Below are 144,179 nucleotides of genomic sequence, written 5' to 3'. Positions count from 1 at the left end.
CATGCATTAAGATTTATTTCCCGTGTTCCACACTATTATCTCATAGGGAATTAGAATAACCACCACTTGTACTGTACTTTATATAATGTTTTTATTTACAGGTGTGTTTACCCTCATATGCTTTTCAGAATACTGTTTTCGCTTTGACATTTCCATATGTGTCTCTCTTACACTTTCAAGGGAATGACTCTCAAGTTTCGATTCCGCTTAATAGTAATCTGGGGAACTACCACGGTTTACATTTTCACCCCGCTTTGACATAGTCAACATTAATGACATGAACTCCTGTTGCCTAATGTGTTCCGCCTTTAAGATTTACATTTATCTGGTTTGTTGGTCTATTGTCAATAGATATTTTACCTAATAACCAGTTTGAATTTTTCCTGTATGTGTTTTAGCTTCTTGAATGTCATGTTTAAATCAACGAAAAATATTCATTGTAATTTTCTTCTATTTCCATCATTTAAATTTCGCCACTTGACAAAAACCGGGATGCGTGGCACGAAAGGTTACACATGCGCACTTTCACCATACACCATCTTTGTGTGTTGACCGACGCACTCGTTCTAGTTTTGACTGACGCACACGTTCTAGTCTTTTTTCGGACGTACACGTTATTAGGCACACTGCAAACACTGCAAGTAATCCACGCGATTTGACGGAGGCTCATGACTTCGGGATGTACTCGTCCTAGGTAAGGGGGAGCTTCTACTACCCGTTTTGGACTTTATTTGGATAGATTTAACTAAGATTACGTAGTTCCCAACAGAAAGGTCTTATATTTATTCTATGCACCTTACAGATTGAAGCAGCTTCTATTGGCATTACTCGAATAGCCATATATTCTGTTGGAGGACGTAGACGATTTGTATTTCACCTTAAGACCCACCGGGTCGGAATTATCACCGGTTTCAAGGTAAGCCTTATTTGGTTTTACCGACGAGTAGATATGGATTAGCGTTGCACACGTGATATTATTAGAACATGTAAGCTTGATGTTCCCTTACGGTCATTGATTGTCTTCATGATCAATAGGTCTGATACACCTGCTACACATTTAGAAGGTAAGGGTTTGAACAAACCGTTCGCATGTTTACGTATAGATGTGGGGTATTACAAATACACCTCAATCACAGGACGCGAATAGACACAGTCTTACTTGGGAGTAGACAATTGAGTCACAATAGATAGTTCACTGATCGTGGCATGTGTTTGCTTTTGGTCACACCGGCTTTTAATTTTCGCTTAGAACTCTGCAACTCCATGCATGTTGAATCTCACATCAATTCTCGGTGTTTTGTCAGGCGTGGCAGACTTGAATCCCAATTATGGTTTCCACCGATTTTTCACCTATTGTGATCTCTTAATTTCTAGTGCTAATGTGAATTTCTTCGTCACATATGTTATTGTGCACTTTCACTGAATTGGATTTTCTGGATTCATTAATAGGATGTAAACACTGGTTTAACAGGTGCCTATCCCACCTAACACTAAATGAACTTTCATGAACTGACATGTCTGTAATGTAGTTTTAAGAATCTGTTTGTGATACGTACTTCATGTATGTTTTTTCACCAGCCCTGAAGAAGTCTGGGGTTTTGCCCTTTGACGAAACACGTGTTGGCTGGTTGGATCTCCTAACCCTGCATAAACAGCGAAACTGAATATAATCCTGTTTCCTGTGGTCCATTGTTTCGACAACTGCTTTGCTCAATGAATGTTTTTTGATATATTACGCTAATACGCACTTCACACCCATAAACGTGTGCACAGCTTGTTTTCTGTCTAAATCAAGAACTATCCTGACGCCGGAAAGCAACTTTAAGCATCAAGAGTGATCTGGCACAAAAACTTAAATATGAAAGGCAAAGTCAAGTGCATCTCTCCCATTCAGTGACCAAGCACTAGTAGTCTTCAGGCATTAGTCTAATTTGCCAGTCGCTCTTCCTGGTGAAAGCTCAGCCTTGTGTCCACTTTTTTAGCATTGTGTTCTGCTGACCCAGCCTTCAAACTCTGCAATTAATCTCATCAGGCTCCAGCAAGTACTGTTCCTACTCATAGTCTGATTTTCGAAATGTATCTGTCCTTTGAATCCCATGCGGAAGCAGTAAGTAACATGGTATTCTGCCAGTATATCATACTGTAAATATTGTTCGCTTATATATAGGATACCTCAATATTCTGAACATACGTTTGTAGAGGGAAGGAGAAATGTATTCAGTTTAACCGGAAATATATGCCCCTCCCCCATGACACTTTCTTTTGCACAGACAAGAGGGGCATCGTTTGAGTAAACAGCTGTGTTTAGTTTGCTGCTGAGCTTGTTAGTGTTTTGCCAGTCACTTAAATATTTGCGCCTTTATGACCAAACTAAGAGGGCCCACTTTGTCTAGACTGGATTAATGTTCATGCTGCTAAACGTGTTATCGTTTTGACCGCTGACGTTGAAATATTTGCACCTTTATGCACAAATAAAAGGGGCATTGTTTGACTGTATGGGTTTGATGTTTATGCTGCTAAATTGTTATTGCTTTACCAGTCACTTGGAAATATTTGCACCTTTAGGCACAAACCAGAAGGGCATTGATTGACTAAGGTGCTTTGATTTTTGTATGCTGCCGCCTGCTGTACTTGTTACTGTTTGGCCAGTCACTTTGAAATATTTGAGCCTTCAACAAGGGAATTGTTAGTCTAAACTGGTTTGATTATCGTATGGTGCTGTAGCTGTTATTGTTTACCAGTTGCTTTGAAATATATTTGCCTTTATGTACACACCAAACACTGAATTGTTTGACTAACCTGGCTTCATTTTTGCATACTGCTGGACTTGTTTTTATCATACACTTTGAAAGTATTTTCACCTTGATGCAAGAAGAACGTTTGATCGTTTTACAAAACATGCTGGATTTTTGTATATCACTGGACTAGTGATTGCTTCATTATGCACTTTGAAAGTATTCGCACTTTTCTTTTGCTTTACCAACTACAGTCTTTATAGATTCTTTCATTTGGTACTTGCTGATATGGTTTGTTTTTATTCCATATGTGGTGTTATTTATGGTGTTGCTTGTACTTGTCTGTAATACCTGTGCCTTAAATCTTGCATTTAGCATTGTTTACACTACAGAAATGATCAATTCAAACAGACAAACTTCTGCATCAATGTTCTGAAGCATCCAAGCAGTTTTCATCCTCAGCCGCGTTTGCCTGCCTCTTTTGTAATGCTTACTAATAAAGACAATGTGGTAGAGATTGCTTCCTCAGTTTACGTTATTATCAAGCACAGCCCTTGACAGTCGCAAGTGTGTGGCATGCAGATCATTTACCAGTCTATTTCTCTTGAATTTTGCAGGATATTGAGTTATATCTTGTGTACTTCTCATGTATATTGTTAGTCGAGTCTATGGAATCGCAGGTTTGGGTTTGTCTTTCAAAGTTTCAAGTTATTGTCCATTATTGTCAATTTTAATTCAGACCCTTCATAGTTGTTGTTTTTTCTTCAGCCAGAGGCAGTTCCTGAGACAATAGGACCACTCCTTCGCATTACTCTGATTGCTGCCTCAGTTAAATAATCTGCTTTTGACAGTATTGTTACAAATGGCGTAGCTTAGACGTTAAGAGGGTTTCCCACTTTCTCATTAGAACTTTGAGGGAGACAATAAAGAAGCATTTCATTAAATGTTGCAGGTTTCAAATCAAAATATACCAGATTTGTGGGTGGTGGGGCACAGTGGTAGGTGGTGGGCCAGGCCGCCAGGGGCGGGGGGGCCCCCTCCATGTCCTTTGCAGGGGGGCCCCTCCAAGTTTCGTTACGCCACTGCTCTCTCTGTGCAGCAGTTGAATTGTGTGCACGCAGACGGGCATCCGACAGTACAACAGGGCATGTGAGCCTGATGGCAGAGGCTGCTGGCATCTACGGGGGGGGGGTAAACTAAATGAAATAAAAAAGAAAAAAGAAAATAACTTACTGGATCCTGACAAAGTCCTCCTCACTCCGACTTTGTGTGCTGCGACTGCAGTGCATGCCCCATCAAACTCCCTCAATTAATCTAGGCCTTCTCAACTGCTGTTATCCAGTATGTGACCAGCGCTCTTATTGGTGGGACATTCCTCTGTCGCAGCAGCACTGGATGCCTGCACTTGCTCTCAACCTAGCTGTCTTAAGATAGCTGGGTTGAAAGGTTTAAAGTGCGCATGTGTGGCTGACCTCGGAAGACGACCGGTCAAAGACACATGTGCCCTTTTAACAAGAGAAAAGGCAGCCCTCTGCCCACCACTCCTCCCTGCCGTCACTTAGCAGGCCCGCCCCGTCCTGAAGCTTGGTTCAGGATGGGACGATACAAAATAAAATGGTAATCAATTGCGATTTTATTTTTTGGGCTGTGGGAGGCAGGTAAGTGGGGTGATGCTTCTCCACTCCAATGGAGGAGCCGACCCTGCCTGAGAGGGACTGCAGTCATGTAGATGGCCCTCATTGTGCAGCAGTGGCAATGCATGCACATGAGCGTTGTGGTGTTTGTTGTGTGTGTGCGCTCGCATGGGTGCACAGCAATGGAATCGCAAGTATATGAAAGTAAGTTTGCTGCAATACGATTGCATCTTCCTGGTTCACAATTCTGGTGCTTGTATTTTTATGGTTTAGCACTCTAATCATCCCACTCATGAGTGTGTGTGCAACATATGCATTGTATATGCACAGGCCTCCGTGTTCAGGAATTAAACTCTTCCTCTTGTTGTAAATTAAAGCAGAATGTGATTAAGCATTTACTGAAAACATTAATGTTTCCCTTTTATCGTGTTCTCTTCAGTATGTTGGCCGAAGTCCGGACTCCATTTTGTATCATCACGCTGCCATGTGTTCACCACGAGGAGAGTCCGACCTCTGTGTTAGTTGCTCTTGTAATCTGCCTAGCAACAGTTTATAAATAGCCCTCTTGACCATCTGGCGCATGCCCAGACTCGACCACGTCTGTTATAATTAGCTTTGCTTGACCATGTGTTTTTGCGGGCTCAAGGAGTGTGTTAGCTCCGCCCATGTATTGATTCAGTATCGAGAATGACCCTAAATGGTAATGTTCTTCAACCTCATGTGCTATCCACCCACTCATGAGCCCCTCTGTTGTGTATAAAAGGGGACTGTGTACGTAAGTTCGGGGTGCTACTCCTTGCAATACTGAAGAGTGTTGTGTGGATTGTAGGACCACCCTTAAGGGTTAATAAACGTTGTTTTTGTACTTTGCAGTTTCCGTGCCAACTTCCTTATAGATTTCGTTACAGAAGAGCGAACCCTTGTCTCTTGCGGGCCTAGCTGGGGCTTGTATTCATCAATTGGCGCCCGTCACGTGGGGCTCATCGGCGACTCGGATGCTCGAAGGACTGGTCGCGACGAAGGTGAGGAGTTTGGCCGGGGACGTGATCACTGCCAGCGGCGTCTTAGCCCTGGCATCCCGAGGTTTTTCTTCCTTCCCTTCCGAGCTGACCGTCTGGGTGGCGCCGGTCATCGACTGAGACCTCTTCTGTCGGTCCTGCCGTGAGAGCCGTTTGGGCGATTGTGGAGCTTGGCAGTTGGAACCTGGACTCTTGATTGGTAAGAACCGTTGTACGGTACTTGCTCCGAGTTTTGAAGCCTGGTCTGGCTATTTGAGTTTGATTGATGGTGACTAGTCATATTTTGAATTTGTCTTTGTGAAAATATATGCGTTGCAACACATATAGGCAGGTAATGTGGAGAAATTTCTCCGGAGCTGTGTAAACTTGGAACGGCGCAACGATTAAGTGCCATTTTTCTTGATAATACTGCACATTTTGCATTATTCCTAGCATGCCTGCTTTTAGCGCACTCCGTAAGTGGTGCTGCTGTTTGGGGAACCGGTTGAACCTCGAGGAATCTGCTCCAGCTCCCCCAGAGGGGACTCCTAATAGGGATATGTACGTGAAGCATGGTCTTTCTTCCATAATGTACAGCACGTTGTGGAGGAAATATACCAAGAAGGATCCTGAGTTGCGATGGCCTTTGTATGGATCGTTTGATATGCGTAAGATTGAGTATGTGGAACAGTGTATGTGTAAGCGACGTGCTCGTCAGGATATGTTTGAGTGTGTGCGGTTATGGGTGAAGGAAGTGCGTGAGCGAGAGAAACGTGAGAAAGCGCTATTTGATAAAGAGCAACGAAAGAATGATCATGTGCGAGCACAAGACGCAAAGCGTCGGGAGGACAAAGAGCAGACGGATAGACAAGAGAAAGAGCGTAGGCTACAAGTTTCGGGTCAATATGTTGTTCGCCAGCCGCTTTATCCTGTCCTTAATAATCCTGATGATGATTTTTATTTACTAGATCGCTCTCCGCCCCCTTATGTTGGCGCGTCTGCTCCACGGCCGCAAGATTCTGGCCCAGCTTTGGGTAAGGTAGACACGCGGTCCATGTTATCGGCCGAGCACATGGCTGAGCTTCGGAAACTTTCCCTTCGTGCACTTAAGGGCAAGGTGTCCATGGAGGACTTATTTCAAACTTGGGGGTCGTGGCAAGATAGAGAGAGGGTGTATTTTCTGTCTCATTTTTCTGAGGAAGTAATTGCTGCTTTCCGAAAATATTCCAGTGTCTTTGAGCCTGAAGAGGTGACATCGGAGGCTAAAGCATTACATGATGGTGTTTTTTCTCCCCCTAAGGCTCCAGAGGCGGCTCGACGGCTGTTCGCCTTACGGGACGAGGTGCTGGCCCTTAGAGAAAAAGCACGCCAACAAACGGAGGAGGAGAAGCAGTCGGATTCGTTTGCGACAGGGGGCCACCCATCCACCTCCCAGTCAGATAAGGATAATATAGTGCATGCTAAACCGATGCGAGAGGCGGCACCTTTATATGTCCCTCCGAAAGGCGCAGGGACTAGCTCGGACATTAACTCCGCCGATGCTAGGGGATATTTTGTGTACAATTGGGTTTATACCCCTTGGCATAGGGCCGATGTTATGGCGTTAAAGAATGCATTGCCTGACCCCCGCAAGAATCCAGCGGCCTTCTATGAAGAAGTTGAGGGGGCCTTGAATTCTTGCATTATGACCTTAGCGGATATAGATCTGTTCTTTGGCCTTATTCTACCACCGGACACGTGGCGATCTGTCCGAAAGGTGGATGATGCAGTTGCTTTTAAGGCTCGATGGTCTGACCTTGAGGATGAGGATAGGGAACGGAAGCCCGCACAGAAACCACCCCAGAATATTCTAGATCTCCCTGCTGCTATTGTGGCTAAATTGAAAACAATAATCCCCCCCAAAAAGATTGACTGGAATATGTTGGCGGCATGTAAGCAGAAAGTTGATGAGTCAGTGGCAGATTTCTTCACGCGCTTTGAAGAAACGTTCCATGACTTTAGTGGCCAGTCGCTTACCGACGACACAGGCCGCCACCTTTTCGCGGACAAATATGTGGCTAATCTGCTGCCGGCAGTTGCGGCCCGGTTAAAAGCGAGTGAGAGTTCTTGGTCCTCCGCGACACCGACGGCCCTTCTGACCATCGCCCAGTATTATGAGCGTCAGGAGCACGAGGCGAAGGGCCAGGAGGAGAAGAAATCGAAAGATCTCAAAACAAAAGTCATGTTAGCACAAGTATATGGCCCGCCCCGCCGGGGTAATAACAATAGGGGAAGGGGCGGATCTTATGGTCCCCCTTCGGGCCGACCTGATTTGAATAGGAACCAATGTGCGTACTGTAAGCAGTTGGGCCATTGGGCCAGGGAGTGCCCAGCGTTGCGTGCTTCGCGGCAGGGGCACACTCCGGGTGGCCAGAGAGGTAGAGGGGGCTTCTCGAACTTTAGAGGGAACTCTAACGATAATGTCCGTTTTGATACTGCAGGACAGCACCGAGATAGCTCGAATGTTTTTGATCGCCAGCACCAGTATCATGTATCGGATATCGATCACTCGGGATATCACGATTCTCAGCATGCATAGGAATGCGTTGGATGGGGGTCTGAATCAGTTGAGGTGCCGGTCGATCAGACGGGTCCTTATGTATCGGCTGAGGTTTTAGGTTCTACTGATCAGTTCCTAGTGGATACAGGAGCGACACGTAGTGCATTGTCTAGGTACTTGGTTCCGGGGGCTCCCCCATCCGGCTCAATGGTTACATCGGTAGGGTTTGACGGTACACTCTCCCGAAGCCCTCTTTCGCAGCCCCTTACATTTAAGGTTGATTGTTTTTCTGCGCCCTGTCCGTTCCTGCTTGCCCCGTACACACCGGATAACATTATGGGCCTTGACATGTTAAAACACTTTAGGGCTACGATTCGCTGTTCCCCTGAGGGTGTGAGGGTGATTCTAAATGACAACTACCCCCGATCTGGGCGAATGTGTACGATCTCAGAGGATGCGTTGTTGGCTACCCTCCCCCGCGCTTTATGGGCGACTTCGGACACGGATGTGGGACAAATGGTGATTCCTCCGGTCCACATTAGTGTCCAGGAGGGGGCGGTGCTACCACGCCTCCCGCAGTATCGTATTTCACAGGAGGGCGAGGAAGCTCTCATACAGATTGTGCAAGATTTGATCGCAGTAGGAGTAGTGGAAGAAGTTCCCTATAATATCTGTAACAGTCCGATTCTCCCTATTCTGAAAAAGGACACGGATGCAAAGGTCTATCGGTTTATAGTTGATTTGAGGGAGGTAAACAAGATCGTGATACCTCAGTACCCGGTGGTTTCCGATATCACAACGTTGCTTACCTTGGTCCCGCCTACGGCGACCGTGTTCTCAGTGATTGATTTGAAAAATGCCTTCTTTTCTATTCCCATTCACCCTGATAGCCGATTTCTTTTTGGGTTCACATTAAACAATAGATCTTATCGCTTTTGTAGAATTCCCCAGGGCTACACAGAAAGCCCTAGTATTTACAGTCAGGCTTTGAAACGACAGTTGGACTCCTTTGCTTTACTCGAGGGGGTCGCCCTCATTCAATATGTCGATGACATCTTGTTGGCGGCTGACACCCTGGAGTTGTGCGAGAAAAGCACGCTATCCTTACTTTCCTTTTTAGCCTCCCACAATCACAAGGTCTCTAGGAAGAAATTGCAATTCTGTAGACCAAAGGTGACTTATTTGGGTCACCTTTTGTCTAAGGAGGGGCGTGCACTCACACCAGATCGTATCCAAGTAATCTTGGACACACCGAGACCATCCACGCAGAAGGATGTGCGTGCATTTTTGGGCCTTGTTTCCTTTTGTAGACAGTGGATACTGGGGTTTTCACACACGGCTAAGCCATTACTAGCTCTTTTGACAAAAGATACGCCCATCCCAATCCCTTGGTCAGATGAGTGTGATGCTGCTTTTCAGCAATTGCGACAGGCCCTTTGTTCAGCACCAGTGTTAGGGACCCCTGATTATGCGAAACCCTTTTCGTTGTATGTGCATGAGAAAGATGGATGTGCATTATCAGTTTTAGTGCAGATGCATGGCGATAAGCAACGCCCTTGTGCATACTTTTCGGCCGTACTTGATCCTGTCGCCCGAGCATTACCAGGGTGTTTTCGCTCGGTTGCGGCGACAGCTGTGTCAATACGCCAAAGTGAAGGAATTGTGTTGTCCCATAAACTGTTGGTGTTAGTTCCCCATGCTGTTGATGCCCTGCTTAATCAAACAAAGACGCAGCATTTGAACAGTGCCCGTTTAACGGGATATGAGTTGACGCTTTTGGCTCCTCATATTACGTTGAAAAGGTGCGTGACATTAAACCCGGCCACATTGTTGCCATACCCCGAGACCCAGCCTGAGGCGCAGAAGGCGCATGATTGTATTCTTGTGACTGAGGAACAAACAAAGGGTCGTATTGATCTCCAGGATACGCCCTTTTCAGAGGTAGATGGAGAATTGTGGGTAGACGGGTCATGCCTGAAGCTACCAGATGGTACGGCTTCAGCAGCATACGCAATTACCACATTACAAACGATAGTGGAGACAGCACGCATACCACAGAAATCAGCTCAAGCAGCGGAACTGATAGCGTTAACACGAGCGTGTGAGCTCAGTACAGGATTGTGTGTGAATGTGTACACAGACAGCCGCTATGCCTTCGGGGTAGCACACGATTTCGGTCTACTCTGGAAGGAGAGAGGGTTTCTAACGTCACATGGGGTACAGATAATGCATGGGGAGTTAGTCCACAATCTTCTAACTGCATTGACATACCCGAAGAAAATTGCCATTGTTAAGTGCAGTGCCCATAGGAAAGTAGTTGATAAAGTTGGAGAAGGGAATGCGTTAGCAGACCGAGTGGCACGGGAGACTGCGATGCAGCCCGGTACTACTGCCATGTATGTAGTGAAATCACAGGTGGAGAGATGGCGTGATGCAAAGGAAGAGGTGCGAGAAATACAAAGAACCGCTTCTGATAAGGAGCGGGAGCAATGGGCTAGCGAGGGAGAGTTGGATGACGAGGGTTGTTGGAGAAATAAACAGATGGATAGATGGAAGTTACCCACGGCTTTCGTACAACCTATGGTTCAAATGGCACATGGGCTAGCACATGTTGGAGCTTCCGCAATTGTAAAATTGCTTACCCAAGTCTGGGAGCATCCAGAGATTGCTAGCACAGCGAAGAGGGTGGTGCAGACCTGTATGATCTGTCTGAAGTATAACCCAGGGAAAGGCACGCGAACTCCAGCAGGAGGATTTGCGACGCCCACTGCACCCTTTGAGGTTCTGCAGATGGATTACATCCAGCTTGAGCGCTGTAACAATTTGAAGTATGTTCTCGTAGTGGTTTGCGCCTTCAGTAAATGGGTTGAGGCGTACCCTACGAAAGATAATACTGCAATGACCACGGCGAAGGTACTGCTAAAAGAATTTTTCCCTCGATACGGCGTCTGTAGACTTCTGTGGAGTGATAATGGCCCTCACTTTGTAGCGGATGTTATAAAGTATGTCTTGAAGGGCCTAGGCATCACTCAGAAGTTCCATGCTGTGTTCCACCCCCAGTCTGCAGGACTAGTCGAGAAGTATAATGGTACGCTGAAGCTTAAGATCGCCAAAATCCAAGCTTCGACATCTTTGACTTGGCCAGACGCCTTGCCACTGGCGTTATTATCCATTAGGTCGGTGCCACACTCTCGAACCGGCCTTACACCCTATGAGATCGTATTTGGACGCCCAATGAATATTTGGGGTCCACCAAGGCCTAAGGCTGTGTATGATGTACCTTGTGTGATGATGAGTGATTATCTGGCACAGTTAACGGATAACTTGGTTTCTATTCATCAACAGGTCCGAGAGGCGCTCCCTGATCGGTCTACTGGCGAAGGACATGGTCTCCGGCCCGGAGATCATGTGATGATAAAGGTCTTCGACAGATCGAACAGTTTGGAGCCGAGATGGGTCGGACCTGAGCAAGTTCTTCTTGCAACGAGGACGGCAGTGCGAGTCTCGAACAGGAAGAATTGGATCCATTCCTTGCACTGTCGGAAGGTACCGCCCGGATTGGTGGAGTCTGCCGTGCTGACCGATCAACGAGAAGTCCTAGCAGCAGAGACAGGCCGTGTTGCGAGGCCAAACGACACTGAGGAGTTCTTTTCGGACCACACGACTTCTGGAGGAAGGCGATATCATCTGCGACCAAGGAAGTGAGATCTTCAGTACCGGGACATACTGTCAGAACGGCCCTTGGGTTAGTGAAACGGAGAGCCGATGAGGCAAGGGGGGGGGATCAGCCCTGCATTAGTGTAGTACTCTTTTTAATAACTTGAGTAAGAAGTCCATCCCCTCGACATGGTCTAGTAGTACCATTGTACCTATTTTTAAAAAAGGAAATAGGATGGATCCGGGGTGTTATCGACCAATATCACTGATCGATAACACCCTGAAGGTCCTCGGAAGGGTTTTATTTAATAAAATCAGCTCCTGGGCAGACGAGAACTCCATTATCCACCGCTGTCAGTTGGGTTTTAGGAGTAAACTAGGCACGGTGGAACAATGTCTGAACCTTAATCTCCTTATGGCCAAGTATACACGGGCTAAACAATCCCCTTTATATTTTGGCTTTATGGACTTAAGCTCAGCATTTGATTTTGTAAACCGTTCTCGCTTATGGTCCATCCTTTTAAATTATGGTTTGGATGAAGCCTTAGTCCACTTTTTGGCCAACCTCCATCGCAATTTGAAAGCCCGCGTACGAATAAACAATGAAGGCGAGGTCTCAAATGATATTTTAATTGGCAAGGGGGTGAGACAGGGCTGCGTCTTGGCCCCCCTGCTTTTTATATTATATATTAATGAACTGTCCAATTCTCTATGCAATCTGACCAAGGATGTTCCCATTATTAACAAGAAACTCATCCCGGCGTTACTCTACGCAGATGATGCGGTCCTTATGGGCCGCACCCCGAATGCTCTGCGTATTTTAATTTCGGGATTTGTTAACTATATGGCCGATTTAGGTTTGTGCACTAATTTTAATAAATCTTTTATAATGACCTGCGGTCCCAAGAATTATAAAATTTCAAAGATTACGATAGGTCAAAACACTCTAAAAAGCACTTGCACTTTCCCCTACTTGGGTCTGTTATTTTCTAATAGCGGTTCATGGCAACCCCATGTCGCAATGGGGAGAAATAAACTTTCCAAATCTATTAACTCTGTTACCTCTCTTCACCAACCCCGTCAGGCCGATGTTGTTTCAAGCTTACTACAAGTATACCGGACTCAATGTCTCCCAACTGGAACGTATGGAGCAGAAGTCTGGGGATTTTCAAATTGCTCAGAATTACAAAGAGAAGAGAATAGATTTTGCCGGAAGATCCTGGGGGGAGTTATTAGTGCACCGACCTTCGTATGCCACAATGAATTAAAATTGCATTACATTGAGGATTTTATAAGAGCCAGACCTGCATTATTTTGGTTAAGGATTTGGCAAAACCCAGCAGCCTCCCTTTCCCGTGAGATCATTATGGATTGCTTGCAAAGTGAGAATTCGAGTCTAATCCCATGGATAAATGCGGTAGAAAGGAGCCTTGTGAGCATCAATTATGGTCATCTATTCTCAAACCCCGACCAGATTGACTGCTCCCATAAAAATTTAGTGAGAAGGGCACTCTACCAACATTTCCATAATGAGAGGGAAAGAGTGGACTCACTGAAACAATCCACAATAAACTACTTAATGATCCGGGAATTACATACTGAATCTCTGATGTTACCCCAGCCCTATTTACGAAAAAAAATGGGCAGGTGGAACAGGATCTTATTATTTAGATTCAGGGACAGGAGCATTGTAAATCTTATCTGCTTCCCACTGGGCTACACTAAAAATCTGTCAAAATTAAACTGCCCTTGTGACCTTGGTGGTACTCAGAGTATGCTCCATTTTATTTTTGGCTGCGGGTTTTACAGGAAATATACAAAGTATTACCTAATCCCTTATTGCAGGAAATACAATCTGACTGATCACAATCATGCTTTTAGACACTTTTTAATGCTTGAATCAGATGAATTAATTTTTAGAGTTACTGGCTTCCTCAATGCAATTGTACGTTCACGCAGGTCTTTGAAAATCGAGTAATTTTATTTTGTATCTTGCACATCAAAACCTAATTTACATACATTTAATGCTTTGCATCTGTTTACATATGCATTTTTGCACTTTGAAGCCTAATTTGCACAAACTTAACGTACTATACTAGTTTACATACGCATTTTGCACTTTAAGGCCTAATATGTACAAACATAATGCAACATGTCTGCCTTGCTCCTATAAAACCAGAGGTTACATCTCAGCATATTTTTATATTTTGTATGTATATGCATAGCTTAGTAAGAAAGTATATTTGTATTTTATTTGTTGTTTTTGTAAGTCATATTTTTTGTTACCTATCATAAATAGTGGCCCGGAATTGAAGTATCAAACTGTGTATTTTAACTTGGATCTTGTGCTTTTATGGATGATTTTTTGAAATCCGAATAAAGTCTATTTGAATTGAATTGAATTAGTGTAGTGACACCCGTCTTGGCCCGCTGGTGAAGAAATCAACCGCTGCCCAAGGGGAAGAGTTCTGACAGACCTTTTAGTTACAGGAAGATATCAGGGTACTGTTTCTCTTTGACATGGAGACGAAGAAAGTCCTTTGTGCGTTGGGGTTCATGCTAACAATAGCTATTGTTGGCATAACAACATGGTTTGTGGAGGAGGTCACACCTGCTCGGAAAACACTTGTGTTGACGACTCCGGTGCCTGCGGAGCACTACTTTTATACATTGCCGTATCAAGAATTAAAGCATCGACAGTCCTACTTGAATAACACTTTCATTCAGATGCTGCATCATACCCACGTTGCTACGAACGCTACGAACTGTTGGATATGTGGGATGATGCCAGCGCATCAGAAGAAAGGAGGTACGCCATTCATACCACTTCCTTTCTCTCATAATGGCTCTTGTAGAGCATGGTACACTTTGTTGTTTGCTACTCGGAAACCGACAGTGGGACGATTGCTTTTCAGACTTAATAAAGAATGTCATCAGGACAGAAATGGATATCCGCAAGCAAATGGAACAATTTGGGAATGGGAAGAGTACCGACCGGACAATGAATCCATTCCCTATATCTTCACGAATACCAGAGACACTGTGGGGAAGGAAAAATTTGTGATCCAAGTGGCCCAAGCCCAAGCGGACCTGTGTGTCCAGAGTGTGGGTTTTATCCCTGTTGGTGTCAGTGATTGTATAACAGTATTAAACATTGATGGGCTGAACAACAGCACCTTCCTAGCATCCCATAATACCTATTTCGTATGTGGAAATAAAGGTTATTACCGTTTGCCGGCTGGGTGGTCCGGGGTATGCTATGTATCATTCCTATTACCTCCTGTATTTCTAGCACCCGCGTCGTATCATAAGGACTTGAAATTGTTGAATAACGTGACTGTAAATAGATATAAACGTACTTTATCAATTGATGATGTGGATCAAACAGATACTAGCTTGCAACAGTATATTGATTTCAATTTAGGACTGTTTTCCTTTGTCGGAGCTGCTTTGAATAGTAGGAAGATCCGGAGATTAACGAGAGTGGTAGAAGCTGTGACTAATCAGACTGCTGCTGCTCTTTGGAATCTTACGGAAGAATTACAGATAACCAGGATTGTTGCATTGCAGAATCGTATGGTATTGGATGTGATGCTAGCTGATCGAGGAGGAGCCTGTAAAATTATTGGAAGCAGCTGCTGTGTGTTTATCCCTGATCATACGCCATCTGTTTATAGCGCTATTAATAAGCTGCACAAAATAGCAGCTGAAATCCACACAGAGAACGGCACTTGGTCCTTTTCTGGATGGTTTTGGGCGTTGGTTACTGCCTGGGGTTGGAAGGTTCTAACTGGTCTTTGTATTATCATAGCAATTCTGTTCTTTCTCTGTATGTGTATTCAATGTGGACCATTATGCTGTTCTGTATGCATTTCATTCTGCATTCCAGATAAGAAAGCTACTGCCGATGTTGCTCGCCAGAAGGGTCTAGCTAAAGAGGTTAAAGGAATGATGATAATTGACATATACGATGATTATTCTTGGAAACCGGATGTCTTCAGTAAATGCTGAAAGGGTCGTCTGTTGTAAATTAAAGCAGAATGTGATTAAGCATTTACTGAAAACATTAATGTTTCCCTTTTATCGTGTTCTCTTCAGTATGTTGGCCGAAGTCCGGACTCCATTTTGTATCATCACGCTGCCATGTGTTCACCACGAGGAGAGTCCGACCTCTGTGTTAGTTGCTCTTGTAATCTGCCTAGCAACAGTTTATAAATAGCCCTCTTGACCATCTGGCGCATGCCCAGACTCGACCACGTCTGTTATAATTAGCTTTGCTTGACCATGTGTTTTTGCGGGCTCAAGGAGTGTGTTAGCTCCGCCCATGTATTGATTCAGTATCGAGAATGACCCTAAATGGTAATGTTCTTCAACCTCATGTGCTATCCACCCACTCATGAGCCCCTCTGTTGTGTATAAAAGGGGACTGTGTACGTAAGTTCGGGGTGCTACTCCTTGCAATACTGAAGAGTGTTGTGTGGATTGTAGGACCACCCTTAAGGGTTAATAAACGTTGTTTTTGTACTTTGCAGTTTCCGTGCCAACTTCCTTATAGATTTCGTTACAGAAGAGCGAACCCTTGTCTCTTGCGGGCCTAGCTGGGGCTTGTATTCATCACTCTGTATCCACAGCAGAAGTCGTTGCTTGTGCACAAACCTTTGTGTGCTCTCGATCCTCTATGTATAACGGACGACTTATGTACTTGAACCTCTTGTGCAATCAGCAGGCATTGTGGGTTTCATAGATACCCATGTTCATCACTGCAGCCGCAAATGCCTCTCCCGTTTAACAGTATACCCATGCACGACGTGTAGGACGCTGCTCGTTTCCTCACAGTCTCTCTGCAGTTACACTCATGGGGATCGAGGTTCAACCATCGGTCATGTGTAGAAATACAAAGAAATGACTGGTAACTGCTGCCGTTGTCATATGTATTTAAGCCCAGGGCTCTCATACGAGTCTGGGTGAATTTGTAAAATATATTAACATGTCAATGTGTGACTACTTCCGCTGCAGAAACATTTTATACATGGTGTCGATGAGGACACTTTTATAAAGGAGCACTTAAAATGGGTAGACGTATATTTACAAGAATTGCCGCTAAGTAGTTTTAACGTTGCTTAGCAGCAATTGTTTTACTGTGGTCTATTGCTGAAAACCATCGCCATGTTTGTGACCTATTTACAATACATCGCTACATGGTGTTAGGATCAGCTAGCTGCAGAGAAAATTGCTTCTAACTCTAATGTCACTGCAATAAAAATATTGACACTAGAGTGAAAAAAGTGAGGGAGGGCCAATTAGCGGCAAACTAAGTCAGGTTAGTCAGCCCAATGTCACTTTTCAGCATCTAGAGGCGGAAAATCCTACAAATAGACCTCTATGGAAAAAAAACAAAAAAACACTGAAGTGCAGAATGGATCAGCGAGGACCAAGTTCAGTACAGGCCAACAACCCCCTCAAACCCCACAACAGCCAGGATGACCATCTAGAGTCCCAGGGAGAAGAGGAAATGCAGAATCAGGACCCAATTTCTGAAACATGGCACATGGCTCGGAAAAAACAGTGATGCGCCACTTTTCATTGTGCCATCTTTGCGACACCACGGTGGCAAATGCCTGGAAGCGCAGCCTTCAGGCCTCGCTAGGCCTGTGTCTGAGACCCGGTGGGGGAGGCGCTGGTGCTGTGGCGTTATTGCACCCTGATGGTGTATGTGGGCCGCGTCAGACCCAAGCCTGTGGGCTATGGCTGTAGACATTGAGGCATCAGAGATCGCCTTTACCTGGTGGTGAAGTCTGGCAGGTTGCATGGAGACACATTGCTGACCTGTGTGAGAAGACCGCTTGCTGCCCCTTTTTCTCAGAGTTTTACATAGTGAAAACTTGACCCGAAGGTATCAGAGCACTTTACATGAGCACCAGATGCATCTCTCTGCATCACAGGACAAAGGGGGGGGGCACTGCCCGGATGCTGTGGTGGGTGAGGACCCTGAGCTGTGCCAAACTTGTGCTGTGGGAGCTCCACGACTTTCAGCCTAAGAGGGCTCTGTTGCATCATGCATTGGGAGGTTCCCCAGTGCACTCGGTGGGGACTGCTGTAACCAGGCTTGTTAAATCCAGCCTGGTTAAGGCTCCTGCTGGCTGAGTCACAGATTCAGAGAGCACGTGGCAGATTGAGCCCTGGTGTTCATGTGCAGGTGAGGAGAAGGTGGGATGGGGAGCGGAGTAGGCCCAGGGTTTGTGTCGGACCCAGGCCTAGCACCTGTGGGTGACGTACACCATGCCATGACAATCCCTGTGCTACATCGGACCTACATCACGGATGGCACCGCACACAACAGGTGGGGACTCAACTAACTGGCTCTAGTCACTGATATCGGCCGCTGGCGGCAGCGGGTGACAGAGGCATGAGGTCAGTTGTGTCCAAGGCCCTTGGGCGCGCAGCTTGATCTGCCGTCACTCACTGGGTCATTGGGGACCATGGAATCTGGTTGTCACTGTTAGATTGAAGGAAGCAAGTGGGTGGTGCTGCCTTTCCTTGTCCCCTGGATAGGAGCACTTGTGTGTATGGGGGATAACCATTGGTGCCATCCGAAGGAAGACTTCTGACTGGAGTACACCTGACTAGTGGAAAGGGGCCGGCTGGATACACAACACTACACCACATGTCATACACAGTGCCTGGGCATCGGGCGCAATGATGGCCTGCCTGCACACAGGTGTGGAGTCGACATTTTGCCGTTCCTCCATGTTGTTTAACTGAGCAGCTGTTGATCGCTGGCCACAGAGGCAGGTGACAGCAGACACACTGGACTCCAACGTAGACTCTTTACTCACAGGGGGTACCTCCCTCAAACAAACGCACACTTCCTTTGAGGGACCCATAGACAAAATCACCATGAACTTCACACTGGAGCATGCAGATCTTCACACGCTGGCTTACAAGGTATACAACATTGAGCAAGAACTGGCCAAATCCCCCCGAATACCCCAACCACAGCGTTGGAGGCACAGCACATAATGGCATGAGTGAAGTCACTAGAAAATACAGTGGAGGATGCAGAGGACCTCTCCCGGTGTAAGAACGTGAGGGTGTTGGGTCTGCCCAAGGGAGCAGGAGGAGCATATACTGAGACATGGTTGTGTGATCCACTCCAGCAGGTGCACTCTCTCCATTCTTTGTTGTGGAGAAGGCCCATTGAGTGCCGGTGAGCTGTGTGCTGCCTGGGGCAGGTCCTAGACCCTTTCTCTTCCACCTCCGTCAGGGAACATGGTGCTGTCCTGAGGGAGTTACGCAAGCTGGGGGAGGTGAAAGTGGATAACTCCACAGTTATTTTCTTCCCTGGCTACATGACGGAGATGCCGAGGGGTTCGTCTCTAGTGGCCAAGCAACGTCTCCGAGAGTTGGACATCCAGTACTCCCTCCTCTCCCTGTCTAGACTGCAAGTGGTCTCAGATGGTGACACAGCATCTTTGAGGCCAGTGAAGAAATCCGGACGTGGCTGCAAATGACTAGTCGCTAGTTGCTGCAGACAGGGAGTGACGGGTTTGATCAACAAGCTGTCATTCAAGGAGCCAGTCATAGTTAGAGGCATACGAGGAGCAGGCGTCCCCCGCAACAACTACTACAAGCCACCCCCAATGTGAAGCAGATTATACACGAGAGGCAGAAGGCGCTGCATGCGGCGGTGACAATAAGCAATCACACTCAGAGACAGGTTCCTAACACTTCCCCTGAATGCTCCTCCAGCAACATGGGCTCCACTGCGATGTGGCCCTCTGGTGCAGAGTCCGTGCGGCCCCCAAATGTGACTACTCAGACTGCAGATGACCTAATTAGGGTTGACTGGTTGTGTGTCTCTCCTTCTTCCATGGTTCCAGTCACCTCCTGATAGCCTCTGGCATACCTAACCCTCTATTGTGTGTGACTATTGTGTGACCCAAAACAGGCTGCAGGCCCAAAAGGCCTCAGGGCAGGAAAATCCCGACTTTTTAAAAGTTCAAAGCCAACAACATGATGGATGGAATACTTGAATTAATCACAGCCACTGGCAATTGCTCAGGCCGCATCCCAATCCACAATTTTTCACTCACCATGGAACTTCAATTTGGACCCAACCAAACGCAAATCAGTCTTGACCCTGTTCCTCTTGGGAACAGTCCAGTGCCAACTGCCAAGCCAGGTCCTTCCTGAACCAGAATACAAGCAACCCAGGACAGTTTTCACCCTTTTTATGGGCTCTTCAGCTGGTTATAGATTGGTTCCAGTGGCACAGTGAGCCTGAGAGACACACATTCTGAGCATAACCAGAGAACTTAGGGTGCAACAGACAAAACCAACAAGGTGATGAATAAAACACTTAAATTAATAACAGCCTCTGGTGATCACTCGGGCAGAATCCCAATCCATTGTTTTTTGCCCACAGTGTTTAGACTCCGCCATATGCAAATCAGTCTTGACTCCGTTCCTCATGGGAACAGTCCAGCCCAAACTGCCAGGCCAGGTCCTCCCAGAACAAGGACACAAGCCACCTGGGACCGGTTTTGCACTTGTCATGGGCTCTTCAGCTAGGTATTGCTTGGACTGTTCCCATGAGGAATAGGGTTCAACTTCAGACTGTTTTGCATATGTCTGAGTCCAAACTGAGGTGGCATGATGAGCAAAAGAACGATGGGTTCAAGTGCTACTCCAAGCAATTGCCAATGGTTAGACTTATTGCAAACAGCCTCCCATCACATTTTGTGTTTTTTAACTTTCTAAAAGAGCTTGTTTTAAAATTGCAATGAAATATCCAACTTTACCATTAAAGAGGATTTGCATTACAATTTAGTAGATATCAAACATGAAGTGGCCCCCCACAGACCCATTAGTATCTTTTAATTTACAGGCCCTGAGTATATATTATGCAACTCTAAAAGGGACTATAAAGTCAATTATATATGCCAATCAGGTATAACACAGCTAAACCATGTTTAGGGGAAAGAGCATATATCAGTGGTCCTAAAGCCAACAAAAAGGAATTCAGCAAAAAATAGGAGTGGAGGCAAAAAGTTAGGATTTGACTCTGCAGAGAAGGCCAGGTCCAACATTTATTATTAAATGCCTTACATTAGTGAAAAAGGAATTTGGGAGATTTTCACTAGCAGGACATGTAAAAATGAAAAGTTCATGCCAAACGTTTTAATTACAATGCGCCCTTCCCTATGGACTGTCTAGGGCCTACTTTAGGGGTGACTTATATGTGATAAAACGGGAATGCTAGACTTATCAAGGGGGTTATTATTATCAAGTCAAATTGGGGGTTTAAAACTGCATTAAGGCTGCAATGGCAGACCTGGGACATGTTCTTGGGGGCTATTTAAGGAGGTGGCACCATAAGTGCTGTAGCTCTAGTTTACAAGCTCTGGCTACATGGTATACACTTTTCTAGGGACTTAAAAGTAAATTAAATACCAATCTTTTGTAAGCCAATTTTACCATGTTTAAGGAAGTGAGCCCAGGCACTTTACCACTGGTTAGCAGTGGTAAAATGTGCAGAGTCCTAAGGCCAACAAAAACCGACTCCACAAAAACAGGAGGTGTTTAACACCAAAGGTTTTAGGGAAGGCCACCCTAAAGCTGATAGGTCTATCAGGGGGCCATCAGGCCTTTCTCCTCCTTTCCTCCCATCATTGCTCACAAGGAGTCAGAATTCATCAATAATTAGTTGGGCAAATACTTTTTATCTGTGAAATGCTAAATAATTCTCAGGCAGACTAGTCATAAACTACCTCAAATATGTCTGGTTACATTTGTGAGTGCAACTTATTTTAGGTTTAAGATAATAGGCAGATGAAGGAAAATGTCTGACAGCCCTAATAGCATGCTATCGCACATCCCTAACTTATATTCCCTACCCAAAGTGTCTACATGTCATCCAACTCACTTATATCGCTATATGAGTTTACTGGCATCGATGATTCCAAGCCAGGAATGTTTCTTATCAATTGAAGGCGGATACCTACAAAGGTCATCTTCCCTTCTGGCTGTGGGTACAATATGCACAGCAGAGAAGCAAAACGTGTTTTTTCCATGCCTTGTTAGTTTGAAGAGTGGCTACCAGGTGCGGCCAAGCATATCATCAAGTAGGCCTGCATTGTCCTCAAGTTTCTGCATTATATGCATTCTTTTTTTTACTGTCTTCATTCATAAATAAGTAATTGTTTCGTGAGAGATATGGGTTCTTAAACTACTCCTTTGGAGGGAGGGCTCATCGTCTAACTATTACCTTGCAGTCTCCCAGGTTCCTAAAGGGCCAAACCTCAAGACGACTAGGCGATCAGAGTGTAGTGTAGCAACCTTACCATACTTCAACCTTCTTGCCGTGGCCTTACTTATTTCATAATCATAGGACCAGATTTAAAACTTTGTATAGTGGATCTTATTGGCCCATTCCTCCCAGCCATCCAAAATCTCATTCTTTTTTTAGAGAGACATCTCTGATTAAGCCTGTTGGCTCTTTTAACGGAACTAACCCAGTCCAGGAGAACTGGGGGCTGAGGAGATTCCCATTTCAGAAGAAGAAGAATTAGGATAAATAATAAATGTACTTGCAGTTTTGTAAGTTTACAATTAACAACCTCTACTGGGAGAATTCTGCAAATAACTAAAGCAGAGCTTACCTCTTTTACTTTCCCGAGAATCTTTGAGATAGTCTTACTGATGTCTTGCCAGAAGCCCTGGATCTGAGGACACTGCCGGAACATATGTAGGTCATCTGCATTTACGGAAGCACACTTCAGGTAAGGCTTACCAGCTTCACGTCCCAGTTTAAATAACCTTTTAAGAGTTCAGTATGCTTTGTGGAGTGTAAACAGATGGTTCCTTCTGAGTGGAGCATCGATACTTGCCATAAAAATGTTGTGTCAATCATTGGCAGGTCTCTCTTCCAGGACTCCTACATAGACGTTGGGGGTGGGTCCCCTTTTACCTGCATCAAATACCATTTGGAGACTTCTTTGCACTGGAAGAGGGGCCCAAGCAGACTATTATCGCTCTCTTCGTTTCCTTCGCTATCTTTACCTAGACTAGCTGCTCAAATTGACAATTAACCCCTTTGATGCGCATGACGGAGCGGTTCCGTTATGCGTGTCGGTTGCGCTGTGCGCATGACGGAACCGCTCCGTCATGGCCCCGCCCGCGCACAGAACCTTCAGCACAGCGCGGAAATCCGTGCCGCTCTGAAGGGGTTAATAGAATTTAAACCTAGAGAGCCTCTGGTTTCTGATGTTATTTAAAGGTTCCCAGGAAAGCAACTTGTTATTCTGCAGGAGTTGTCCCGATTTGTCAATCCCTTCTTCCATCAATGGGGCAGTCTGATTGTCTTTTAGGCAGATTGGAGTTCCTGGGGAGATCCGGATAGGGGCACCAGAGCTGTAATATGGAATCTTCAGAGTTCTTCTGATCTGGTACCCAAGTTCACTAGCATCTCTTCGGAACTTTAGTTTGACTTTCCAAAAAAATGTAGGATGACCAAACTTAAAAAGAAAACCATCACTAGAAAAAGGTATATTTTTTGTGCTAGCTTGAAGGAAGAGAGGAAAGTAGGAATAATTAAATGGAATTAACTGGAAGGCCCAACAGTAGAAGCGGAGGTCGGGGCTTGCGATACCGCCCTGTAACTTTGTGCTTCGCAATTTCTTTCATGCGATCCTCACTCCCTTACAGGCCCAAACAAAACTAGATATATTTCCTTGCAATATTTTTATTACTTTAGAATTAAAAGATAAAGGGATTGCATCAAAAATAAACAATAATTTCTGGTAGAATTGATATTTTCACCAAGTTAGAGAGACACAAAATAGAAAGAGGGAGACTTCCCCACGATCTTAACAGTGATCTTGGCTCTTTCAATTTTAGCTCGTAATTTGCCTGAGCTAACTTAGTAATGTCCTGAGTAACCAGCACCCCTAGATAGCTAATTTCTTGTTTAATCAGGGGGTTGTTTGATTGATTTTTCCAGGATATGATTTCAGTTTTTGCTTGATTAATTTGGTAGCCGGAAACCTTCCAAGCTCCGTTAGGAGTAGCTCCAGGATGAGTCAGATATTAGTGCCCTCCCTTTTGGAGATTATTAGGTCATCCGCATACAAGGCTACTTTTTTTACTTACCCATTCCACTAGCATGGTACTAGATTTTGGCTGGCCCTGATGTGACATGCTAAGGGCTCAATGTATAGATCAAAGAGCAAGGGGGATAGAGGACAGACCTGTCTTGAACCTTGCTCTAACTTGATTGGGTTAGTGAGATTCCCATTAACCAAAATCCTCGCTGTAGGAGTCTTATTTATGGAGTTAATGGCCCCGGCGAACCTTTCACCAAGGCCACACGCATGAATCACATGTTGAAAAAAAGGCCAGCTTACTCTATCAAAGGTCTTGGCGTCATCAAATGTAAAGACGGTAAGAGATAGATTATTCACTGAGGATATATTAATTGCGCCAATCAGCTCATGTGTTAAGTCGTGCAGTTGACGACTCTTGATAAAACCCTTCTGATCACGCTGTACCAGTGAGGCCATCACAGGCTCTAATCTCCTTGCTAAGATCTGTACATAGATTTCATAATCACAATTCAGCAAGGAGATCGGTCTGCATGACTCACAGCTTTTAGGGCTTCAAATGGGTTTCAAAATTAAGTTAATGGCTGCTTCATCCCAGGACTTCAGGCTCGATAGGCCATTGCAAAATATACTGTCGAACAACTTTGCCAACACCGGAACAATTTCTTCAGTGAGGAAGATATACAACTCAGTGGGGATACCATCCACCCCTGCAGAGCTAGCTCTCTTTAGTTTCTTCACTAATGCCTTAACTTCTTCAGAGGTGACATTATGGTTCAATCCTTGAGCTTGGTCATCAGCAAGAGAGGGCAACGCTATGCTATTATTGTAATCTTTAATCTAGGCCTCGGAGACAAGCAGATCCTCAGTATACAGCTCTTGAAAAAAAGTTCAAATGCTTGCTCCATCTTAACCTTTCTCTGTACAAACACTCCCTGTCTTTGTGTCAATTATTTCTTTAATTGTATTCCTTTTTCGATTAATGCGAGACTTCCAAGCCAGAAGCTTTCCACACCCTTCTCCGTATTCTTAGTAAGCTTATTTACTAGCCTCCCATTTTCCCTTAAAATGCCATAAAGGTAATCTGCTAGAGCCTGTTTTTTGTTATTATTTTGATGTCTCTCTTGACCTGCACCTGGCTAGCTAGCTGTAAAGTTCTCTCACTCAAGGCCCTGGAGATATCAGTTTCCAACCTTTTCATCATATATTTGCCTTCCTTATACTTTTTTGCGGCAAGGCTAATAACTCTACCTCTTATGAATGCATAATAAGCATCCCGTAATACATGCAATGTGGCTGAGGAGTCATTCATTTCAAAGAAGGTCAGAGTATCCCTCTTCAGCTGTGCTATTACAAAGGAGTCGGATAATAAAAACCTATCAAAGGTCCATCTTCCATTCGTGGGACCTCTTTCTATTTGTAATTCTAGGAGAACCGCGGAGTGGTCAGAGAGATGCTTAGGGATAAGTGACACCTTTTTAACACTGTTAACCAACCTGGAGTTTACAGGAAAAAGTAAATTCTAGAAGCATGTCCATGCTTTTTGTTGTGGAAGGTAAAGTTTTGAGGGCCACTTTGCCTCTTATTTTGACTCTCCAAATGTCAATAAGAAATCTTCCAATAATACCTTAGCAGACCGTCTCATTTTTGCAGAGCATGAACCTTTATTAAGATTGGGATTCAGAAGTATATTGACATCGCCTCCCATTACAATACGGGATTTGAACTCTAGCAGGTGAAGGTAATGGGGGTTCAAAGGATTATCATCTCAATGTTTGGCTCATAGTAACCTTCTAGAGTGTACCAATTGTTCTGAAATTCAACATTGGCAATACTCCATCGCCCTTTAGCATCAACTTTAAGATCCCCTAATGTAGCTTTAGCAGATTTTTTAATAGGTAGAACTACTCCCTCAATGGGACACGATTGGGTTGTGTGGACAGATATTTCAATCCACTTCTGCTTAGAACTGGTGGTCTCCCACTCATCTTGCATTAAATATGCCTCTTGTAAGATTATGATATCATATTCGGCTTGGCTCAAGTATTTGGAAATTCTCCTACTACTCGCTACTCTAAGCCCGTTAACATTCCTTGTTAGAATTTTGACTGGGGCATATTCTCTACAATCAGTCATTAACTGCTGTTTCTTTCTTAACCTTGACTCTGGCTTGACCGTAACTCCCCTCCTTCTCACTTATCAACTGTTGTGATGGTCTAATCACTCACCTGAAGTCCAGGCAGTTGACAGGGGCGATGACTATACCTCAACCTTTCCAGACTATATCTCAGCCTCACTGATCACATTAACAGTGATCCTGACAAATACTCTGAAAGGGAAGGGGTTGTGGGAAGAGAAACAAATATAGAGAATAGAAGAGACACCGCAACTCTGCTACCAGGACCTGCCGGGTTCTTAAATACAGAGCCGTCAACTTCTATCTGTCATAAAAGAAGAACAATCATCAATATAACTCAAAGTGTGTCCAATATAATAAACCAACTAAGGCTATTGCGCTAAAAATGTTGGTCACCTGTTTCTCAGGCATAAGAATCACACGTGCGTGATGCTAGGTTTCTTTGAATCCTTATATTCCAAATAAGAATATCAGCACCTTTAGAACAAGCTAAAATAAAGAGAAATACAATGTGACATATTAAGTCTATCTGCTTATTTCCTTAGGATTTAGTAAATCTAATGTATATGCATATATGCTATGTGTCTCACCTTGCTATCACTTGTGCCTTGTCTTCTCTTTTTTTATTTCCTCTGAGTACTTCTTTTCATAGTGCTCTTATTTCAAATTAAATAATGTCCATAGGTATTTCAGTACAAGTCTGCTTCTTGTAAACCATTCCTTTGTTTCAGTACAAGCCTGCTTAATTCTAAACTATTCTTGTAAAACATTCAATTAAACTATACTTGTAAAACAATTACAATGTACTCAGTATAAAACATGTGCTTTTTTAAATACATTTTGCATAAACAATGTTCAAACAAATTTAAGCACTTTTAAATGTCTTCCAGAAAGTGCAACCTTAATCGACAATAATAACTACAGAAGTGTCAAAATAAACAATGATAAGCTCTACAAGCCTTTCTCAGCGAGTTCAAGAATGTCAGGAAGGTCAATTACCGAAAAGAATGTCACGAGCATTAACTGGACTTATCTTCGATCTCGTCCTTTATCCTGCGTTGGAGCCGGCTCTTGCAGTTCAGGAAGGCTTCTGCTGCACGTTGCTAGGATATGACACGATCCGACTCCAGCTGGAGACGAAACGAAGTCAAGCATGGAAAGCTTGTTCCGAGGCTATTTATAGCCACGTCAGGGCGTTGTCAGGTGCATGTCAACAACTGTTTCAAGACACGTGTTTCTTGACAATGTGCCCGGTTACCTAGCAACCAAGTTAAACATTTGGTTGCTCATTTAACCAGCGCGTAGAGAGAGCAAGGCTATAGAAAATAACTGTCCATTAGTAAAAGGCACAATAATATAATACACATACCTCAGAATGCGGACCATCAGCAATGTCAAAGCACTTAATAGGGGGCAACTGAACAACAGAAAACATTTAATATGAGCACAAAATTAACAAAGACAGAAATACAAATTAAATGTTTCTGCTCAGATCCTGGGGAATGCGAACATGATTTATATAAGTATTTTGTGCAGATAAACAAATAACACAGTTGGTACAATCTGCAGCAGCAGCGTGTTGATTCCTTACAGTCCTCCCCCCGTAAAACCCCTGATACTGGGCGACTTTTCGAGGGATGTTGTTGGTGGAATTGTCTAACTAAACGAGGAGAGTGGACAGAGGAAGCTGGTTCCCAAGAATTTTCCTCTGCCCTGTAGCCTTTCCATCCTATCAGGTAGTATAACACACCATGGTCTCTTTTGGAGTCCAATATTTTGGCAACTTCATATTCCCACTGACCATTGATTTTTACTGGCGGAGGAGGTGGGCCTGCTCTGGTCTGTGTTATATAGGGTTGTAAATGAGAAACATGGAACACTGGGTGAATCCGATAATCACTGGGTAGGGACAAATCCAATGTGACTGGGTTGATGATTTTCTTTATTGGGAAGGGCCCTAAAAATTGGGGTTGTAGTTTCCGATAACCCTCTAATCATAAATTCTTGGATGATAACCAGACCATATATCCTACAGCATACTGAGGAGTGGGTCTTCTATGTTTGTCTGCTTGTTGTTTGACCTGTTGTTGATACTGTTGTAGATGAGAGTGTATTTCATCTTGTATTTTATGGAGCTGTGAATGATGGGTAGAGACTGCTGGAACTTTTTCTTCAAGTGCAATTTGTGGAATGGGTAACATACATGGATGATAACCTAATAAACAATAAAAGGGAGAAACTCCTGTTGCTGAGTGGAAAGAGTTATTATAGACAAATTCAACTAGATGTAAGGACTTGTCCCATTCTGTGGTCCACATTGAAGAGAAGAATCGTAGTAATTTTTCCATGGCTTGATTAAGGCGCTCTGTCTGCCCATCAGTTTGTGGGTGATAAGCTGAGGACAGACGAACATCTATGCCCATTGATGAAAAAAAGCTACGCCAAAACCTGGAAACAAATTGAGGGTCACGATCGGAGACAATTGTTTTCGGCAATCCATGTAACCTGATAACGTGTTGTAGAAAAAGATTAGTGAGTTCTTTGGCGGAAGGCATATTTTTAAGTGGAACAAAATGGGCCATATTGGTTAAATAATTTATGACTACCCAGATGATATGGTAACCATTTGAAACAGGGAGATCAGTGACAAAGTCCATGCTTAAAGCATGCCATGGTGCAGGTGGTATCGGCATTGATTGCGAATAACCAGTTGGAGCAACATGAGGGGTCTTTGATTGTACACAAACAGGACAGGTTTGGGTGTAATTCTTGAAATCATCAATGAGCGTAGGCCACCAAAATTGTCTTTGACATAAATCAATATTCTTTTTTATACCAGGATGACCAGCAAAAACAGAATCATGAGTCCAGGATAACACTGTTTGTTGTAATTCCTGAGTTGTAACATATAAGCAATCATTATGATACAACAATTCGCCTCTTTTAACTAACTCAGGTAATTCTGGAGCTTCCCTTTTTGCTTTTTGTAGATGTGTTAAAAACTCTTGTGGGACACAGAGGGCAACAACTTTGTTTTCTGGGATAATTGGGTTGATTTGTTCATTATCCACCCTAGAACTCTGATAACTCAAACGAGACAGTGTGTCTGCTTTCTGTTGTTCCTTACCAGGTCTATAGGTAATAATAAAATCGTATTCATTAAAAAAAGGAAGCCAACGAAGTTGGCGTGGTGTTAAAGCTTTTACACTTTGGTAGAATTGCATGTTGCAATGGTCCAAGTAAATGGTTACAGTGTGACGGGCCCCCAACAGGTGGTGGCACCATTCTTGAAAAGCCAGCTTAATTACGAGCAATTCACGTTCTGCTACTGTGTAGTTTTGTTCAGACGGCAATAAACGTTTTGAAAAGTACCCTACAGGGTGAAGATGACCAGAACTAGGATCTCTTTGGGATAAGATAGCTCCTACAGCCACCTGGGAAGCGTATGCCTCAACATAGAATGGTTGTGTCGGATCTGGATGATGCAAAATAGGTGCTTCTGTGAAAGCCCTTTTAAGCTGTTGAAAGGCCTTTTCTGCTTCTTCAGACCAATGAAAGCGAATTCCCTTTTTTAGCAAGCGAGTAATGGGAGAAACAATTGTAGAGAAGTTTGGGATAAAGCGCTGATAAAAATTAGCAAACCCCAAGAATCTCTGAATATCTTTGATAGATCCTGGAATATCCCAACGCAAAATGGCCTGCACCTTTGATTGATCTATAGCAATGCCATGTGTTAAGGGAACATAACCCAAGAACTCTACTGTAGTGGCATGAGAAACACATTTGTTTAATTTAACAAACAACGGATGTTCCCGCAGACGTTGTAACACTGCTCTCACATGACCTATGTGCTCATCAGTAGAGGTGGAATAAATCAAGATGTCATCGATGTAGCAAATGACACAGATGTCTAGAAATTCCTGTAGGACTTCATTAATAAAAAATTAGAATGCTACAGGAGCGTTACAAAGTCCAAACGGCATCACAGTATACTCAAACAGACCAAACTTGGTCCGAAATGCCGTTTTACATTCATTCCCATCTTTAACCCTGATGAGATGATAAGCACCCCTCAGGTCCAGTTTAGTGAAGATGGTGGAATTACGTACTTGATCCAATAGAATGGGTATGAGTGGAAGAGGGTACCTATTTTTTACCGTGACCTTATTGACTGCACGGTAATCGATGCAGGCGCGAAGTTCTTGGTTTTTCTTTGGAACAAAGAACAGAGGAGAACTCACAGGAGAGGTGGAATGACGAATAAATCCCTTCATCAACAAGTCGTCGAGACATTCTCTCAGATAATGGGTCTCAGGATCAGATAAAGCATATACTCTACTGCACGGCAGAGTAGCTCCTGGAACTAGGTCGATTCGACAGTCATATGATCGGTGTGGGGGAAGTTGAGTAGCTTGAACCTCTGAGAACACGTCATGAAAGTCTTCATAGAATTGTGGTATTTTGGGTACTTCCAATTCCTGTGTCTCAGCATTTGCACGTACAGAGGCGCAATGAAGGGGTGTAATGGGTTGTTGCCGCTGTTGGTAACAGAACTTAGCACAATGTGTAGAATCTAGTGTGACGGTCCTTTTGATCCAAACAATTTTGAGACTATGTACCTGAAGCCACATTATTCCCAATATGGCTCCATCGATTAAATCAAATTGAATTAGTTCGGAATGGCCGTCAGCGCAAATCATGGTCAAGGGTTGTGTCTGGTATTGAATCAACCCTGAAGTCAATTCAGAACCATCTTTGGCTGGCACAAGTTCAGAAACAGTCTTTTTTAAGGTAGGGATGTTTAAAGTGTTGGCTAATCCAATATCCAAAAAGTTACCAGTGGCTCCTGAATCAAGAAGAATCAGAATCACTTTTCTAACTTGAGTCGCCAAAAGCAAGGTAACTATGAGAGTTAGATGTCGAGGAACGATGGAAACAGTATTTACCAAATGATGATAAGAGACCATTGATTCTAAAGTGCTCGATAAGGAGGTCTCTTTCCTTATTGGGCTGATAAGTTTTCCGACTGCTCTGTCTCAATGATTGATGAAACATTACACCCCACCACTTTCCGAGGTGTTGTAGGTTTCACCGAACAGTCCCGGGCAAAATGTCCGGGCTTCTCACAATACAGACACAATCTTAGTTGACGTCTGCAATCTTTTTCGTCTTTGGACAATGGTCCTTTAATTCCACCTATTTCCATTGGTTCAACACCATTTGATGAAAAATGGGTGGTCTCCTTTTTCTCTTGCTTAAAAACAAGTAGTCTCGGGTCATCACTCCGAGTCCTCTCTCCCTTACGTTCACTCAAACGATGGTCTAAGCGAACCACTAGATCGATAAACCCAGCACAGTCAGTAGGAAGATCAACGATTTGAGCAAGTATGTCCTTAAGCTTACCTTTGAGCCCCCGATAAAACAATGAAGTTTTTTTTCATCAGCCCATTCGGTCTCAGAAATGAGATGATTAAAAGATGTAATATACGTTAATAAATCCTTGGTACCCTTATGCAGGTTCAGGAGCTCGTTATCACTTGCCTGAACAAATTGATGCCTGGCAAACAATTTTCGCATTTCAGCTTTAAAGCGCGGAAAATCGTGTAGTAAGGGATCGTCTCTTTCAACAAAAGGAATAGACCATGTGGTGGCTACTCCGCCCAAATAGGACAAAACAAAAGCCACCTACGCCTCATCATTGGGAAAAGCTGCTGGGCGGCACATGAAATGTAGTTGACACTGATTTAAGAAAATATTCAATTTGCTATGATCTCTGAGGAAACGTTCAGGGGGAGCCAAAAGAACCGGTGTCGGAGTGACAACTGAGACTTTAATGGGTTGGGTCACTGGACCCTCAGTATGGGTTGGATTCAAAGTAAAACGAGGGGGTTGCACTACTACTTTGGGTTTTACTGTAGAATCCCATGGATTGTCATGCGGTTTATAATGTTGTAAATCAGTTTTTAAAATGGTGTTTTCTTGTTTTAATGTTACTACCTCTTGTTGCAAATCTTGGAGTAATCTAGTTAAATCCTGCTTTGAGAGGGGGGCTTGCCCTGAGGCTTAGGAATCAACTGTAGAGGGGTCCATCGCCCAGGCCAACTTTAAATTTTAAATGTTGTGGCTTGACTTTCTGTTGCGATGGTCTAACCACTCACCTGAAGTCCAAGCAGTCAACAGGGGTGATGACTATACCTCAACCTTTCCAGACTATATCTCAGCCTCACTGATTACATTACTAGTGATCCTGACAAATACTCTGAAAGGGAAGGGGTTTTGGGAAGAGAAACAAATATAGAGAAAAGAAGAGACACCGCAACTCTGCTACCAGGACCTGCCGGGTTCTTAAATAAAGAGCCGTCAACATCTATCTGTCATAAAAGAAGAACAATCATCAATATAACTCAAAGTGTGTCCAATATAATACACCAACTAAGGCTATTACGCTAAAATTGTTGGTCACCTGTTTCTCAGGCATGTGAATCACACGTGCGTGATGCTAAGTTTCTTTGAATCCTTGTATTCCAATTTAGAATATCAGCACCTTTAGAACAAGCTAAAATAAAGAGAAATAACATGTGACATATTAAGTCTATCTGCTTATTTCCTTCGGATTTAGTAAATCTAATGTATATACATATATGCTATGTGTCTCACCTTGCTATCACTTGTTTCTTGTCTTCTTTCTTTTTATTTCCTCTGAGTACTTCTTTTCATAGTGCTCTTATTTCAAATTAAATAATGTCCATAGGTATTTCAGTACAAGTCTGCTTCTTGTAAACCATTCCTTTGTTTCAGTACACGCCTGCTTAATTCTAAACTATTCTTGTAAAACATTCCTTTAAACTATACTTGTAAAATAGTTACAATGTACTCAGTATAAAACACGTGCCTTTCGAAATGCGTTTTGCATAAACAATGTTCAAAAAAAGATTTAAGCACTTTTAAATGTCTTCCATAAAGTGCAACCTTAATCGACAATAATAACTACAGAAGCATCAAAATAAACCATCTTAAGCTCTACAAGCCTTTCTCAGCGAGTTCAAGAATGTCAGGAACGTCAACTAAAGAAAAGAATGCCACGAGCATTAACTGGACTTATCTTCGATATCGTCCTTTATCCTGCGTTGCAGTTCAGGAAGGTTTCTGCTGCACATTGCTAGGATATGACACAATCTGACTCCAGCTGAAGAGGAAACGAAGACAAGCATGGAAAGCTTGTTCCGGGGCTATTTATAGCCGCGTCAGGACGTCGTCAGGCGCGTGTCAACAACTGTTTAAAGACACGAGTTTCTTCACGATGTGCCCGGTTACCTAGCAACCAAGTTAAACATTTGGTTGCTCAATTAACCAGCGCGTAGATAGAGTGAGGCGATAGAAAATAACTGTCAATTAGTCCATTAGTAAAAGACACAATAATATAATACACATTCCTCAGAATGCGGATAATCAGCAATGTCAAATCACTTAATAGGGGGCAACTGAACAACAGAAAAAATGAAATATGAGCACAAAATAAACAAAGACAGAAATACAAATTAAATGTTTGTGCTCAGATCCTGGGGAATGCGAACATGATTTATATAAGTATTTTGTGCAGATAAACAAATAACACAGTTGGTACAATCTGCAACAGCAGCGTGTTGATTCCTGACATCAACTCAGATTTCCAAAACAAATGAATGAGGATTTTTTTCCCTTTTTCCCCCATATGCTCCCCACCCAGTGAATTACTAAACTAAACAGCACAACTTGTGACCCCACCGCACCCAGGGGGACCATCCCCTCCCAAAAAATTGGGGATGTTGTATTTATTACCCCTGGAGGTCACATGTCTTCCTCCGGCCTGTAAATATTAAATAGATCAAACCTAGGCTCTTATCTGCTCAATAAATGTTACTACCTCACTGGGGTCCCGAAAGTTATTCATTTTGTTCTTCCCCATAATCTTAAGCAGTGCTGGGAATCTCAGTTGAACTGTATCACCTAAAGATCTTAAGTCCGAGACGAACTACCCCAGCTCCCACTGTCTGTCCTGAGTTATCCCGGAGACATCTTACCAAATTTGAAAGGACCACTCCCCTTTGGTAAAACTGCCAGCATTTAAGGCCTCAGATAGAACTTGTTCCTTTAGAGTGTAGGCTTTAAAGTTAATCAAGATTCTCCTTGGGGTTTTCCTGTTCAGATTTTCAAAAAGGGGTCTCTATGTATCCTTTGTATATCTGCCTCCAACTCTTGTGAGTCACTGGAAGGGATATATTCGATTACGTGCATTCTTATCTAGCCCAGAAAGTGGACATCTTAGGAGGGCAGCAGCAGCTACAGAGCTAAAGCCCTTCCTTGTTTGAAGACTCAACATGCAGAAATAACAGAACTCTAGACTAGTCCTTCCTTGGGTGTGTGCCCAAGGCATGGGGCTCCCCACTTCTACTATCAGATTGGACCTTTCCTTCCGGCTACTCTTTTGTCACCTTTTTTTTGATTTGTTAAATTGTGCTTGGTTTTGTTTTCTTGTAATCTCACCTAGAGTTAGCGGATGTGTTATTGTATATGTGCAGTTTATACCATGTGTTCTCAGTTGGAGGTGGATTATAATGAATGTATCCCCCTGTGCATTTTATTCAATCCCTCAAATGGTTTATATTTCTTTGGAAATTCTTCTAGTGGTGTTTCTGTCTCTTTATATAGTGATCAGACACCATGCATTCTGTTATCATGTGATTCATGTATCTGGTATTCTCTTGACTATGGCGTGTAATCCATGTATAGTGCCAGTGCTTAATTTGTGCCGGTGCTTTCCGGTGCTTAGCACCGGCACTTATTTCTTAGTGCCGGGTCTACACACACAATATTGGCTCACTAAGTTCACAGTGTCTCCCTGGAGAAGAGCCGATATTGCACACTAAATCTGCCTGCCTGTGTTCAGTCACTTCAGTGTTGCCTGATTGGGCTGGATTTGTGCGTGAAATATTTAAATTTGTAAGCTGTGACCACCGCCTTTTCATGAGGCACACGGACGGCATGCACAGAAACTGTCTGGGTGAGGTCCCTCCCACATAACTAACAGCAATCATAGTAGCGCTAGTGCGCTGCCAATGACTGCTTGAAAATAAATGGACTGCCCGTCCCTCTTTGGCATTGACTCGTCAAGTGTTTCCTCTCGAGTGAGTCAGACCAATTAAGATCAGTGTCCCCACTTCCACCTGCCTCCGCGTATTGCGCAGCTGCAGTGTAGTCAATCAACTGAATATCAAGCAGCGTGTGACGCAGCAGCCAGCAGGAGGCCTACAATTAACACCAAAAGTCACCAGGCAGTAAGTAAGTAAAGATTTCATTTTTGATAACACATCAAGTTTAGCTGTTCGTCATCAAATGAATCGATCACATTTTTGGATGTTAAAGTGGAGGCATCAGATGGAAATCTAGAGACTACACTTTTTAGGAAACCGACAGACAGGAATAAGGCGCTATACTATACTAGTAATCACCCTCGAAGTCTGAGACAAAATCTACCGCACGGCCAGTTCCTGCGGATCCGCAGGAACTGCTCAAATAAAGAGGAGTATTTTGTGCATGCGAACAAACTAAGAGATCGTCTATTAGCGAGGGGTTACCCCAAAAGATTACTTCAACATTCTCTTAAGAGAGCTTGGTGGACACCAAGGGAAACATTGTTAGAGCAAAGAACAAAGAAAACAGCCAGTAGACCAGTCTGTGTTACAACATTCTGCCCTAATACACACCAACTCCGTAAACTTATCCTCGCTAATTGGCATCTAATCAAGGATCTTCATGAGGAATTTTCCATCCCTCCTTTGTTTGCATATAAAAAAGAGAAAAGCATAGCTAACTATATTGTGAGAGCGGCTTTACCGAAACAGCAACCCCCGACGTTGAGAAGTATGTTCGATTTGCCACCAATTGTAGGACATCATAAATGCGGAACCTGCACATGCTGCGAGCAAACCATAGAGGGGGACGTCTTCACGTTTAACAACATCCATTGGAGACACAATACGTTTACAAATTGTAAAACGAGGAATGTTGTGTATGCGGTAACCTGCACATGTCCAAAACTTTATATCGGGAAGACCACCCAGGAGGCGCGGCAGCGTATTACCCAGCACAAGTCGAGGATTCTACGACGAGTGGAAAATGCTCCACTGGTTAGCCACTGGGTTACAAAGGCACACAGCGAGGAGGACTTTAAATGGACAGTCCTTTCTAAAATCGAGAGAGACCCCCGTGGGGGCGATTTGGAAGGCCATTTAAGTCAACGTGAAGCATTTCTTATCATGAAATTTAATACGGCAATCAATGGGCTAAATGAGATAGCAGAGATCTTCAGACCGGTTGCCTAGACTCCAGCGGTCAGAGTACAAGATCCCGTTGAGGCTTTTTTTGTATTTTTGCCTGTTCAGATTATATCAGTTTAATGATGTTGCATTAAGGGTGCCCTTACTAGCTCGTTCGCATTTAAAAATGATTACGTAGCATACAGACATGAACAAGGCTACGGAGTAGTTTTCCATCAAAAAATCGGCACAATAGACTACAGTTCCCATGAACCAACGGGACAGATTATATCAGTTTAAGTATGTTCTATTAAGGGCACCCGTATTAATTCGTTCGCATTTAGAACTGATTACGTAGCAGACAGACATAAACAGGACTAGGGAGGAGTGTTCCATCAAAAAACTCCATTTCCCACCACCATCGGCACAATAAACTACAGTTCCCATGAACCAACGGGACTTTATGACCCGGCAGCATTTAGCTGTTACTCGCCCCAGACTTCCTTGAGTTTTACTAACGGACTGATACAGCCACGAGTCGCAGGAGGAGTAATCTCGGTAAGCAGCCCCTCCTAGAGACAGTTTCCGTTTAGAGCGTTCCACTAAGTTAGGGCTAGTTGAGCAGCACTAACTGCGATCTTCCACGCCTTTGGGTTTTAGGTGCCGGCACGGGACTCCGACTTGAGACAAGCAACCAAACCCACATAGGTAAGCGGCTTTCCCCGGGTTCTAATCGTTCATTGTAGCTCATTGAGATCGCTAAGGGATCACCGATCAGCTTTTCCTTTCGCCTTTAGAATAATCACCCATCTGACTGGTGAAGCCGGCGAAGGAGGCAGCCTCCCGCCAATTTGGTAAGCCATTATGGGAGTCATTTTAAATTTGAGTGGTTGAGAGCACCCATCCATCCCCCAACTGATTCCAAACTTTTTCCATTACAGTTTTTTGGGCTGTCCCATACAGTTAACAGATTCATTATGGATGGTGAGTTAAATGTACGCTCATGTCAGCCCCCCCTTTTTTTGTCTGTCTTGTTTGTATGTCTCGCTCATTTGGTGAAAAATGATGATGGAAGTGGTTTTATTTGTGTTTCACAGCCCCAGAGCAAGCTGGTTTGGCTACAGACAGTTAAGATTCCATTTTTTGACGCACTTTTTTAAGGTGGGTGTGCTCAGTCGCTGGTGGTTGTTTGATAATCCTGAGTTGTTGTAAATATCTAAAAAGGACTTTTTTGTCTTTATATTACAGAAATTGGTTGGTCCTGAAGAGAACCCAAAAGATAGTGGTTCGAAACGCGTCGACCAGTTTGGTCCTTTTCGCACCTATTCGATTGTTTTCCTATTAACAACGCTCTTCTGTACCTTTATTGGATATAAAAAAGAGAGAAAGCATTTTGACTCATATAAAGGCTGGAAATCAATCTAACAATAAAAAGAAAGGTGTCATTAGGACCACTTTGTTCAGTGCATGTAGATTGTATGTAAGAATGTATTGGCCACGAATGTTTGAGGTGTGAATGTAGTATGTATTCTCTGTATAGGGGATTAAGAGTATTATGTATCGTTGTTTAATGTATTTGGATTTGTATTATGGTGTTTCTTTATAAAATTTCAGCGCACAATGAATTTTCGTGTAGCGCACAATATGAGAGAAATGAGAAATAAATAATAAATATTCTCCTGAGCAAAAGGAAATTCATAAAACCCTCCTTTCTTGTTTTATTTTTCATGATAGGAGTTACAAAGTGAAGGTCACAGTGATTCTCAGCTTGGACAATATGTTTTGTTTTTCAGTGCTTAATTTGTGCCGGTGCTTTCCGGTGCTTAGCACCGGCACTTATTTCTTAGTGCCGGGCCTACACACACAATATTGGCTCACTAAGTTCACAGTGTCTCCCTGGAGAAGAGCCGATATTGCACACTAAATCTGCCTGCCTGTGTTCAGTCACTTCAGTGTTGCCTGATTGGGCTGGATTTGTGCGTGAAATATTTAAATTTGTACGCTGTGACCGCCGCCTTTTCATGAGGCACACGGACGGCATGCACAGAAACTGTCTGGGTGAGGTCCCTCCCACATAACTAACAGCAATCATAGTAGCGCTAGTGCGCTGCCAATGACTGCTTGAAAATAAATAGCCGGCCCCGTCCCTCTTTGGCATTGACTCGTCAAGTGATTCCTCTCGAGTGAGTCAGACCAATTAAGATCAGTGTCCCCACTTCCGCCTGCCTCCGAGTATTGCGCAGCTGCAGTGTAGTCAATCAACTGAATATCAAGCAGCGTGTGACGCAGCAGCCAGCAGGAGGCCTACAATTAACACCAAAAGTCACCAGGCAGTAAGTAAGTAAAAGATTTCATTTTTGATAACACGTGCTACTGTAAAGCAAGTAAGCCATGTTTAATGGTTGATGTACGTTATGTGCCCGTAAAAGTGCAACCTTTCATTTTTTGCTCTTGTTCTTATGTAAACGTAGCATATTGTAGTTACCAACTAAGTGGTTTACACAGAAATGGTAATCACGTTAAAACGTTCCCCAAACTATTCTCGTGGATAATTTACTAGTTCTGAATTTAGGAAAGGTGGGCAGCTTGGCTGATCACAAACATCTGATCAAATTAACTGGAGTTCTCGTATCCTGCTGGTCGATGCATATTCTGCGCTCAGATGTAGAGAACTTCAAGAAATGGCACTACGACCACCATCAACTCTCCCGCTGTGTAAAGCAGCTCGGAGACATTGGGAACATGCTGGCCAACTCAACTTCTGGGTCTGCGCCCCGCCTGCCTGTACGGGAAGTTTCAATTCAGCTTCAGCCTCGAGGAGCTACAATGAACGGCACTGTGTGTAGTACAAGCCAGTACTGAGCACTGAGGCCTACACACTGGAGGTGGTGCACTTGGTACTAATCCACAGCAGCCCGTACCTAGAATGCTTCGACCGCCTACCCCTGGTGGTTTCCATGTGGCCCCAAACCGATCCCGGACAGAGGACCTGATATGGCAGCCGGAGTCCACCACAGACCTCTCTCTACACCCAGTGGCGTAGCTAGGGGGGGGGGCAGTGGGGGCGGTCCGCCCCACGCGGCACTATTTTGGAGTCTGACAAAGGCATTCAGATAAGGCTCGGCTTGCTTTTGTGGATGTTCAGGGCAGAGAAGGAATAGGACTCGGGCAATGTCCTCTTCTTTTTTGTGCTGGCTGCTGTCCCCCCCCACTCTTCCTATTATTCCCTCTCTTTCTGTCTTGCTCCTCACTTACTGAAAACCGTAACTTGAAAGAAACGGTTCACAACCTCTTTCCTTCTTTCATTTAGTTGCTTCCCTGTGAAATGGATCCAAAAAAGAAAAACACTCTTGCGGGAAATGCCCTTTTTCTGATATTTTTCTATTCCAAAGTGCAGCGGGATGGAGAGAAATAGAAGGTTTTAAATATGAAAAATAAATACATAACTAAATAAATCAAGACAGAGTGGTTGCAAAGTGGCCAGATTGGTTTAATTCACATCCACATACATCAGCCTCACTTTACAGAGTTTGCCAGTGAAGCGCTACTTTTGTTTTCTAGTCTTTCTTTGAACAGCATTGTTGTCCCCAGGTGGGAAAGTGTACCATTCCTGGAGGTACTGCAATACCTGGTTGATGGGTGGATTGGAAAACAAAATGTGTACTGTGGCTCTGTGTTTATGAATGTGGTCTTTTTAAACCATACTGCTTACGTTTTGTAAGGATATAAGCAATGGACATTGGAACGGTTCCCTTCAGGGCCCTGTAGACATGTCCTTAACTTTTCAGGTAAAACCACTCGCTGATTTCTGAATAGTGAGTGAGAGATCGTTAAGGTAACCATGTTGTTTCTGCTTACATTTCACATGCTTTACTTAATCTTGCATTCCATATGAGTGTTTGCTTTTACTTTTTTTTTAGGCAGCATATTACTCTTATCAAGTGCATAATTTGAATTGATCCACATCCAAGTGTTTATAGAGGGAACAATTAGGTTGTAGCTGAAGGCAGTGCGAGTTTCTCTCAGTGGGGCAGTATGGTGTTCAGTGGGGGAGAGGACGTGGCACTATGGCCAGAGCTGTCAAATTTGGAACTGGGGAACTGGGTTCAGCCTTCATGACCAGTCCACCAGACCACTCTACTGAGGGAGCATATTCCCATGCTAGACCTTAGAAGGCTTGATGTCTTAGCACAAGCAGGTGTACCCTTGGGGTGACAATTGTGGTTTAATCTTGAAGGCCTGTCCCCCACAATCCATACTGAAGTTCATCTCCAGTGGGCAGGCCTATGAAGCAGCACACCCTAGAGCAACACTGAGCCAGTCACTGTGACTCTGTCACTGAGGTAACATGAACCTTGAGCAGGCTAGGGCGATGTGAACGGTGTGACCGCACTGGGTACCTATTTCGGGTGGGTGCGTAGTGTTTGCAAGTATATTATGGTTTAAAAAAACTTGCTGCCTCCTTCCTGGCCTCCAGCAATTTTCAGAAACAATAAAAATGTCATGATAACTTCGGTGATTAATGTTCTTCCTAGAGAGAGATCCGAATTTTGTCTAGTGGTAGGATTGACTCCTGGAAAGGTAGCACAGAGGGTTAATATGCCTGCTGCAAAGAACATGTACCATGCAGATCACAAAGTACACTGCTTTAATGGGGGGACCATGATGAATGGTCATTTAATGTCAGCTATGTATCTGCCCCTTCTTTACTGCATGTCCATCTACTCTTGTCTATATGTCTTTCTTTGCCTACTCAACTTTCCCCAACTTCCATTTTTTTAAACAGATGTACGCCATTTCCCTTTTTTCAGACCTGTTTTCTCCCATATGTCTCCATCTCTCTTTTGCTTGCACCCTTCATAGTACTCGCTCTCTCTTCATTCATCTCATTACCTTGCTTTCTTTCTCTTCTTCATGTTTGTCTATCTTTCGGGCTCTGTCTTTTCTCCCATGTTCTCCATCTCTATTCGCATTCTATGCTTCCACCTCATGTACCTCCACTCATTCTGTCCCTTTTTTTCATTCCATCCCTTTCTGACTCCCTTTAATTCAGTTTCCCTTCCTCCATTTGACTTCATTATCTTGCTTTTTGTTGTGCCGTACACATCTGTGTATCTGCTTACATTAGTTGTACTTCCAGGTAACCTTTGTGGTGCACATGCTGTTGAAGATCCCCTTGGCCTACCCAGCAAGCAGGGACGTTTTAAGGCATGGGCAAAGTGGGCTCTGGCCCAAGGCCCCAGCCTTTAAGGGCCCCCCTTATAAAGGCAGCTATATTCTGCAGAGAGTCTTGCCCTGATTACTTTGACTTATTTTTAAACTAATTGTTTTAAACACTGTTTTCATATTTAATGTGGGTGATATGTGAGTCTATTACGGACATTTTGCAGAGACATGTTCTATTTACGTTTCATTTAACATCCATAAAAAGATTCTTTTAGATCAAAAAGTACGTCTCAAATGAGAAATGGGAGGGCTTCACAGAGACTATTTGCAGCAATATTAGGGGCATATCAACAACAACCGGCGATAATTATCGCTAAGCACACTTAGCGCTCGGATAATTATCGCCGGCTAGCGTTGATTTTTATCGCTGAGATAGCGTGCTATTAGCAACGCTTATCTCAATAGCGATAAGAATCCTCACGCTAAGTGGCTAACGTGAGATTATCGCTGGAAACCCAGCGATAATCTTACGTTAGCTTGTTGATAGGGACAGACACACTTAGCCATGATATCCTCCTTCCATAGGATATCATGGCTAAGTCAGAAAAATACCAGACGTAAAAAAGCAGCGTTAACTGCGGTTAGCGCTGCTTTTTTGTCTCTAACAGGGTTAGCGATATTCTTGATAATAGGAGAAATATCGCTTAGCGACATTTCTCCTATTATTTTACTCTGGAACGCCCCCTTTGCATCTCATTAGAGATGCAAGGGGAAGCGTAGAGTAAAAGGGTGCTAACATGCAAATTTGCATGTTAGCACCCTTTTGTTGATAGGGTGCTAGTTTTATCTCTGCTTTTTTGGCTTTTAAAGCCAAAAAAGCAGAGATAAAGCCCTTGTTGATATGCCCCTATGTGCGGTGTTGCTGTGTTAACTATTGAAAACACAAGTCACTATCCCTGACTATTAGTTGTAAGCACATTTAAAATTTGAACGCATGTGCCTTGGTCACACAACGTGCGTATGTCTGAAGCCTGCACTACTGGGCACTCATTGTCCATAAAATATGCATTTGTCAAAGATTTGAAGCACTGGGCAAATATCAGCTGCCCGTATGATGTGCATATGCCAGAGGCTTTCACAACTTGACCAATATAACAGGCCATCCAAAAAGAAGCCTGCACAGGTGGACATTTCTGACTCTGGTAAATGCAATTTGCATACCTCCGTTATATGCACCCTAATTCCAAAATTGTGCATTAAATGCATTTTTGATTTCATCTTTATCAAATTTTCGTGGGGCGCGGGAACATTCTATGAAAACCTTACTTGTCTAAGGCTCCTCACTGAAATTCAGATCGGGTATAACATCTGGCTTTCAGTAATGCCAATTGAGGATGTGGGTGGAGCCAATAGAGTAAATGGGTGGGGCCAGGGAAGTGGGTGTGGCCTCCTACAAAAATTTGAGCACCTGGACCTAATATTTTACAAATTAGGCACTGTATAGCGCTATATTTTATACATGGTCTAGTAAGCGCTTTATTAAACCACATATAAATAAACACATAACCAATTTCTTGCTCTTCTGTGCAGCTTGGACAACAGGTGCTCCATGTATGTTTCCACCAATGCAATTCTTCCAAGCTGGTCATTTTGTATCTAGTTTGCTGAATCCGATAATACTTTTGTTACAATGTTACTCTGCATTTCTGCCTCATGTTCTCTGGGTAAAGCTCTTTGACTCCCTTAGGGGCAGGGCTCATGAAAACAAATAAATAATGCACTTAATTAGCAGAGAGTAAATTGAAGCTCCTAGAAGTGAGTCCTCAGAGGTAAAGTCCCTGTGGATCACACAATCCTTAAATTCATCGCTCCCTGGTAGACAGATCCGTCTGACACTGGTAAAGGCAGAAGGGTAGAAGGTGCTGTGACCAGTGAGTTTCTAAAGAATGACAGGCAGTGACGGCTGGAGAACTTTGGAAGTGGTGAGACATAGACCCATCACCCAGTTTGCCCCATGGAATGGAGCCAATTACCCTTATTTTGGTGAAGCGAGGGAAGAGAGCAGAGGAGATTTGTTGTAACAGTGAAACAGGTGCGTTTTTCAGCACAATTTACCTTTCAGGCTGGCCATGATCATGACTCCTTCCTTGTTAGAGGTGGGGAGGGAGCACTGGGCTGTGTAATCAAGAGCCCTTGGTATATTTCATCATGAGGTAAGGTCTGGCTTGGCCACAAGAGTCCACTGCATGATTAAGCCATGAGAATGTTGAGCTTGTTAATTGTGCAACAAACAATATGTAAAATATGAAAAAGTCTCTTAAGAATAAAAAAAAAGGTAAACCTATTTAACATGCAGAAACATTTAACCTTGGTACATCAGATCATACTACTGGTTTCAGAGTAATTGAAAGTGATAGTTTTTAAACATGTATTAAAATTACTCATATCATCCCCACCATAAGAGGTAATTCAGTTGTCATGTGTACCATATAAATGACTTAGACTCCTATTGTAGGCGGAGCAACAATATAGTCTCCTAAATCAAACATGAAAGGTTTTTGTGCAGCACCCATCCTTAACTCAGGTATTTCACGGTGCGTGGCATCTGTGACCTCTACTGTGGGGCAGTAGTGATGTTGCAGCAGGAGGCAGGTACTAGATTGCTCAGAATCACACCTGTAACAAAGCAGGCACCAATGCACCACACCTCTCTAAAGAAGAGCGCCACAAGCATGACCATACTTTAGTGCAGAGCGCTGCAGTTTATTGTCTATCCTGGCCTGACATACTCTGGGCTTTGCATGTCAGGTTTGCAGCTGCTGAACACTCAGGGTAGTCCACACATGACTCTGACATCCTGCGGCATAAAACAATCCCCTGCCGCCTCTACAGCATGGGGGCCTGACCCTTCAGGGAGCCCCCATCTCTTCAGGGGCCCCATTCAGCCCAAAGCCAATGAATGCTTGTAAGATACTGGGGCCTCAGGGTCCCTTGTCACATTCTATGGGGGTCCATTAATTTGTGATATGCCTGATGTGACTCTCTCCTGTTCACCTCTCAGCAAATAATCTTTCCTGGTGGTGTTGTGTCTCTAAATGTGACCCGCAAAACAAATCTCATTCTCTGCTCAACGGAACGTGTGTTTCTACTGTATGCAAAATGTCCGTCACATCATTGCGTGTGGTAGTCCTTCCATCTACCCACCGAGGCAGAGTTTGGCAGAAGTACACAACCCAACGAGGAGAGACTCCTGCGATGAGTGCATGGAGCTTCACGCTGGGCATCTTCCTACAAAGCCTGAGCCTATGTCTATCAGCTGCCCGCTGCCTGCTCTACTGTGCCACCACTGAAGTGCTGAGGGGCTGGGCAATGGGAAGCTCAGACTCATTATGTCATTCCTACCTCAGGCGCACTTGACGCTCAGGACGCGCCTGGATCTGGCTGCCTGATCTTCGCCACATGCGAGTGTGAGGCAGCCTTGGACATCTGGAGGCTAGGGACTCCTGCTGCAGGCTGGGGTTCTATCAGATAGAAGTTTGCAGGGCACACAGTATAGGGGAAGAGTATGGTTGCCAAGCGCATGGCATGAACATCCAGACTGGATCAGCCATAATTATTTAAAGCACAGTGTAGAAAAAATGTATAACTTGTCATTGAAGGACCTTCTGAAAGCTGAACCTTAGATCTCTGGACTTTTTGGCTGGATGCGGCATGGATTCGGATTAGTCGTCCACTGAACAGCAAAGCAATCCAAAGTTAGTGTAGATTCAGAAGATGGGGCCTGTACAATCTTTTCCCAAAGCCTTGGTTTCAGAGGTCATGTTTCTACTCCAGCCCACTTTCTTTGAGAAGAGTCCATTTCACAATTGATTCCATGAATTTGTGCTTTTTTTGTTTATGATGTTGCGTGTTTAACACTGGTTACTCAATCATTTTCATGTGTCTTGGACAGCCACACCACAGCAGGTAATGTCACCTGAGCCCTGCACGGGAGGAATACAGTGTGCAAAGCACCCATATGTAGGTGTTTCAGAGACATAAATGTGGGCAAGTTCATTTCCCCATTAACTTTCATATCAGTAGAGCAGGTTTTAAGTCAGTGAAAACATGTTTACATTAGCGGTGGGTGAAAAATTCCACTCCATGGGTGGAGTTTGCGAAATTTTGCCTACACCGCGCTCCGCTTTGAGCACGGAGTTCCAGCAAAGCTCCACCATCTGCTGTGTGGTGGAGTTTCTCCTCTCACGGGGCTTGTCAATGTTAGGTTGGAGAGCGTGAGTGAGAATTAGCATTGCCTAGAACGTCAGGTTTGTCCTAGCGCCAAGATGCCTCGATAAAAGAGCACTTAATAATAGTCATAATAATAATGATGATGATGAGAATGATAATAATAATAAGAAGAAGAGCAGAAGAATGCACCATGTGGGCAGGTTTAAAGTAACCCTGGGCTTCGTACTCCGCTTCGCCCCCGGAGTGCACGTAGCGCTGCCTGCTTTGCCGTTTACGAAGTAGGCGTAGCAGGCAGCGCTACGCACACACCGTAGCGAAACAGAGCTGCCCGCCACCCGCCTCCCGCCCGCCCTAATTTAAAAATAATTTAAAGAAGGGTAAAGGTAAATAAACCTCTTTACCTTGAGCGCGGCGTCCCAGGGCTCCCTCTTCTTGCTGACAGTAACTTCTTCATGCAAATGCGCATGCGCGGACGCCCTGATAATATCCCCCTAATCACAAAGCGGCAACCCCTAACGTGCCTAATCCAGTGAATGGCTTTATTTGTTAGTGAATCCGCATGTTCTATACCTTTACTGGTATCAAGCTTGGGGATGTTTACCATGTAGATTCTATGTGTGTTGTGTGCTTTGACTTCATTCTTTCCCCCCACCCCGTGCTACTCTGAACATTTTGAGACTGGACAGGGTAAGTCACTCTACCACCCAGAATACGTTTTTTGGGTTTTCTGTGTTGTTCAGGTTTGCAGTGTGAAAGGCAGTGGCATTTGTGTTAATGTTTAGGGGTGGGCGGAATTTGCGAAAGCGACTTTCGCAAATTATCGCAAAAATGTAAAAAAAGTTTTTTTCCCGCACGTTCGCGGTATTTTCTGCGTGGTCGCGGCTCGCCAACATACCCATGCGGTTGCTCGCGGGCACGGCCATCTTGTTTTCACTCTTCTCGCGGTGCATGATCGCGAGAAGAAAGAAGTGATCGCGCAACGCATGACGTTACTGCGGGCGCGAACTGTCGCGAGACAGCGCAAATGGCTACCAACAATCCAACATCTCGTGGAGAACGCGACCGGATCGGGAAAACTTGTCAGCGAACGCGGGGATTCAGGTAAGGCGATCGCGCGCGTGCGATAATGTATTATCTTACAGCGCGAGCAAGAAACAAATTATCGCTAAGCTGAGGAATGCGGAAATTTTGACATTTTCGCGCTCTCCGTGGAACGCGAAAATGTCAAATTAACGCAATTTCCGCGAGCGGAACGAAAATTTAGCCCAGGCCTATTAATGTTATGAGCCCACTTGACGATAGGTAGCAATGGTGCCAACTTTTTGGGCTTCGCAGCCTCAGAATACAGAGGGTTACCTATGTGCTTGCCACCGTTTTGGGGAGTAACATTTACTCTCTCTGCGTCAGATGTTTGGCTAGGTAGTAAAGGGTTAGTAGGTCGGATGTTAGTGCATTCTGGGCAAGAAGAATTATTTTTCGATAAAAGTCTAACCATTCTGGATAGATCCTCGATCATGACTTTCATGACCCCTATTTCAGCCCTTAGCATTTGCAACAGCTCAGTTACCTCCTGGGAGTTTGCAGTGTGAGTTGTTACTGTCCCTATTGTACTTACTAGGGGTGTCTCAGGTACCTGGAGCGTCATTTCCTCTCTGGCGTTGGATAGCACCGTATACCTATTCGTGCATATGATTAGGGGATCAATATGTTGGAGATTATTATCTTCTGCTGTAATAGAGGGACTAGGGAGGGATTTGCAGGGAGAAGGATCGCCTGTCTTCCCCTGGTTCTGTTCCAACGCACCACTTTTGCGAACGGGCCCTTTTTAATGTGTTTTGAGGAACATGTCCGGGATAGCAACATGTCGATTTGGGCTTCCACTATTAGTTTGTGTAGATCTGGATGGGGACTTTTTTCTGCCTGCTCGAGTGCTTGATTCAACTACTAATATGTCCTCAATGAGCGTGTCGATCCTGTCCATTACATAGTTGCTACAAGCTTGTTTGGATACCTTTCTGGCTTTTCTTCCCTTGCGGACTCTACCACTATTGCCCTCTCCACTTCTGCCCCCACTGCCTTCCATCGACTTTCTTTTTCCCATGGTTTGAATGTGTAAAGAACAACAAAAAAACAAAACAAAGAATTGATAAACACAGGCACCAGGACTAGGACGAAGCCTATCTCCACAAGCTGACCAGTGTTTGGTACATTAAACCATATGCTCAAAGTTCCATATGTTAGTTAGCAGTCCGTAGGGATAGCGATAGCTTACGGGGTCAAGATCCGTCTCAGTCCTTCATACAGGTACATAAGAGGGGAGAATATAGAAAAGGACACACAGTACCTCTACAACAGGAGGGGTTTTGGTAGTATAGTCCAGCTCGAAGGGCAGATGACAGAGGGGTAGCCCTGCTCAGCCTCTTCCGGTCGCTGACGGGCAAGGACGGGCCCGCCCTTGGCCTGGGCACGCCCGGGTGCGTCCCGCGAAGCGAAAGCGGCAAATGGCTTTATGCACCTCTGGGCACGCAGGATGATGGCGGGGCCTCCAGGTGGGACAAGCAGCAGGGCAGTCAGGGGGCTGAAGTCCCCCCCCGATGGATCAGTCTTGGTGCCTGTAGTAAAATGCGCGGGTCCCACAAAGCGAGAGCCGCTAATGGCTTTAAGCGCCTCCGGGCTGACAGGATGATGGAGGCGCCTCCAGGCGCGACAAGCAGCAGGGCAGTCTGGGGGCTGAAGTCCTCCCCCTGGTGGATCAGTCCGGGTGCCGGTAGTAAAATGCTTTATGTAAAATGCACGGGTCCCGTGAAGCGGGAGCCTCAAATGACTTTATGCTTTAGTTCTTTTTCAGTTCTTTTCTGAATTTGCCTGACAAAGGGCTTATGCTATAGCCCAAAATGCATTGGGAAATTCTTACTTTGTTGTTCTACTGCTCGTTTCAAACAAAATTCTTCTATATGAACTACACTTCATCTGCGAAAATCAAGAATAAAGCAGATTGAATTCAAATTAACCTTTGATGTATTCACAGCTGCAAATCCACTCTTGTTAGTTTAACTTTCTAAAAGTGGCATTTTCAAAATTATAACTTAAAACTTAAAATTCTAAATTAGACCTAAATGAGTGAAAGTACTAGTTCTCTATTTGCAAATTTCCAAACTGAAGTTATCACTTATTAAATGTAATAAGATAACCCGGTATCAGTCTATGGGAGCTGTAGTCTAGCTGCAGTGAAAACAAATTTGTTTTTTTTTGACTGTTGGGAATAATAAAACATAAGTGCACGTCCTACTTCTACAATACCAAGCCCATGGGGGATGGTAGAGTATTTGGGCCTTCTGCAGAACTGTCTGCGGGTGGCAGCAGTGTGCAGACAACCAAGACCTGTTTAATGAAGAACCCAAGAGCCTTGTCGAGTAGTAGCTTGTAACAACAGAAACCCTGGAACAAAAACTGGCCTCAATCCCTTCTCCCTCCAGGGTAAATGCACAGTGCCTGACATTGGCAGTCCAGCACTGTAAATCAGCTGAAGGTCAGTAAGGTTACATCTACATCAGTACTACAGCCGCAGCTGTAGAGGCAGAGAATAACATAAGGCCCAACATCTAAACATATGGTTATACATTGTTAGGTACTAGGTGCTATGAAGGAGAAATGCTTTTTTTAGTCATTTATTTCAGAATTTGCCTGTGTGCTGAATTTTTTAACATTTTTAAAGTTAGTTTAAGCATATTATTTTGTACTGGAAGTGTATCCTTCTACAAAGCCTATGCTAGACTCATGCAGACACTCTTGCACTATGGTGCAGCAGTGTTAGGGAAGGGAGAGGAGAATACCATATTTCTGCAAATATGGTGCTCTCCTGCTCTCTCCTTAACCCACTACGCCGGACACACACTCGACCCCGTCTTCTCATCCAGCAAGGACATCGCCTTCAGCCACGCCACCGGACTCCACTGGATGGACCACAGCTGCGTCCACTTCAGCTTCAGAAGGACCACGATCCACCACCACCAGCAACAGGTTGCACGCAGAAGCTAGAACAAGATCACAGCCGACCAGCTCGCCGCATCCCTGAGCCAGAACCCTCCCACCAGCTCATCGAACCCCAGCCAGGCCGCCAACAACCTCATGAAGTGGATCAGCAACTGCGCAGACGACCTCGCCCCTCTGATGACCCCGCCTAGCAGACCCGGCAGCAAGAAAGCCCCATGGTTCACCGACGAACTCAAGAGCTCCAAGAAGAACTGCCGAGCCATCGAAAAAGCCTGGCGCAGAGACCCAACACCAGACAACATGACCACCCTCAAGCTTGCCACCCGAAAACACCACCAACTGATCCACGCCACCAAGAAAACTGCATTCAAGGAATGATTGGACAACAACGCACATAACAGCAAGGAACTCTTCAACATCGTTAAAGAGCTCTCCAAACCCAACGCCGGAAACAACGACATCACCCCATCACAAGACCTCTGCAACTCCCTCGCCTCCTACTTCCACAACAAGATCGCAGACATACACAACAGCTTCAGCCCACAACCGACACACCCCACGACCGCACCAACGCCCCCCACCACCACCCTCCGTGCCTGGACCCCGATCAGCACCGAAGACACCAGCCGCACGATGAACTCCATCCACTCCGGATCTCCAACCGACCCCTGCCCTCACCACGTCTTCAACAAGGCCGACTCTGTCATCGCACCCCATCTGCGGGACATCATCAACACCTCCTTCGACACCGCTACCTTCCCGGAGAGCTGGAAGCACGCCGAACTCAGCGCTCTACTGAAGAAACCATCAGCGGACCCCACCGAACTCAAAAACTACCGCCCCATCTCGCTCCTCCCGTTTCCGGCCAAAGTCATCGAGAAGACCGCCAACAAGCAGCTGGCCGCCTTTCTCGAGACGAACGGATCCCTCGACCTCTCGCAGACTGGCTTCCGGGCCAACCACAGCACCGAGACCGCCCTCATCACAGCCACCGATGACATCCGAGCCCTGCTCGACAACGGAGAAACAGCGGCCCTCATCCTCCTGCACCTCTCCGCGGCATTCGACACTGTCTGCCACCGCACCCTAGTGCAGCGCCTCAGCAACGTCGGAATCCAGGAGAAGGCACTAGAATGGATCATCTCCTTCCTCGCCGGAAGGACACAGAGAGTCCGCCTCCCCCCGTTCAGATCAGAAGCCACCGAAGTCATCTGCGGCGTACGTCAAGGCTCCTCGCTCAGCCTCACCCTCATCAATGTCTACATGAGCCCCCTCGCGGCCATCGCATGCCAATACAACCTCAACATCATCTCCTACGCCGACGACACCCAGCTGATCCTCTCCCTCACCAACGACCCCGCCACCGCCAGAGCCAACCTACACAAAGGGATGACAGACGTAGCCAAGTGGATGATGAACAGCCGCCTGAAACTGAACTCAGACAAGATGGAAGTTCTCATCCTGGGCTCCTCGCCCTCCGCCTGGGACGACTCCTGGTGGCCCCCCGCCCTGGGCACCACACCCAAACCAACAGACCACGCACGCAACCTGGGCATCATCCTGGACTCCTCTCTCTCCATGACCAGACAAATCAACGCCGTCTCCTCGTCGTGCTTCAACATCCTGCGCATGCTACTTAAGATCTTCCGTTGGATCCACACCGAGACCAGGAAGACAGTCACCCAGGCCCTCGTCACCAGCCGACTGGACTACGGCAACTCCCTCTATGCCGGAACCACTGCCAAACTCCAGAAGAGACTCCAGCGGATCCAGAACGCCTCAGCAAGACTCATCCTCGACATCCCCCGACACAGCCACATCTCCGGACACCTGAGAGACCTGCACTGGCTCCCGGTCAACAAGAGAATCACCTTCCATCTCCTCACCCACGCACACAAAGCCTTACACTACCAAGGCCCAAGATATCTCAACAGCCGCCTCAACTTCTACACTCCCACACGCCAGCTTCGATCGACCGGCCACGCCCTCGCCGCCGTCCCCCGCATCCGAAGAGCCACCACAGGAGGAAGGTCCTTCTCCCACCTGGCCGCCAAGACTTGGAACTCCCTCCCGACCCACCTCCGCCTGACCCAAGACCACCTCGCAGGAAGCAGCTCAAGACCTGGCTGTTCGAGCAGTAGCGGACCCCCCCTCCCCAAGCACCTTGAGACCCTCCGGGTGAGTAGTGCGCTATATAAATGCCTTGATTGATTGATTGATTGAACATACAACATAGAAATTGGGGCTGCTGCATTGCGCGACACACTGGTAAATATGACCCTGTGTGGTACACGCACATACACACTCACGAGATATAACCCAACTGTAACTTACGTCTATTATACACAATATTTCGCAACACAAGGCAAAAAGAAAAAAGCCAAAGGTGTGGGTATTATTATTATTCTTCCAGCAGTAAAGTGTTTCAAGTGCCTAATATTTTCATCAGGTGATGCCTGTTTCCATATTCCTAGACTACGTAGTCCTCAATTTGGCAGATTTATGGCAGACATATGTCCATAAAGTTACTAGTAGAAATTTCACAGTCATACTTTGAGATGTAGATGTCCCACCCCATCCTGTTGATGGGAGGGCCATGTACCTCAACCTCTAGAAGTAAATCTTCCCCCTGGAATGGCTCACTTGCATTAGGTTGAAATGTTCACATAGTCATAGGAGTAAATCTATGGTGTAGGCTTTTCTGCCCATTGTTTTAGCTCTGTGACTCTGACGTTTAAAGTCAGTCTAATTCCAGGTGGGCAATAGCGCATGCTTCTACACCATAACATACACCACAATGTAGTTCACGGGTGTATAGGGCATGTTTAGCTGCCATGTGACTTTTGTTGTCTGAAATATAGTAATTCTCTCTTTTCCGGATTACTATTGGCCTGGGGTCTCAAAATCACGTGGGGAGAATCTAATTGAGATATCAATGACAAACTCTTTTTTTCAATACTTTGTTCTTCAGTACATGTATGTGCGCAAACACTTCTAGGGTCCTCAAATAGTGAAAGAGACCTAAAGACATCAGTTTCCAATCCTCTCACCAGGCAGGTCTCACGGTAACTGAAAATCATTGCATTGCTATCATTAACATCCTAAAGCAGCATTATCCTACATTAATATTTTAATGACTTTTTCTGTTTGTTCTCTTAGACAATAACAATGGTAAAATCTGAGTGTGCAGGAAACACAACTGATGCTGCAGAAATCCTCCTCATTGGGCTGCAGGTTGTCCCTCAGCTGAAGATCTTCCTTTTCATCATATTCTTCATCATCTACTTATTAACTCTGTCTGGAAATGTCCTCATTATTGTAACAGTTTACTTGGAAGTCAGCCTTCACTCCCCCATGTATCTCTTCCTGTTCTGCCTATCACTGTTGGATGTCTGTACCATATCCAATGTGATGCCCACCTTGCTGGGAGGTTTAGTGAGAAAACTCAATATAATTTCTTTCAGCAGTTGTTTGACACAATTTGTCTTTGCTTGTTGGACAATAGTTGCTGAGTGCTTCCTTCTCACAATCATGGCTTATGACAGATATGTGGCCATATGCTTCTCTTTGCATTATACAACACTCATGAGTCAGAGGCACTGCCTTCAGCTGGCTTTGAGCTCCTGCGTGACCTCATTATTGTGTGTGGTGTTTCTGTACTCTCTACTAAGTACACTGCAGTTCATTGGCATCAATGCAATCGACCATTTCTTCTGTGAGTTAGAACCTCTTCTGAAAGTCACCTGCTCAAATACCAACCTGATTGAGGTAGTTGTTTATTTTTTCACAGTTGGTGTAGCATTAATACCTTTTTCATTCATCATAATATCCTATTTATACATCATCTCTGCAGTTCTTAAAATTGCATCCAATGATGGGAGGCAAGCTGCATTTTCCACATGTAGCTCCCACCTTGTGGTGGTCAGCATGTTCTTTGGTTCCCTGATAATTATGTATGGAGCTCCATCAATGGGTTTGTCTCTAAAATCAAGTAAAGTGTTGTCGCTGCTGTATACTCTGGGCACCCCAATGACTAATCCTGTTATTTACACCCTGAGAAATAAGGCGATCACGAATGCCTTCAGAAACCTCTTAAGAAAACTGTTGTAGTCTATACATGTCAAGAACATCTGCTGATCTTAGTGATGGTTGAAGAATTTGTCAGTTGTTATGCTATGTTATGCTGGCAAAGGATATTGTATTAAGTTACTCACTCTTCTTCAAACAGGGAGTCAGCGTCAGTGGGTTAAACATGCATGTGAGGGAGAGGAGATGTTCCCAGAGGAGGAACGAAGTGCACTGAGGTCGTAATCTTAGTCTGACACTCTGAACTGCAAAACCAAATCCACCTGATTATTTGTTTTCTAAATCCTGATGTTTTTCTGGTTGTCTCTGTAGATATGTATCCCCAGTTGTTTACTTTCTTTGGGGTATTGTCCTTTTTAAGAACATGTGTGCAAAGCTATTGCACCTCCTCACTGGTAGACAACAGGCTGGAGATCTGTCATCCTGCTTCTTCATACTTGAGATCACAATGGCTATCGTGCTTATAGCACATTTTAATCTTCGTATCTCACACAAATGTAAAAATGGATAAGCATAAAATAAATGAACACGGAATCCCATAGTTCTTGTCAAAGAATAAAATTGCAAGAGCAACAAGTGACCTTGAGCCCGTTTGATTTAAGCAACTCTGTTGACTGGGCGACTTTGGGGCCAGTGCTGCCCTCTTCCCTTGTGGACCATGTCCCTTGCACTAGCATTATTCCATCTACTATGTGCTGCCGTCTCCTTGGTAAGTAAGGGATTCACAATCCCCTCTGATACCATTACAACAGCATGAGTCTGCTGTCATACAAACATAATGCATTTATCAGTCCCTCCCCAAACTTAACTATTCCATTTTTTGTCAATCCATGCACTGCCTGTACAGCCACTAATGTGAGTTTGTGTAGTGATATGTTCACTGGTTAAGGGAATATATGTCAAAACCACAATCTTCATAGAGAGGCAGAGATATGCTATGAAACTGTTGCCTTCCCATAATCCAACCATTAATCCTGATAATTTTGCCTTAGGCCTCACATGATTTGACTGCAAAGAGTGTGCCTCAATCCAATGGACATCAGCAAGTAACTACTGTGAAAAAGCCATCTTTTTGCCCTGCTCACCCCCATTTGTTTGTTTGGTACTGGTGGTAAATGACTCTGACTGCACCCTTGGCTCTCCTTACCAGGTCCAGGGCCAGTGCTCTGAATATAAGGATATGCAAATTAGGAGTAATTATAATTGGTACTGACAGCCTAGTTGTAAGTCCCAAGTATATAATCGGGTATGTAGGTTTAGAGGAGTTGGAATGGTTGAGTTAGTGAAACATAGCTACATCTGAGGGTTGGCTTAGCCTGAACTAAATTTCAAGGAGAGACATTGTCCATTTTGAGTTTTGTGAGAATGCTGCTTTCCGGACCAAGAATATGCCACACTCTGCGGTATCCCATTGGTCAGGGGTGCCCCCATGCTTGATACCCAGGAGCGGTGAATAAATATGGGAGAGCTGCCTAGCATCTCAGTTCTGCTGCCTGAAACTACAGGGAGAAGAAGGAGTGTCCTGCTAGAATCTGGACCTGCACCCAAAGGACTGTACTCTGAAGGACTGCACCTGCTGCACCATCTGGTACTACAGCCCTAAAGACTTTGCCTTGATTCAAAATGGAATAAGGAGTGGACCCCCTGCAAGCTATAGGTTAACAGAGCCCACTTGCATCATCTCCACCAAGAGTCCTCATCCTGGAGTGTGTCCAGTGGAATTTTAAGGATTTGGCCAGGAGCATTGTGAGAATTGTAGTCAAGACATCCAAAGGACCAGCAAGAAGATTCCAGACCTTTGAATTGGAGTTTCGGACACTTTGAACCCTCAAGGAGACCTTTTAGAAGAAGAACCTGAAATTTTGTGAAGTTTGGGTACTTTTTGTCAAAAAGCTCCATAAGGTGACCTACACGACGTCAAGAGTCTAGCCATTCGCATACAAGCATGGCCCAGCCTGGATTTCAGGTCCATCCACCTGAAAGGTCTGGCGCTCCAGAGACTTCCAGGGTTTGACTGAGGCCTTGTGGAGAAGCAATCTGATGGCATTCAATCCAAATCTGCCTGCTGAAAGGTACTGCTCGACATCAAGAGAAAAATCCTCCAGCAAAGTTTGTAAATCTGGGGTAAAAGATTGACTGATTCCTCCTGCTTAGTGTATCCGGCCAGGTCTCCATCGCAGTCTGCCTCAAACTTTGACTTTGTCCCTTTCAAACATGACCAGATGTCCCAAAGTGGCGTTCTAAGTATTTAAGCACTAGAAAGTGTTCATTCTTTAAAAATTCATACCTCCGGTTTTCTGTTTTGGGTTTGTGTCATGTTGGTGTCTAGTTGTTCATAAAAATATAATCTATTTATGTGAATTGGAGTTGGATGTTTGTGTGTTGTGTCTTACTTATTTAAAGTATTGGTGTTTTAAACTAGGTTACACATAATTCTCCTAAGTTACGCCTGCCTGCTGATTGCTTGCTAACTAGGGATGAGCAATGGAATAATTTATTGAGACCTTGCCTGAGCCTTTCATTATGTTTGTGGCCTTATTACTAGTGGTAAGACACTACCAATAAACCACTTAAGAATGGTACACTGACAGAATATAAAATAAAATATCCTCATGCCAAAATATTGTGACCAAAATATCAATTTAACACATTTCGTCATTCTATACTTATAAAGGTAAGTACCAAATTATCCCAAACAAATATAGATGTTATAAATATTGTTGTATTCAATTTTCATTTTTAAATATATATAAATTAAAGTAAAAAATGTATATAACAAATAAACATCATTAAAAAAAGTTAAGAGCACATATAATAATATATATTCACATATATCTACTTTAAAAACAACTATTAAACTAATGATTTTCATTTATATTTTGATTTCACAATAGTTACCTAATATATATAAATATATATATATCTATACATATATATATTCACTGAAAAAAACCATAGGTTTCACACATGTTAGTGGAAATTTTACTGATAAAAAACCAATGAAATTGCCCCGTTATAGTTAGCGCAGGCAACTATAACTCACGCGACCACAATCCTCTGCTGATGCTAATACTGTATTTAGACACTTATTTGCCCATGTCTTCTTCCATACATTTTTAGCTATACATATATTACAAATATTTTTTTTTCATAAAGACACATATGTCATCAGCAGAGGATTGCGGTCGCGTGAGTTATAGTTGCCTGCGCTAACTATAACGGGGCAATTTCATTGGTTTTTTATCAGTAAAATTTCCACTAACTATAACATGTGTGAAACCTATGGTTTTTTCAGTGAATTTGCAGGGTTTTTTAAATGCTAATTCCTAACTATAACGTGTGTGAAACCTATGTTTTTTTCAGTGAATTAGTACGGTTTTTTAAATGCTAAGTTTTTTTCCCTTATAATAAGCCCTGTACATTTGGTGGCCTACGGCCACCGAAAGCACAGGGGGTGGGGTAAGTGTGGATAGTGTTTTTTTCCATTGTAATAAGCCCAGCACATTTGGTGGCCTTCGGCCACCAAAAGCACAGGGGGTGGGGTAAGTGTGGATAGTGTTTTTTTTATTTTTATTTTTTTACCGTACGCTTACCGTAAGCGTACGGTAAGCGTACCCCGCGAAATTGCCGAAAAAAAAATAAAACCGTTTTTGCACTTGGGGGATGTTTGGGGACTCCCTCAACATGACTATGTGGGAGGGAGTTGTCAAAACAGCCCCGTAACATGTTTTTGGCCATCATGTTTGATAAACAACACTCAGTGCGAGAGACAAAATGGCGGCCGCCGCTTCCTGGTTTCGGCCGATTCGAATGTTTACTAAGATCTAAGAGCCAATCAGAATCGCGCTCGCGCACGCCACCGTACGCTTACCGTAAGCGTACGGTAAGCGTACCGTAAGCTGGCTCAGATATATATATTGATTTAAAGGCTATTTTCTCAGAATCTACTGAACAGATTTACACCAAACCTACAAAAGGCACTTCCTTGACCTAGGGACTACCTCTCTGCCAAATTTTGAGTAATTCTGTTCAGCCATTCGGGCTGTAGCTCGTTCTAAAGGTCCTATGGAAAAATGCATGGGAAAAACGCGTTTTGGGACCCCCCTTTTATCTCAGCCCCCGCTTGACGAATCCCCCCGAGACTTTCAGGGTAGGAGCGGAGCGTAGCGCCCCACCTATTTTGAGAAATTCGCGAGGATTCGTCGACCGGCGCCAAAGTTATTCAAAATAGAATGTTGAGGTTTTCCTATGGAAACGTGGTCCTAACTATAACTACCTACTGGCTATCGCCAGTAGGTAATATATATATATATATATATATATATATATATATATATATATATATATATATATATATAAATATATTATTTACTGGCGGTCGCCAGTAGATAGTTATAGTTAGGACCGTGTTTCGATAGGAAATCTCAAAATTCTATTTTGAATAACTTTGGCGCCGGTTGATGAATCCTCGCGAAATTTTCAAAACTAATGGGGCGCTCCGTTCAGCTCCTACCCTGAAAGTCTCGGGGGGATTCGTCAAGCAGGGGCTGAGAAAAAAGGGGGTCCCAAAACGCGTTTTCCCCATGCATTTTCCCATAGGACATTTAGTCGAAGGTACAGCCCGAACGGCTAAACAGAATTACTTGAAATTTGGCAAAGAGGTAGTCCTCAGGTCAGGGATGTGCCTTTTGCATATATGGAGTAAATCTGTTCAGTAGTTCCTGAGAAAATTGCAGTTAAAGTACATAAATATCTATAGCCGCGCATGTTGCGCGCACCCTAACGTGGATTGAGGGCACGCGAGTTATAGTTATCTGAACTAACTATAACTGGGGAATTTCATTGTTTTTTCACGAGTGAAATGTCCACCTAACTATAACATGTGTGAAACCTATGGTTTTTTAAGTGAGTATATATATATATATATATATATATATATATATATATATATATATATATATATATATATATATATATATATATATATTACCTACTGGCGGTCGCCAGTAGGTAGTTATAGTTAGGACCCCTTTTCCATAGGAAAACCTCAACATTCTATTTTGAATAACTTTGGCGCCGGTCGATGAATCCTCGCGAATTTCTCAAAATAGGTGGGGCGCTACGCTCCGCTCCTACCCTGAAAGTCTCGGGGGGATTCGTCAAGCGGGGGCTGAGATAAAAGGGGGGTCCCAAAACGCGTTTTTCCCATGCATTTTTCCATAGGACCTTTAGAACGAGCTACAGCCCGAACGGCTGAACAGAATTACTAGAAATTTGGCAGAGAGGTAGTCCCTAGGTCAAGGAAGTGCCTTTTGTAGGTTTGGTGTAAATCTGTTCAGTAGATTCTGAGAAAATAGCCTTTAAATCAATATATATATCTGAGCCCGCTTACGGTACGCTTACCGTACGCTTACCGTAAGCGTACGGTGGCGTGCGCGAGCACGATTCTGATTGGCTCTTAGATCTTAGTAAACATTCGAATCAGCCGAAACCAGGAAGCGGCGTCCGCCATTTTGTCTCTCGCACTGAGTGTTGTTTATCAAACATGATGGCCAAAAACATGTTACGGGGCCGTTTTGACAACTCCCTCCCACATAGTCATATTAAGGGAGTCCCCAAACATCCCCCAAGAGCAAAAACGGTTCAATTTTTTTTTGGGCAATTTCACCGAGTACGCTTACCGTACGCTTACCGTAAGCGTACGGTAAAAAAAAAAAAAAAAAAAAAACACTATCCACACTTACCCCACCCCCTGTGCTTTTGGTGGCCGAAGGCCACCAAATGTACAGGGCTTATTAATTGGAAAAAAAAAAAAATTTTGGCAACATGAAATTATAAAATCCAAATAAAAAAACACTATCCACATTGACCCCACCCCCTGTGCTTTTGGTGGCCGAAGGCCACCAAATGTAGAGGGCTTATTAAAGTTGATAAAAACCGTGCACGGAACGAACTGCGTTAAGTGGGCGCGCACGCCTCGAATGGCGTAAAGTAACTTAGCATTTAAAAAAACGTACAAATTCACTGAAAAAACCATAGGTTTCACACACGTTATAGTTAGGAATTAGCATTTAAAAAACCTTGCAAATTCACTGAAAAAACCATAGGTTTCACACATGTTATAGTTAGCAGAAATTTTACTGATAAAAAACCTGTGAAATTGCCCCGTTATAGTTAGTGCTGGCAACTATAACTCACGCGACCGCAATCTTCTGCTGATGACATATGTGTCTTTATGAAAAAAAAATATTTGTAATATATGTATAGCTAAAAATGTATGGAAGAAGACATGGGCAAATAAGTGTCTAAATACAGTATTAGCATCAGCAGAGGATTGCGGTCGCGTGAGTTATAGTTGCCAGCACTAACTATAACGGGGCAATTTCACAGGTTTTTTATCAGTAAAATTTCCGCTAACTATAACATGTGTGAAACCTATGGTTTTTTCAGTGAATATATATATATATATATATATATATATATATATATATATATATATATATATATATATATATATATATATATGTATATATATATATAAATTATTTCCAGATTGCTCCTTCTGTCTCCCCTCGCCCAAGGCAGGCAGGTCGTTCGGTGTCGGCGGAGCGCGCCGACTTTTAGATTCCCAAATTTTTTTAAGTGTAACGACCACCAACGAGCTTTTCATTCACCAGGTCTTTTTATTTTGGTGGCAAAATAAAAAGACCTGGTGAATGAAAAGCTCGGTGGTGGTCGTTACACTTAAAAAAATTTGGGAATATATATATATATATATATATATATATATTTATTTAAATGCCAACCCCAGTTTCCTCAATCAAAAGAGGACACCAACGCAGGGGTTAGATTGTTAATCTGTTCTTTGTTTATTAATTACGCTGTTACGCATTTCGCCACTTCCTGCCTTCTTCACACAACAAACACCACTCACAGTTAACCAGTAAAAATAGCAGAGGTGCAGGTCACATGTTTTGCTCTGGAAAAAAGACTTAGGGCCTCCGGGAACTCCTCACATACGACTTCACATTTTGCCAAATACTCACAATGCCGTAGAGCGTTAGTTTATCTCATGGAACCATCAAATTCCTAATGGTCCCTCCAGATGCAAATGTTTGTAATTCTAAATCATTACCAATCATGTTTGTTTCATCGCAATATGATTGAATACAAACTGTAATTCAGTGCTTCTATCAATACCTCCCTTGGTAAAAGATGTGCAAGTGCTTACAGCATCATCCTATTCAACAATTCATCAATTCATAATTGCTGCCACATTCAGGTTAGAATTTGAGAATATAAATAAAATTGAAAATCAAATTTAAAATTATAAAGACTATAGGAGAAATCTAAAGGTACCACCTTCAGTGTTTTTCATCAACATTGCACAGCAAGTAAATATCATAGTTTACAAGGTTGCTGGCTACTGAATTTCCCAATGCATAAAATCTATTATATAAAATGGTTCGGCACAATTAAAATTGGCTCTACTGAAATCAAATACTCCCAACTGAAATCATGTATTGGGTAATGCTGCATCACTAACTAAAGTGCAAGGGCAACAGTGGCCAATAGTAGCTACTCAGAAAATCTAATGTCTCACATCTACTGATTTGTGGAAATTAAAATAGTGCATGATCTGTAGTAAAGTGCAAGTACTTTCTTAACCTTTAACTCCTGGTTGTCATCCCTCTCAATTGACCCACAGTGCTAGTTAGGTAAAGTGCAAGTGCAGCATTGATCTGTCTGGCAGCCGTCAATAACAGCCTAATGGCTAGAAGTGCGATAGCCTATGTAAAGTGTTTATCAAGTTAACCAGGGTAAGTATAAAATATGTGGGTTCACTGAGGGAGAAGTATCTCTTTCCCAATTGGATGTCTAGGGCATATACGTAAAAAGACAATGCATCTAGAACGTAAAAGAGTGCCAATACAATAGATTCAATACACAACAAATGATGATGTTGGCATCTTGACTAGGCAACCTCCAACTCAATGGGTAATTTCGTTAAAATTTGACACTTTCTTCTCACTCACTGTGCAAATAGCTAAATTCTCTCATATAACCATGTGAGACTTAAAAAAATCAATGGAAATTACAAATACAACTGCATTTACTTCAATGCTGCTTCCTCCTACTATATTCCTGATAATGTGCATAAAACGTTTCAGAAATTATATATCCTATATGAATATTCCTTGTTGATTAGACTCAGTGCCACTTATAGCTTACAATTCTTCCCAAGTGATATTATGCAAAATTCATTATGTTATTGTGGGACCTACATCTCTCTGCCAATCATTAAAACTCTGACCATGGATTCTACTAGACCCCTGAATGCACATAGAAATCCTCATCTGAATTTAATCCTGACGGGATTTTGGTGTTGAACAACAGTATGTATCTGGATTCAAGCTGCCGCAGTTTAAGCTCATGATTTCCTCCCCTTCTCATTTTGACAACTGAATCTATTGTATAATAGGAGAGGTCATTCACACTACCTTTATGTACTTCCATTATGTGTCGGGCAACCGGGTAGTTCCTATCAGTATTTTTGACTGTTCTTAGGTGCTGTAATATTCGTATGTGCACCAGTACGTATATATATATATATATATATATATATATATATATATATATATATATATATTACCTACTGAAAGTCACCAGTAGGTAGATTTAGTTAGGAGCTTCTTTCTCTTACCACTTTCTGCACCTATTTTACATCTTTATGCACTTCTCTTGCCTCTTTCTGCACCCCTTTTGTCAGTTTCTGCCCCTTTGTTGGTTCTTTCTGCACTGTTCCTGGTTCTTTCTGCACCTCTCTTGCACATTTTTGCACCACTCATGCCTCCTTCTGCACATCTGTTGCTTCTTTTAGCACTGATCTTGCTTCTTTCTGCTCCACTCTTGTAAATTTCTACACCCCTCTTGCCCCTTTCAGCACCCCTCTTTCTGCACCTCTCTTGGCTCTTTCTGCACCCCTGTCCCCTCTCTCTGTACATCTTTTGCCTGTCTCTGCAACTCTCTTGACTCTTTCTGTACTTCTCTTCCCTCCTTCTGTACCTCTATTGCTTCTTTCTGCATACCTCTTGCCTCTTTCTGCACCCCTCTAGCCTCTTTCTGCATCTCTGTTGCTTGTTTCTGCACTTTTCTTGTTTCTTTCTGCTCCTCTATTGCTTCTTTCTGCACACCTCTTGACTCTTTCGGTATCCTTTGTCCCTCTTTGTGCACCTCTCTTGCTTCTTTCTGCACACTCTTGCCTATTTATACACCTCTTTTGCCTGTTTCTACAACTCTCTTGCTTCTTTCTGCACTTTTCTTGCTTCTTTCTGTACCTCTCTTGCTTCTTTCTGTAAATCTCTTGCCTTTTTCTGCACCCTTCTTCCCTCTTTCTGCACCACTCTTGCTTGTTTCTGTATCTCTCTTGCCTCTTTCTGCAGTTCTCTTGTCTCGTTTTGCACCTCTATTGTTTCTTTCTGCACTTCTCTTGCCTCAGTCTACATCCCTCTTTTCTACCTCTTTTGCCTCTTTCTGCACCTCTCTTGCCTCTTTGTGCCAGTCTTGTGCCTCCTTCTGCACCTCTGTTGCTTCTTTCTCCACTTCTCTTGCCTTTTTCTGCACCCTTCTTGCCTCTTTCTGCACCTCTGTTGCTTCTATCTGCACCTCTCTTGCCTCTTTCTGAACCCCTCCTGTCTGTTTCTGTACCTCTGTTGGTGCTTTCCGCACTACTCTTGGTTCTTTCTATACCTCTTTTGCCTGTTTCTGCAACTCCCTTGCCTCTTTCTACACTTCTATTGCCTCCTTCTGCACCTCTGTTGCTTCTTTCTGTACCCATCTTGCCTCTTTCTTCACCCCTTTCCCTCTTTCTGCAGCTCTTTTGCCTCTCTCTGCAGTTCTCTTGCCTCCTTATGCTTCTCTCTTGCTTCTTTCCGCTTTTGTTTCACCACTTTCAAAACCCCTCTTGCCTCTTTCTGCACCTCTGTTTTATTCTTTCTGCACTGCTCTTGCTTCTTTTTACACCTCTCTTGTAAATTGTTGTACCCCTCTTGCCTCTTTCTGCACCCTTCTTCTCTCTTTCTGTACCTCTCTTGCCTCTGTTTGCACCACTCTGTCATCTTTCTCCACCTCTGTTGCTTCTTTCTGCACTTCTCTTGCTGCTTTCTGCACCCTTCTTGACTCTTTCTGTACCTCTGTTGGTTCTTTCTGCACTGCTTGCTTCTTTCCTGCACCTCTTTTGCCTGTTTGTGATACTCTCTTGCTTCTTTCTGAACTTCTCTCGCCTCTTTCTGTTCTCAAATGGGAAGTGCAGGCCTTCAAGTTTAAAGGTCTGCATGCTCTTGTGATTGAGGAATATGTCTACTTGTACATGTATTCTTACATGTGTTATGCATCTGCAGATGGTAGCTTAAAAAGCGGGTAACTTCTCCTACAGGTGGTCAAATCTTCTCAGTTCTGCTCTGTTATTCGGTTGGACAGGCAGACATGTCTTATGTATATATGTGTTATAGAGCCCCTCAAATATACTATTGAATACCCATGTGCCCTGTATTGGTAGCAGAAAGAAATGCATACACCTTTTTGTACACAAATTTACAGTGTGCTGTTTGAAACACAGGAATTCAAGTATTTGTATGTTTAATTTTAGTTCACATGTCACTAGGTAAAAGCAGAGACACGCATGCATACCTTCACAAACTTGGTCAGACTTACAACAGTGATATGCTTGCTGTGTTATATATGGTAGGCCTTAAATTCTAAGCAGTCGATTAATAGTGAACCTTCAAGAGAAAAGTTAGATTTAAGACATCTTTGGAGAAGGATTAGTGATAAGGCTACTTTGCATGAGTCTGTTGTATGGTACAATCAAAGTAGACCTCTTTCTGCACCTCTGTTGGTTCTTTCTGCACATCTCTTGTTTCTTTCTGCACCTTTCTTTCTCTTTCTGGACTTCTGTTGCCTCTTTATGTATTTCTCTTGCTTCTTTCTGCCCCTTGCTTCTTCTTTCTGCACCTCTCTTTCCTATTTCTGCTCTTCTTTTTCTTCTTTCTGGGCCTTTCTTCCTCTTTCTGCACATGTTCTACCTATGAAGGCATTATTAGAAATTAGCATTTAAAAAACCTTAGAAATTCACTGAAAAAAACAGAGGTTTCAGAGAAGTTATAGTTAGGAATTAGCATTTTAAAATCCTTCGAAATTCACTAAAAAAAACCAGAGGTTTCAGGGACGTTATAGTTAGGAATTAGCATTTAAAAAAACCTTAGAAATTCACTAAAAAAACAAAGGTTTCAGGGACGTTATAGTTAGGCTGACATTTCACTTGTAGGAAACCAGAGAAATTCGGCCATTATATTTAGCTGAGCTAACTATAACTTGCACCCCCGCAATGCACTGCTGATGACGTCACATATTACATCATTCATGACATGGTCAGTGACATCACTGAACAACCAATCTTGTTATGGAAGCAGTCGTTCCGAACACAGTATTATGAGGCACTATAATGCATGGCTTATTGATCAATGCAGTTTTTTTGATCCCGGCTGGAAATTCCGACAGCAACTGGTTAGAAAAGGAGGAATGGAGCAGATCCAAGCACAGTCCGGCCCTTGAACCGCCTGTCCTATTACGATGCGTATTTCTGACAGGCCGCATGTTTGTGTCCAACCACCTCATCAGAGCTGGCAGAAGGGGAGGCTCATAAGGCTGAAACTCACCACAACATTCTTCAACAGTTCCTGTGTAATCATGGAGCCCTTTGCACACATCATGCCACTTCTGTACCTACTTATGGAGCAGCAAAACCTGGACCGCCTCGGATGTCGTCTCCCACACAGTGACACACCTACCCCTACAAAAGCGGCCTGCAAAAGTATGATTGCTCGATTCCCTGTAAAAATTAATAAATGCTCTGCCCCTCTCAATTCTTTCTAAATTATTATTCAAAATTGACAATACCTAAACAGGGCTAAACCAGGCATCCGGTGTGGCTGAGAACTGTCATTCCATTGTCTCTCAAAGGGACAAGCAAAATGCCCTTAACTCAATAGTGATGCTGAAGATGAAATTATGAACAGGCCCATGAATGAAGTCCAATGCTGCATGTGTAAAATTATGACACCATTTCATGATGGCTTAAAATGTGTTGTTGATGGCATCCTAGCACACCAAATAGCATATCATTCCATTCAATACAGGAGGATTGGTACTATGTAAGCTCTGTTACCCTTTTCACACATACTTCTAGTAAGGAAATAAATGAGCAAAGTTGTCAGTGACAGTCCGATATGGCTTACTGCTGCTCATACTCCTTACACTAAAAACAAAATATGATGCCTCTCTTGGCTTTAGACTGGTGCACCCCCTGATAACATCTAAGGCCTCCCCCTCATTTTGAAGACCTCTGCCCTACACACAAAAGTGACAACAAAGCAAAGGTGCTGTAATGTGAACGTTTTCTGCAGTATGTTGTGCAAGGTGAATAAGGGAAAATCAGCATTGGGTATCCCCAGTGTGAGCTGGAAATTAAGGAACAGATCCAACATATAGGTGGGAATACACATGGGTATAGGCACAGATATATATGTACATAAATATGTTTGGGTAGCTCATCACTGCTCTAAGTGCCACATGCAATGGCAAGATAACACTAATGCACACCTAAAAGTATGTGCCACAGAAACCCATACACTGGTGCACTACATCCTCCCTTAACCAATACCCTCATCACCACTGCTGGGAGCAAAGACCGAGGGTCCACCTGAACTCCTAAACTGCTTTATGAATGAGATTGTCACAGTGCAGTCTCACGCTGAAAATGTATACCTTGAGATGATCTAAATGAAGGGGCTTGAAGGTGCATTGGAGGAGCAAGTACTGACAAATGTACATTAGTCTATGAGTAGTCATAGGACTTGATAGTTCCTAGCATTACGATTATGGCAATTGTATGCACAGAAAGCTACCATCCAAACTCCATTGAGTGCAGCAACATCTTGAAAAAACAGGAAAGCAGACTTTGTAGCTGCATCACCGACCAGTTCCACACAGCTGATAGATAAAATACCTGTAACACTACCACCACAATCTCCTACTTTCTACACTGACCCCACCACAAATCCAAAAGCATTAAAGTCACCTTTGTGCCAACAAGGTAAATTGACAACAACAACCTTTGCCAATGTCAAACCCTCATGCATCTTAGGTACGATATGAGGTGTGCGTTCACTTATCTAGATCCTGTTGTATGCCTGAAGTGTTGACTTATCACATGTGTAACAATATGTGAAAACAACAAACATGTGGCTCATTTGGCTGCCAAAGCTGGCCACATAGACACAATACACGCCCCAATGAGTCCCCACCACTATTTCCTTGTTAAACAATGCTTCTCCAACTCATGTTGTGATAAACAAGATAAAGCAGTGAAAATGCCAAGATCACTAGAATGATACACTCTACCACAACCCAGAAGTCCTAATGCTTGTGGCTGTGCCAATGTTTGCACATGACACATCGTACCTGGACATATAGACACACTCAACATCACTTGACAAACAAACATTCCATGACAACTTTCACCCACACCTAACAACAAACATGTCCATCTGAGAGCACATACATCCCTTATGAGGCAGGTAACCATGGTCAAGTATGGTACATTATATCTCTGAGTAGAAGTTCAAATGTGGGGCCATGTGTGTATCAAGGCAGAATATAATGGCACATCAAGTCAGCATTATGTGGCCTTTGTTCAGTTTACTAATAATGGACATGCACAGACTCACATACTCTAACTGTGTGTTAAGCCCTGAAGCTGATGTTTATGACTCCGCAACATAGTGCCCAACTCAACAATCACACCATATTATAACTTGCTATCAACTCCTGTGACACTCATCTGTGGATCATAAGCCAGCTTCTCCTGCCACTAACACATACAGGAGTAGTGAATTAGTACGGCAAAGTGTAGTGATGTAATTGGCATGTCTTTGGGTTCTGATGTGGTGTATGTCGTGACTGTGTGTGATTGGGTTGTTTCTGCCTGCAAGCCAGTGGATTTGGAAGTCAGGGTGTCCTGTGTCTGCTGAGTGTGTGTGTGTCTTTTGCTTTATGTCTGTGTTTGTGTGCTGCGTGTGGATGTTGAGATGGATGTTCGGTCAGTTTTGCTTGTGCTTTGGTCAATTTATGGAAATATGGACTGTGGATGGGGTAGAGGGAGGAGGGGGTGGAAAGCTGCATTTGGGATATTGCTGCCGTCAGTGTGGAGGCTGGAGCCTGAATGGTTCTCTGTAGGAAAGACATGTCAGAGTAAATGCCCTCCAGGAAAGATACCATGTGTGGCTGCTGATTGTTATGGACCTGGAGGACATTCAGCACTGCTGTCTGACCCAGAGAGATCTGACTCAGGAGTTCAATGGCCTCCACACTCAGGGTAGCAGGGAGACAGAGGCAAGGGGTGAATTGCTTGGCACAAAGGAGACTCTTCCCCTCTTATGTAAGTGGCCACGGACAGCGGGCTAGGGAGCAGCTCTGAGGGTGAAGACGGTGGGGGGTAGACTCAGATATAGTAGACATAGGTCCAGGGGAATCCACCAACACTTAGGAGGGCTCACTAGAACTGGAATCTGATGATGATGACCTTTCTGTGACGTCAGTCAGCCCCTCTGTGGTGGTTCCATTACCCTCTGTGCCACTGGTTCCCTCTTGCTCACTGGCATCATGAGAACCACTGTGACCAGCTGCTTCCCCAACAGTTGTGGCACTGTATCCCTCCCTGTCCTGGTCTGAAGCTGAAAAAAGATTTAAAAAGGAATGAGTTGAGATGTTGAGATCTACATGGTACATAGATGTGAAAACAACTCTACCCACATTGGCTAACATCATAATTTCTACTTTGATGACAACATTAGGTCATACAGAGTCAATAGCACATTAGTGAATGCTACAAGACCTGTGTGTGCTCTCACATATGGTGTCAGGAACATAGTGTGATGCAACGTCATGTTTATCCTTCTCAACATATCAACCACATCTATGTACCAGCTGATATATTGTCTCTCACTGTTGTCTTCATAGTATACCACCTTTACCTCATGTGGGTCCAAGGGATAATAGACCTTTAACCTAGAAATGGAAGAACACTGCAGCCTTACCATACAGCAAATAGGGAACTCTCCCTAATCCAGAGTTTGTGGAACAGCAGGTGCCCTGCTTCATGACACATAGTTTGTTGAGTCAACATCAAGATGTTGGTGCGATGGAATAGACTATTTCACATGACTCACAGTACTGTTGTACATCTGTCCATTAGTAGATAAAGCATTTTTAAGTACCACATGTATGACTCATATAGAAGTCACATACAGAATATCAGCAAAGCAAGTCCAAAATGTATTTCTACATGTATTGTGTCATGTCTGCACAGTGCAATAATAAAATGTACTATAGGCAGATCCCAACACTTATAACAGTTTGCCAAGTAAACGCAGCTTTTCACACTGCCAATGACAATGGCTCAATATTACTTCCGGAACATGTGACTTGCTATTCCACCAGGCCCGGTAGAATCATTGTGTGGCCACAATGTCGGTGCATAACATTTTACTTGATTCCTTTTGACAACACTATTACTTATCGTGTACATTCTGCTGATGTCCACATCTCACAAGGAAAAGTCAGCCTATCCCTCCCTGAGAAATATCACCAATCACATTTTGTCCAGCTTATGTGCCGTTATGTTCTTCACCTGAATATATCGGTCCTTCTAAGAGGTCCGCGAAGCAACATTTGCAGAAAACTCAGTAACAGTGCTAAAATAGACTTTATTTTGCGCATAAAGATTAATGCCCCTTGTAACAAACATCAATACCATAGGTAATGTGTAATTTTCACTTCCATGGACTTACCCCCCTCTCAATCTAACACCTACTTTCCTAGGCACTCACGGATATCTGTTGTTACCTACATATAGTCCAAAACATGGAATCAGCTCAAATTTAGATGGGATGTATTCTGTCACTCACTTATGGTAAGGTCCAGTCTGACATGTGACATCAGTACACATAAGTAGGAATACGTAGGAATATTGACAGCTGCTACATTGGACTACAGATAGCACTAGTGCTGTTCATAAAATGTTTAACCCAGATCAATCTCCACTTACCAATGCCTGCAATTACACAGTGCCTGCTATTTGGTTGTATTGCATGGGATGTCACATGTCAAGTTCACATGCACCAAATAACACAAACATTTTGTTGTTTCAATACAGGGAGCATGGCAAACAATGGTATTTCTGAAGAACTATGTTGCGCATTACAGAAATAGTTAAAGGGCCTCTTTCTTGCACATTGTGTTGTCATGTGCCCATTATACAATGGAATTGAACAACTGGTGACACCCAGCCTTTTTCGGTCTTACATGGCCCTGTTCAAGAGACCTAACCATGCAACAACAATTCTTGTTGCATTTCTGCATGTTACACATTACATGGGTCTCGATTGTTGAAAAAACTAAAAGTCATGACACTGCCTGCAAAACATGTACATGCATGGTATTGTACAAAGTTCACCAAGGCATCTCACCCCCTCCTTGCTGTTGTTTGGCTCACAAGTGCCCATCGAGGTTGGGATAGGCCACTGCCAAGATGCGCCTCCCTCTTGCCTGGAGGTACCACGCCCAACTGATCTTCTTTGCCCAGACTCTCAGGTCCTGCCACAGTTTACAGCAGTGGGCACTGCGTTAACGTGTGACCACCAGGGAACCCACCTTCTAGGCAATGGTCCGCCTCAGGAATACCTTCCAACGGGTGTTGAGCTGTAAGAATGACATGGTACAGGACACTTAGTACACATGCAAGAGGTACTTAAACATGTACTTTGTCACATAGGTCAGGGAGAGTTTGCATAAATGTTAGAAATGAGGGGCCTCTGGTTGGCGCAGGCAAGTACCTGCGACAAGCAGGGACCCTTTACTTCTAGTCAGGGCGAAGGATGGCTCCTTAGAGTAACCCCTGCTCACCCTCTAGGTTCGTGGCGCGAGCAGTCAAGGCTAAACTTCAGGGCGTACACAGTTAAGCACTTGCAATCATACACACAGCAAATACCTTGCATGCACCACAAACGGACACTAGGCAGGTTGTATACAAAAATAAGGCTTTTATATATTTTAAGCAGACTTAGTACAAGACCCAGCAATGGTGAAACGGTGGGGCCACGATCTCTATGATTACGGAAAGTTCTTTAATACGGAAAGTTCTTCTTATGCGGGCAACAAGGTGAACTGTGGGTCTTAACGCGCTGCGCGCTGAGACGGTGACCTGGTGGCACGCGTCAGACGGCAGGGAAAACACAACGTTACAGACCCTGGATCCGATGCGAGCTCGCTGTTGAGTTCGTATGTTACAGTACCTTGTTTCTTTTAGTAAAGGCAGGTGCGGGGCATCCAGCGGCTCTTCAGAAGGGCGAGGCGGCGTCCGGGCCTCCCACGCTTTACAGGGGGATCTGGTCCTTCAGGCTCACAGCAGGAGTGGTGTGTTCAGTTTGGCAAGTGAGCAGAGCGGGGCAGCCGGGTACGTTTTCCACGTCCGGGCCGTCCGAGGCTTTTGAGAAGCTCACAGTGCCGATTCCGGCGGGAGGGGTGAAGGTGCGCAGCGGGCCTGCAGCGAGCGAAGTGATGGGGGCAGCCCAGCACGGCATAGGGGGAGCGGCTCGGATCGAGCGAGGCTCTTCCCAAGGCAGGGGCGGCTAAGCAGTCCGGTCACGGCTCAAGGAGGGGCTGATGGGCACGGGAGTCACGGCTCCGGTGAGGGAAGGAACACCACAGTCCAGCGGTAGGCGAGTGAAGGTCAGGATGAGCCCAATGGTCCTGGAGCTCAGTTCAGGGGGCAAGCTCGCTTCCAGGCCCTTGGAGATCGTTTTTGAAAGCACAAGGTTCTTGTATTACAAATGAAGCAAAGTCTTAGTAAAGGGTTCCTCTTCTCTCCTTTGGCAGCAAGGTCACCACTGCAGGCCAGTCCCCCAGGATAGGGACAGTCTTCCTCCGTACAGCTTTCCTGGCGCCTCCTCCTCAGGCAGAGATTCTTCTTGGTTCAAAGTGGATCTGATTTCTTAGGAGCAGGGCTCATTCTTTTATACACCATTTCTTTTGTTCTCCCAGGCCAGGGGGGCCCTTGCCTAGGTCAGTCCAGTTCTGGAGCACTTTGTTGGTGCAATGCAGGCTTCTTCTTTCAGGGTGCGGCGCAGAGCCATCAGACGCTCCACAGGGGGCGGAGCCAGCATTGTGGTGGCAGAGCACAGCCCTATTCAGAGTCCAGGTGTACTCCTCCCACCCATCTACAGGTCAATCTTTCTATTCACCACCAGGCTACCTAGCCCTGCCCATCTGGGTTTCCCCAGCCCTGTCACTCACACAAGCCAGACAGCAGATACACATCACGCAGAGGCGGGCTGAAATAGTTAGGCAAGCAAATGCCAACTTTCTAAAAGTGGCATTTGCAAACGCAGAATATTAAAATAAACCTTACGAAAAGATGTACCTTATTATTCTGAGTTCAGGCATACTAAACTCGATTTTCTACCATGTTCCCTGGGTGGGTTAGGATCATAGGATGTAACAATATTAACCGCCCATTCTGGCCTATAAGAACATGGTAGCCTTACAATAGTGAAAAACGAAAATGGTGGTAATTCACTATTAGAACATGTCACACACATCAGGGCTTGTCCTACCTTATGCTACAATGCACCCTGCCCTTGGGCCTACCTTAGGGGTGACTAACATGAAGTTAAGGGAAGGTTTAGGGACTGGCAAGTGGGTGCACTTGCCAGTCAGCATGTCAGTACCAGACTGCACGCAGGTTCTGCGATGGCAGATCTAGAAATATTTTACCAGGCCGCTTCTGTGGGTGGCACAACCAGTGCTGCAAGCCCACCAGCGGCATTTGTATTTACACGCGCTGGCACTCCTGGTGCACTTTACTGGGGTCTGACAGTAAACCAAATAAGCCAATCATGGAATCCAACCAACATATACATTTACAATGGGGAGAGCATATGCACTTTAGCACTGAACAGCAGCGGTAAAGTGCCCAGAGTCATAAAACAGCCAACAATAGGTCAGAAAAAATGCAGAAGGAAGGCAAAAAGTTTAGGGATGACCCTGCAAAAAGGGACAAGTCCAACAATAAACAACAACAAAGTTCTAGACTTCTCAAAATTGCAACTGTTGTCAAACATGTGATCTCAACATATTTCATGATACTCTTTCATTTCCTGTTGACACCACATTCCAACCTGACCTTGCCCTAAGTGACTATGCAGCGCCTCTCACTACACTGTGGACGGGAGAACAACACATGTGGCAGGAAAATTCATAACGACTGACCTCAGCACACTTATATCTTCTACGGCAGGGAACAATAGCATGTTGGCCCTGGAACTACACCTGACTAGTATGCCAAATTGTCAATTATTATACTGTGTCAATTACACATTGTCTAACATGATCTACACATGGCCTGAATGGACATTATGACCCCTACTCCCAGTCACCTTCCTACAGCTGACATGAACATTGTGGAGCACTCTGATCTGCCATGTGAGGGCTTGTGACTTGACTGACGTGACGCTGATATTGCATCATGTGTGTGGAGTTGTTGTAGTGACTGTATACAGTAACAACTTAACCACATTTGCAAATGACATTTCACATTCACCATTAGAGTCAGTTTAGCTATGACTCCACAAGCTTGGAAATAAGACAGGAAACAAGGCATCATCTTGTCAAACTGAGGTGTACATGCCTAACGAATACACCATACAACGTTTGTGGTTGATGATGAGACATTCACATGAGAACAATGATATAAACTCCAGACAAGTACTGACACACATACAGCAGTGAACTTGTCCATCACATTTCCGAACACACTTTTGCAAAAATTGGCTACAAATTCAGTTCTGTGTCTCATTGCAACAATCTGCCCTATGTGCACAGTTAGCAGACATTTAAAATGTGTACCCTGCCTGAATTGTTCGCACCGGCTCCTCTGGTGTACCATACAGCTGCCTGTACAGGGGAAGGACCGTGTCCACCAGCATTTTCAGCTTCTCAACTGTAAAGGCAGGAGCCCTGATTCCTGTACAGCGAGACATTGTAGCGCCCAGAAGATGTGAACAGCAGCAGAGAGATGGGGAGGCCTGTAGAAGTGCAGGCTCTGAAGGCAAGTGATTTGTGTAGCAAAATGCAAGGCTTATATCTAGACCACATAGGCGGTCATCTGCGCGTGCTGTCTAAGGGATAGGTCCGCTTTGGTCGCATTTTCCGAAGTCATCCAATGGATTCAATTGCTGCCTGACACTATGCGTACCACCCCGTTCATAGTAGCTGGCGGGCCAAGAGTAAGATTGCTTTATCAGTCTTCACTGCCGCCGGAAAGAATCAGCGAGCCACAACTGTCACCATATCAATTTACAGCCTATGACTGTGTCCACCTCAGTTCTGACCCACCTACCACGACTGAAGATTCGGCTGGATGAACATTTTGAAATTGTGAGCTAAACCATTCCTGGATGCACTATATTGTGGGTTGGAGGAGCATGCAATGCAAATGCCCACGTTCACATCAATAAGTCACCTTGAGAGGACCCTGAAACACGTGTTGGCCAAACCAACATGAAATTACACAGCACAGATTCTGATTTCCGAATTTCTCTCAGGCAGAATGCGGCCCATGTTTATTGACAGGTGTCAATTCACTACATACCACTTTGGGAAGCCACTGTCACACAGTGTGTGATGTGGTTGATGTCCAGGTGGAAAGGAGGTGTGTGTCTGATGTACACCATCCTACCTTCCCAGTGGGTGTATACACTCAAAATTCAATCACCCTACAACGCCGTTGAGAGTAAAGGTAACATTGTAAGTTGGCTATGTGTTCAACACTTCAGCAACATCTGCATATTGAGAAAGATGTTCATTGTGAATGGGTTGTGTATGTCATTGTATGTGAAATGCAGACATGACAGTATGACAGTGTACACACATTTGTCTGCATGCAGTGCTGAGTGAATTTCAAGACGTATGTGGTGTACATGATGTCATACATAACTTGATCCTACTGTGTTGACGACAACATTTGCTTAGTCATTAGACATACCTAAGTCATGTGTTCTCGGCTTGTGAGATTTGGACTATGTCCTGCTTAATTGTGCATTAAAAAAACTCCCACTAGTGATATGAGTCAAGTGTACTTTCCTTCCTGGGTAACTATACATTTTGAGACATAATCAGATATTTAATGCATCCTGTGGTATGGTTAGTATATTTTTGCTTTGTGAAATCTGGTTGGTACTGCCATGGACTGTCATGTGTGTTCACTTGGTCTTAGGTGTTTGTCTAAGTACATGTTGCGGGTGCACAATGTGATCTAACACCTACTGTGTTTACACTCCACACATAGGTATTTAGGCTGAGCTGTAAGACAGCCTCCTGTCTACAGGCCCTTTCCTGATCTACAAACCACGGAATAGAGTGACTTGATCAGGAAATTCCATCTCAATAAGGCCATAATAAATTATTTGTGCCAACAGATTGCACCTTCATTGCGTCCACATCGCCACAATCCCACATTACTGATGCCCAAAGTCAAGGTGAAGGTAGGACTGCATTTCTAGGCCACGGGGTCATTCCAGTACACAGTGGCAACATCTGGCAGAATTTCCCAGCCCATCTTTAGCAATGTACTTCGATATGTACTGCAGGCATTGATAAGATACATGGGCAGCTATATACAGTTTCCCAAGCTATAGGAATTGAACTATACCAAAGCAGTTTCTTATGGGGGAGGACAAATCCCACATATCATTTGACACACATTGCTTTGATTCGACTACAGGCCAATGAGCAAGTATATCAGAATAGGAAGCACTTCAACTCAATCAACATACAGATGGTGTGTTTGGCAGATATGTGTATTTCCTACATCTGTGCCTGTTTTCCTGGATCATCCCATGACTCACACATTCTAAGGACCAGCATCATACCCCATTAGATGACCCAACTACTTCCAGAGTGGGACTGGCTTGTTGGTAAGTTAGCTTTTTTATGCTATTTGTTGTAAATGGCTTTGTGTGTCTTATCAGTGAATGTTTGCTTGAACATTGTGCTCATATCTATCTTCCATTTAGGAGATGCGGGGTACTGCAACCATCGAAGGTTACTAACACCTTTTCAGAATCCAGTCACTCCAGGAGAACTCCGCCACAATGAGGCACATGGGAGGACTTTTGGCCTCCTAAAGGCAAGATTCCGCTGTCTTGACAAAACTGGAGGAACCCTACAATATTGTCCTGGAAAGGTGTGCCAGATCATCGTTGCCTGCTGCATGCTCCACAACCTGACAATTAGGAAGGAAATTCCTCTGATTGAAGATGAAGAAGACCAGCAAGTGCCACCGGCTGAGGATCTGGGACTGGGCAATGAAGACAGTGGTGAGGAGGAAGGAGTTGACTTGCGAGAACAGTTTATCAACAACATCTTTAAATGACTTTAAGTATCCACTGAGATGTCTTTCCTATTCCTCTCTGTATGTTATTGTGTAGCTGTGTGGACTATGTGTACGTACACATCACAGTTTAGGATGTGTGCCAATATTTATGAAGGACAGGCTTGGCATGTGGTCATAGTTACATGCACACTGATTCATTCAGACCAGACTAGTGTTAAAAGTGACATTGTTTTGGTTGAAGTTTAAGTTTGCTCTTACTTGTGGGAAATGATTTGCCCTTGCTTATCTTATTTCAATGTTGTTGTTTCAGTTCACTTTGCCATGTCATTAACTGAGGGGAGTTTCTGAGTCGTGCCATCACAAGGCATGTGATGCTGTGTCTGAGTGCAGCCTGGACATGGAATGATCCTGGGAATGTCTGACACAGACTTTGAGGTTACATAACTGTAATGAAACCTGCTTGCAATTGTAGGACTTGAAGTTGCTACAACACTAATGGACTTACATCCCATTGTGTGCACTTTGTTTTGCACTAGGTGTACCATATTGTGCTCAAAAGCAATGTGGCTGTGGGAATAGACCATGGTAGTTCCCATGCATATCACTTGGCTGTGTAAGGTTTGAAAATATGATGTAGCTATAGATATGTGTCCTCATTGTATGTCCCAGTGCAAGTGCCGCACCACTGACATATACATAAAGATGCAGCCCAACGTCTTGCAATGGTACCTGTTTGCACTGGCCATTAGTACAGTCCTGTGAGCTTTTCTTTTGTCCACTGATTGTGTATGGCATTTATGGTGTTTGTGATCTGCTACCAGGTTTTCACAGCAAATAAAATTTGTGTTTCACATTGAAGTTTGAATTGTTGGATGTCGTTTTTCCGAATTGTGTTTCTAGTTGTTTGAACATTACAAACAAGTCTCACATGATCCTCACAATAATTTGAGATCGGTGTCAACATGAGCTGCTATTAATGTGCAAAGTGTATTTTATTTACTTTACAAAACATGGTGGAGAGGTGAAGACACACATTATGGATCAGTGAAAATGAAACAAAAAGAAAATAGAGAAGTTCACAGTATTGTTAATTGAAATCCAAAAAGTCTCAGCCATAGTTATCAGAGTCCAAAGTCCAACAGTGTACTTCCATTTGATGTGGAACAGTTAGTATGAATAGTCAGCAAAGTAAACAGGTAGCACACAATGAAGGATATCAGGTGAGACTTTTTTCGCTGCTTCGACATTGTGGATTGTCATCCAACCCTCCCTTATCTTTCTTTGGACAACCCCCCCTATGTTTGGGGGATCAACAACGGTAGGCTCCTGGGGTACTGAGGATTCTCCACCAGACTCAACGTCCCTCCCTATGGTTTGTGCAGATGTTGATGGCACGGATGGAGAAGTCACACTGGGAGTGGCACTTGTGTGTGCAAAGGTCTGGCAGGGGGTGGAACTGATCTCCCTCAGCACCCCATGAGCTCATCCATTTGCTCATTGAACCGCTTGATTCTTCGGTCTCGGGGCGTCTGCAGTTGTTCAATGTTCTGGAGGTGTTCTGAAACCTGGCCCATTGCTCCCTGGTACCCCTCATAGGCATCAAGTACCCAGGAGAGGTTGGCTTGGGAGACAGTGGCACCAGCTTTTTGGCGACGGGGATCCAAACACCCACTCCCACCACCCCTATCCCCATGGGTTGGCACAGTTTGCACCTGCACAGTTGAAGCAGATCCTCCTTCCTCATTGACTGAGTTTGTGTCCATCAACTCCAGAGTGGACTGTGCAGCCGTGATGGTGTTGTTGCCCATGGTTGATGGTGCATCAGTTGTGGTAGGGTCAGCTGGGTGTTGCTAGCTGAGGTGGGAGCTGTCGCTGTGAATCCCGCTGGATGTGTTGGTGCTGTCTGCTGAGCCAAACGTGATGGGCCAGGGTCCTCCTACTCATCCAAGGTAAGGAAGTGTCTTATTCACTGGGGAGCTCATCCAAGTTTGGAGTCTGGGCCTGGTTGTTTTCTTCACTCTGCATCAATGTGTTCCCAGATTGCCCTGTTGGTACACATATGACACAGTCAATTATGTGATGATACATCATACCTTATCTGGTACAAATTGAGAATTTGGCTGGATGCCTAAACAGTGTTAAATGGCTGATTTGTCACCTATCCACATGATGCTAGCCTTTATTTGGCATTGACTAAGCCTGGGCAGAGATCTCGGAGTTCCTTGCTTTTCTCCCCCATTTTTGAGTGCCGCCTTCTTGCTTTTCCCTCGTGTTTCACTGCTTTCACCTTGATTCTTCCCCTATTTTTGGGTGCTTTCTCTTCTCTTGTCCCTTGTTTCCACTGCTTTCTCCTTGCTATTTCCCCCATTCCTTGACTGGTGCTAATTCTCCTGAATCTAATCTGCACCCTCTACACTATGCTTCCATTGGGCTTCCTCTTCCTCTCAGTGGTCCTGCTATCAGGCCAGCGTGCACAGTGCCATGGGAACTATGACGGCGGAGCAGGATAGGTGGAAGCGGGCACTGGACTCGAGCTTGAGGATGAAGTGCTTTCTCTGGAGGACATGCTGGATGAGCATGATGCCATGGAAGAAGATGTGTGCGCTGTGCTGGGTGGCAGTGATGTGGATTGGTGTAGTGGCATCCTTGGAAATCTATCAGTGCGTCTCCTTGGATCTGGGATTGACAGGGCCACTACCTTTTCTCTCACTCACCATGCACACCCTGGAATGGCGCTGGTGCCGAATGGATGGCATACACAGATGGTGCAACAGTAGGCTACCCTGAACTGTAAGAGACAACTTTCCACACAGCATCGAGTGTGTGCTGGTGGAGGACATCTCCTTGCTTTTCCCTCATGTTTCACTGCTCTCTCCTTGCTTCTTCACCTGTTTTTTGAGTGCCTTCTCCTCGCTTTTCCCTTGTTTTCAATACTTACTATTTGCCGTTTCCCTGTATTTTAGTGCCTTCTCTTTTGTCCCTCATTTTCAGTGCTTTCTCCTGCTTTTTCCCCTTATTTTTAAGTCCCTTATCCTCCCTTTCCCTCATTTTCACTGATTTCTCCCTGCTTTCTCCCTTGCTTTTTGAGTGCCTTCTCATTGCTTTTCCCTCATTTTCACTGCTTTCTCCCTTCTTTTTCCCTTGCATTTTGAGTGCCCATCCTTGATTTTCCCTAATTTTCTTGGCTTTCTCTTTGCTTTTCCTACCGTTTCTTTGGCTCCCCTTCCTGTCACTCTCACCCTGCGATGAGGTTTTGTGACATCACTCACTGCAATGGCCAACTGTCCTCAGGGCATCCCGCAATGGTGTATCCGAGCACTTGCTGCAATATCCACAGCCCGCACTTGTCTTTCCCAGCCACCTTCTGTCACAGCCTAATCTATAGCCTAACCATGTAATCAAGTAGTCTTGACACCATTGCAACAGAGTCAAGTTCACTCCCTAAACATGTCAAATGTCAGTCTTCTCTGCACCTACTTGTATGGTCAACTGGTCTACCACCCATTCCCGTGCTTCCATCCACCTCCAACATTCACCCTGGGCTTGAATATTTGAAGGGGATCTCATGTGCAACAATGAAGACAGAAGTGGCTTAGACAGGTGTGGAAGTTGGGATTCATCCCAGGTTTGCTTTGTATTTTAAGATTGTTCCCTACCTGTACCCTAAGTCTACAGGTTGAGACCTGCTAACCCTCTAGCACAAGGACTCAGTTCAATGGTGCTATGTATGAGGAAGGCAGATCTGGTGAACTCTATGCCACACTTGTTATCTGTCTCGCAGTGTGAAAGGGGCTTTCTGGTAAATAAACAGTCCCTGTGTTTCCACGTATGCTGTGGTAGTCCAAACAATTGTTTGTAAATGAGTCACAATGTTAAGGCGATTTGATATGGAATATGCATTTCAAGATACTTATTTAAAAATAACTAAATCTAGTGCATTCAGCAGTGTGTTCCTTCCTCTGTCCCTCTGGATGGATATTTAGACTAGGGATGAGACAACATTGAACAAGGACATTTTAAAGGATTGCCTGTCCCTTGACCATTCCCATCATATTCCCAGGCCCAAGAGAATAGGAAGGGTTGAAGTTATATTTTTAATGACCTGGTTTCGTATATTGACTGTTTTTATATGATGTTGCTTTTATGGTTTGTTTAAAAACCGAATAAAGCTTATGTTGACCTACTGACTGAATGCAACATTGAGATCAACTAAACATTCCCTGCACAGTGAATACAGGAGAATTTTTTTTTAACACGTTTATTGCAACTCATAGCTCCCAACACCCTCTCTTTGCTGTCTCTAAGCTCTAAACAAATTCTAGGCGCTATCTTACTTCTAGCAGATCAATAAACAGTAAGCCTAATGTTCACGATGAAAAGTTGGTGCGCTCATATCTGGGAGAACAAGATTTGTTGTCTATCTGGGATAGCTTGCATGCCATCAGTACCCAAGAGCATGATAGTGTGTTTGTTTGAGGACAAACATTGGCCCAGCAACAATATCTGGTAGCTCCATGCTTCACCGAGCCTCTGAAGGAACTCACTGGAGACCTCCTTGGTGTAATCTGATGAGGTGCCCATCATGATCTTCATCCTTGGTTTGGAGTCTCTCAATCTGATGGATGTGTTTTCTCTGTTTATGTAACAAGATGACTGCTGACTAATCTATCTTATATGAATGATAAAACAAGGCAGAGATCCAGGTGGAACCAGTGTTCTTGATGTATCGACCACTGAGCACATATCGTTCACATTCAAGTCTTCTTGGGCAGACTCATATTGACTGTTGTGCTGATAATCCAGTGAGAATATGTAGCTGTACAAAGCCTGATCTCGCTGCATGTCGAGTAATGTGCAGACGGTTTGTTTTAGGCTGATAGTAATGGAGCAAGAGTCAGTTATGATAACGTAGGTCCATTCAAAATGGAGTCAGGCTCAGGAATCTATACCAGTTTTCCAGTGACATTGTGCAACTCAGCCACTAGATGATACTGTCCTCGCCCATTTAGCATGACAGTCCACGGCCTTACTGTCTATTGCCGCCACTTATGGTCAGAGCGAGGGTGGAGGCAGTAGCCACATGGAAGCTCTGGGCCTTTTGTGATTGAAGGTCCACAAAGACCTCTTCTGAGCCACAGACTGGCTCCAGCTTTCATTGGCTCTTCCACTGCTAAGATTTACTAGTATTAGCTCCACTATAATGATATTTTGGAGTCAATATCAGGATCATGGTATACCTGGAATCTGATATTTTGACCATTATTATGTTGTTGTGTAGTTCCTACAAATCTATAAAGGATCTGCACATTTAGACAATGTAAACTAAGGGATTGGAGTCTGGACTGATTTCAGACACCCCTGCAGGATATTTTAGCCTTTAGACCAGCTAGCTCACGGTGCCACTATAAACCCCTCTTACAAAGGAGCAAATGGTTTCTGGCAAATATCGAACACGGCAACCCTGACCCTTCAGGGATTGTGGAAACAGTACAGCACTTTTCGCTCAGTCACTCCTGCTTATTTAGTCTCAGAGAGATACACAGAATAAACGGTGGGGACGTTTTCAATTAGTATTTATTGAGCCGACATTGTTCTATTATAAAATACGTGTGCTGTGACAACCATTAGACATGGAGATATGTACACGGTTATAACCACCAACTGAGTAAAGAAAAGGTAGAATTCTACCATAGTGCTCAAACAATGAGTAATTGCAGGCGTATAGACACATAACAATAAAAATGCGTACTCCTACGATGCTAACCCTAACTAGATGTACCAAAGTGTACGTAGCATGTGTGTAGGTGTAAAGCCAAGAATCCCCTTACGATAGAGCCAACCCCATTACCTGATGTGGGAGAGTGAAGGACCCCATCTTGGTCTCCAGATGGACACCCCGCAAGGGATGTCAGACGATTGCGTGCTGGAGTGTCTGTGTGCAGCGACCTCAGCATCTTGCGTCAGCATGTCAGCATGGAAGTCTTTCTCCTCTAGTTTACCCAATGAAGATGTGGGGCTTATATCCCCAAAAGGCGCCTTCAGGGGTTCTACATAGATGTGTCATGGCACTGTGGGCATGTCAGCCAAGGATGACGATAGTGGTGACTTTTATACAGACCTATTATGCAGAAGATGGTAACCCTGCTGTGATAATGAAAAATTCTCATGCATAACAAATGAGCATAGTTTTCGGAGAAAAGTGCACAACATTTATGCGGCACTTATCTAGGTAAAAGATCAGCACCAGAACCGTTATGTAGAACAATGGTAGGACGAATGTAGGTACAAATTCGGACAACTTCCTAGTCCTATATTGGGATATATTGGGGTTCATTACAAAGTGGCATGATGTCAGGGCACCCTGAGCATCAGCCAGACATGCAGCACCTCACACAGGCACTCTGCGGAGCGTAGGTAACGAAGTAACATGACAGGTTTGCAGATATGCTGATGAAGCAGAAGAGAGCAGACTCTCTGCTACCAGCACCAGCGGTTAAAATACATATGTACAAGCTGAAAAGGATGATGCAGTAAGTAATTTAATTAAGATACATATTGTACCCATTGCAAACTTTCCTCCACGTATTTGCACAGGCGTAGAAAAAAACTCTTGGTCATGTAAATAGCTATATATGCTTAAATATGAAAGTTTCATACCTGCAATTAATTTGAACTGCTTAAGAATAAGAGTAATGATCACTGGACTATGTAAGTGTCCCTCAATCTAAAAACAAAAATAGATGAACATATATATGACAGAGTTCTGCTATGGGGGATTGAATATCCTGGGAGGCTGAATGCAAGATGAGACCTCATATATATCCAAGCATTACAGGAGTATCAAATATCTTGTAATAAATGTGGTGCTTTAAGCCAAATTAATAATAAGCTTCTATGGTATTCATCAATAATTGATAACCTATTTATTGTCACAGAGATTTTTTTTATGGCATACATGTGAATTGTGGTGTTGATAGAGGGAAATGGTCTGACTTGCAATGCCGAAATTAAAAGGTTATATACCTAAAATGCAAAAATCTAAATAATAATAATAGATATACTAAAAAGTCTTGGTCTGATATTATGGATGTTGAATTAAAAGGATTAGGAAGGGAATATAAAAGACTCATAAGAGAAAAAAGATAATGTGTTGTAGTAGCAAATGGGAGAAACTGACTCCTTTAGTTCCAAATGAGGATTCAAATTAGTTGTGAAAAATAGTGATTGATGTTTTTTAATCAAATCCTTCTGACTAATATTGAGAAAATCATTTCTATAATTTCTATGGGCCACCACTCATAAGATCACCTCACATCAAACATGTAGTAGATCTAGCCATTAATAAATCCTTCTCAGTGACCAAGATTAGAGACACTATTGAGTTATTTAAATTAATCAGGGCTGCTGGACCAGTTATTCTACCAGCAGCGGGAGTCAAAAGCTATATTAAATGATGAGTGCAGTTCCTAACATCTCTTTTCCACTGGTGTTCTGAAACGGTGGAAATTCCCCATGTAATTCTGCTATAATACCACTGGGAAATGGGAATGTCCCTGAAGGGCACTCTACAAGAGACTAGAGTAGACTAGCTTGGAAATCAGTAGAGTTTGATTCAGTGGATAGAGGACTCATTTGGAAGAAAACAGATGTCTGGGGAATACCTCCTGGCCTGCGATATTTTCTTCAGCTCCTCCATGCCTAGAATTGGGCTCAGGTTGAGTTGGATATAACTGTCCGCCTCTCAAATAAAAGTGCTATTAAATGGCCCGCATCAAGACTGTGTGCTTGCAATGTCTCTGTTTAGTTTTTACATAGCAGATCTTTCTTACATTCTTAAAGAAATACATTCTTATTCCCTTAAATGGGTGGAGTACCCATCCTGTGCCTTCTTATGCCAAAGATTTATTATTACTTGACAATACTGCAGTGAGTTCATAAAGAAAGCATGATGCCCTCACTCAATACTGGCAGATAAACACTTTGAATATAAATATTTAAAATACAAACTTTTGATATCTGGAATGAATAAGGTAAAATCTAGATCAGGCTTCTCCGAGTAGATTGTGAGCTACTTGAAAGTAGCTCTCCTGTGTGCAGCTCAGCCTGCTAAATTAGAAACTTTTGCTTGTTTGAATACATGTATACCAAATATGAAAAGTGTGTATTCGAGTCAAATAATGATGTATTTTCACAGCTCATAGCCTGATGTCTGGAGATAAGTGGATACATTTACAAAATATGTTTAAAGCTGATATTTGAGTGATAAATCTTGCGGTGTGAAGAACTATTACTAATTTTATTAACTTGGTACCCAGGTTTATCATTATCTAGGTAGAGGCAATCTAAATCTGTAAAACATTTTTTACATTACTGCTGGCAACCATGCCTGATGGACTGAGGTCATCACTGCTGGTAATAGACATGCTTATGATGGCCGATAATGCAATCTTATCTGATGTGGTCACTATTACGTGTCAAACAACAAGAGAGGTAGGGAGGAGTGGTCACTCTTCTTCCCCTGGGTAAATATACTTGAAATCAACAAAAGAGTGACAACCAATTCCGGAGAAAGGGTGCTCAAGAATAAAAACTGTGCAAGGAAGAAACCTCTAATTTAAAAAGAGCCCTCACTCACCAATCTAGTTGGTGACATGCTTCATCATCGGGTTCCCACCAGGGAGACCGAGTGCCTCCCTGGTGTGCTTCAACGCATGAATTACAGCGAAGCAGGTTTCTGTTGTGAAAGAGTGTCAGTGCAAGGGGTAGTGCAAATTAAAAGATGGAAGGTTTTGCCCAAGATTAATTTTAATGGCGGCAAGACCTCCGATCATGAAAAAACAAGTGAGAAGGACGTGCACTGGCTAGTTAGGTAAACCAGACCCGTCCGGTTTTAATAACTACGTGAGAAAGTGGTCGACATGTTTCTGCTTACAATTGCAAATTTGCTAAGCTTTCATCAGGACCGTAACTCCCCGGCGGTATATGCTCGCTAAGGCGTACCCTAACCTGAGGAGTTAATGTGTGCAGTAAAACTCACGGTTTTACCAATGGGGGTTCTGGGATTTCCAAAGGCCCCTATTTTCTGCAAGAGAAATTAAGAGGCAAACAAGAGACATACATGAAAGCACATGTTGCTATTTACTGAAACCAATGATCTCTTATTGTCAGACAACTTGGAGGTGTATATTCCTTAACAGTCACGTGCTGTGAATCAAGCCGTGTCACCACAAATGATCATACCTGTGGCACCAGTGATCAAACACACAACCACTCTGCTAACAATTCATGTCAGAGTGATCCCTAATATAAACACACACCACTGCCTGAATTCGCAATTTCAGGTGTGTTATTCTTTTTAAGAAAACAAAAATTGTGTAAATTGTGCTTTCCTTTTTTTATAAAAACCGGAAGGCTCAAATAATGTGGTCTCCCTGCGTTTCATGATAAACCCTCATTATTAAAATAGTAGTGCTGAAGATTTCAATTGTGGCGCTACCATGACAGTGTACTTCCAACTGGAGTGTACACTTTCAAAACCGAAGCATGGAAAATTTAAAGCTCACGTGAAGTTTAGGATGGCTTCACGTCATGGGTCCACGGTGGGGGTTTAGTTAGCCAAAAGGAATCCAATGGAGACAGAGTAAAAGTCAGCATGGTACATACCCGTCAACCTCCACCTCGGAATGCTAAGCCCACACACCACACACTTACTTCAATATCAGAGATGTCCCTCTCTCGACCTATAATACGATCAACCGTGAGCTTTTTAGATGTAGCCAGTACCATTCGTTTAGATAATATTTATAAATATTCTACATAATGTGAGCATAACTATATTAGTATGAGATGTACTTTATATTTTTCATATTTCGTATTTCTTATTTTATGCACAAAATTGTCTCAATAAAACTTTTTATGAACCTGAAAAACCAGAGCTTTTTTTCTGCACATTCCTGGAGACATAAATAAAGTGGGGAAGCATTTTTACTTTAGGAAGGACCAATAGGAACCTTTGAAGCATCTGGTCATTACAGAGCCCTTCCCAGAAACCGTTCTCACACTGTGCCAGCCTGATAGTCTTTAGTTTTCATTTTGATAGAATGCATAGTATCTGTTTAGCCGTTTGCTGTACTATAGGCTGGTGTTTTCTAGAAGCAACTCAACAGCATTTCAGAGCTAATTCTGTGTGGATTCTGTTACTGCTTTGAGCCCATGCAGCTGAGTGGTGTTCATTTCCTCCTGGCCAGGATCAAGCCTGAAAGTCCTACCAGACAAATCTGCTGCTGACGCCCTCAGAGAGACCAGAGACACACAAACAGCTCTTTGAAACCTTCTCTACCTTTCAGCAGAGTCATAAGGAAGACTTACTCAAGGAACTACTTGATCAATCCTTTCTTTCAACTCTGATCCCAACCAGCCCCCTTCCTACTCCTGACATCACCTCTAAACCTTTCTGCTCTCTCTCCACACCCCCGATCCCCCCTCACACCTGCCCGCTTCTCCACCTCTCCTTAGCCCACACATACACACCCACCACTATACCCCCCCAGAACTACACCCCAATCCTACCCATAACCTCTCCTCTTGTTCCCAACCACCCTAACTCACAACTAAAAAACAATGCCTCCTGGCATAATTTCCTCCCTGTTACAGAACACAAAGTATTCAACATCATCTCCAAACTTAAACCATCCTCCCATACCAAAGACCCCTCCCCTCAAACCTTATCCAGGACCTAAAACACATCATTGCACCATCTTGGACTACAATCATCAACACCTCCCTCACCACAGGATGTGTCCCTATCTCACTTCAACTTGGTCAAATATCCCCCATTATTAAAAACCCTAATGTCGACCCTAATGACCTATATAATCTCTGCCCCATCTCTAACTTCCCCCTTCTTTCTAAAGCCCTCAAAAAATGTGTCTTGCTCCAAGTATACAAACACATAGAACATTTTAACCTACTTGACACCCTACAATCAGGGTTCAGAAAAGGCTGCAGCAGCGAAACTGCCGTGCTACATTTTGTTGATGACATCCATCACTCTCTTGATAATGGTGAGACATGTCTACTCATCCTCCTTGATCTCTCTGCAACGGTTGATGCCCTACTCAATGTGCTCAGAGTTCGCTTTGGCCTCAATGGTACTACCCACAAATGGTTTGTCTCCTACCTACAACATCGAACACAGAAAATCAAAATTCACAACTGTCTATCTAGCCCCACTCCGGTTTCCCTAGGAGTCCCCCAGGGATCTATTTTCTCACCATCTCTCTTTAACCTCTTTATGGAACCCCTCAATCTTATTCTTAAACGAGCTGGAATCAACTACCACATCTATGCCGATTTACTATAAGATCAAAACCCATACTAACATCCTACACCTTAACAACACCCTCGCTAATATCCAATCATGGTTCCCATTAAATCATCTCAAACTGAATCCTAAAAAAAATGAAATCATTCTCTTCTACCCTAAAACTAACCCTCTCCCCTTCCAAACCTGGATCTCCGACCTCAATGCCCTAAATTGGCCACTCTCCTTGTCTAACTCAGTCAAATCTCTTGGTATCTCCATTGACAATAACCCTAATCTCTATACTCACATCAAAAATTCAGCAAAAGGAGCCCTCTTCACTCTCTGCCAACTCAAAACAATCAGGCCCTTTATTCCATCAGAAGACTTTAAATTAGTAGTTTAATCCCTGGTCCTCTCGAGAATTGATCACGGCAACGCCATCCTCAACGGAATCCCTAAGGTCCACCTAACTCCACTCAAATCCGTAAACCTTGCAGCCAGACTGATCACCGACTGCAAAAGTTTCGAACACATCTCCCCAGTCCTTAAAACCCTTAAATGGCTGCACGTTGAAGGCAGATCTGCCTACAAAAATGCTTGCATTACACACAAAGCCCTCCAGCAAAACACTCCTCCATACCTCGCCAACAAACTCTGCCTAGCGCACAGTTCCAGGCCTCTGAGAAGTACTAACACTCTCCTCCTTGTCCCACCCCTGCTAAAAAAGAAATCCACACAATCCCGCTCCTTCGGTAATGCCCCAATCATCTGGAATGCCCTTGCCAAAGACCTGCGATGCAACCCTTCCTATTTCAGCTTTATAAAGGACCTCAAAGTGCACCTCCTCAATAAATATTGGGGGTCTTAAACTGAACCTTTTCTCTGATCTTACTTGTTACATTTGTATATAGCTCTTGCTCTTATATATGTTTTTGTATAATTACAAACCGTTTCTCTTTGTTAACCTGTTATAATTCCCTGCTGTTGATTGTTTTGTTGACTTTTGTTCTTTTTACTGTAGCTACCCTATACTCATGTAAAGCACTTTGATACCTCTGGTCCAGCCAGCGTTATATAAAACCTCTAAAATAAAATAAATAAAATAACTAATTATACAAGTATAGGTGACCTGAGTGGTGACTTTGACTGGTGAGCTCAATCTTTCCCTGCACAAATTGCTTTTTATTCTGTCCTTCTTAGACCTTGCTGCCTTAGCTGTCCTCAAGCAGCTCGTTGGGAGAGAGCTCTAAAGTTGAGTATATGTTCTTTGTGTCTGTGGACCTGTGCCTCTAGCTGTGGTGTATTCATCATCCAATTACGAGCTGCGAGTGCTGCATCAGGTTGCGAAAAACTGCATCAGTTCTGATGGGGGACCACAGCTGGGCTGGCAGAGCACGTCCAAGGATAAAAGACTGGAAATGAACCACTAGGTGTGTTAGAAGTTACAGCATACATACTCTAGGTGCAGGGTTCAAGATGGTGGAAGTCTTTTCTGTCCCTGAGGCTCTGATTAGAAGGCCAACAAACTGTTTTGTGGTGCTGTCTGGGAGGAATACACAAAAGCCCTCTGTCAGCTACACCTAGACATGTGACCCAGGAACAGACTGCAGGCACTAAACGGTTAGTACAAGAAAATGTAAACTTTCTAAAAGTGGCATTTTCAAAATTGTGACATAAATTGCAACTTTAATGTTAGAAATTAGGTTGTTCGTTCATTAGGGTGTGAACCCTGATGAAGCAACAGCCACAATCCCTTGCAGGGTGAACCACAAAAATTCCCTAATTTAATCTGTGCTTAGCCCTGGGTAGCTTGGCACAAAAAATAGTCCTGCTGACAATAAAGACAATGAGTAAAGTATTTTTCAGAAAACAAACAGTAATACATTGGAAACACAACACAAGAAAAATCCCTCATCAATTTAGACGAATGGAGTACATTTTACTAAATTATTTGACACCAAAACAATAAAAATCCAATCAGTCGAACCAGAGTTATGAAGTTTTAAAGCTTTTAGTAAAAACTAATGCCAACCTTGGACATCTAGTTGCGTGAGACCAGGTCAAAGACAAAAAATATCGCCGACTGTGATGAAGCATGATTTCAATACAAAAAGTGGATTGGGCCTGGTCAGTGTTTACTTTCAGACTTAGAAGAAGTTTCAAGATTTTTTTTTAAAGAAGATAAAGTCCCGCGGGGCAAGGCTCTATTTGGTGTCTGAAAAGGGAGCATTGTCGTCAGCGTGCCTTTGGTTGAAGCCACCAGGAAAACATTTACATCGGTGTAGAGACAGAATATTGAAGTACAAATATCAACTGACATGGATATTGAGTCAAGAATATCATGGAAGAAATATGTCGAGGTAAGTAATATGTCAGGCATTGACGATCCGCGCCTACCTAGCACGTGCAAGAGAGGTTTTTCCCGTCACGCCTACATAACGAAACGTGTGAACTACATTTCCCAGCGGACCCACCCCCCCTCAGGAGGGGAGGAGCCACGGGTATAAACTCGCGTACGGCGCCGGGAGCGTCGTACGTGATACTGATTCAGTTCCTCGCACAGACGTTCCCATTTTGGATTGTGGCATTGGAGGTGAACTCACAAGGAGTAACGAAGACGCCAACTCTGGGCTCGTTCCGGAGCCACTTTGGCCGCCCCGCTCGGCTGACCGCAGCGGACATTCTTTAACCTTGCCTACCCGAGTACGGAGGATTCCGTTTCAGCCCCAGAGGGTATCCCGCCTGATCGAGGCCAATCGCCAGGGGGACCTGGTTACTGGGAAGGAGCATCACCGGAGGGGCTCTTGGCCCTTGGGAAGGCCGTTGAAGGAACGGGTAAGCCTCTTGACGTCCCGTGAGGCGTGCAAGAGAATCAAAGAACCATTCCCTTTTTGCTTGGAAGTGAAAGCCTCTGGACGTCCGGGAAGGAGGTTCAGAGACATGGTACTTATCATTTGTGACATATTGGGCGAACTATGGGGGGTGCCCGCCTACTGACCAAAGAGGCTTTTGTTTGTTGATACAGTCTTAGGTTCGGTGCCACAGGGACAGTGGAAAAAGGATTTGTTTTGGGAACTCCAGTACTGTTTGGCATTTCATCCATTCACACAAAACTTAACATTTCCTTTCCCACCGGAGTGGGGGCCTCATTTTGCTTTCCTGGGTTTCCTGGAGTTGGTCAAGTGTTCTATGATTTCTAGGGATAAGGAATGTGGTAAGTGTGTGGCGAGAGGAGGGTGGAGGGTTGTAAGGAGCATTGAGGTAGCAAGTTACTTAGAAATGGCTTGTCTTTTGTGTATCACAGCTCCCCCATTGGTGAGTGACGTATCTTGCTAGCGGCACGACTGAGGGGAGGATTTACACCCAAAGAAGGGAATCTGTTTATGGTACAGAGTTGACTTAGCGAGAATTACATAAGAGTAGATAGGGAGCGAGATATCATTAACCCTGTGTCTTTCTCGTTTCAGGTATCCCTTCCCCTGCTGTTCCTACCCTACCCTAACCCTCGCTTGATTACCTCTATACTCTGTAATTATTTAGTCGGAGTGTGGGGAAATCAGGAGGTGGACCCCTCTGAGCATCACCCTGATCCTGAGGAGCTTGGACCGTCGGGACATAATATCGATGATGAAAATATTGAAATTTGCATAAGTATGAAATATCGATTTTCTAAAAACAAATTGTTGAATTATATTTTGTTGGGTTATATATACGTTTATATTTTGATGGTATTTGAAGTTATTTTTTGGTTTTTGTATTTTTAGGAATATAATATATTTCTTTTAATTTTTAGGAGTGAGATTTTAGATTAATAGGGGATGAGGGCGGGGAGTAATTTAAAATATATTAGTTTGACATGAATAATTTGTAAAAAATAATATTTGGTATTTATTATTGTAATTTATATATTTTGTATGTTTTTATTGATTTATGTTTTGGAAATAATATATTTTTGAAACATTTTCTTTTATACTTTTTAGAAGTGGGATGTTGGGTTCATAGGGGATAATGGTGTGGGTAATTTAAAATATATTTCTTTATGAATTTTATTTAAGTGATATGTTTAAAAAAGTGTTTTAAATTACAAACAAATACTTTGAGTAATATTTTTTTTAGTTTATTACTGTTTATTAGATGAGTAATATATAGAAGATATGTTTAGTAGCTGTAATTGTTGTTATAAAAAGTGTTTATTTTTTAAATGTTTAAATAATAATCAAATTGGTGTATTTCCTAATTTTAAATTTGTTTTATAAAATTAAAAATTTGAATTAGGTAAAATGTTAAAAATAATATTAAATTAAAAAGTTTTTTTAATTGCTAATATGTAAAAAAAATTATGAAAGTGTGATTTTTTAATAATTTTCAACATTGTTTTTTATAATGTTGTATATTTTTAATCTAAAAAATTGTAAACAACTTTAAGTATTTTTTAATGCAAATAAAATTCTGTATATTTTAAGTTTATCTGCAATTTTAATATTATGTTTATTTGTAAATTAAAAGTTTATATGTATATTTTTGGTGGAATATTTATTGCATATTTAAGAAAAATACAATTTGAGGTTACTATACAATAAAAACATTTTGGGGGGTAGAAGTAGTATTAGTACATTTATTATTTTTTTATTATATGCTTACTCTTTACTCAATTAATTTGGTTTTAAAATAGGAATTGTTTTATGTTTAGTGTTTCTTTGGGGGGGGGGGTTTAATATTCTGAAAGTCATTAGTTATATGTTTTTAAGGATTACGGTGTGTTAGGTTTTTTGATTATTGTTAGTTTGAATTTGGAATAGTAACTGTTTATGTTTTATTGTCCAGCACTTTCCCTGAATTTAGTTAGTTTGAAGTTGGAATAGTAATTTTTTATGTTTTAATGTCCAGCACTTTCCTTGAATTTAGTGAGTTGGAGTTGGAACAGTAATTTGTTATGTTTTTGAATCCAGAATTTAGTTTAGAGGTATTTTTTGCTTGCAGTTGTAATAGTGTTTTTACTAGGTTAATGTAATATATTATTTGTTAATAATTGAATTGTGGTTTGGTTATTTAAATTGTTAGAGTTTGTTATTTTTAAAAGTTTAGATTTTAATATGTGTAAGTGTGTAATATTGTTTATAGGGTTTAATATATTTGTTTGGTTGTTTATATTTTTATTTAAATATATTTTGTTAGTGTCTATTTTTTCAATATTGTATTAAATTTATGTTAAGGAATTTGATTTATAAATTAAGTATAAAAGATGGGACAAAGACAATTCTTTCATAGAATCTGTGTATTTAGACAAAAAGATGCGATTACATTTTGTTGGGTAGTTTTAATTTTCATTTATTAATAATAACAAACATTAATGTTTATACTTTTTCTTTACGGAAACCGCTGATATTCGTAATATCAGTCCCAGGATGCATCACAACATGTAAGATTACATTTGGTTTACAACGATTTCATCTTACGTGGTGTGATGCATCCTGGGACTGATATTACGAATATCAGCGGTTTCAGTGAATGTTACTTTGACGCTCTAAGGATGAAGCGCACAACAGGATAGCTCTCTTTAACGAACACCTTTGATAAAACTTGATAAAAGAGGTATGCGAGTCATAAACTTTTTCATAGTATTCTTTTTATTTGACATCATAGTAACTCATCATAATAACTTTATTTCGCCAATAAAATAATGGCAGAAAAGTATGCTACAGTAAAAACATTAGCAATAAAAACATCATATATTAGCACTCGGTTATTTTACAATATAAAAAGAGTTAAATGTCATAATGAATACAAAAAAATCATGAATTAAAAGAGAAAGAGGAATAAAACAGTAGTTAGTCAAATTGAGCCTTATCTAAGTTGTGAAGTTTGGGTATAAGGAATACATCTTCTTGTCTTTAGTGAGAATAAAAAGAATGAGGCCTAAGAGAAGCAAACCAAGGGATCCAGTAATTGCTGTAAATAGTAGAGAGCTACACGGCATTGTCTAATCCCTAGCTTGCGTATAAGCGGGAGAATAAATCTGTTCCTTTCATTCAAGTAAAACTTACAAAAGAAAACAATGTGTAAATCATCCTGTATTGAATGGTTATCACATGGACATAAAGTAAGAGCATCGAAAAAATAAGTTCTGGTAGGAAAACCGAACCTGAGTGGAATATATCGTAAATGAAATCTCAATAATATATATCTGTGATGAAGATTTGTTACAAATGTCTGATATGAAGTTGAAATATTAATTAAACCCAGAGCTGAAAGATAATGTCTTACAGTAATTTGGTTACAATATATTTCATACCTCTTTGTAGCTAAAAAATCTAGTAGGCGCAACTTCAATTCTTTTTTAGTGATTTTCAGACAGGGTTTCGGGTCCTCGTATAAGTTTGGTAAACTGACTGCCTGTAAATTTGTCTTAATATGTTTTAACTATTGTATTTGATATACACCATCTAGATTCAGACAGTCTGTGAGGATATATCTAGTCAGGGTCAAAGTTTCTTTCCTCCAGACTGGATGCCACAAGAGAATTGAAGCAATACAGATGGTATCTATTATGTAAGGAGCACCCAGCTCAGAGTGGATTATGTATGAGGAACAGGAATGTGGAACACATGTAAAAAATTTGTCCTCTTTACTCTGCAATTTTTTAGCATTGGAAATGCCCCAAACAGCTGCCCCATAACTGGCAATAAATACTGATTTTGCCTCGTAATTTTTTTTTATTACATTTAGGTGCCGATTCCGATCCTGTAAAACCCGGGTACAAATGGTCATAGGGAGCGTATTCTCCGTACGACTCGTACCCGGGAAATGCACCTTACAAACCAGCGAGTACGATTCGTACAGAAATACCATTTCCGTACGAATCGTAAAAAACTACGTGCAACGAAAAAATACCCACAATTCCGATCCGGGACATCGCGTACGTGACGTTCGGACGGAGTCAGGCAGCTTTCTATGGACCAGCAAGTACGATTCGTGCCTATGTTACTCCGCACGGATCATTTTTTACGGCAGCCAAAATCTCCCAGGAAAGTGAGGACGAAGCGAAGAAGGAGCTGTGGGACGCGACGGACAGCCATGGACCCCATCCTACGTGTCATCCCTGCCCTCCTAACCTACGTCCTGGTGCAGAGAAACCGACGCAGACGCCGCAGAAGGTCAGCACAACACCCAGGGGCAAAGGGGGGGTGAGGGGCAGGAAACATAACCTCCACCAAATTAGTAAAATACCATATACTGTCCATACATTACCTCCAGGATCTGGTCACTTCGGGGAGCGTGTCCACCAATTCCCGCATACGCATACCCGTCACCACTACAATGGTGGTACGGGCCGTAACCATGCCCTCAGAGCGTGGGTATGGTCCGTACCACCATTGGAGTGGTGATGTAGGGGTACTCGGGGTACGCACACCCTCAGAGCATGGGTATGGCCCGTACCACGCGTGCACCTACTTCACCACAAGCTACAAGGGTTGACAATCTGCAGGTAGGCCGACGAGGTCTGCCAATCTTATTATATGCGGATGATACGGTCCTCAAATCTAGAACCGCTAGGGGGCTACAAACCCTGCTTGATTCCTTTTCCGCTTTCATAAGGGATCGAGATCTAACCATAAATTATTCCAAATCCTTTGTGATGCAGGTGGGCCTTCATAGTAAAAAAACCTTCCAGTTTAGGGTAGGTACTGCCTAGGTTCCAGGGACTGATGTTTTTTCGTACTTGGGTGTTATACTGGATGAGAAGTTGAAGTGGGGCCCACTAAAACAAAGGAAGAGGGGAGACCTAGTTCGGACTAATGTGGCCATTTTTTACTTTGCCTCTAAACTAGGTAAAAGACCAATAGCGGCCCTCCTAAAAATATATCAGGCAAAGTGTGTTGCGATGGCATTGTATGGCAGCGAAAGTTAGGGACAGATAACAATGGATGATTTTCAAGTGGTCCAGAACACGTTCCTGAAGCGTTTATTGGGTGTCCAATTGGAAACTCTAAAATGGTGGTGCACGAGGAATTGGGGGTCCCGTACTTGGGTATCACTCTGGCTCTCCGACCATTAATATTTTGGCTTAAAATTTGGAGGAATGAACAACTGACTCTAACCCGGTTGATTCTGCATGTCTCTTGATCACTTGCATCGCATCCCATGGCTTAGCCATATAAAGACTAGCTTTGCCAGGTTGGGCAGAACTGATTTACATTCCAATCCTGAAGTGGCCTCTAAGAACGACCTGGGTTGGGTCAGGGATTCTTTCTGTAGTCTAATGAGAGCAGAGAGGGAAGAGCAGGAACTGAGTAAACCCAGTGTCTGACGATTTTTTATGTTGAAAACTATGTCTTTCTCTGAACCTTATCTTTTGGGATCATCCCGCACACATGAGCGGTTTTTGCTGACTAGGTTCCGCCTGAGTTACTTTCCTTTTATGTTGGCCTTGCCTAGGGGGAGTGGCAGAGGAACGATTTTATCAACCTGTGGCTGCCACTGTTTGTCTCCTCAGGTTTTGCTTCATTTTTTATTCTTTTGCAGGTTCTATGCGACCCCCGGAAACATGTTATCGTCCCAATTTTAAGAAAGGCAAACTTTAGGCAGGCTCATCTAGCTCTCATCTACCTTCAATTGTTACATGAGGCTTTGTTTTTATTTGCGCTTAACTTCCTCAGATCTGCAGTAAAATGTAGGGCTCACTTAGATTAGATGTTAACTTTTTTGTAGGCCATTAAACAATTTTATCCAACTTTCCCCTCTGTGATATCTACATAGGATTCTGGGTGTCACTTATTTCTTTATCACTGGTTCATTGAATCATTAACAGAGGATAATTGGTATTTTATCTTGTATTTTGTCTATGATTCGGTTTTGATATCTATGTATTGATTTGTATAATGGTTTTATGAGATTTTCTTAATTACTGTTTATACATATACAACGTTTATGGTTTTTATATCTGAGAACCGAATAAAGTTTCTTTGAGTTTTTGATTGATTGATAATAGTTGAGTTTGTGAAGACCCCAAAACAATCCTCCCTCCCAAACTATTAATAATAGAAGCAAATCTATTGCAAAGTAGAGTCAATGTATCTCTATTTTAGATAGTCTATTTAAAAGCGGTTTGAGATGTGCTGTAAGAATATGTTCCAGATTGTGAGGTAAAACCTCCGCAGTAGAAAAATTTGAGGGGATCAAAGGGGCCAAAGGGTGGCTAACAGCTGGTACACCCTGAGTAAATATTTTTGTGCGTTTTGGGATAGACTTTGGCTTTGTTATAGTCAGTTTTTTTGTTCTACTGTGTTTTTTTTCTCCGGAGGTTCCCTGCCTGGGCTGCCCTTTGTTGCATTTTTTGACATCATGAGCGTTAGGAATATCAGGAGGGTCAGAGGCAAGGGATTTAAGGGCTACGCCTTTGGTATGGGATACTGAAGAAATACACGCTTCATTAAATGCCAAATAAGCAGGTCTTAACTCCTCTAATGAAAGGCGACGCTCCGTTAGCCATCCGCGGTCGGTAGTAGGAGTAACTGCAGGGCGGTGACGTGGGGAGGGGCAGGGTGGGGGGTAGTAAACGAAATTCATTTTATTACTTTATATGTAAACTTACCTGTAAACCTCCGTAATCCATAGTTTACTACCCCCCACCCGGCCCCTCTCCCTCCCCACGTTACCGTCCTGCAGTTACTCCTACTACCGACTGTGGCTGCCGTTAGCTCTATTTCTTTGGATAAGACATCAGCCACCCTCAGTCGGAAGTAATTCAACGTATTTACAACATCTCCACCAGAGTCTGTTGTTTTCATCTTCCGTTTAGCCATTTTTACAAGAAAGGAGGTATCACTGGGATAATATTGCAGAGGCGCCAGATGTTAGAGGGGGGACCAGCCCAGCCTCCTATGGGCGTGGGCGGGCCCGCCCTTGGTCAAGGCTTTGCCTAAGAACGGCCCGGGCTCGTCCCCGCATGCTTTCCGTGCCGTGGGCAAACAACACGCTTTTGTATGGGATGGCAGGAGGCACAGCAGGGAAGGAGGGCGAGAGATGTAGTCCTCCCCTGCGGCGGTGATTGTCAGGGCTTTAGCTGCTTAACCTCAGCTCCTTGAAATTCCCCACAAGCGGCTAGACTCGCCGCGGGCACATGACGCATTTTTGTGCGTGATGGCAGGAAGCACAGCGGGAGAGGAGGTCGGGAGATGTAGTCCTCCCCTGCAGCATTGATTGTCAGGGCTTTCGCTGCTTCACCTCAGCTCCTTGAACTCAGAAAGTATAGCACATTTAAACCAGTATGTGTTGTAAACAGCTTTATAAAGCTACAAGTTGCACGTTTTGCATTGCTTGAAAAATATTTTCACTTTACAGAAATACAGTTACATTTTTAATACTTCTATGCATACATGCACTTTTTATGTTGGAATATTTTTGAGTTATTAAAAAATTTTACATTTGTTTTATACATATTTGTAATAAATTTAGGATACTTTCATTGTTAGCATAACATTATTTATTATGTATTTTAACAATTTTACAGTTTTTAACAGTTGTTTTAGGGTGCTATTTAGTCTATTAAATAATATATTTTTTTTAACAATAGTAATTTACATATAAATAACAAAGTAATTAAAATATATATATATTATTTTACAATCAATTTTTAGATGTTAAACATTGTTATATTGTTTACATGTTCACAATATTGTTTTGGTAATTTAATATTTTGTAAATTATAAATTTAACATAAATATTTGTTATATACATTAAATATTATGTTTTATCTTACTGTAATATTTAATATATATTTTACAGTTTTAGTTTTTTTGGTTAACATTTTTATAATTTTTTATTTTGTATTTTATTTATTTGAATCTCTATTGTTGTCTATGGGGAAGTAGTCTTTTTTCCCTTCTGGTTATGCAGCCATTTTTGGGGGACTTTGTTGCTTTTGTTTTCTATCTATTTCGTTTTTAGGTCATTTTGGAAGAGGAAACCTTGCGGTTGGGAGATGCATTTCGTCTCTTAAGGCAATTTTGGTTTATCTTACATTTAAGGTAATTTAAGAGCAGGGAGTAGTTGGTAGGAGTCTAGTTAGAGTAGTTAGACTGTTGAATGTAGGTTTGTTTTGTACTATGGTATAGTTTTGGTAGGTTAGTGTTTGGTTTGTTTGCTGCGATTTAGTAGGATAGTGTTATAGAGTGTTAATTGTATGTTATTTAGATGTGTTATGTTATTTTGAATGTAATATTTTATGTATTAGGGGTTGTGTGTGTTTTTGTGGAAGGGTGCTGTTTTTCTATTTTTGCAAAGGTTCCTGATTTCATTTTCCGATGCAGGTGAAGAGGCAGGTTTTTTTTTACGAAACTATATACTTTTTAGATTTCCTTTTATTTTTCGGGTTTCTTGTGGGGCTTCTTTTTTAAAATATATTTTTCAGGTTTTTGAGGGTTTCATTATTGAGAGGATTGTGTCTTTGGATCCTTTTTTCTACAGCTGTATTTAATTTTTTGGGGGGATCTTCTACATTTTTGAGGATGGTCTACTGCTGCAAAACTGTAAGTTATTTTTAAATATTATGGGTGGGAAATGTTTTTGTTTATGATTTGTTTTTTGTTTGCTTTTTTAATTTAATAATTATGGGGCTGATTATGTTGAAAGTCCGACCGCCATCCTATCGGGAATGGGACCGCCCGACTAGATGTTGACGGTCTCCCGGGAGGCATTACAATGCGACCGCCTTCAAGGCAGTCGTAATGTATATATATTGTATTGTGACGTGTGTTGCGGGCTGTAGCACATACCGCAGTACAAAATATACACATATTGCAATTCCCTGCACTGTGTGGCAGGCACCATAAGTGCTCCCAAGAAGTCAAGGCTGAGGGCAAGAGGGGAAAGGGGGCACGATAGGGGCCCCCGAAGTACCTTTACCTCTGCATTTTCATGGCGGGTTAACTGCCATGAAATGGCTGGTGGAAAGGGACATTGTAATCCCTACAGCGGTGCCTACTCAGGATACAAGTCCCTACGACGATTTGTGGTAGTCAGTCTCATAGACCGACAAGCATCTGCCTGCCATCCTAATGTGACAGGCGGTAATTCTGGATCCGATGGAGGTGGGACCACCACAGACGAGTTGACGTTGGCGGTCCCACCACAATCATAACGACTCTATGTTATGTAATTTGTTTTTGCGTAAATAGTTATAGATGCAATGACATAATAATATTTATTAATATAAAAAAGACAAGTCATAGGTTGTTTGCTGCTCTTTTATTTAATAGTTTATGGTGTTTTAATTCTTGTGATGTTAAGAGTATAGATTTGGCTATTTGTAGGAGGGTGGAATCTGACTAATGGTTGCCCCCAACTTTTTGTCTGGTATTTGAGTGGTTTTTGACTAGTCTGGCTGGGATCCTGCTATCCAGGACCCCAGCCTATCTGCTTTCGCCCTAAAACTAATGTGAAGTACCCTAGGTACAAACCAATTGGATGCTGAGGATGCCCTGACAGTCCCTTGTAGATGGTACCCTAGGTACCCAGGGCATGGGTCCCTCAGTAGGCCTACCAGGGCTGCAGCACTTATTGTGCCACCCTGGGACAGCCATACAAACTGACACCACCAGACCACTACTGTAGTCTGGGTAAGGGGGTACTAGCACCCCTTACAGGGATATAGGTACCCTATATCCCACCCCAATACAACACATGTACTCTCATGGGTCACCCCTATGGCAGGCCTTGCTAATCCTACAAGGCAGGGTGCTGAGGTATGTGTGACGGGGGACCCCTACATGAGTAGGACCTCCCTGCAACCTTCGTAAAATCATTGCTGGGTTGTTTGTAGTCAGCCAGTCAGTCAGTCAAAACCACTTTAATCGATTAATTAAAATCACAAAAGTACATCACAATACTACAGATAATTAATTAGACACAAAGACAATATAATAACAGAATAATAAAAATTCATCCCAACAAATACATATATCACTAAAATCATGAGGTAAGTTGTAGATCAGATTTTTTCCGTGCCCGAGCTGCAGCAACTAAAAAGTTAGCGATATTAAAAATGATCCAAGGGCAATTTAATAGTTGCAAGTACATCAAAGCAGGTTTTACTTGATAAAAGCCTCTCCCTTGCAACAGTGGTATGATGTACTTCTTTCTGCTTTCATCATAATATTTACAGAAAAAGATAAAGTGCACAGTGTCTTGGGGTGAGCAACCATCACAGTTACACAAAGCAGCATCTACGGGTTTACTCCATCCTTGAAACCTCCCTAAAACAAAGTGAATCAAGTTAAAACGAAATCTGGTCAACAACCAACGATGATAGTGGTTCCTGACCAGCTTAAGGTAGGGCTCAATCTGGGGAGAGGTTATTAATAAAAAATGAGCCCTAACCGAGGTCTTTGTAAGCTCCTCTTCCTCACGCTCTTGCGACCTTAAGTTTAAAAACTGAACTTTAACCCCGCCAATATCCCCCTTAGTAATTGTTTCTGGGTTCTCATAAATCTCAGGACACCCTAGCTTATAAAACATTCTCTTGATATACAAGAGCCAAGGGATATCAGCCATTCTATCTAAACTTCCCTGTATCCCACCTATTTACAACACATATACTAACATAGGTCACCCCTATGGCAGGCCTTGGTAATCCTACAAGGCAGGGTGCTGAGGTATGTGTGAGGGGGGACCCCTTCCTGAGTAGGGCCCCTCTGCAACCTTCATAAAATCATTGCTGGGTTGTTTGTAGTGTAGCCATACCATATACTCTTAACCGCATCATATGTATATCGTGATAACGCGATAACTTGAGAATGGCTACACAGAACCATATCGTGTTTGGTGTCAAACATGTAGTAATCATACCGCCAGTCCAGCCATGGGCATGAGGGTATGATTCCCCCCTGCTAGAGGGGCGATATGGGAAAAGCGGCAGAATTGAGACACCAATTTAAAAGTGCACATGTAGTACAAAATGGCTACTACCCGCCACCCACACGACTCTGGCTGGCTGTTGCTGGGGAAAACCCCAGCCTCGCCAGCTGGACAATACGGCTCCTGTGGCAGGGAGGTGCTAGCATCTCCCCAGACAGGATAATGTGGATTGGAACAGGGTGGGTGCACCAAATGTCCTTTCAGAGTTGCACGAAGGCAGCTGCAGAGCCCTCATTCTGCATACACCGCTTGGAACCGGTTCAGGGGCATCCTGCCCCTCACCCAGGCGGGAAACACACAAAGGGGAGAGGGTGTAGCCACCCTTTCCCGCCTCACCACTCATTGGTGGACACTACTCTGGAAACTCCCCTAATCTTGGGGATAAAGGAGAATAACGTGGCCCCGAGCTTTACAGTCTTGACCTTCGACTTGCTGCTGCCCACCTGACGGAAGAAATCTCCCTTGGGATAAAGGAGTTATCCCCCTGCTTGGCAGGCACCTGAAACACTGCAAGTGACCTGGTTGGAACCTCGCTGCTCCTACAGACTTCGACGACTTCCAGCACCCTTGAGGTGGGGTTCCAGCGCATCCCAGAGGCCAGTGAGTGTGCTCAACGAGTTTGGGCACCGTGGACCGCGTGGGTGTCGAGATCCCCAATACCCCAGGACACTGGCCACCTCTTGCGTAGCACATGACCCTGACCAGTGGGGAAGTTGTGCTTTGGCCCGTTTATGAGCCAACCACTCTACAGCAATCGTGCCAAAGACCAGCACCCTAGCCGACTCCGGTGGCCCCTGGGTGCCCTTTTACGCACTCCAAATTGCCACCTCCCGCGGTCCCTTGTCTCTCAACTTGTGGGCCCCAGCGGAGGTCTATTTCAAGAATCAAGAGTTCTCCTGGTTGCTCCAGGCCTGCTCTACAGTCTCCCCAAAGGAGACGTCTCCCAGACCTCGTGGGTCTGTACTGTAGCAGATTTGTTCATCTTGCGTGGGTTGTGGTTGCCAAGGCTTAGTGAATCCAATCCGGACACTAACACCGCAGCAACCCTCATTCAATGTGGGGCAGTCGCCCTCCAGAAGCTGGCCTTCCTTGAAGCCTCCCGGAGCCCGTGGCTGCAGATCCAAGCTACACCACTTCCCACTTGAAGCACCCGACATCGAAGGGCTCTTTGCTTTGAGCCTCCTGGTCACTTTGCCGTGACCCAGACTCTGTCCCCTCTGCTTTCAGGTTCTTCTCTACAATCTTCACATCTTTGATCTTCACAGCATCATCGGCGCTTTTGGCTAGCAGCACTTTTGAACATTTTCCTATAGAAAATCAGCCCGCGACCCGACATCGAAAACGACCTATGCACCCGGCTTCCCTGGGGCAGGTAACAGTGGTACCTCGGTACTCTCGTGGTAGTGGGCTCCTCAAAAGCTTAAGTCTAAAGTTTTAACTTTGTACTCCTGCTAGAAGTGACTTTAATCTGTGTAATTTCAACCGCGACATTCTCCATAGGCTATAATAGAGATCCCGATAGCAGCTATTACCACTGCACGCGCCTCCCGTGGGTCCCCTTCCTCATAACCTGGGGTGGATTCTTAAGGGGCCAGCGATCCTAAATGCCCTAGGCATTGTCTGTAGAATTGTCGTGGTTCTTATACCACTTTTTTGATATATGGTTTGGTCCCCCCCTGGGGCCCTGTGATTCCTGTGCTATTTATTGTGTTTATAAATGCTTGTTTGAGTTGTAACTTTGCCACTAGCCTCATAAAGAGACTGTGGGATTCTGTCTAGAATAAATACATATATTTTATATAAATTGTGTGGGCTACTCTTTCATTTGGTTATTCAAGAGGTTTTTACGGTAAAACAATAAGCTTAACACTCCTTCAAGACTTAGCCTGAAGGCTGCTCTCCACAGCTACCACTATGATAGCTTTCTTTAAAGGTTGTCTTAAACCTATCATCAATAAGAGTCGAATTGGACTGGTGCAAGGTGTCCCTATAACTAGGAGACGGCATATGCCAGGCCAACTTCTCACACTATTGTTTCTAGATGTTCTGGGCCTTGGGTGTTTGGGTATAGTCTAGTTTTGTACTGTAAGTGTTCATACATAATTTTGGATTGTTTACTTCGTTTAGGACTTATTTTAGGGTCTGATTTCGATGATGGACGGACTTCAGTCCATCCTCCATCGTTTCATATCTAGGACCGCCCGCCTGCAAGGCGGCAGTCCCACAGGGCAGATTAGGACGACCGCCCCCGCTGTGGTTGCATTGCCCATGTTTTGTATTGCGGCGCCTTCTGCGCACTGCAGTAGGGATGAGATGTTTCTGGGTGAAAAAAATAGAATCTGCTTAAGAGTGGTCTTTTAATGGCTGACACACCATCAGCTTTAATGTAATGCAGAATAAATGAAAATACTCTTCTTTTGTGTTAGGGCACAAGAGCCCTGTAAGTCCTTTTGGCTGGTGGATGCTCCTCCTTCACTGCACCAGCGAGTGTGGTGTAGAACTTAGGCATTAAGCTTGATGGTGAGCTTTTTTTTTTACCACAGGTCAATGCTGTGGTTGGGATTTGTTTTGATCTGCTGCGTGCCTTAAGAAAGTTCTTGTACTTTCTCTCTCTTTCAGAAAGGAAACAGGTAGTTCAGGCCTTAATAACATCTAAGCTGAACTACAACAATGCACTGTGTTTGGGCCTCCCTGACTTCCTGAATAGGAAATTGCGGATGGTCTAAAATGCAACAGCCTGGCCTCTTCTCGATCTGCCTTTGAGAAGACAAGTTTTCCTTTTATCTAAGGGAACTCTACTGTCTTCCGATAAGGAAGAGGATCCTTTTTAAGACCCTGCTGTTGGTACATATAGATCTTCATCAGTCTGGGGCTCTTTATTTTAGAGCAAGGATGGACTTTAATGTTCCACTCAGACATTTGGGCTCTGCCAATATTTTTCTGTCCAAAACGCCAAGGATCTGGCGGGTCAGGATGGGAGGCAGGTCCTTTTTATTCTTAGGAGCCTCAGTATGAAAAAACCTCCATCTGAAGTTATGGAGCATCTCAACCACCTTCCAGTTCCGGAAGAAACTGAAAACGTGGCTTTTAAATCAAAATTATTAGGGAGGTCCCTCATCTGCTGGTCACCTTGGATGTATAGCAACAGGACAGTCCCCGGAGTAACAGAGTGCTTTATAAATGACTGTTACATTACATTACAATCTTGGCAGATGGGATACTCCATCACAAGCATGACAAATATCCCGTCCGCTGTATTACAAGTTCCATAGGATATAATGGAATTGTTGTACGGCAGACGGGATATCTGCCACGTTTGTGACGGAATGAAAATGTCCACCAAGATCGTAATCAGGCCCTTAGTCTCTTTTTTGGAAGCTGAAATACTTCAGTGGGATGAGGCAGAAGGCTATTGCCAGAGACAGTTTCCTGGGCTTGGATACATTTTTGGTGAAGGACCGCTAAACAGGATTTGCTGCTGCGCAGAAGAAAGAAGCAGGAGCAGCAGCAAAGTCAACCAGCTGGCAATGCACCTTGGGTGGATTGACGAGCAGGTTAGTTCCAGTCTCTTCCTCGTCCTCAGAACAGTTGTGTCCTCAGTTTTGGATTCTGGCCATCTGAGCACCTTTAGACACAACACAACTAAGGGTCCAGGACTGTTGAGACGCCACTTGGAGGTTCAGGACTCAGTCAGGCTGGGTCCAGGTTCGGGTTCAATTTGGTAAGAGTGTTTTGTGTTCTTGTAGCTCTGCACAGGAGGTCAGCAAACTAGCCTTTGGAGTCACTCTGATAATCGTGGGCTCAAAGTACAGTGTTTACCATAGGACTGACCTCTGAGGGTTCAAGACAGGCTTCAGGCAGCAAAACAGTCCTTCACACTGGTCCAAGGGTGAACTGAAGAGCGGGCGTGCTATTTTTTACCTGGTGCCCTTCTTCGGAAGGTGGGAGAAGTTGCTAGAGAGTCTCTTTAAAGTGCATGGAATTTCCTGACTCCCCTATCCTGGCTTCAGGCTTGCTGCAGTGACAATGTGGAGGTGATAGATCCATTGTGTGAAGGCAAAGCACAGCCTATTCATTTGCAAGTGGGGCTGTGCTGACCTCTGAACCCTCTTGCTAGCACATGGCCCATTTAGGCATCGCTAATCCTCTATTGTGTGTGACTATTGTGTGAGTGTCTGGGGGAATTCACAAAGTCTGTCAGTTACACCCAGTAATGTTACCAAGACCGGCTTCAGGCCCGAAAGGGCTCAGGGCAGGAAATCTCATTACCAACAAAGTGATGGATGGAATTCTTGAATTAATCTCAGACACTTACCATTGCTCAAACTGCATCCCAATTCATCATTTTTCACCCACCATGCCACCTCAGTTTAGACAAAACTATTTGCAAATCAGTCTTGACCCTGTTCATCATGGAAACAGTCCAGCCTGAACTGCCAGGCCAGATTCTCATTGAACAGAAACTTAAGTAAACCAGGACTGGTGTTGCCCTTTTTATGGACTCTTCAGCTGGGTATAGCTTGGTTCTAGTGAACACAGTGAGCCTGAGACCCACATATGAGCATACATGGTGCATTTAGGGAGTCAAATGCAAAACCAACAAGGTGATGGATGGAATGCTTGAATTAATCTCAGTTATTGGCAATCACTCGGGGCTATATCGCAATCCATTGTTTTTTGCCCACCATGCCACCTCAGTTTGGACCCAGCCATATGCAAATCAGTCTTGACCCTGTTCCTCAAGGGAACAGTCCAGCCTGAACTGCCAGGCGAGGTCTACACTGAACTGGAACACAAGCAGCCCAGGACCAGTATTGCAATTGTTATGGGCTCCTCAGCATGGTATAGCCTGGTTCCAGTGGCACAGTGAGCCTGAGACCCACGTCTGGGCATAACCAGTGCATCTAGGGCATTAAACGCAAACCATCAAGGTGATGGATGGAAGGCTTGAGTTGAGCTCAGCCACTGGTGATCACTCGGGCACTATCCCAATCCATTGTTTTTTGCCCACCATGCCACCTCAGTTTGGACCCAGCCACATGAAAATCAGTTCCTCCCTGAACAAGAACACAAGCAGCCCAGTACCAGTTTTGCCCTTGTTAAGGGCTCCTAAGCTGGGTATAGCTTGGACTGTTCCCATGAGGAACAGGGTCAAGCCAGACTTGAAGGGGGCTGGGTCCAAAATGAGGTGGCATGGTAAGCAAAAGAATGATGGGTTGGAGTGCTATCCAAGGGATTGCCAGTGGTTAGACTTACTGCAAACATTCTCCCATCACCTCTTGTGCGTTTCGACTTTCTAAAAGTGGCCGTTTCAATATTGAAATTAAAAGTACAACTATAGGGGGCGTGGCCGGGCAAGATGGCCCCGGTCCACGCGCTGCCTTGGAGGGGATGGAAGCGGCTGCGGTGACCTGCGACCATTGCGAATGAGGGCTGCTGGAGTGTACCGTGCTGGGGCTTCGGTGGAGTGGATCGGCGGGCGCTGATTGCCGTCAGAGCGGATCTGTCAGCCTTCACCGTTGGAGCGGCGAGATACGCGCCGGAGCAACATGGCGGCAATCCTGAGGCGGCGATCGGAGCCGTCCCTGGATTTCTGGCGGTGGTGAGGAGGTGGGGCCTGTGGTGGAGCGCCAGGGCAAGCGGCGAGTGAGGAATGACCTCAGGGCGCCAGCGGTGATTTGGACATTTGATGGAATTGGCAGGTTTATGTCTCCCCCTCCATGCCTGACCTTGACATGGCGGCAGCGCGACTCTGCATGGCGCCCCTTCGAGCTTCTGAACTGCTGCTCTGGCCTGAAGGCGTGCTGCATTTGTGAGGGGCCCTCTGAACAACAAGCCCAGTCGCGCTGACCTGTTGAGCGGTGGGGAGCTTTTCTGGCAGAGGGCGGAGGGGCTGGAATCTGTTGCGCCCCACTACTCGGCGCCGCCGGCCCGCATAGTTCCCCGGGCCGCACTAACCACCGGCACTTGCCGCTCCTGGACCCCGCTACCGGTGACCCGGTTCTTTGGATCCTGGCGTCTCGCTGCTCTCGCGGGGGGGCGACCTCCTGCATCACCAGCTTTGGCATATCGACGGTGCCTCCCGTGAACTTTCGAGACCCTCCTGAGTGAGCCCCGGGGAGGTGCTGCACACGGGATACTTGGCGCAGGGCCTCGTGGCGGGACGGTTACCCGTCTCGGCAACGCCTATGCTAGCCTATTGGCCTGAGGTTGGTGCGCTGCATTCGGCATACCCCGGTGCGACTTTGCCAGCTTTACTCTATGCCGCCTAAGAAGACAGCGGTCAAGCCTACGAATAAGGTCTGTGATTTCTTTGCGGCCGCAGATAAGCGACCCACGCAACGGGGAGACGCAGTCTCTGCAGAGATTGCGCTTACGAAAGCAGACCTGTTAGCTATGTTCAAAGACTTTCAATCCGAGCTGCGCAAAGACATTGGCCAAGACATTAAAACATCCATTGACCGCCTGCGAGCGGACCTGTTCGAGCGTCTGTCCTCCCTACAGCGGGATGTAGATTCGGTTGGCACGAGAGTCCTGGACCTCGAGGCCCACCACCGGGAACAGGAGTAGCTCTCTACTGAACTCCAAGGCGATGTTCAACTGCTTAAAGAGCAACTTAATCAATCGCTACTTCGGGCTGAAGATCTTGAGAATAGGGCTCGGAGGGACAACATACGTGTCAGAGACTTGGAGGAGGGCGTGGAGGGGCCCGACCTAGAGGCCTTTATGGTGGGCCTCTTCTCGGAGATCTTGTCCCCACAGACCCTCAAAATCAAATTGGACAGAGTACATCGGGTGGGGTCTCTACAACAGGAGGAGAAGAAACGGCAGCGCGATGTCTTGGCAAAATTCCACTCCTACAGGGTCAAGGAGGCTGTTCTTCAGGCGGCAAGGGCTAGGGAGGCCATCGCATTCCAAGGTTATTCCTGCACCATCTACCAAGATATAGCCCCATTGACATTGGCGCGGAGACAACTGCTCAGACCCATTACCACTAAATTGCGGGACGATAAGATCAGATACAGATGGACCTATCCCTTCGTGCTCCTTTTTGAACTTCAGAATAAGCAACATCATATCACAGACCTACAGGAAGGCTTGGACCTGCTGGGCCTTCCTCCTGGGGGGGACGCCTCCGCCCGGGGCGCGACCAGCGAATCCGCTCGAGGAACTTCATCTTCTATATGGTCGCGAGGAAACGCTGAGTGCCCCATGCCGCGGCCCCTGGCCTTTTGGAGGAATAGGCTGCTGAACTCGGGGGCTTCTGTTGATGAGTGGGGGGGCCGGCCCCTGTGGAGGGGCCCTGTGCCCTGTTGTGGCCCCGGCTTCTGGGGCTGCTGCTGGTCTGCCCAGCGAGAAAATGGGGTCATGGAGGTTGCAGACTTCATAAGTAAGACTGTTGGTGGTTTCTATTGCTTCCCGCACTGTGGGCCTGTCGAACTGGGGGGGTTCTATTTGCGTACTTTTTGCTAGCCTACAGATACACTCTGTGAGTTACTCTGTTGTTGTTTGTTATAATTGCCAGTGTGATAGCCTTTCTATTGCGATGTGCTAGGCTTAGGTTACCACTGCGTTTGGTTCTATATGTTTTGGTGGCCTTCTTGAGAGCCGCACTCTTAAGTTTCTGGTCAGTTTCCCCTCCGGGGTAGGCGTGAGTGGGGTCCCCCGTGGTCTCGGGGAGGCCATTCTGGTCCAAAGGCGAGACCCAAAACCACATGTTAATTGTTTTTTTTGTTCTTATCTGTTCAGGGTTTTTGGGGGGTGGGTGGGGGGGTGTGTGGGCGGTGGTGGCAGCTTTTTGACATGGTTTTTGGGGGATTTCCACGACGTCGGGAAGGCGCATGCAGTGGGCTCTGCTCTTATGCTTCTTCAGGGGGGCAGTCTAGAGGCGGTGTCACGAGGGGATTGTCCAGGCTGGGGAGAGAATGTAGTCTTTTCTATGTGACGTAATGCCGATCTCAATTGGAACTTGGAATGTTAAGGGCCTTAATTCGCCCCAAAAGCGCCACAAGGTATGGAAATATATTATCGATCACCATCTTGATATTGTAGCCTTAGCACTTAGCTAGGGCCGAAGACTCACGTCTCAGACTTAAACTCTTTCCCTTAATTTATAAGTCCTCAGCACATACGAAACAACGCGGGGTGGCTATTCTGTTTCGCTCTTCCACACATTTCCAACCACTGGGGGTTCAGAGTGACAGGGAAGGGTGCTGGGTCATGACTAAAGGGCGCCTTAGAGGGAAAGTTTGTACTTTTGCGGCGTTATATGGTCTTTTTGGGGAAACTAACAGATTTTGCTGAAGGCCCGCTTGTTCTTATGGGTGATTTTAATTTGATTTGGCAAAAAGATCTGGATAGTTTGTACGCTCAACGGACCGGCATGGGCTCCTTCTCCGGGGAGACACAACGACATATACATGACTTGGGCCTTCTTGATACCTGGCGCACTCTTTTTCCACAGTCACGAGACTACACGTTTTATTCACACGTTCATCATACATACTCGCGGTTGGACTACATCTTTATCAGCCAATCTCTGCAGGGTGCATTACAGGACGCCAAGATATTTCCCCTCTCGGTATCTGATCATAGCCTGTTCTCCATTTGTCTCAATTGGCTGGGGACTGCGCCGACTGATCCCAGATGGTATTTTCCCCCGTCACTTACTCGTGATAAAGAATCATGTTCCAAAATTAGGAACACCATTACGGAATTCTTCGATAATAATAAGCCAGAAGATACCTCGGAGTTTATTACCTGGGATACTCTGAAGGCTGTTGTTCGAGGGGAGTGCATTGCTCTTAATGCGGCACTGAATAAGCAGCCTGCTCGCGAGAGAGAGCTACTAGAAACTGAACTGTCGGCGCTTGAGCGCTCCCACAAAATTAAACCCACAAGGCAAACGCTCCGCGGTCTTACGGCCCTCAGATAGGGCAGAATTTACTCTCCTTAAGCTTCGGCACCTAATCATACACCCAGGGCAATAAAATTGGTAAACACCTGGCCAGACAACTGAAAGGCAAACGGGAGAAAGAGTATATAGGCGGTATATTGGACCCGTCGGGAGAGATTACACATAGGGATCGGGACAAAGCGGAGCTATTTGGGGATTTCTATGGGAACCTATATTCTGGGAGACCCTAGACGCGGATGCCCAGCAGGAATACCTCAAGTCGATGTCTCTGCCCCAGGTGTCGGATGCTTGGAATGATATACTCACTGCTCCCATTACTGGCTATTAGAAGCCTGAAATCTCACAAAGCACCAGGGCCGGATGGCTATACGGATCTTTTTTACAAAACTTTCGCCCCCGATATTTCTCCTTACCTTGTCCGCCTTTTTAATAAGATGGCAGAGGAAGGAGCGACTTCCGGCTCCATGTCTGAGGCCGTGATCTCTGTAATTCCCAAATCAGGGAAGGACCCCCAGCTCTGCCCTACTAAACCTGGATGCTAAACTGTACTCTTCAATTATAGCCAAGCGCTTAAACGACCTCATGCTCACCCTCATTCACCCAGATCAGTCGGGTTTTATCAAAGGGCGACCGACGCACGACAATACTCGTAGAATCATTCACCTGATTGAAAAGGCAAAGAAGCGTCAGATCCCTACTATATTGGTGGGCCTGGATGCCGAGAAGGCCTTCGATAGGGTGGACTGGGGTTTCCTTTTTGGCACTCTTGGGGCATTCGGTTTTGCACCCAAATTTCTTAATATGATAAGATCTAATTACCGTCTTCCCCGCTCTAGAGTAGTGATCAACGGGATACACTCATCTACCTTTGCTCACTCAAGGGGCACGCGCCAGGGGTGTCCTCTCTCCCCTCTTCTTTTTGCGCTTAGCATTGAGCCATTGGCATTAGCGATCAGGAATAACTCTGCCATCCAGGGTATACCATTTACCAGAGAATCCCATAAGATTTCCCTGTTTGGAGACGATGTTCTTTTATCCTTATCTGAACCGGCGACGCCTCTCCCGCCTTTGCAGGTGGAACTTGAGCGTTTTGAACAAGAGTCGGGGTTCAAAAAAAATCTAGGCAAATCGTACATTCTTAATCTTACCCTCTCCTCAGCGGAGGTTCTCCGGCTCCAATCCCTTACCCCTCTTTCATGGGATGCCTCCTCGATCCAGTACTTGGGCGTTCAGCTGACGTTGGAAATTAGGAGGCTATATGCGGCCAACTTCCCTCCCATTCTCGCGCGCATCCAAACAGAACTCACGACATGGAAGCCTCTCTTTTTGTCATGGCTAGGCCGCATACATGCGATTAAAATGACCCTCTTGCCCAAACTTCTCTACTTATTTCAGGTCCTGCCCATCGCACTAGAGAATGACTTCTTTCGGAAATTAAAGACCATGATTTTGCGCTTTATTTGGCAGGGAGGTCAAGCGCGTTTCGCATACTCTTTGCTGCGCCTCTCCCGCTCGGACGGAGGCGTGGGCTTGCCGGACATCCTCCTATACTACAAAGCGGCGCAGCTGAGAATCTTGACAGAGTGGACCCAACAGGCGTCCGAGAAACGCTGGTTACACATGGACCGCAGTGTGACGGGGCGAACCATCTGGGATCTGGCGTGGCGCTCCAGACAGGACAGACCACAGAACTCATACATTAGCACCCCTACACGGACCACCCTTAAAATATGGGATTCGTTCTCGGGTGACGACAGGTGGACCACATTCCCGTCCCCGTTTACCCCGATCCATTTCAATCCAACCTTCCCTCCGGCCCAGCGCGAGGGGCCTTTTGATACCTGGAGAACGGGAGGCTGCTTAGCTTTGACGCATCTGTAAGGTGAGTGGCTCATAATTGTGAGCCACTCACCTTTGATCAATGTAAACGAGATTCTAAGCTAGAAGACACAGAACGATACCACTACACCCAACTGCCTCAGGTGCGGGACGCTGCTACTCGGCCCCTCACGAAATTTGAGGCCTACCTCACCAAGACAACTATGATGAGAGGGGTGATCTCGTTTATATATGGCCTCCTACATCGAACAGCTTCATCCCCGCGCCCCAGATACATGGCTATGTGGGAGGACATGATTCACCGTCCTATCTCCGATGAGGAATGGTCCCACCTTTGGTCTGACATGTCGCGATTTAATCACTCTATAGAACTCAGGGAAGCACACCTGAAGACCATGATGGATTGGTATCTGCACCCATCCAAACTCCGGCTGATTTTCCCACCACCTCGGATAGATGCTGGCGAGGGTGTGGTATGCTTGGGGACTTCCAACATATCTGGTGGGACTGCCCCTTTTGGGAAGAAATCCTGGCGCATATAAAAGAAGTGCTGGGATACCCAGTCCCCATTACCATGGCGGGAGTGCTTCTGGGGCTCCGGGACCCCTGCCTAGAACACCAGACTCGAGCTGATAAAATGATCATGTGGCTTTGCCTTGGAGCGGCGAAAGTCACTTTGGCAGCTGCTTGGAAGAGGAGGGAGGCTCCTGCTGTTTCCCTCTGGCACTCCCACCTATGGAGATTGTTAAGCTTAGAGCGTATGGCGGATACTTTTAGGGATAACTATATGAATTTTGAATTTAATTCGGGTCCCCTTGTCTCCTTTCTCTCCAGAGACCTCCTGGCCGCTGTCTGTCCCTCTTCCATAAGAAGCCTTCACCTCTTTCAATTCTGATTAGTGTCGATATGTTGAACGCCATCTCGACTGACTGTGCTTTGCTGCCACCACGGGTTGGGTGGGGGGTGGTTGTTGGGGGGTAGGGTTTTTTTATTTGTTTGTTTCTTTTTCTTTTGGTACCTTTGGTTTCCTAGTTTAACCAGCCCATGTTGGGAGAATTTTGTACATGTTTATCGCTCCCTCTCTGAATAGCTCCTCAACTGCGCAATTTGGGAGAGGTTGCCGCCGCAGCAGGAAGCTCACCTTTTTTTGGATTTCCCGGCGTGTTTTGTGCCATTGCAAAGACCTGCTTTAAGCTTCACTGGTTTAGAAACTGTATCCATCATTTGGCCTACCCTCTGAGAAGAGGAGCGGGTTTTGGGTAGATTAGGCAATTCACTCAAATACTATGGCCATGCTGTGCTTTCTGATCCCCTGCGTGGGACCATGTGATGGTACTATGTTAGATTGTACGTTGTAAAACTTTAATAAACACAATTTTGATTAAAAAAAAGTACAACTATACAATAAAGAGGATTTTTCATTACAATTTATGAGATATCAAACATGAACTGGCTACCTGGTCCCAATCAAAAGTTAGCACATATCAAATGTAATAAGGCAACTCAATGCTGTCACTTTGAGACATGCTGTATCTACAATATGGGCTTCAAGCACAGCACACCTTTTTCATTGGTTCTAGTAAATGTCGGCTTTTGTTTGGTGAATATGCATCATACTTACTCCTTTTGGATTTTGGTAACCTCCCATTAGGACTGCTCCTGTTTTATGGGCTCTTACTCTTTCTGTTATTAAGGAAACTCTGTGAGCACTCTCTTTTTTTGTTTGCCTGCCTCTGCTTGTGGTTTTGATAAGTGTTCGTGTTTTGTTTTGTTTTACTTTAGGAACTATGTAACTAAAAGAAAGGCACATGTCCGCTTCATTTCTCGTGCTTCATCTTTGTTTACTTTGGGGCGCCATGTTCATAAAAGAAATGCACGCTGCCTCTTCGTTTGCCGCACCTCCAGCTGGCTTCTTTTTTATTGTCATTCACAAGGAGTTTACCTTTTCAAGCTCTTGGCGTAGGCTGGGAGGAGCCATTTGCACTTGCATGGGGTGTTTCAGTTTTATGTCTCATCCTGAGAAAAAGAAACAGGCGAAAGATGTCAGAACAGACCTTACACACATCTAAAAATGGAAGAAACACAGTTTTGCAGTAACTGGTAAAAATATGCGTAGTTTTGTTTTGTAATTAGATTCCAAGAAATTGTGTCAGCAATGCATAAGCAAACATAAGAAGACAACACAGGAACCTGTGCCACCGCAGGCTGCCCCTTGTGTGTGCACGATTCTGGATGACCTCTGCTACTTCTTTCTACATAGAGCACTGAATACGTCTGCAACAGTATGGGGCAGCAGATATTTCACTTTTTTTTCTGTTTGTGTTTCTTGTGTGTCACAGTGAGAGCATTGGCTACAGGAGCTATCTCAAATGCCAATATTTTACTAGTTTTCGTTTTTGGGGCATTTTCTTCTTTCCTGCCATCCTTTCACTCTCACTTGTTTTTAAACCCACCCTGCTCCATCTCCATCATGTCAAAATACAATTTTTCGGACCGTCTTCTTCATCCCCACCCTCCTCCCACTATCAGTTGTTTTTAAACCCACCCCCCCTCCCTGGCCCCTGATATCCATTATTTTAAAATCCCTCATGCTCGCTTTTAAAAGCTATTTGCCAACAGTCCTCATTGATTGTGCTTGTGGCAATGCTTGTTTTTTTATTATTTAAATTAAAGATGGTTGGGGAAAAGCTGGACAGTCATACAGAGCCCAGGCTTGAGACCCGCCATGCTGGATTTAGTGCTGTCCCTACACGACGAGGGTGGGTGTGGGAAGTGGAAATACACAGGCAGTCGGAGCTCTCAACGTCTCCATGCTGATTGCAGGGTGTATAATATTGTTTCAGGGGCTCTTCACTGTCTAAAAAATAAATAAATACTTTAATGAAAAAAGCCACATGCTGTTGATCTCATCTAACATACTAACTGTCCCCCTTCACCATACTGCGTGTTCTGTGCTTTTTTTTTTGTATGCAGATTTATATAGCACAAACTCGACCCAAAGGTATTAGAGAGCTTTACATGAGCACCGGTTACGTTACACAAGGACACATTCAGGCACGGGGAGATTAAGTGATTTGCCCAGAATCACAGGATGTGGACACGACTTCAAGGCTCGAACCTTGGTTTCCAGCACCTAATTCAGCAATCTAGCCATCAGGCTGCTGTAGGGCACCTTCTGTGCTCATTGCCCGAGTAAGACCAGTCGCCCTTCTTACGGCCATGCACATTCCACCACCTGACAATTGCCTGGCCGCTGCCTATTACTTGCTGTTTTTATGTCTTAAATCTTCTGTCACTTCTGGCAAACTCATATACAACTGCCCCATCAGGGTTACAAGTGCTATATAAATGCAAACCTTTTTCCCTTTTCCATCCCTCCCAACTCTTCTCAATCCAAATAACTGACTAACATATCCACCACTCAAATTACTTTCATGTTTCACCATACTAATACAACACTGATGCTTATGGGTTTCAGAGTAGCGTGCTACTCGCCGAAAAAGAGCTTCAAATCCCCATCAGGGGTAGCAAGAGCTATATGAATAAAAACCTCTTTCCCTCTTCTCTCCGCCACCTATCATTCTCTATCCAAGTAACTGACTAACATATCCACCACTCAAATGACTTCATATTTCATTATACAAATTTACAACACTAATCCTTTCTGGGTTCTGGAGGAGCGTGCTACTTGCCCGAAAAGCACTTCAACAACCATCAGGGGTAACAGGTGCTATATAAATGCAAACCTTTCTTCCCCTTTTATCCTTCTGCTATCCTTTCCACTCCAAATAACTGAGTAATATACACCACTCAAATTACTTTCATATTTCACCATACTAATTCACCACTAATCCTTTATGGGTTTCCGGAGTAGTGTGCTACTCGCACAAAAAAAAAGCGCTTCATCACCCCATCAGGGGCAACAAGCGCTATATAAATGCAAACCTTTTTTCCTCTTCTATCCTTCTGCTATCTTTCCATATGCAAATAACTGACTAACCTATCCACCACTTAAAATTACTTTCATGTTTCACACACTAATGAAAGTGTGCTACTCGCTGAAAAAGTGCTTTGACGCCTCGTCTGGGGTAGTAATCGCTATATAAATGCAATTACAATACAATGCAATACAATGTTATCGTATGGGACAGGTAGGCCTTACAGTAGTGAAAAATTAATTAAGAGATGTAAAACTTAGAAGTTAAGATTCCGCCTTTTAATTAAAATGTATTCTGCCCTGTGAGCTACCTATGGCCTACATAAGGTGTGGGTTATATGCAATAAAAGGGGAGTATAAGGCTTGGCAATGGGGGTAAATTACAAAGTCAACCTGGCGGTTTAAAACTGCATTTCAGGCTACAATGACAGGTTTGGGACATGTTATAAGGAGCTACTTAAATGGGTGGCACAATATGTGCTGCAGGCCCATTAGTAGCACTCAATTTATAGGACCTGGGTATACTGTATTCAACTTTACAGGGACTACCGAGTAATTTAAATATGCCAGTCAGGTATGAACTAACTAAACCATGTTTAAGGGAGAGAGCACAAGAACTTTATCACTGTTTAGGAGTGTTAAATTACATACAGTCCTAATGTCAACAAAAATGAATTCAGCCCAAAAAAAGGAGAGGGGGTAAACAGTTTGGGGGTGACCCTGCAGAGAAGGCTAGGTCTAACATTTACCATTAAAGATAATTTTGAATTACAAATTCTCTGACACCTAATATGAATTTCCAGTCTGCCCCCATTCAAAGGTTAGCACTTATTAAATGTAATCCAGTAACAAAATGTTCTTCTATGGGAGAGGTGGGGCCCATAGTAGTAACAAATGAATTTGGGAGTTTTTCACTACCAGGACATGTAAAAATATAAAATTCATACAGAAGTTTTATTTGCAGTACACCCTTTCCTGTGGGCTGTCTAGCGCCTACTTTAGGTTGTGAATTATATGTGATAAAAAGGAAGCATTAGACTTGTCAAGGGGGTAATTTTTCCCAAGTTGAATCGTCAGTTTAAAACTGCATTAAGGCTGCAATGACAGACCTGTGACATGTTTTAGGGGCTACTTAAGTAGGTGGCACAATAAGTGCTGCAGGCATACTAGCATTTAATGTACCAGACCCGGGTATTTGGTATATAACTTTCCTCGGGACGTAAAAGTAAATTAAGTATACCAATCAGGTGTAAGCCAATTTTTCCATGTTTAAGGGAGTCAGCACAAGCACTTTAGCACTGGTTAGCGGGGGTAAAGCGAGCATAGTCCTAAGGCCAACAAAAACGAACTCAGCAAAAACAGATGGAGTGAAGGCAAAAGGTTTTGGGAAGCGCACCCTAAGGCTGACAGGTCTAACTGTGGGTCTCCCTGTTTCTTTTCTCCCATCATTGCTTACAAAGACTCTGAATTCATCAATAGTGATTTTGGCAGATACTTTGTTAAAATATTCTCAGGAAGCCTAGGGTGTGGCATTCCTGTTGCAGAGAAGGGTCATAACATACCTCAAGTATATCTGGTTAAGTTTGTGTGGAAATTATTTTAGTGGTCCTGGGCTCTTAGGGGCTTTCAGGAGCCAGGACTCAAGTTGGCCTCTTAGGTGGTGATCGCCCCAATAATATTCAGTCAAACCAGAGAGATCCCCTTAGCTCCTAAAGTAAGTGTTTCCATTTCAGAAAAAGAAGAACTGTGCCTTCTTATCTTGCCCAGAAGGTGGACATCTCAGGAGGAAGTGCTCAAACACTTCTTTGTTTGAAGACTCAACCTGCAGAAAGAACAGAACTCTGAAGCAGTCCTCCTTTGGTGTGTGCCCAAGGCATGAGGCTCCCACCTTCTACTATCAGATTGGACCTTTCCTTCCTGTTATTGTCAACTTTCCTTTGATTTGTATATCATGCTTGGTATTTAATCTAGCGTTAGCAGATGTTTTATTGTGTATGTGCCGTTTGTACCAAGTGTTCTCTAATTGTTGCGGGTTATTATGAATGTATTTAACATGCATCCCTTTGTGCATTGTATCCAATCCCCCAAATGATTTATATTTCTTTGGAAATTCTCCTTGTAGTCTTTACATTTTTTGTCCAGTAATCACACACCATGTATTCCGCTTTCATGCGATTTATGTATGTGGTATTCGCTTGACTCTGGAATGTAATACATGTATAGTGCTATGCTGTGCACATGGTCTAGTATGTGCTTTATTAAAAAGCAATAAAATAAACAAATAAACAATTGCTTGCTCTTCTGTGCAGCTTGGCCAGCAGGTGCTCCATGTATGTTTCCACCAATGCATTTCTTCCAAGCTGGTCATTTTGTATCTAGTTTTTGCTGAACCCGATAATTCTTTTGTTACAATGGTACTCTGCTTTTCTGCCTCATGATCCCTGGGTAAAGCTCTTTGACACCTTTAGGGGCAGGATTCATGAATATAAATAAATAATGATGAAGGACACTTCCACTTAATTAGCAAACTGTAAATTGAGGCTCCAAGATGTGGATCCTCAGAGGTAAAGTCCCTGCGGATCACACAGTCCATATATTTATCACTCCCTGCAAGAGGGTTCCGTCTGACACTGGTTAAGGCCGAAGGGAAGAAGGCGCAGTGCCAGGTGAGTTTCTAAAGAATGGCAGGCAGTGGCGGCTGGAAAACTTTAGGAGTGGCGAGGCATAAACCCCTTCCCCAATTTGCATCATGAAAACAAGCCAATCTTCCCCTTATTTTGGGGAGGTGGGGGGAGAAAGGAGAGGAGATTTTTTTCAACGGTGAAACAGGTGAGATTTTAACAACATTTCCCTCGCAAGTTGGCCCTGACTCTTTCCTTTTTAGAAGTGAGGAATTAGCACTGGTCTGTATATTGTGTAAAAACATCATGCAAAAAATGAAAGTCATCTCAGAATTTAAAAAAAGTGAATTTCTTTAACATGTGGAAACGTTTAACCTTACTGCATCGCATTATATGACTGCTTTCAGAGGCTTTAAAACTGATATTTTTTAACCATGTATTTAAAAATATTCATGGATCCCCGTTATAGCAGGTAGGTCATGTGTACCATATAAGTGACTTACATTCGTATGATTATGGTAGGCGGAGCAACATTATGGTCTCTTCAATCGAACATGAAAAGCTTTTCTGCAGCACACATCCTTACCTCAGGTTTTTCAAGGTGCCTGACATCTTTGACATCTACTGTGGAGCATCGGTGATGTTGCAGCAGGGGGGCGGAATTGCACACTTAACTTCAATAAGAGCATTACCTTATTTGTCTGGGCTTTTTCTCATGTTGATGAGGAGGCACTAGACAAACCAGCTGTGTCTTCATGGACAGGTGACAGATGCACCTGTAGTGTACAGTGTCAGGAAAATAACCATTTCCCAAATACCATTAATCTGCAGAGCATGTGCAGAGGGACATTTGGGAATGGATTGCACAGAATCACACAAGTAACATAGAGGTAACAATCCACCACACCTGTCTAGAGAAGCGCGTTGCAAACATGAAAATACTTTAATGGTAAGAGCGGCATTTTATTTTCTAAATCTGACCTGATGTACTCTGGTCTTTGCACTGCAGATGGCAGCTACAGAAGATTTAGGTCAGTCCACTACTAACTATGACTATCCAGGGCCCATCCTGTTTGTTACGCCACTGCGATTCTCTGCTGTTCACCTCGCAGCTAAGAAGTCATCCCAAGTGCTGCTGTGTCTCTAAATGTGACCTTTAAAAGGAATCTCATTCTCTGCTCAATGGAACGTGTGTTTCTACTATCTGCAAAATGTCCGTCACATTACTGCATGCTGTAGTCCTTCCCTCATACTCAAGGAGGCAGAGTTGGGCAGAAGTACATAAACCAGCGAGAAGAGACTCCTGGGATGAGTGCATGGAGCTCCGCCCGGGGCCTCTTCCTACAAAGCCTGAGACTACATCAATCAGATGCACCTTTGCCTGCTCTACAATGCACCCACTGAAGTAACGATGGGCTGGACAGTGGTAAGCCCAGCATTATTACGTCATTCCTACCTCAGGCGCACTTGACGCTCAGGAAGCAGCTGGACCTATTTGCCTTAACTTCACTACATGCGTGTGTGAGGCAGCCGTGCATTGTTCTTTCACTGTGGCTGTATTTCCTCCTATCTGTTACATTAAATTTATAACAGCGGTTACAAATCAGTTGGGGAGACGGTGCCCCAGAGCCCTATATGAGAAACCAGCACTGACAGGTACAGCACCATGGGATAGAATTTGGACAGAAGGCAGATGCTGCGGTAGAGGGACATCTGGAGGCAATGGGATACCGCTGCCGGCTAGGGGTGTATGAGAAGAACATTTGCAGGGCACACAGTATAGGGAAAGAGTTTGGCAGACAAGCACACAGCATGAACATCCAGATTGGATCAACCATAATTATCAGCCATAATTATTTAAAGCTCATTTGAGATAAAAATGTGGAACTTGTCATTGTAGGTCCTTCTGAAAGCTGGACTTTAGATAACTGGTGTTTAAAAAGTTAGAGAAACACCTGTATCTGGTACGATGGTGATGGACCTAGAGGCTCCTTTTGACCAGCCCTTATGATGTTTGTATGAAATCCATAAGGTTCTGACCACTGGACTTGCCATGTTAAGACCTCTCAGGGGAATAAGTCCTTTTCTTCCTAGAAGTAAGTGTACCTAACTAGTTGGTGCATGTGCACTCTCACATATGGATCACTGCAAACCCATCTAGATGGATAAACCTTCTGCATGTCCAGAAACATGGCTGTAAGAACTACCTGGGCCCTCAAACATCTACAAGGCGTTAGAGAAAAACTGGGCTAGATGCTGATTGAGAAAGGGATTGAATGAAACATATCCTGCCTTGAGGTTGCTATAAGGCTGGCCCTTTGTCTTTCCTCAGCCCTGAGATTTGGTGCTACTCTGCTGACCTAAGTATACAAGATCCAAAGATCTCGGGCTGGTGGAAGGTCTTTTTGGCTGGATGGTGGAAGGATTTGGAATAGTCGTCCACTGAACAGCCAAGCAATCCAGAGTGAGTGTAGATTCAGAAGATGGGGGCACGGCCTATGTTTTCTTGAAGCCTTAGTTTAGGAGGCTTGTTTCTACTCCGGTCTACTTTCTTTGGGAGGAGCCTGTATTGTTAGTTTTATGATATTTGTGTTTAATATTTATTGCACTGGGTTAGTTATCTAGGACAGTCACACAGCAGCAGCTATGGGCCCTGCACTGGTGGAGTACAGTGTAGGAGATTTAGAGGCGTAAACGTGGGCAAGTTCATTTCCCCATTAAGTTTAATTTCAGTAGAGCAACTTTCAAGCGTGTGAACACGTTTACATTTGAGCATGTGCAAAGCAAGCTGAGCACTTCTCTCAGAGGACACAGCTGAACTCTGCCTTCATGTATGACAGCAGTAAATCATGTATACATCAAAGGTTAAGGAGTTAGAGGATAGTCGGGCTGGGGCCACCCTCCAAAGCCTGACACCTGGAAAAAAAAATAAGGGACCAGGCCACTTTCTACGTGGAGTTCCTAGTTATTCTTGTTTGCTCACTTTTGTGGAAAAAAAGTGAGGTTTTTCATAAAACCCTCACCCACCAGGGTTACCCCTTGGTGGCATGCTTCATCATAGGGTCCTTCCCGTTCCGCTACAGAACGAAGCGTGCTGCCACCAGATGGACTGAGTGGAAGCACTGGTAGAAATGACTATGTGAGGCCGAATTTGTACAGCACCTTAGTATAATTGTGCGATTGCAGCACTGTATCACAGTTGGTTTTAGTAGACCAACTATAGGAGTCGAACTAGGTACAACATTAGAGAAACTAGGTCACATGCTCGAACCTCAAGTGAACTGGAATCATTTGTGTTGGACAAGCAGGATTGCCAACCCACTTAGAGTATAGCACATGTTAGGGTGAACCAGGGGCAAAAATAGTTCTTAACTTTGGGGGGGGGCTAACATGGCAAATAAAGGGGTGTGGCTAACATGTTATTCAATGAGGCAGAGCTAAAAAGGCAGACAATGAGGATCGGGTAATGCTCAGTCCAAGCTGGCAAATTCTGCATTTGAAACTGGACAGCATTTATTCACTATTGTCTTATGAAAAAGAAGCAGAGTGTACTGAAAATTGAATTAGAAGAACCCATCTATATATTTTCCTACAGAGCACTCTAGGAACACAATAGAAAAAAAATCACGAAGCCATTTCAAAGTGACAACCCTTTTTCGCCAGTTGATCAACAATTGCTTCTACAGGAGGACCATGTGCTTGTGAAACATTTATCATTTCAAGTCCGGAGAGTCATTCGTGCCCCATTGTTTACCAAAGATAGGTTTTCAGTCTGCAAAGACAACTGAAGATGGCGATGCAGTTGTCGCTGGTAAAGTGACAAATAATTTTAGCAGGCAGTATATGTTGGGATAGAAGTTAATGTGAGCATGACTTAAGGTATCCATTATATTCCCTGGCCTTTCTTCAAAAGGTTTATACTCAAAAGAAGGAGTTTAAGAGGGAAAAATCAACCAGGCCACCCTCCACTCAATCAATGATACACAATACAAGACCTGGAGATATCACAGCACTATTTCCGATTAAATGGGATTGTTGACAGGGTAATCTTAATCTTTTGATTGATCATGTAGTTTTTATATTCGCTGAGATCTTCTTGAATTCTCTGCAGCTGTTCCTTAGCGTCTGTAATACTAGAGTCTGATTTTAAATTCTCTTCTAATTCTAGGATCTCTTTTAGGAGTTCCTCACTCAATCGTTTGGCTGTCTGAATAATCAGAATCAGCCAATCTCTGGTGCATTTATTTCTGGAGGCCCTGTTGTTTGGGGAACACATATAATGAATTCATTGCCCGATCCCTTAAACACCTACTCCTGTGTGGCATGACACATTCTATGTGATTATCTTAACTGTACTAAGGGGTTGCGTTTTGGACTGTTTTGTTCGCTATTGAATAATGTAAAAAGAATCTCAATCTCTACAATCGACTCGTCCTAACATTATCTGTTTTATTCATTTATGAATAATTTTAAATATCCTATATTCTCCTCTGAATATCAGTCTCCATAAGTGATAAATATACTTCTGATTTATTTCAATATTAGCGTGCTGGGCAACTATTCAGTTACAACTTGGCCACTATAAGATGGCCGCCATGTGGGGCTCGTTATTGCTGCTCCTGCAGTGACCCAGTGTAGTAGCTTCGCACCAGCAGTTCCGACCCGGAAGTGCTCGGGACGCGCCGCCGGCTTAAATCCCGGCCCCGCATCCTGCCGGGTTGTTCCTGGAATGAGTTACGGTGTGAGCTCCTAAACCTTACGGTGAGCACAGCTTGATTCAATTTAGCATTAGCGGCGCCACGGGGAAATAGCTTTATTTTTTAAAAAATCCGAGGTAGCAACATCGCTTATTTCAAATATGGTGAGAGAGAACCATTATGAAGGGGTAACAGAGAATGCATGGGAGAATCAGGGTGGACTGGGTGAAGTATATTTCCACCGATACCCTGCTTGAACATGTTTTTGGGTCAGTGATAGGATTTTAATGGAGACATTATCCTCTTTAGGTGGCTTTTGAATGATACGAGTGAGCTTGTACGAGTATCGAGATGTAGGGATTTCCTAAATTGTTTGATTTGTCTCGACAGATGACGGTTTAAGCAACACAAAAACAACGGATGTGCTTTGTATTAGGACTAATAGAGCAACTGATAGTGCTCTTCTAAAACATTAACAACGTGAGAGCTGGTACATGGGCCCTTGGCTTTCACTAGGTAATGTCCCTTTGGAAGGTTGTTTGTCTCTAGGCTTTTAAGTGGGGTGCAATTTGGTTCCTTCATGTATTTATCAACTTCACATGTGTTTTTATGTTCCCTGCATACGTGCAGCGATTTCTGTCTCAAAACAGATTAAATCCATGGAAGTGATTGCAGTTCCATGACGCCCTGATGAATTTGCCGCAAAGATAAGTAGGCAATGAAACATGTTGGCCATTCATAGATGTGGTTATTGAACATGACCGTGTTTTTAACCTTGGGATGACTCACAGAGCGGAATAAAACAGTTTGAACTATATACGTGGGTCATACCTAATCTTATCTGCAAGACCACACGGGTCTTTCTTCTTATTTTTTCCTTTTGTTGGTTTTGGGCTGCCAAAATAAATCTTCCCCGGTTTACTTTCCACATGATCTTTTTCACATCATTTTTCACATTATCATTTTCAAGAGAAAGACATCGATGATGAGAAATTCGTGAGCACACTGGCGAGAACCAGCCAGCAGCTCCTGTGGTGTTGCGCACGTGAGATGCTTTCTCATTTCTCCACACTTTTTCTGGTTTATGTTCTAGGTGGAATTACTTGCACATGTTGGGTTGAGTTTTTTTAAAATATTGAATTTTGAGGCACTAGGGATGATACTGATAGTTCATGACACGAACTACTGTTGAGGGTATAACGAATGTTTATATTACCCTGTCAACAATCCCATTTAATCGGAAATAGTGCTGCGATATCTCCAGGTCTTGTATTGTGTATCACTTTCTTCAAAAGGTACCTTCACCAATGTCATTACACATATGTCCTATTCATTTTTGAGATCCTCGCATGTGCCAGGTAAATCATCTTCATATATGTCGAGTACATCCTTCAAGATTTTAAAAGACTCCTGGTTGAATCATCATCGTGGCCCCGGTTATTGCATTGTGCATGCCATTTTCACATGCCGGCTCAATCTTTCTGACAATTCATATAATAAATTGTTTATAAATGGTAAAAATATTGAAATCCTATAGTAAGCCACAGGATCACTAGTCTTGTAAGTGGCCCGTTGTGTCAGCCTGTCAGTAAGGCGTGGCATGGTCGGAAGTTCCCCTGCTGTGGTTTGGGCTTTCACAAACATTTCATGAAATGCATCTTCAGCTTTGCCTCTGCTTTCTTGAATCACCTGTTAGACTTTTTTCAATCTGTCATATGCACGCCAACATATCTGTATTAGGATTTTAGATTGCCGCTAATAGCCCGGAGAATCGTACCAGTGTGTGTAAAGCAACAATGAAGTAATGGGACTGAACAGCTGCAAGAAATTGTTCAGCCTTTGAAGAGGCATTGTGATTTTTCCAGTTTAAGATCTAAGCAAAGAGTCAATCACAGCTGGGTACATACCAACAAAACGAACAACAGAGGCATTCCTTCAAAACTACTGTGTCTCACATAAACCACTTAAGAGTTTCTTTTTGTATCCAGCAAAGTAGCAAATTTCTCCTTTAGAACAGTTATCCTTTTTGCAGAACCTCTTACAAAATTAGACACTTCTTTAAATGTTGAAAGAGAATTATGGATTTGAGGTATATCACATGAATGTCCAATCAAAAGATTCAATGAAAGACTTACACAATGTCGCTAAAATGCCTTTGGCGCACGCTCTGAAATTGAAGCCTGTGCACCTTTAACAGCACTTTTCATTGCAGCACAATTATCGTATGTTTGCCCACGCATATGACTTACATTCAGGCCATATGTTTCTCAAGAAGTGAGAATTCTCTTTCCAATTCTAACCCCTGTTCCATCCTGAAGAGGACACCGAAGAGCTGCAAACGCAGAGGAAGACTGAAGAGAGTACCTGACTTAGCCCCAACCACAGTAGTCTGTCTGCATCCCTCATCTAAAATGGGGCCAAAGTCGACTCGTCCCGCAGCTGTGTCTCCAGAAACTTGGGAGAGATGCGTCTCTTCGAAAAAGACTCAAGACTCCCATGAACAGCAGATCTTTTCAAGAAGAAACTCCAAAGAAGCAAATCCGAGGCCTCGGGAACAGCCAAAACCTGACGCCTGAAACCACGACTGCACCCGTCGTTTCCGGCCAGAGCTGAAGTGGGCCAATGGTGCCAACAAGGTGCTCCAGAGCCTGAGCCCATTGTGGTTTCACCCTTCTTGCACTCACTGATATTGCCTGCAGCCTCTACATGCAGGCCCCCTCGACAGCGACTGCTCTGGTAAGAAAAACCTGACGTCTGAAGAAACCTCTGCACCCGTCAACCCCGGGCCTTGAAGCAGAGGACCATAGGTGTCCCCACCTCCCCAGCACTGCAGGGCCTGAGCCGCCTCGCTAGTTCAGCCTGAGTGGCTTCCTACCCAGAGTCTGTAGCATCTTCTTCCTGAGACTGATCCCCAATGAAACTCATTGCGCACCCAATGCTGATTTGCACCCGTCACTCTGCCACCCTCGTGCCGCTGGTGGTGTACTGTTGGTGCTGCCTTGGACCTTGCCCACCACTCACCTCAACTCCTGGAGATTGGTCCTGTAAGTCGATGTACGGTACCTGTTTGCAGAACTTGTTCTTCCTTCTGTAGGACAACATTGCAGAACTCAGAAATTGCAGTGTCCACTTTTAAAGTGAAAAGAATTTCTATTTGAAAACGTACTGACCTGAACAGTTTTTCTCTGATGCCTAAACATTTATAAAGATGCTGCTATTTTTTATAAATTGGTGTCGATCTCCTTCTTGAGTCATGTTGACATTTATTAATCATGGTTTATATTTACCAATGTCTTACACTCCTCTGTGTTACACCTAAGGCTGCTCGACCACACTACATACTAATAGAGAACTTTGGGCTTGCATAGAAAGCCTTGTCCACTTGTAAAGGAACCCCAGGAGTCTTTACACAATATATAAGATTATAGATATATATCATCAAGAACCAGTTTCCTACAGTGCCATGCTCCACAATAGGATTTGCACCCAAATAAAAATGTAATTACTCAAAGTAGAACAATGGCACATCCATATGTATTTTGCATAACAAGTGTAATATGAAATGATGCCAATTTTGCAAAATTTTATGGCTGGTTGAGGGAGTGAAACCGTATTCAATAAGAAACTACAATCCTTGTCAGGGTGAAGTCATAAGTAAACCCCAAATTAATCTGTTTGCACCCCTCTGGTGCTTGGCTCAAAGCAGTCAGCTTTAACTTAGAGGCAATCTGTAAAGTATCTGTATTTATGAGTCACTTCAAACAGTAATAGAGTGAAAAAAACACAAGAAAAATCCCACACCAATTTAGAATTTATTTTTAATTTTAATGAATACGTCAAGACCAAAACAACACAAATCCAATCAGCAGAACTAGAGATAGGCAAATTAAAAAAATCTGTGAAAATAGCTCTAAAAAAGCACAAAACGCTAACTGTGCTTATCTGGCCGCTCTAGGTTATGACAAAGTCACACTTTCAGGCTCCCCACGATGCAGCACAGGTCGACTATATCAACCCACTTAGATCTGTGAAGTACCTTTATCCTGGTTGCGAAGAGATGCGGAGTCCTGAGGTGAGGATGTGTTGAACAGCAACCATGAGGCAAGGTCTGTGCAAGGAGATGTGTTGCACAGCGGTGGTTACGGGGAGTTTCAAATTATGATGCTGTACTCTTGCATAGAGATGCGTTGCTCCAGTTCTGCTGAGCTGAATTGGGCGATGTTATATCCTTGCATGAAGATGCATCTCACAGTGGCAGTTCTGATGGACTGTGACGGAGAGTTGGATGTCCTTGCATTGAGAAATCTGTGCAGCAGAGGCAATGTGTCAGTTCTGAGGATGATGTACCAAGCGCCCAAGGCCATGCACCAGACCCACTGGAGATGCGCAGCACTGTGGAGAAGAGGCATTGGTTCTGCTAAGTCCATAGATGGGCTGGCAGAGCTCCATTGGGCCCACTTCAAAGGTCCATGACTGGGATGGCACCACTTTGGAGCGCAGGGCTCGCAGATGGCAGAGTCAAGGTGCTGAGTTCAATATTGCTGGAAGTCTGTTCTGTCCCTGAGGCTTCTGATAAAGAGGCCAGCCAACTATCTCTTGGAGTCACTCTATGGTCCTGGGTTTAGGTCCAGTCCTTCTTACCCAGCAGGAGAGCAGCCGGGCAGTAGGTCAGTGCAGTAGGGCAGCATTTCAGCAGAGTGGCAGTCATTTCAGCATCACTGCAGTCCTTCTTCTTGGCAGAGTCCACAGGTTCAGAAGTGAAATAAAGAGTTCGGTCTAAGTGTCCAATATGCATATCTGGTGCCCACTTTGAAGCAGACAAAGTATCTAGAGGTTTCCAACCTCCTGAGGTGGCAGACATCACCCTCTTCCCTGTCCTGGCCCCAGCTTGTCATAATAGACGATGGTCAAACCTTTGCAAGAGTGCTCAGGCATAGTCTTTGGGATATACATGTGTAGTAGGCAAGAGCTCCTCTCCCTCATCACCTCAAAGTGGCCCCTCCTCCCAACCTCTAGCTTCCTTTAGTCTCACTTTCTGGGAGCAATTGACAAACACTAATTGCCAGCTACACCTTGTAATTTGACCCAGGAACAGACTGATGGCGCCGAACAGTTAGGACAAGAAAATGCTAGCTTTCGAAAAGTGGCATTTTCAGGAACTGTGGCTATAAATCTGACTTTACCATTAAAGAGGGCTTTTAATTGCAATTCTTTAGACACTAAACTTGATCTGTCTACCTGCTCCCAATTGGAAGTTATCACTTATTAAATCTAATAAAGTAAATCATGTTATCCTCTGGGAAAGGTAGGTGTTGCTGTAGTCAAACACAAATGTAGGAGTTTTTCACTACCAAGACATATAAAACTTAAATGTACATATCCTACTTTTTAAATACACTGCACCCTGCCATCTAGGATGTTCTGAGCCTACCCTAGGGTTGATTTAAATGCAGGGCCGGACTGGGAACCACAGCCGGCCCTGGCAAAGTGCTCGGCGCCCCCCCCCCCCCGGGGGGGGGGGGTGACGCCAAGCTCTTTGCCAGGGCTGGTTTTCAGCCGATTGTGTTACAGCTATGCTGCAAAAACGGCCCTGTAACAAATACGGCCCCCAGTGGCCCAAAACCAGCCCCACACATGCGGCACACCAGGGCATTGTCCGTTGCCCGCTACGGCCAGTCTGGCCCTGTTTAAATTTATTAAAAATGAAGTTTTGGGCCTGGCTAAAGTTTTGTTTTATCTAAGGGAGGACAAATACCACAGGTATTTTGGACTCAGTGTGCACTGCATGTCAATGTATCTTACAAATTAAACAGGTGTAATGATTCTTGTACATTTTCAATACAAAGCGGCAGATTTACAATAACTGGCGCATCCCTGCGTATTAGCAGGGATGTGCCGGTTATTTTGCGTGACTCAAAAACCCCCTTGCGCCACCATGGATGCGCCGCATTTACAATGCACCGTACCATGGCGCATGGATAGACAGATGCGTGAGGCATCTGTCGCCGTAAGGGTGACGCAGTGCTGGAGTTGTGTCGCAAGCGCGACGCAACTCCAGCACTGCTCAGGGGTGCCCTATACCTGATATACTACGTCACTCCTTATGCCTGCTTCTAGCAGGCGTAAGGATTTGACGCAGCTGGGACGTAAAAGTGACTCAGTGAAATCTTGTAGATTTCACTGTGTCACTTTTATGGGGCTTCCTTGCGACGTAACGCCCACCCTTCATACATTATACCTGACCCAGGTATAATGTAGCGCAGGGCTTTACAACATGACGCATCTCACTAGATGCGTCATATGTCGCATAGTGGCGCATTGTTTACGCCACCGCTGCATCACAAAAGTGACGCAACGGTGGCGTAAAACTGTCATAAATCTGCCCCTTATTATTTATTCAGACGAGTCAATAAATTAGCTTTTCTCTAATACAAAGATACAAGCCTTGCTTGATGAACCTAAGTTCATTTGTCTCAACAAACAATGTATGTAGATAAACATGAACTTGAATAAAATTGGAATTATGGTGCCCAATGCATTTCGGGACAATGTTCCGTCTTCAGAGGCCGATCAAAATAATGAAACAATGGTACAGGTATGGGGTTACCACACCAAAAAATTCATTCTGATGAACTCTTTAGACAAATACACATTAAATTATTGACAAAACACACTTATAGCCACACAACCACAGTGATACTTTGTGACTCACAACCAACGTGCCGACCCGCACATGATCTGAAAACTATGGAAAAACGGAGGGCTGGTGAGAAGACCAAGGCATCAACCTTAGTCGCTCAGTGAAGAAGTGAAAGTCCGAACCATATGACATGAAGAATTCCCATGCAGTTAAAACCATTCATCTGACTCTTTTCTTCAGAATGTAAACACATATAAGCTCACGGTATTCACTATCATTGTGTGAACAGAAACTTCACTCCAGTGCGGGATCGTGATGCTGTTGGGACAAAGCTGGATTAGGCCTGGGCTAAATTTCCGTTCCGTTCGCGGAAATTGCGATAATTTGACATTTTCGCGTTCCGCGGAGAGCGCGAAAATGTCGAAATTTCCGCATTCCGCGGCTTAGCGATAATTTGTTTCTTGCTCATGCTGTAAAATAATACATTCTCGCGCGCGCGATCCACTTACCTGAATCCCCGCGTTCGCCGACAAGTTTTCCCAATCCGGTCACGTTCTCCACGAGATGTTGGATTGTTAGTAGCCATTTGCGCTGTCTCGCGACAGTTCGCACCCGCAGTAATCTCATTGGTCGCGCGATCACGTCTTTCTTCTCGCGTTCATGCACCACGAGAAGAGTGAAAACAAGATGGCCGCGCCCACGAGCAACCGCATGGGTAAGTTGGCGAGCCGCGACCACACAGAAAATACCGCGAATGGGCGGGAAAAAAACTTCTGCATCTTCGCGATATTTCCGCGTGTTTGCGGAGATTTTTAACATTTTCGCGATAATTTGCAAAAGTCACTTTCGCAAATTCCGCCCACCACTAAGCTCATTAGCATTCGTACAACCTTAATGTTAATGACTTTAATTAATGCATAACTTTCAACGGAATACCAATAATCAGCCTGGTTCACTGTGGACTGCCTGTGAGTGAAAAGACGCCACTGTTCTTGTTTGAAGTGATAAGAAACCAATAAAACTGCGAACAAAAGGGCGAAACATCCTGTCAAGTAATTGCACATCGCGCAATAAAACAACCCACACATCGTTTTTTGAAATAGCAAAAAAGGTCACTTTACTAAGACAGGTAACAGAAACATTTTTCATAAAATAAAACACTGTTGATTGAAATTAAACTTTGAAACATTTGTCATAAATAGCAAGCCAAAATATTCCCAACAATACTTTTTAGATAATACCCCTTAAAACGGCACAAACCCATCAATTCCATTTTGCCCTCCTTCTATTTTTTATCAAGCTTTCCAACCCCCTTCCCCCACCCCAGAGGGAAGGATAAGCCCTCTCCAGACTATCCAAACCCCCACAAAACGCCTCCCAGGAAAACCAAAGAGTTTCCCTGGCCCCCACCCAAAAGCTTTGTCATAACAAATTTTACTTGAATCGACAGAGCACCAGAGATTTTTTTCGTTCCAAAAACCTGCCAACAAATCCCTCCACTCCATTATATAATATGCTCGACCCATCTGGGATAAGTGGACACCATCTTCTCTAAAAGGTGATTCTCGACATCTGTGATATTATCATGTGTCAAAACCTTAATGCCCATTGCATGGCAAAAAAGTTTCATCGAACGATTGAGTTTCCTGCAAGCCTTTTCCATCGCCGAATGGTTGCGAGCTCCCCTCCAATGGTGCCTGTAAATGCATTCTGACCAAACCAAGGACGTACCCACCCAATTGTTCTTTATCACAGCTAAGTCCAATTTCATTTTATTTAAGAGGGATAAACCAGACAATGGGACTAAATCATTGGATAAATAATAGATCTGGGAAACCTCTTGCAGACGACAGCTCTGATAGCATGGGAAATAAACCCTCCCACCTCATACCGCCTTTCACTTTCCATAAAACTTCATGGCCCTTGCTACGAAGTCCAAGCGCTCTGCTGTAAATCTGTTGCTCTGCAAAGATGGCTGACCATTTAATAAAAGAATTGCCTACTATCCATGTATGCATTTTCGTTGATAATGAACTTTTTACACCACCTAGGCGGAAAAAACAAAATTAGCCTGTAATTAAGTAAAACAGTTGCCATTATTTCCTAATATAACGAGCACAACAATCAGATTTCCACCTACCAATCCTTTTAATGTCATCCCAAACCAATCTGGACACTTCAGTAGCTGCCCCTACACGAAAGGAGTGAGTCCCAAAATGTAAGGGTTTTTCCCCCAGCAATAACAAAGATTTGCGTAGCACAGCCGACAACTGCGCACTTGTAAAACTATTCCTATTGCGATGAGAGAATATGGCCCCATGTTGAAAGTCAGCAGAACTTACAAATAACTCCCATTCCCCCAACGGGCAGCATTCCTGCACGCCACTGCTGTTTAAATGAATCCATGTGCCTTTACCTAGTTGGTCAGTTTTGGACCTCCTCAAAAGCATCCGGAGCTTCCCTCCTTGCACCTGAACCTCTCCTGTCTGAGTACCCATCTGATCCCTCAAACCTAACAATTCTGAAACTCGAAAAGCACCGAAAAATAACTAAATAATGCAAAGTCTAAAATGGGAGACCTCCCACCTGTCATAGCAGCAAACTGGTAATTGTAATAAAAGCTGCTGTAAAAGAGCAAAAGTAACTGGTGCACGCAAAGGCAAAGAAACAGAACGTTCCCTACTAAAACCCTTCAACATGCGTTGTAACAAAACATCTCCCACCAAATCTTGACCCCACCACAGCTGACCATAAAAAGAAATGCCAGCCAATTTCCTGGAAATAGTTGTATGAGACTGTCCCTTATTAATCAAATGCAAAACAAACTGTCAAATGAAACATTTGTTACCAACTGAAGTCCGATCAAAACTGTGCAACTTAGCATAACTTAAAAATTCCATCCAGGCCTGTTGATAACTGCATCTGGTAGAAGGGGCTATGGATTTTTCAACCAAATCGACGATCCTTATTCCCCCAGCACCCAGGTGTCCTGCGGGATCGAAGTTTTGAAGTTGTCCGCCCCCGGCGCCAACTTGCGGAATTTCTGCCAATTGAATCGAGACAACGCGTCTGCAATTGAACTGTTAATGCCCGGAATATGTCTAGCTCTAAACACAATATTTAATCTAAGGCTCTGCAGCATGAAAACCCTCAAAAGGCGAAGCACCTGTATGTCTTTTGCTCTTTGATTGTTAATGAGCTCCACCACAGTCATATTATCAGTATGGAAAAGAACACTTCTATCCTTGAACTCCTCACCCCATACTAATAGAGCCACAATGAGAGAAAACAATTCAAGAAAAGCAATGCTGCGACCCTGCTGGAGCCAATGAGGAGGCCATTTATCCGTGCACCAACGCCCCTCCCGAAACACACCAGAACCATGGGCCCCAGAGGCATCCGAAAAAATGTGAAACTGCTAAATAGTATTATCCTCTACAAAAAAGAGAGAGACACCAATGAACTCATCCATAAATTTTAGCCAAATCGAGAGATCTTCTTTGATGAGTCTAATCCTGTGGTGAGGAAGGAATGCTCCTGACATTGCCATCCCCAACTGTCTGCAAAAAGTTCTGCCAGCCCTGACCACCCGACAAGCAAAATTAAGGTAGCCTGCCTGAGCTCGATTTTATCCCTGTCAATAACCTCCATTAAAAATGACCTTATTTCGCTCACCTTTGCTGCCAGAAAACAAGCCATCATAACTTCAGTATCGATTTCTATACCCAAAAAGGTGAGTTTGGTACAAGGGCCTTCAGTTTTTTCCGGAGCCAGCAGAACGCCAAACTCCTCAGCCATGTCCTGGAAGATGCATAAAACTCTGCGACACTGATCTAACTGTGCCTTACCAATAAACAAAAAGTCATCTAAATAGTGACAAACCTGTTGGTGGCCACTTCTTTCTGAAAAACACCATTGTAAAAAATAGCTGAACATTTCGAACAGAGCGCAGGACACTCAACAACCCATAGGCAGGACTCTGTCAATGTAAAAAACTTCATTAAAATACATGCCCAGAAGCTCGAAGTCTGATGGATGTATAGGCAATAAGCGAAAGGCTGACTGAATATCACATTTTGCAAGTTCGACACCATATCCCACCATCCGCACCATCCGTAATGCATCATCAACAGACGTATATGAAACATTAGAGTCTGAAGAGGAAATGGAATCATTAATAGATTGGCCCTCCGGCCACAATCAGTGATGAATCACTCTAAATTCCCCCGCCAATTTCTTGGGAACTAAACCCAACGGAGATATCATCAAAGTCTGCAAAGGACACTGCCTAAAAGGACCCGCTATCCTGCCAGCTTTTAACTCAACATCCAGCTTCTTCTGAACAATTTGTGGAAATTCTTTGGCAGATTTCAAGTTATCAGACCATTTATTGTAACGTGGGCCTTGGTAACTGTGATAGTTTTACACTTCGTCGGCTGCGTCTTACTCCCCCGGAGGACACGCCCCTTCCCTTCTCTTAGTAACCAGGTGTCTCACAAGTCCTGTGTTTAACGAAAATTTATTTGTTTAACTACACAGTCCTGACCGGTGTTGGGCCCAAAGCATATAAATTTCACAACATAGTTGTCTATGGGAAGTGTCCTGTTTCCAAGGGTCGGCGCCGTCTTCCAGCTTTACTCTTCCCTGAAACTGCCCCGGGCTGATGCTTCCCACAAAGGTCAACCGGAAAAACAAAAGAAACACAGGATATCACAGGTGTTCTGCTGAAGCTATATTTTTACAGGGTGCTCCCTTCACCAATCTCCCTAGGTCACCAGGGTGAGTGCGAGGTATTCAGGACGGGTATAGGAGAAAAGAGGAGGGGGTGGTGCAAAAGTGACGTTCAAAGCGTGAGGGTTTCTAACTGTTCCACAAACCCAGGAAACCCTTTCCCTCCAACCTCTTCCTCCACCCTTCCCTCCACGTCACTTGCCGGGGCTACGGCCCGCGGGGACCGTAGCAGTGGGTATCTCGGTGTCCTGATGCCTCTGGGGATCACCGGATACTGGAGCGTGATGGGTTGAGTGCCTCTCCTTCGGTACTGCTGGGCCGCCCTCCTCGAGTCTCGCATCAACGTTTGTCGTCCCGCCAGTCTCTCCTCCTCCGTTCCGCTCCCTTTCACGCTCCTCTTCTCCTTCTTTCTCCGCTGCTTGTCTCTCCTTCTCACCGGCGCGCTCGCTCTCTCCCGAGGCCGCTCCTCCCTTTATCCCGGAAGCTACACTCCTCCTTGCTGACTCGTCAGAAGCTACACCGCTCACCGCTGCATCGACGGGCGTCCCGTCGGGCGCCATCTTGAAGTTTCCGGCGTCCGATTCCTCCTTATCACAGTAACCTATCTTGAAACCCTACTTAAAACCCCAATAAAGTTTGGAAGCAGTTTCTGAGTCAGGATACTTTTCCAACCATGGTATCATTAGCGTTAAATTAATTGGCGTATGAGCCCTTTGGAACAAACTGAGGAACTGAACCCCTACCTCTTTGCCATCTCCCTTGATCCCCAAACCTCTGATTGGCAAAACACTGGGTGATGGCATGCTTCCCTCCACATTGAGAACATTCGTGCTTGAACCTGCAAAATTGCCTGATACAGGACCCCCGGTTAAAATTCCAACAGGATCCAGTTGTTGGCAGTTGTCCTCTACCCAAACCACCCACCCCAATTTGGGCGGGGCGAGGCAGAAAGGGTCGGTAAGTAATTGGAAGACCACTTGCAGTATGAGTCATCGCAGGCGGTGGAGTAGAGGACATCCACTGAAGCCAAAGTTCCTGATCCACCTCCCCCCAAGGTTTATCGTGGAAAATACTGACTCTAGCCCTGAATTCGTGAATGACTCTAGCCCTGAATTTGCTGCTGTTTAGTGTGGGTTAAACGTTGGGTGCTGATTTTCAGCGGGAGGGGGCCCGAGCTGTGTTTAATGTTTGAGGGAACTGCCTGGTGTACTTTTTTAGGTCAGCAGTCTAGTTGCTGATGCTCACGGGGACGCAACCAATCGGCTTAAATTTCGCCGATGACGCTTCCGCGCAGCGGACCCGCGCAGCGGATGTGCGCAGCAGGCGCGCCGAGGGCGCGCCAAAGGCAAGCCTGTCTGCGCCCGTGCGGGCCAAGACGGGTCCAGGGACCAGACCCCCTGCCATACTCCCCCCACCCAGCTATGTATATTCGAGGGAACAGCTTCTTAAGTTTGGAGGTATGTCTCTGAGAGAGTGTCTCCATCGTATGTTTGTAGATAGGAGGAACTCTCTTTGTGCCCACTGTAATTTTACATTTACATCTTGCCCCTCACCTCGGGCAAAGCCGGACAGTGTTATTAAAATGTTGCTGCTAAATTGCCGTTCGTTACCTAAACATGCGACGGAGATATATTCACTCATTGAGGAAAACTGCCCTGACATTCTATTTCTCACCGAAACGTGGCTCACTAGGGAGTCTAATTTTGATATTGCGTGCACCTTACCCCCTAATTATGTAATTAAGAGACATGATCGAGAGGGTGGTCGGGGCGGGGGTGTTGCCATTATTTATAAGGATATCTTTAGCTGTAGGTCTACCATTAACCCGGTACCGCACTGTGAAAGTTTAGCCTTCTCAATTAGTTTCTCCCCTAATAATACGTTTTCTGGAATTTTAATCTACCGTCCTCCTGGAGCATCATCTAACTTTTGTTGTGAGCTTCCAGATATAGTTACAAATTTGGCGAGTCCCCTCTCTAACTTTTCTATTATGGGTGATTTTAATCTCCATTTTGATGAACCCGCCTCCAATGTCATTCAGGAGCTCACTGACGGCCTGGACACTTTCCAACTTAAACAAAAAGTGCCTGGCCCCACCCATGTTCATAGGCATTTGCTCGATCCTGTTTTTTCAAATTTACAACATCTTATAGTAACGGACCTTACTCCAATCCCTTGGTCCGATCATTTTGTATTATCTATGGCATTGACACTGGCTGTGCCACTGTTGCCACATATAAATATTAAGAAATATAGTCGTGTTTGGTCTCAACTGCCCTTGGGAAAGTTAATTGCCGAACTAAATAAAGAAGTACCTCTACCCCAGGCCAATGCTATTATTGCCTATGATAATTATAATAGCTGGATTGAATCTACTTTGGACTCAGTGTTTCCTAGGAAGGTATTCTATCATCGTATGGGAATCAACAAAAAGCCCTGGTATTCCCAGACTTTGAGGCATTTGAAACAATCATGCAAAAAACTAGAAAGAAGCTGGAGAAGAGATTACTCTGTGGGTAAAAAAGTTAAATATAGGGAAGCAATTACATTATACAAAAATGAAACTAAGAAAGCTCAATCGAGCTTTTACTATGGAAAGATCATCCTGGATGCTAATTCTTCTTGGGAGATCTTTAAAATCACAAAGTCCCTTCTCACCCCTTTGAGTCCTCTTCTGGCTTCTGATAACGCCCAGCAGAGGTGTGACGAAATTGCAGAATACTTTTCCTCCAAAGTCCAAAAGATATATGTTAGACCTGGCACCTTGGCGTGAGTTTCCCTTCCACTTTTTTGATGGTGTGCCTCGATTGTTTTGCTGGTGTTGTCCGCTCAGGGCACTGCGCCACGGCTAATCCGTGCCGCAGTGCAAGTGCTCCCTAGGTAAAGTGTACCTGTAATTGATGTCCATGATTGGTTTATTGGATTCACTGTCAGTCCCCAGTAAAGTGCACCAGGGGTGCCAGGGCTCGTGAATGTCAATGCCGCTGGTGGGCTTGCAGCGCTGGTTGCGCCACCCACAGAAGCGGCCTTGTAAAATGTGTCTAGGGTCTGCCACCGCAGACCCTGTGCGCGGTCCGGGACCGTCGCGCTGACTGCGCAAGTGCCCCCACTTGCCAGTCCCTAAACCTTCCCTTACCTACATATTAGCCACCCCTCTGGTAGGCCCAAGGGCAGGGTGCATTGTAGGCATAAGGTAGGACATGCCCTGATGTGTGTGGCATGTCTTAGTAGTGAATTACAGCCCTTTCCGTTTTTCACTATTGAAGGCTACCTGCTCTCCATAGGCCAGAATGGGCTGCTGGGATCACGCCAACGCTGTGACCCCAGTGGACTCAGAGAGCATGGTAGAGTGTCAAGTTTGGTATGCCTGAACTCAGAATAATAAAATACTTCTTGTAGTCAAGTTTATTTTAGTATCCTGGGTTTGTAAATACTACTTTTAGAAAGTTAGTATTTACTGACCTGACCATCTCAGTCCGCCTCTGCTGTGTGTGTGTGTGTGTTCCGCCTAGCAACAGTAGGAGCAGGGTGGGGGGATCCCCAGAGACAGGTTGGCTGCCAGGTGGTGGGTAGAGAGATTACACCAGGATGGGTGGGAGGAGTACACCTTGACTCTTGAATAGACCTGTGCTCTGCCACCACAAAGCCGGCGCCGCCCCCTGTGGAGCGGCTGATGTCTCTGCCCTGCTGCTGAAAGGAAAGAGCAGAGTCACCATAACAAAGTGCTCCAGAACTGGACTGAGCCAGGCCTAGGCCCCCTGGCGCTAAAGAACAAAAGAATCATGGTATAAAAGTAGGAGCCTGGCTCCTAAGAAATCAGAATCCTGTTTACCACAAAGAACCTCTGCCCGACTAGAAGGAGAAGGAGACGCTGGAGGAGCTGGCCTGCTGCCTGCCTTGCTGAGAAAGGAGAGGAAGAGACTATTGAAAAGACTTTGCTACTTTGTGCTTGAACATTCTCCAAGGGCTTGATCTGAGCTTGCCCCATGAACTGAACCCCAGGACCAGTGGGTTCTCTGTGCTTCTTGCTCGTCCTCCAATTTGAGCCGTGTGTGCATCCCGCTGGAAAAGAGACTGCGCCCCTCATCGCCCCTCCTAGGGCTGTGACACTCAGGAGCTCGCCTGCCGCAATCCCGTGAGAGCCCCGCTCCGTCCGGAGCCACTCTCTGTCCCCGGGCCAGGCCGCCTGCACCCCTGTCACCGCCTGCCATTGGAGTGCGCTGAACGCGCTATCACCCCTCCTGCCGGAAGCCGTCCGACGACTGTGATCTACGCCGGGTCATCCAGCTGCACTGACTGTGCCCTGTGACCCCGCTTCGCTATCCCCGGACATCTCAGGCCGCGCCGCCCCCGCTGTGGAGACCCTCCTGCACCGCCGTGCCAAAGGGTCGCGGGCCGCGCCTGCCTACTTTCCCACACCTGCTGATTGAGGACCCAAGAACACTTCCCGAAGTTGAGAGTAGCACCGACCTGTGCCGTCTCTCCTAATCACGAAAGAAGTCCAGTATCGGGCTCGGGGCCCGCAACGCCTTATTTCCCCGTTCGCAGGAACCGATCTCTGTGAGTACTGGAACTACAAGTAAAGAGACTACGAACTATCCATTTGAAACTACGATCCAAGAACATTTGCCTGCTGTATAACCTGGTGGCCTAGCGAAAACGTTATTGGTCTTGTGATAAGTCTGCTGAGATATATATACCTTATTTTTACATAAAGAAACGTATTTTTATATATATCCAAGTCTGGTGTCCGTTTCTGGGGGGATTGATGTATTTACTGTGTGTATGATTGTAAGTGCTTAACCAACAACGCCTGAGGAATCGCCTTGGCTGCTCACGCCACGCACCTAGAGGGTGAGCAAGGGTCATTCGCGAGGGGTTATCCTGCGCCCTGACGTGGAGGAGAGGGTTCCTGCTTGACACAAGTGCAACCTTGCGCCAACCAGAGATCCCCGACTCTAACAATATATAACACATTCCCAAATGTTAATCTTTCGGGGGCACTGTGACTATGGATAAGCAAACTCTGCTGAGTGAGTTTCCTCCTCTTTCCTTATCCTCTACGCAGGAACTTCTCAAACAGTTGAAATCAGGCTCCCCTTCTGATCCGGCACCGCCGTCTATCCTGAATCTGATATCTGACGCAGTCTCTCCAGTCATACGGGATGTGATAGATTCCTCCCTGTGGAGCGGAGTGGCGCCTCCTCTCTGGAAACAGGCCAGGGTCAGGGCATTATTGAAAAAGACTAATCTTGACCCAGAGGACTGGGCGAACTATCGGCCTAGCTCCTTGTTGCCAGGTATCAGCAAATTGGCAGAAAAGCATGTCAATACTGCCCTGTCCTCATTTCTTGAAAACAATAAGTGCCTGCATCCCTCCCAGACAGGCTTTAGATGCCATCAGTGAACTGAGACCGCACTCCTAGTTGTGATTGTGGAGACTAGGAAGATCTTGGACGTCGAAGACTGCGCGGCTCTAATATTATTGGATCTTAGCGCAGCCTTCGGCACCGTCAATCATGCTTGACCTAAAAGAACAGGCATGCAAGGTTGCAGCTAGCTGCTATGGACAGATCAGGATGATAAGGAAGATTATTCCTCTTCTTCCTTTTGATGCTAGACGGGTGTTAGTCCAGGCACTTATACTTTCGCGATTGGATTATGCTAATGCAGTATACCTTGGTGCCCCTTTGGGCACTTCTAATAGGTTACAAATTGTTCAAAATTGTGCGGCCCGTTTACTCATGAACATTCCTAAATATAGTTCAGCTAAACCAGCATTGGCTGCCCTGCACTGGCTTCCTGTTCAGGCCAGGATAGGCTTTAAGGCCCTTTTTATTGCCCATAAGGCCACTGCCGGGAAGGGTTCATCTATGATTCAGTCGCTGGTTCAACTCTATGTTCCTAATAGGATGCTGCGATCTAAGCGTACATTTTTGCTTAGAGTGCCAATGATCAAGCGAGCTCGCTCCGGAGGTCGTTTATTCTCGTACAATGTTGCTATGCTATGGAATCGTTTGCCTGAGCATATCCGCGCGGAGCCTAATTATCTTAGTTTTAGGAAGCAGCTGAAGACCTTTCTTTTCCGGTGAGATATGTCTGATGAGTGAGGTGCCATGAGTAAGCGCTGGGATGCCTTGGGTAGCTATGCGCTATATAAATGTGTATTCATTCATTCATTCATTCCTCATCATAGCTGAGCCATGCAAAACCACCAAATTGTAACTGTGCTTTGCGAATAACGTCAATATATTTGAGCATGGTCACAGCCCTGTCTGGGTGTCTCTCACAGTAAACGCTCGCATAAATTAAAAATGCAGCCGTCCAGTTTTCAATATTTTTAGGTACTCTGGGACGTCTCACAAGCTTCATCAACGTTAATTCCCGAAGGGAAAAAGGGTCTAAGGGAAAAGTTTAATGACCAAAACAACAGTTCAAATCCCCTATCCTTACATATGAAAAACACTAGTGAACTGGTGGTCGTGCAAAATGAGGAACTGAGTATAAAGAAACTAGAACAGATAAAATATAGAGTGTTACTATAATCAACTGATCTGAGTGTTGTTGATAGAGATAGAACATTGAACTCTAGATACGGATTCCCATCAACTGCCAAGGGAGGCCAGTGTCATCACTTGGTAATCCTTCCTTCTTGTCACTACTCCTCCAAGCCAAGAGGCAGATGTAGTAGCCAAGATCAGAGTAGAGTACAAGTTCAAGAGAGAAATCGACCAAGAGTGGCCATATGTATTTCTGTTGAAGGGTACTATGTGTAGTAAGTGCAGTGCAAGTGAAAACTTTAAAAAGGGAGTAGGACAGAAAAAACTATGTTTAATGAATATCTCTGTACCAATCCTATTAAAAAGGCGTGTAGCGGCAACTTTTAACAAATAGGTTGCGTCATATAGGGGTCGACTAGTTTCAGCCAGAAGGGAATGTGTTCCCGGCTTTCTTCAGGACCAATACATAATTGCTACTGCAAGTGATTAAGAAAAAACAAGAGAAAGTGACAAGTTGTCCAGTAATACAACCTGGTACCTATCGACCTCACGGCAAGTAGGCTGTATTTCACTCCTGTTGAAAGAAAATACAAGCGATAGGTAGTGTTCTGTTTCAATGTTCCTCATTACATATACAGTTAGAAGTTAAATCTCATAACAGTACCAAACAGTGTATCATCTATGAGAAAGAACGCCAACTCACCTTATTTGCGTGAGCGTCAGACCTCACCTCACCCGGTTACAACTCAGGTAATTAAGACCCCGCCCTGTAAGTGTGAATCATGTAGGGCGAATTATTCAACAAACCAAAGGTAGTGTTAAAAATTGTTTGACAATTGTTAAAAAGCGGTTTAGGAACAGAATCCCAGTCATGTGTCCAGTAAGAATAAATCGCCAGGAATATTATGTGTGTACCGCAGTAATCGGTATTGTATTACAGCTCTTAAGGTAAAAAAGAACAGAACCGATTAACTGTGAAAGATGGCACATTCGCATCATGTACAGCAGGACCCCACAGACAGTTACTAGGGGTTATTTGGTCGGCATGGTGTGCCTATATGCAAATGAATACTTCAGTATAAAGGTCTAATATAGAGTCTCAAGCGAAAACCGACTAAAAGCTAGCCGGTCACTGTTTAGTAAGGCACACACGATTCAGAATCTCTCTGGCCGACTAAGTGTGGTTTAGACCTGTCTCTAACAGGAGGAAAGCAAATCTGTTTAAAAATTTCGCAATATCTATCGCGTCAGTTTGTAAACATCCCCGGTATAGCTGTAAGTAAGCCTGGGGCAGATAACGTAACAGAGCTGATTTGGGAATCGACCCAAGTTCGGGAAACAGAGTCAAGCGAAGGTAGATGCGCATACATGCAGTCAGACTCACCTCTCCGTCGGTGCCTTGGTCCTTCCTGTGTTTGTGGGAGGTGACGAGGCATTGTGTGACGAGAGTATAAAGCGTGAGTGAGTCATGTGACGCTTCACGCTACGTATCGCAAATGACTCGGGGTGATGACGATAGGGGACTACAAGATGACGTCACTGAACCCGGAAATAGTAGTTCTAACATAATCATGTGGATGTGCCGGTGGATTGGCAAGAGGTGTAATTACTTGGGAAACAATCAATGTGTCCATAGATAGCACTATTAGGTATTACGAGTGTAATGTTAAGGAATCCAGAAATTAAGACAGGAATCACCAAGACAAATCTTATATTACACGGAACAGAGAATACACCTTGTGGATGAAATGTTCAACTCGTTATGAGCTCTTTATCAAATCATGGGTTCAAAATCCGACCTTTTACAGAAGAGTCCATGGAATGGAGTCATTCAGGCCTTTTGTGTCACTTTGGAGTTTAAAAACCCAGCGTTGCTCCTTAGTGAATAAGAATTTGGCCTTGTCACTGTTGTGGGACGGTATGAATGGTTTCTCCAAGACAGTCCAGGAGAAATCGTCTGCCTGATGATTAAGCTCCACAAAGTGTCTGGTGAGTCTCGTATTATCTTTCTTGCATCTGAAAGTGCTTTTGTGTTCGAGCATCCTTGTTTTAACCTTACGCGTCGTCATGCCAACATATTTCAGATGGCATGGACATTGTAATAGATAAATAAGGTTATCACTATTGCAGTTGGTGTGATTCTTCTGTATCCAAGATCTGGTCAAGCCTAGATCTAAAGTTTTGGTATGCTTGGTTTGTGGGCATACTGTACAGTTACCACACGGGAAGTGACCCTGGACTGGTGGAAGGTTCCAAAGGGTGCCTACTCTCCTAGGTTCTAGTTCCCTAGTGCGTGTATGTACTAGTCTATCCCTCAGGTTGGATCCCCGTTTGAAGGCAAAGAGTGGTAGTGGAATCCTTGTTTTTGAGGTATTCAAAAAGCGCCAATTCTTCTGAATGCCATTGGATAGAGTACTGAAGGTATTCACAAAGGTTAGGCGACCTGATGGTGGTTTCTCTATCTTCTTCTCTAACAGAGCCTCTCGGTGATTGTTGAGAGCACGTTTGCGGGCATTCTTGACCAGCCTCTTAGGATAGAGTCTAGCTGAAAGTTGATCAGTTAAGGCATTTGCATGATGTTTGTAGAGATCAATTGATGAACAATTACGTCTCAAGCGTAAAAATTGGCCATATGGCAGATTGTCGCGCAATGCCTTAGGATGCTGACTGTCATAACGAAGCAGCGAATTACGAGCCATACGTTTACGATAAAGCTCACTGCCCAATCCTGTGCTTGTTGCAAAAATGGACAGATCGAGAAAGGCTATCGTGGATGGGTGCATCTCTAGAGTGAACTTCAAAAATGCATTCTGTGTATTGAGCCATTCCTGAAATTGCCTGACCGATTCTTGATCGCCCCGCCAGATCACGAGGATATCATCGATATATCTCTTCCAGAGTCTGATAGACTCATGGAAGGGATTCCCTTCGTTGAGGACGTGGTTCTGTTCAAATTTATGCATGTAGAGATTTGCTAGAGACGGTGCAAAAATACTC

The sequence above is a fragment of the Triturus cristatus genome, chromosome 12, assembly GCF_964204655.1.
Source record: "Triturus cristatus chromosome 12, aTriCri1.1, whole genome shotgun sequence".
NCBI classification, from domain to species: Eukaryota; Metazoa; Chordata; class Amphibia; order Caudata; family Salamandridae; genus Triturus; species Triturus cristatus.
Note: the sequence above shows the minus strand (reverse complement) of the source record.